General features: G+C 35.5%; 2 protein-coding genes and 1 long non-coding RNA gene across 7 annotated transcripts; 2 read left to right on the forward strand and 1 right to left on the reverse strand.

Annotated features, from left to right (window-relative positions):
* Positions 1-6,741: 6,741 nt before the first annotated feature.
* On the forward strand, positions 6,742-60,089 carry ZC2HC1A (zinc finger C2HC-type containing 1A). 4 transcript variants are annotated; one of them, XM_027581294.2, is made up of 10 exons: positions 6,742-6,865; positions 15,840-15,913; positions 18,416-18,532; positions 24,804-24,945; positions 26,612-26,760; positions 34,771-34,870; positions 35,478-35,577; positions 44,286-44,402; positions 47,833-47,940; positions 59,688-60,089. In XM_027581294.2, exons 1-10 carry the CDS (start codon positions 6,850-6,852, stop codon positions 59,839-59,841), a joined length of 1,077 nt encoding a protein of 358 aa, XP_027437095.1. In that variant the 5' UTR covers positions 6,742-6,849; the 3' UTR covers positions 59,842-60,089. The 4 variants fall into 4 exon arrangements, with proteins under 4 accessions (XP_027437095.1, XP_027437084.1, XP_027437112.1 ...); XM_027581283.2 differs by lacking the exon at positions 59,688-60,089 and adding an exon at positions 54,706-57,268; XM_027581311.2 differs by lacking the exon at positions 44,286-44,402.
* A 10,572-nt stretch (positions 60,090-70,661) lies between these two features.
* IL7 (interleukin 7) lies at positions 70,662-116,010 on the reverse strand. 2 transcript variants are annotated; one of them, XM_027613617.2, is made up of 5 exons: positions 115,878-116,010; positions 109,964-110,097; positions 75,434-75,514; positions 74,226-74,357; positions 70,662-72,130 (listed from the first exon to the last, which is right to left on the reverse strand). In XM_027613617.2, the coding sequence occupies exons 1-5, from the start codon at positions 115,885-115,887 to the stop codon at positions 72,011-72,013; spliced, it is 477 nt and encodes a 158-aa protein (XP_027469418.1). In that variant the 5' UTR covers positions 115,888-116,010; the 3' UTR covers positions 70,662-72,010. The 2 variants fall into 2 exon arrangements, with proteins under 2 accessions (XP_027469418.1, XP_027469412.1); XM_027613611.2 differs by lacking the exon at positions 115,878-116,010 and adding an exon at positions 115,234-115,356.
* A 546-nt stretch (positions 116,011-116,556) lies between these two features.
* Positions 116,557-122,739, forward strand: LOC113933474. Its single transcript, XR_003523360.2, has 2 exons — positions 116,557-116,690; positions 122,231-122,739. It is a non-coding gene; the product is annotated as an uncharacterized LOC113933474 (long non-coding RNA).
* The last annotated feature ends 21,440 nt before the right edge of the window (positions 122,740-144,179 follow it).

Below are 144,179 nucleotides of genomic sequence, written 5' to 3' on the forward strand. Positions count from 1 at the left end.
ACTCAAGTACAGCTAGGCATGGGATGGAATAACTTTTAGTAATAGCACTAGGTCATTAAATTGGCATTACTATATACCTATAAAGGGATCTTAGGTTAGGTTCCCTAGAAGCAGGGACCAAGAGGGGAATTCTCCTATAAGTGATTTGTTAGAGATGACTCCTCTTGAGTGAGAGAAACAGGTTATGGCAGTAAGAACAAGATAAGTAAGCAAGATGTGGTCCTGTATGAAGACCGGCTTCAGCTCACCTTGAATCAAAGGCTAGCTTGTTGTACCCAAGAGTCTGTCTTTGGCTGTGGGATGCACTTCTGATGATGAAGGCCATAACCTCTTAGGTACGGCAGTACTCTTCATAAGGAAGGCAATTCTTTAGAGAAGGAAGTAGCTATGGGTTATTAGCCAACATTCTTAACAGCTGGGCTGGATGCAACTTGCAGTAAAGGGAATTTGAAACTGGCAACAACAACCTCTGCTACAAAAGGACAGGGATGTTCATAATAACAGAGGCACTGCAAAGGTGTTAAGAGCTCTCTGAACTCTCAAAAAAAAAAAAAAAAGAAAAAAGAAAAAAGACCTGACATTCACTGTAGTCTTTTACAGTTTTGGAAAACTGGTCCTTTCTTGAATTACATATAAATTAAGTTCCTATGAATACTATTATTTTATTATCTGGAATTTCTCTTTCTTATGAAAATATAAACTCCATTTTCTTTTGAAAACAGAGCCAGAGGAAATCCTTATTTCTGTTTTCTTGATTATCTGTTAGCTGCTAAGAGACCCAAGTGTACTTAAGGCTTAAGCAATTCCGTTTCTTAGAAACAGCAAGCAAACAACTGTTGGATTCATATTACAAAATTAGATAGACAATATACCAAATTCATTCTAAGTAAGAAGTAAATAGAATAGTGTACTTTTAATGTAAAACTGTAATAAGCAATTTTTCTAGAAAGATAGGTTTGCAAATGTGGACATTTGTATAAATAGTTAATGGCAGATAACTCTAATAACATGCATAGCTACAATGAAAATTAGAGCTTTAGTTTTTCACTTTTACCTGTTTGTTCTTAAAACCAAGTAATCAATTATATTAGTAATTACACGTATTCATAGGGTGAATTCTCATACAGCTGTTTCCATTAAAAGGTAGCTGGAGAAACTATAGTACCTAATAATTGCTTTAAGAAGCAGACTCATAGGCTTTTAAAATCATAAAGAAGTACCAAGATACTCACTTATGTGATTTATAGTGGGAAACTTTTCCTTTTCTGTCCTTAGTATAAATATCCTAACATCATTATTAACATTACATAATATTTATTTGCAATACGTTACAGCATTTTTAAGGTCCTAGGAAGCTGCTACGATTAATAATAAGGCAAGGGGGAAAGGACTCATGATTTTTTTTTCTTTTTTTCTGTTCCTCCAGGTGGGAAAAGGAGCACCTAAAAAACCTTGGTTCTACTGGCAACAATAGGCAAAAAGCTCAAGTTCACAATTGTCAAAACAGTTCTAGGCATTGGTTCTTATTTGAATTTTTAGAGTTATTCCATAACACACAGGACACTAGAAAAAAAAATGTTTTTGCTGTCCTCCCTAATCTGTAGCTACATTGTCTCTGTTTTCTTAGGATTAGATTTGGTTACACTAATAGAAAAATGTGTAAGCAAATACTCTCATAATCTAGAGATGAAGAGAACTTTAATAAAAACTCAAGTGTACAATTCATAAGAAAAAATATATTGATGGACTTGACAGAATTAAAGTTAAAAATTTCCGTTCAATGAAAGGTATAATAGACAAAGTTATCAAATATGTCACAAACTGGAAAAAGATTATCAAAATAACCAAAACAGCAAGACGCTAACATCTAAAATATACAAGGAATTTACAAATCCATAAGAATAAATGAGAATCCCAATATAAAATATGGATAAAACTAGGCAGTTCACTGAAAATCAAATCTGAATTAGCAAGTATATAAAGAGATGCCCAAGTCTTGACTTTCAACAGATTGGTAAAAATTTGAGGTAAGCCAGCTATTAATGAGTTATAGCAAGATGAGTGCTCTTGCACATGGCTAATGGCAGTGAATACTGGTACAGCCATTGTAGAGAACAATCTGGGCATACTTACTAGAAATGAATATGATCCAGTAATCCATTCCAGGAATGCATCCCAGAGAAACTTGAGCCCAGGTTCATAGGGGGACAGGCACAAAGATGTTCATTGTAGCAGCAGGTTAGAGGCAACTGGGTGTCCATCACTATAGAAATGGGTAAACAAAATGTGGTGTATACATACAGTAATTCAGCATGCAGAAGCAATAAACTAGCTATATACAGGAGCATGGGTGAATCTCTAAATGAATATTTATTTAAAAATTACAAATTGAATGAAGGCTACAGTATACTGTCATGTATATAAATTAAGAACAGATGCACATATAAAACAATACCACATATGTTTCAAGGAACCACATATGCCCAAAGATACCTGTGAGCTTTGGAACTTAAATGCAATATAATGGTGCTTATAGTGAGGAGGTTGGTAAATAGAGTTAAAATGGTGGATGAAAGTCTAAGTAATAAAATGGGGGAAGAAAGATGCCTTTGTGTAGGCAGTTGACACATGTGTTGTACACTGGTAAGTATTATTAACTCAACACCCTGCATCTGAGATTAAAAATATATGAATTATATAACTATAGTGCCTATGCTTTGTAAGTTAGGAAAAAATATTACATCATGAATAAATATATTTAATTACTCTTGTTTCTTTACTGACTATCCCAGAACATGCCAGACTTCCATTAATTTTTTAAGTCTTATGCCATTGTCCCCCTCTGTGCCGAGAACAGAGTTGTATATGTGAGAGTATTTGGATTAACAAATTTTCAGATAAGATTTGGGATTGTGGTGGCAAGGGATGGATAGATGGGATCCTAACTGAAGGTTGAAAAAATGTATCTTATTGCTGCTGAGAATTAATTTTGAAGGTGGAGAGAATAGAGATTCCTTTCAGAACTGGAGATTCTTTTGGAACTAGAGGAGAAAGAGTAGAATAATCACTCTCATACTGTGAATGGAGTAGCCTTCCAATCAATGAAGGAGATGAAGCTTGCTTTAAGTTCCTCCTTTTTTCTCCCCCCTCTTCTCAGTGTTTCCTTATTTAGGACTATCACTATATTTTTCCCTGAAAACTTAAAGAAATTTGTTTTTACTTCAATCTACAAAATAAAACTAGTAAGAGCCAACTCAGGATGTGCTTCCTCAATCTAGAAAACTTCAACAGCTCCTTCTCCCCTTTTAGGGGAAATATGCTTCGTTTGTTTTTGATGAAAATTATCATTTTGTTATGATTACTAAATGTGTGAATTACTAAATTATAGTGAGCCATTCCTCTGGAGGCTGTGGAGAGAAGAAATGCCTTACATAGTGGGAGTTGATAAACTGAGTTGGATTCTCACTGAAATTTAGAATCACATTTAGCTATTCTCTGAAAATGATTTCAGTGAGAGCCAAATGTCTCTGAAAGGGAAATTGATCTTTGGGTAAGATCCAACAGGAGGTTGGAGCTTTGAAACAAGAAGATATATGTGGCTTGCTCAGCCCTTTGGAAGGTGCAAAAGATAAGTGGATTGGCTCCAGGAAATAATGGTTGAAGAGAAAGTAATGCAAGGCATAAAGAATCAGGGATATGATGTAATAAGACAGGGTCCAATATCTATTTCAGCTACTTACTAATTTTGTCACCTGTATTGAGTCAACAAACATCTCTGAACCTTTGCTTTCTTTTTTGTATGAGAAAGAGGTGAGAAAATCTTTATTTTGTATTCATCTATGAATGTTACCATCAGCTAAAAAGATCACTTGGCAGCTAAAAAAATATGAACAGATAAGGAACATAAGAGAAGGAACTGAGCTCCATTCATTTTAATAACTGGCTAGTAATCATTTTAATAACTGGCTAATAAAGAAATGGGCCTGAAATATAGTAGGTACTCAACAAATATTTGTTGAATGGATGCATCAGAAAAATGGAATAAATCAAGAGGAAGTAAAGTCAGAAGAGAACACCAAGACCAGACTCTCAGGCCAGGCATATAGGAGGCAGAGGATGGAATTTAGGAAGGCAGATAAGAAAATGGCCTCTTTGCCCAGAGGTCAGGACCAGGAAAAAAGCTGCAGGAGCCAGGATAGCTGTAGCATAAAAGTGCTGAGAGCCTATTATCTATACAGGAGATTAGCAGGCATGTTTTAAAGAATTAAGATTCACAGTAGTAATGCCCACCCAAGTATACCTTCAACAACATGTCTGAACAATTAGAATTATATTTAAGGCAGCTAGAAGGCAAGGTGAGGAAGGGAAGTGAGGAGTCCCATGAAATTGCCATAGGTAAAATCAGACATACACTAGTAGTATAAATATGGTAAAAAAATTAATCTGAGACGTCTAGAAAATAAAGAATTCTGAAAAATGAAAATTATAGTATCTACTCTGAAGAACTGTTTTGAAGAGTAAATAAGTGAACATATGAAAAGGACTTAAAATATGCCTAACATGATTTTTAAAATTGTATTATTATCATTATTATTGCCTTACTGTTTTTGTTGTTACTATAGTTATTATACATAATAGAGTATGTATTAGCCAACTCACTCTTTGGCTTGACTTCAGTTCAAGAACTTGTAATTTGTAAAGTATTGCTTCTTTATTATTATTTTTATTTTATTTATTTATTTGACAGAGAGAGAGACACAGCGAGAGCAGGAACACAAGCAGGGGGAGCGGGAGAGGGAGAAGCAGGCTTCCTGCCGAGCAGGGAACCTGATGCGGGGCTCGAACCCAGGACCCTGGGATCATGACCTGAGCCGAAGGCAGACGCTTAACGACTGAGCCACCCAGGTGCCCAAGTATTGCTTCTTTATTTTTGGGTTTTCTTCCAAGTGTGATTTTTTTCCTCCTTTGTGCTCTTTTAAAAGTCCTCCCCATCCACTCCCCCCCCCCCCCCCACAATTCTAGCTTTGTTTTAGCAGCACCAAGGAAAAAGGACCTTTCCCCTTAGGCCAGGGAGGCTAAGTGGGAGGTGGCTGTGGTCTGGCCATTAAGGCCTAGGATCTCAGATGTTAGAGGAACAGAAAAGTCAGAGCAGAACCATGGGAAGGGCAGGAATAGAAACAGGCCTGGTTGAAGTTTTCCTTCACATGACTCTGTGTAAGAGATGAACCATACCACATTCAACTGTACTTAGATAACTTTCCCAAGGAGAGGTGATGTCCCCCTCTAGTGTTTGTTTCTAGTTTATATAGTTGACCCTTGAAAAGAACAGGTTTGAACTGTGAGAGTCCACTTACATGTGGATTTTTTTGTATAAATACAGTATTGTAAATGTATTTTCTCTTTCTTATGATTTTCCCAATAACATTTTTTCTCTAGCTTACTTTACTGTAAGAAGAGTATATAATACATATAATAGACAAAATAGGTGTTAATTGACTGTTTATGCTATTGGTAAGGCTTCCGGTCAATAGCAGGCTACTAAGTTTTTGAGGAGTCAAGAGTTATACGTGGACTTTCCACTGTGCAGGTGTCAGTACCCCAACCCCCATGTTATTCAAGGGTCAACTGTAATACCTTCATCTGAGTGATGAAGCGTAACACCTTCACCATTGCTTCCTAAAGCCTACTGCTTTGTAAGATACATACTTTTAGCAGTAGACAAAGTTAAATATAATGTGAAAACTCTGCAACTGAACAGATAAATGAGAAAATTACTATAAGATTTGTTACCGAAATCATATTAATACCGATAACTTGCCAGTAGATCTACTAGAGTTAACAAATACGGTTTATCACTGCTAAATCAAATTTTCAAAGAAATTTAGTTCTAGTGAAATGTGTTAGACTGTTAAATAAAAGTTTTAGCTAGTTTTGAAGTTACCTTCATCCCCAAAAGGTTTTTACTCTGACAGAAATAGGCCTCATTCCGTAACTTAGTTCCGCCCTTAAACTCCTTGATCAAACATAATTTTGGTATTAGTACATAAGTTATGAAGCCAGCAGACTATTTTAGTTAAAGGATGATAAAGTATAGGGTCTGGGTAGGCCCAGTGTAGATGAAGATGAAGGGAGGGCTGGGTTTCACTTGTAATTTTCCGCCCAAGCTTTCATGCTGAGAAAATTGTTTCCAAGTGTTTAGAGCGATCTCCGTTCTACAATCCCAGACGCAAAGTATGATTTTGGGGGGCGGGGGAGTGCCTTAACTCCTAAATCTGTGTGTGTGACTATCAGGTCTAGGGCATACACTCAGGTAACGTCGCGTGACCGACTAGCGGAAAATGGAGAGTGCGCTGCATATACGCATGTAGGGCGTGTGTTTGGTTTGCTTGTTTGCTTAGAGCCCTCAGAGAGGTAGAGACGAGAAGACAGAACTGCACTGACTCACTGAGGGACTGGTGAAGGGATGCCCATGAGGTGCTGAGACATTCTAAATGAAAGGATAGTGTGTGAGGGAAACAAGTCGGCAGTCAGTAGAACAAAGGCGTCGTTTAGCTACGGTAGGCAACCTGAAGCGGTTTAGGCTTACCGGGAGGACGACCAGGAGAGCTCACAGTCGGGAAGCCGCCGTGCGGCTGCTGCAGGAGGCTCGCCCCCCGGTGAGCCCCGCCTCTCCTGAGCCCCGCCCCACCAACATCGGGCCAATGGGAGTCCGGGATGTTAGCGGGTGGGAGGTGCGGCCGGGTTGCTACAGCCGGAGCTGGGCGGTGGCGGCGGCGGTGGCGGCGGCGGCGGCGGCGGTGGCGGCGGGTACTGGGGGAGGAATCTCGCGGAACCAGAGGTGGTGGCGCAATGGAGGGACTGGAAGGTGAGGAGGTGAAGAGGTGTGGGCCGGGCGGTTAGAGCGGGCCTTGGAGCACCCGGGGTGCCCAGGACAGCGGTGCCGGGGAGGCGAGGGCTGGACTGAAGTGGTGGACCCCGCCGCTCCTCGGGAGGCCCTGGAGGGCAGTACCCTTACAGCCCCCAACACCGTGGAGCTAATGATCCTCTGGCTGCCCCGCCTCGGACGGTCTTCAGCTGCGGTTCCCCCCCCGCGAGCCTGTTACTGCCTTTGGCATTTGCCTGCAGCTCTCTTCCTACCATCTTTTGGTCTTGCCTGACTCCTGAGTGTCCTTTTGGTAATCACAGTCTCCGGGCAGATTTCATTTTTCTTGCAAAGTGGACTCTTCGTTAATGTCCATGGCCTCCCTACTGCCAGCCTCTGCTGGGGCCCCGGGGTGTGTTTTCAGCCTCTAGCTCCTGACACTTTCCTTGGCCAGTTTCCCTAGGTAACCGTTTTTCTATTTCTACCGCATCTTCTGTCAGAGGGATGCCAAGAGCATCTCCCAAGGAGGAGTCACTGGCCAGCTTCAGAGCCGGGACAATAGATTAACAGAAGGATTTAAGAGCTTATTAATGACGACTCAGTAAGGAAGAGCCGGCATTGATTCCTTATCTTGAGTTAATCCTTGTGCTGTAACCATGACTCCAGATTTTGCTTTGTTCCCAGTTCTTGCACTTCTCTATTATTTTTGTCCATTTTATCCTCTGTAGTATAACATTTGCCTAAAAACAACAAAGGAAAAAAAAACCCAGCTAACATTGGCAACAACAGTTTCAAGGTTATTTTTCAAATTGTGGTTAATCCTTCCTATGAAAGATCGTGTTGCTTTGGTTTAGCTCTTTTTTTCCCCCTCCTATTTTACAGAGATTCAGGTGGAATTAAAAATAAACAGAGGCATCGAGCCTTGTATTGTTGCATGCCAGAGAGCAGATTATTTCAGGTTGTGTTATGAAGTGAAAAGTAATAACTGGTAACTTCTGCAGGTACCAAAGCATACCAAAAAATAAATGTAATGATGAATATGATAGTTTTTTACCCTTTTATTCTCATAGTAAACAGCTGGAGAATGGTAGGTAAGAATTCTGATAATTTTCCATTTGTGGGCAGCTGTAGTATAATGACAAATGAAGGTCCTGTTCTCTGATCATTTCATTTATTTCAGGGAGATCATTAAGTTTCCACGAAATAGGAATTGTAATGATCGTACTCCTTACTTTCAAGATACTGTTTTTTAGAGGACTCCGGGAGGCACCTTACTTTTTAAATAAATTTTAAAATGTGTGGTGGTCTTGTAGCATAGTAGGTAGGATCATGGGTTCTGGAATTCTTGTGAAGTTATCATAACACACATTAAGTGCTTTAACACAACTTTTCTGCAGATATATATTATTTTATTTAACATTTGTAATTAAGGCAAAGATCTTCATTGTTTTTTACTTATGTATGCTAAGCACCTAAAAGTGTCTGACACAGAGTAGGTACTTAATAAATATTTGTTTTTAGATGAATGACTTTGACTATGATGGGCACCATTCTAGGCCCTGGGGACGTAGCAAAAAAAATAAAGTCAAAAGCCCTGCTCTCATTGAGTCTGTGTTATAGTGAATCTTATATTCTAGCAATACTAAGACATTACTATTGAAATCTTACTAAGAATGCTTTTAAAATATAATGAAAACCTTGTATAGTATTCAATTACATGGGTGGAAAAATACATGTATTCTGATATAATATGATATGTTATGAGGGGTATGTTTTATGGACCCAGCTTGTGATGTATCATGGTAAACAGTACTTGCTCCTTACTTTTCAGTTTTTTTTTTATTGTTTGTTTGTTTTTAACAAAATGAGTTACTATCATTAACTGTAATGTGTTTAGTTCTAATTAGGTTAGGTTAAAATATATGAAATTGTTTTTTTTGTAGGGCAAAACCATTGAATATTAGTAATTTCAAGTGGTTTAAACTAATAAAATAAAAGCTCCTAGAGTTTTTGTTGAAGTTAGAACAGTGCCTTTCTTTCTTTCCTTTCTTCTTTTTTAAAATCAGTCCCTGTTAGGTCACGTTTTGCAAAGATCAAAAGTTTGAATCTTAAGGTTCCATTCATTAATTCATTCACCCATGCCTTCATTTAATAAACATAGATACAGTGATAAATAAGATAAAGTTTTACCCTTATTGGAAGTTAAAGTCTAGCACTTTTTTTTTTTTTAAAGATTTTATTTATCTATTAGAGAGTGAGAGAGAGCAAGGGGTGGGGGAGGGGGAGGGAGAAGCAGATCCCCACTGGGAGCAGGGAGCCAGATGCAGGGGCTCCATCCCAGGATTCCAGGATCATGGCCTGAGCCAAAGGCAGAGGCTTTAACCGACTTAGCCACCCAGGTGCCCCTAAAGTCTAGCACTTTGAAGTCTCTAATAAATGTTATATTGCTTATATTGCAGTGTCCAGTAGAAAATCTCCAGGAATTTGCTCACTGTATCATAGTAATTGAGCAAATGTTGTACTGTTTGGTGTTAGACCCATGTTTCTAGTTGAAACCAGTTACTGGACTAATCTTGATTACAAAACCAGAAAATACATGGACCCCTAAAAAATTCTATTGAAGATTATCATACTCTTTTAAAAATTATTTGTGTATAAAGCATGTACCACTTGTATTATTTTTGGTCTTCTGGGGCTTTTCATGTTTCCTGGTCATTAAGAGATGAGGTATTAGGCTGAACACTGTATTTCAAAACTAAATATAGGGGCACCTGGGTGGCTCAGTCGTTAAGCGTCTGCCATCCACTCAGGTCATAATCCCATGGTCCTGAGATCGAGCTCCGCATCGGGCTCCCTGCTCAGCAGGAAGCCTGCTTCTCCCTCTCCCACTCCCCCTGCTTGTGTTCCCTCTCTCGCTATGTCTCCCTCTGTCAAATAAATAAATGAAATCTTAAAAAAAAAAAAAAACTAAATATAAATTATCGCTCATGATTTTGTGTAACCTATTTTTGAGCACTTCTGTGTTCTGTGTGTAATTGGAGCAAAACCTTTAATTCCTTTTCACCTAACTCTTGTGCCCTGTAGGTATACCAAGGCCAGTAGAATTAGTTCTAGACTTGGGAGAGTTCTAATCTCTCTTAAGCTTTTCATCTGTAAAATGGAGAGATGATAAACTTTAAGCAGATTTAATAAATACACTGTTGTCATTTCTTTCATAACATCTTAATAATGGTTATTAACAGTTGTAACAGATTCAGGCTGCCCATTCCTTTTTTGGTTTACTAAATTAGCAGATCTTAGTATACTGCCCTCTAAAACCTCATTGGAAGTCTAATTGCTCTTCTCTAGTGTACCCTCGATTTAGTTGAAGAAAGCATTCCTGTCCCATTAGGGTTTCCTTTTTGTTTTGTTTTTCTCTAATCCAAACACTTGCTAGTTTACTGAATAATTCTTCATCTTTATTGATTTATCTAGCATTCATTGTTGGTGCTGAGTTGGATGCTAGGTTATTTTAAAAGCCAGTGTGTTGGAGAGGCCTATGTTTGGATCATTGTTTTGTTTCTTTTTAGCTCTGTGATTTGGTAAATCTGAACTTCAGTTTCCTCAGCTATAAAAACTGGAGCTAAATGATGTCACATATATAAAGCATTCAGTAAAGTGCCTAGTGCATAGGAGGCCCCCTCAGTACTTGTTTATTGGATGGGGAAACTCATAGGAAGTGTGTTAGGAGCTTAGGAGTGATTCAATAGAGGTAAAACGGCATGTTTGGAAGGGATTGTGGGCAGTCTTACTAGATGGCTATGGCAGCAGGATAGGCTGGAGAAAGAAGAGACTGGAAATACATATATGGGATGAGGATTTGAACTGAGGCACAGATAGTGGGAATTAAAAAGGGAGGATAGATTTAGAAGATATTTCTGAGTTAGAGAGGTGAGATATGACTGTTGGATATAAGAGAGAAAAAGAATCAAAGATAAAGGGCTGTCTAGCTTTGACTAAGAGGTAATATTAATATTTTTAACCAAGAAGGAAGACCAAGTGTGGGAGAAGAGGTAACGAGTTTGGCTTTAGAAATGTGTTTGTACAGTTTGGGGGCTATCTAACAGAAATGTCTCATAGCTACTTGTAAATGTTTATGTGGAGTTTTAGCTTGGTAGTCATGACATAAAAGTGACAGCAAGTGGATACTTTCACCTAGGAAAGTTTTATGTAATAAAATGAGAAAAGAAGCTTGGGAGGAATTGATGCTTTAGGGTTGAGCAGGAAGAAGTCTGTAAAGGGTTTTAAAAATTATCAAGAAAGGAAAGTGATGAGAAAATATTTACTGAGTAGTGAATATGTGTCAGAAAAAGCCTAGAGCACCAGGTATACCTGGAGGTCTAAATACCAGGTCAAATGCTGCTTACCTTCTGAGATGTGAAAAACTTGGGCTTAGGAGGGAGAAATGTCATTGAAGCCAAGAGAAAAAGCACTTTAAAGGTGGAAGGGATTGATCAGTAGTGCCTCATGCTATAGAAAGGTCTAGTAGATGAGGATTCAAAAGAGGGCTTTGGATTTGGCTATTATTATTATTAATTTATTTTTAAGTAGACTCCATGCCCAGCATACAGCTTGAACTCATGACCCTGAGATTATGAGTCATATGCTCTACCAATAGAGCCAGCCAGGTGCCTCTGGATTTGGCAGATTCATGGTGGTCCTAGGGTCAGGATTTATGTTGGGGAAATAATAATATACTAAATCTCTTTTTTAAGACTGAGGAAGTTCTGCTCTAAGAAAATCCATTCGTTTAATCTAACATTTGCCAAACATGTGACCATGGAGCAAGGGATTTGAGGATGATTGGCAAAAGTGGAAATGACTAGTCAGGTTCAGACTGAGTAGGAAGGAAAGCACAACCAGGAATGGGTTATCAAGAAGATGCAAATCATTTTGAGATCAATAAAGTGATTTAAAGAGAGGTAGGAGGTAGAAGTAAGTGGTCAGAGAAGGTGCTTGGGTATTTTAAGAGTCCAAAGGTGGACTGTTACTAAATTATTTTAACAGTCGTTATTTTTGTTGAACTGGAGTGATAGACTAAAGAGGAGTGGAGTGTGAAGGCTATGTGTTGAGTAGGTTAAGTGTGAATGTTGAAATCTAGGATGAGCTGAAAGAGGAAAATCTTTTGAGATTATTAGGGATTGTTGACCTGAAAGTAATTAGATTCTGAAAAGGATTGTTGGAAGAGGATGGTATAATATATGCTATATGCTTCAAAATGAAGGTTTGTTTTAAAGGTTGAAGTCAGTTGAGCGGTGACCCGTGGTGAAGAAATACACATGCTACACAGAGGCCAGAACTGTTCTTAATTTCTAAGATTTCTTTTCTTTTGAAAATGTTCTTTCCTATTTCTTGGGCGCCTGGGTGGCTCAGTTGTTAAGCGTCTGCCTTCGGCTCAGGTCATGATCCCAGGGTCCTGGGATCGAGTCCCACATCGGGCTCCCTGCTCGGCGGGAAGCCTGCTTCTTTCTCCCTCTTCCACTCCCCCTGCTTGTGTTCCCTCTCTCGCTGTCTCTCTCTGTCAAATAAATAAATAAAATCTTAAAAGAAAAAAATGTTCTTTCCTATTTCTTAAATATATCCATTTTAGAATGTCATAACTATTTAGATAACAGCATATTATTTCACATCTATATATAATAGATACATATAATAGTATTATGTAAAGATACCATTTCAAGCCTATGGTGCAGGTTTTGAAGTTGCTAAATACAGTAATGCGTAACAGAATCAACACTGTGTGTGAGATAAATTTTATCAGGAGAGGTTAGCTTCTGGAAAGTTTTAGAATATTAAGGTACTTTATTTATGTGGTTTTGTCCATTAATTTGAGTGCTTCTTTCAACAGTGCTTGCTCTCTACTACAATAGTCAGCCCTTTGCGTATTGTCTCTACTATATTTTTATAAGCCTCACAATTTGCTAGCTTTTGCCACACAGGAGAGATTAGTGGAGTTTGCCTGCATGTGCTGGAGAGTAGTATTTTCTTATTTCATTGGTTGTAAAAGCATTTTCATGTATAACATCTCAGATGATCCCTTAAATTTTAAGGTAGATTGAGCAGATAATATCCTCATTTAACAAATGTTAAACTGAGGCTATTTATATGATTAGTCATACATTTTCTTCTAATTCATGTAGTGAAGACTTTTCCAACAAGGAGAGAGACATCTTGTTCTTTGCTATAGTTCCTTGCAGATTCTCAGTTCTGTATGTAGTCAAGTGGAAGTGATTTTGTCAACATTCTACATGCTACCTGAAGCATTCGTTCCACCAACCGCAATTGGTCAACAGGTTTAATCATCCTTATATATGACCAAATTTTTGTTTAATTTAATACCAGTAAGAGTGGTATGTTATCATTCATGTACTTTTCTTGCTAATGTGATCTTAAGGTAGATTTTATTAAATACATATAGTATATTTATTATGGTGTGTTAGAGATAGAAGGGGGCCATGTAGGTTATTTAACCTAACTTCCTTCCAAATTTTATACAAGAGGAAGCTGAACCTTAGTCAGGTTAAATGTCTTGCCCAGGGAGTTTATAGTTCTATGTGATAGAGCTGGGACTTATGAGACAAATTTCAGTGCCTTTTTTGCTAAGCTGTCATGTCTTTTCATGAATACATTACAACCAAAATGTACCTTTGTGATTCTGAACCTAAGCCGCTTATCATGACCTATTGGTAGAAGGGGGTGTTGACACTAACATACATGCACATATTTTGTGAATTATAGGGCTATACTGTATGACCAGCTAATATAAGAGGGAGGGGACTATAAATTTATATCTTTATTTATTTTGAATGAAGTAATGACTTATTTTTTTCTTTTTTGAGATAATTGTTCTTAAATGCTTTCTCTTTAATGCTGTTTCCTCTTTTTTATGCCTTTTAGTGATAAAGATTGTTTTTTCTTTTAAAGACAATTTGAACATATTTGATGACTTGTAGGAATTAATACCAAGAATTGGATTTTATTATATGCTGGTATTGTAGTTGCTATTACAGTAAAAACTGGGAGATGATTTGGTTCTTAGATATATAGTGAAGAAGTAAATTATGTAGACTGTTAGCTTTATAAGAACAATGATTGTGTTATTCCACTCTAGTATTATTATTACTTGATATGTGCTTGGCAAGTGGTAGGGGCCCAAGCACTCACTTTATTTCCATGGGTTGAAAATATTTTTCTCAATAGTTAATTTTTATAAAATTTTGCTTTGTCATTCATTCAACTGAAATATACTTTAGTGTAAGTAAAATATGTGATACTCTTTAACATTTTGTATTGATGAATTTTTAAATCATTTCTTAGAATTTAAAGGAATATATGAAAATTATAAATAAACAATACATTATGTATCATGTGGCATCACTTTGCCCATCATTATGAAGACATTCTTTTTTTTTTTTTAAGATTTTATTTATTTATTTGACAGAGACAGAGGGAGAGAAGGAACACAAGTAGGGGGAGTGGGAGAGGGAGAGCAGGCTTCCCGCGGAGCAGGGAGCCCGATGGAGGGCTCCATCCCAGGACCCTGGGCTCATGACCTGAGCCGAAGGCAGACGCCTAATGACTGAACCACCCAGGCACCCCATATGAAGACATTCTTAATGTATGCTACAGATTCTATCTAGCAATTGCCTCAACTTTTTAGTAGTGGAATTAAGTCCCTATAAATGAGGTTGCTCTCCCTAAATAACCTAACCTCTGGTATTGGAGAAGAACAATTCAGGCAAATCTTTGCTTTTGTAGTGCCCACTGCTTAACTGCCACCATAGAGACATTGCCTCCATCTAAGATGACAGATAGTCACTATCTACCATTAAAATAGGGCAGTGGAGTACTAAGAGAATGAGAGAACAAAACGGTTTTTCTGTTACGGTTGGATTGTATTCCCACCCATGTTTATTCTGATTTTTCTTTCAGTTTTCTTGAACTCACTAATTGCTTTGGAACAAATTATATGAAGTCATAATTGTACTTTTCTCATGAGTTTCTTTAGGTTACTTATAAAACAAAGTGGCTCTCTGTTTGTCTTTCATGTGATAAAGGAATTTTAACAGTAAAATATTCAGTAGAAAATATGTTTAAGGTATAGATTCAAGTATCATTTTTAGAAACTTAGAGGTATGGAAATAAATTTAGGTTTGATAATTGGCTAGATAACAAAATGACAAATTGACTCAGCTATGTAGAATTCCAAAGAATGTAGTTGTTTCTTTTAAATCAATTTAGTAACAAAATGTGTTGTATGAAAATGTATGATAGGTGCATTAAGTTTTGACTGAGTAAAAGTTTCAGCTGCTTGTCCCTTATTTAATGAATTGTGCCATAGCACATAATATCTCAGTTTGCTGGTCCATTGAATTCTTATATAATATTATATGTATAAAATAATGAACAATTCATATAATAAAGGTAGCTTAGTAACTAGGTGATTCTTTCTTTAAGGCATTATACTTCCTATTGTCTGCTGTTAAACAGAACAAGATTCTTTTTATCTTAGAATCCTTAGATCATCTCAGGAAGCCATCTCACTGATCACCAATGTTATATCTTAATGCTTTGAAGATTAATAATATATAATATTAACCTTAAGGTAAACTTGGTGTTTTAAAGTTTGGTAATTTACAGTAGAGAGAGGGTATAAGTTCAGAGAATATAATAAATTGGTTTGGTTAAAATTAAAGAAAACAAAAGATTTCCAACAATATCAGTTTGGTGATACTTAAATCATGACTTCAGTATTTGGCATGTCCTTTTTGACCACTGGTAACTCTAAGTCTTGTGCCTATTTTAATAATATTGCTTATTCCAAAATGAAACAAGACATTTTCCACAAGAACTGACAACTTACATATGAAGACATTAAAATTCGGAAATTTCACAATTTGAGCAAAGAATTTATTAATTAAATTCTTTCCTGTTTTAGAAAATGGAAGTGTCCAAGTGGGAGAATTGTTACCTTGCAAGATTTGTGGAAGAACGTTCTTTCCGGTGGCATTAGTGAGTACCTTTTTCCTTTGGATTATGTTAGATCTATAATTATTTGATACTTCAGGACAACTCTCAGGGAAAGAACCTCTGTGGAATAATTTAAAGAGATACCAGTGTTCTTTGTTCAAGAGCATCAGTTCCATCTATGTCTTTCTTCTAGAGTGGTCTCTTTCCTTCATAGTTTGGTCTTCAGAACTACTCTGTTAAAGTGTTAAAGTGTTTCTCTGTGGGAATATTAACAAAAATGAAACAAAAACTCAGAAATGCATAATTATGTATTTAAAGATAAAGAATGGTATGTGTCTGGGATTTGCTTTAAAGTACCTCAGGAAAAAAAGCTGGGATAGATGACAAGTTTGCTAAATTGTTGATAATTGTTGATGAGTAAATGGGAGTGCATGACACTATTCTCTTAATTCTTACGTATATTTGAAATATTCAAAGAAAAATTGTTTTCAATTAAAAGTGTACCTAAGGGACGCCTGGGTGGCTCAGTCGGTTAAGCGGCTGCCTTCGGCCTGGGTCATGATCCCAGGGTCCTGGGATCGAGTCCCACATCGGGCTCCTTGCTCAGCAGGGAGCCTGCTTCTCCCTCTCCCTCCTTCTGCTTGTGCTCTCTCTGTCAAATAAATAAAATCTTTAAAAAAAAAAAATAAAAGTGTACCGAAAACATATTATGCATTCTTTAGATACTTTTATTTAGTAACACAAATAGAAGTACTCTTAATTGATTTTAATATAAACTAGCCAACTAACTAGAGAATAAGGGAAAAAATGCCCATGTACCTATAGTATTTTATTCTTACTTTAATTATAAAAATACATTTATTAATATTTTGATGTAGAATAAAGACTTTTCTTTGAATATGAATGCTGATTAGAGTTCTGTCACTATCCAGAATGCATGTTACTATTTCCAGTTTGTTTCTTTAAAACAAAGCAAGGATTTAATGATCCAAAGTGTCTGTTGGACTATCAACTCCTTTTAAATAATGACAGCTTTTTTCCTTTGTCCTTTAAAAACATCTTGCCCACATTTAACTCAGTGATTTTTTTTGTTTTCATGTCATCTCACTATTTTCCAAACCATGTTCAAAATATTGAGCTCAGTTTACATAGGAAAGAAAATGCCTTCTTTTGCCCTTATTTATTTAATATTTAATTAAATAATGTAATCACTATACAGCTACAACTTATATAATACATCAGATTTGGGAACAAGTACTACATACTTTTGACACAACTCATTGTAAGAACAGACATCTATTAGAAAGTTGCCTGTTAGCCACACTTCTAATTTTTTTTTGTATTTAAGAGATTTTTATTCTAATAGCTATAATTAATAGTACTTGCTTATTAAAATGAAAACTGAAAACAAGGGGGCGCCTGGGTGGCTCAGTCATTAAGCGTCTGCCTTCAGCTCAGGTCATGGACCCAGGGTCCTGGGATTGAGCCCTGCATCGGGCTCCCTCCTCGGCGGGAAGCCTGCTTCTCCCTCCCCCACTCCCCCTGCTTGTGTTCCCTCTTTCTCTCTCTGTGTCTCTCTCTGTCAAATAAATAAATGAAATCTTTAAAAAAATTAAAAATAAAATGAAAACTGAAAACAAGTATGTAAAACAATTAATTTCTAAGTGTGTATTGAAAATGTAAGAGTTTGCATGATATCAAACCAACCAGTTATGAGGTTTCCTCTTTTCTCAGATAAAGTTTAACAGTTGTAGCTTGTTCAGTGTTATCAAAATACAAAAGAAAAAAGTGCATATAGTGCACTTAGGTCATCCATTAACATGTTTTATTTGGAAGAAGGAGAATGATTATTTATCCAGTAGGTTAATTGGAGGTCAGTTATGAGAGCGTCCATTGTAATGTCCTTAAAATGAATACATGAATGATTGAATGAATGAGTTGGCAGCCATATTTAAAAAGCCTATAGAAGTGGAACACTAGATAGCTCAAGAAAAATCATGGGTAAAGAAAGGTAAACTTGTTCCAGGAGGGAAGAAAGAGATGATTGTGGAGGAAGGACACAAATCAGACCACCAAGTCCTATTATTTTATGTTAACTTTATGGTAACATGCTACGGTTATGTTAATAACTTTAGTAACCCAGACTACTACTATTATGTTAACTTTTGTAATCCTCACACTAATGCAGTCTCTGTTTACATTTTTTCCAATATCTGTTTTCATGTATTTGGTAATGAAGATAACTTTTTTTCACTCAAATAACTTTGACTTGGTTACATTATTTTCCTTATTCTTAGCAGTGTGAAAACTGGAAGAGTATTTATCTATACTTTCTTGTATATAGTATTCATACTTTCTTGAGAAAGATAACTTATAGCATGCATTATATATACTTTCTAACGATTTTAGTTAAAGCAAAATATTCTTATATATTACTATTTCATCTTCTAGTTTTTAAATTGGTCTCAAATGACAATTTGAAGTTTTATAGACTTCCTTTCTATAGAAAAGAAAATGATACATTGCATTTCTTTATCTTAACAGAAAAAACATGGACCCATTTGCCAGAAAACTGCCACTAAAAAACGGAAGACTTTTGATTCAAGCAGACAGAGAGCTGAAGGAACTGATATTCCAACAGTAAAGCCTCTTAAACCTAGGGTAATTATATAGCTTTTTGAATAGTATGAACTTTGCTGCTGTATATATTGAAAAAAAATTATCTGTTCTAAGATTGAAGAATAATGAGAATTCTGCTTCGTGTTTTCAGTTTAGAAACGATCAGAAACTTGTTTATTTTTAAACTTCTGCTAAGGGGAAACCAAACTACTGTCTCAAAACCTATTTTAATGAGGTTTTTGTAGCATTGGATAGCCAATTGCTTAGCTGTAGGCTGGCAAGAATTAAAAAGTCCTCACATGTTCTTTTTAACTCATTGTTAATTATTGAAGCCTAATTTAAGTGTAGTGTATAAGTTTAAGCCTCTTATCAGTACTATAGTCCCTCTCTACAAAAGCAAAGCTATAATTTACAGATACCTCAGCATAATAGATATTGATTAGCTTGATTGATTGTCAGTAATTGTGATCTTAGGCTTTCTGGGGAAGTTTGGTCAGTTACTCAGCTGTCCCTGTATAGCTGTTGTCAGTTTGTTTTCTTTGAAAGCAGTGAATCTCCTTTAATAATCTCTTTAATACTACCTGTGGTGTGTTATATTGCTAAGAATAAAGCACATACTTTGTTCGACATAGTTTTAAAGAGTTCAGTGAAATAGTCGAAATTTGAGTACCTCATTGAATAGGTTTTTGAAATAAACCCTGCGTCAGTGATAATAACTTCTCCCAGTGCTACGGGAAAACATTTCCCTGTGGGGTAATTAATCTTACTAATAAAATCATTTGATAATAGAAAAGTCGAATGTGCATCTTTTTTTTCAGCCTATGTATAAGTGAAGGATGGTGAAATTTGAATAATGTACAGAAACCATTATTTGATATTTTTCTTAGTACATCTGCAGATATATGATTATATTGGCTTTAATTAGCCAAGAGATAAACTATTGAAATTTTTCGACAGTGTAATATAGTGGGTATGAAAATGACAGCTGGCTCAAGAGTCATATTGCCTGGATTTAACCCTTGCTCTGTTACTTACCATGCTGTGTTGGGCAAGTTACTTAACCTATACATCTCTTTATCTGTAAAATGGTGTAGTAATGGTAGTGTCTGTCTTGTGGGTTCTTATTGAATTTATCCACAGTGATCTGTCAATAAATGTTAGTTATACTATTTTTTTTAAAAGATTTATTTATTTACTTATTAGAGAGAGAGTGTGCACGAGCAGGGGTAGGGGCAGAAGGAAAGGGGGAGAGAATCTCAAGCAGACTCTGTGCTGAGCATAGAGCCTGAGGGTGGGCTCGATCCCACATCCCTGGGATCATGACCTGGGCTGACATCAAGAGTCGGGCACTTAACCAACTAAGCCACCCTGGTGCCTCTATCCTATTTCTTTCTAAGGGAGAAAGGTTCTAATAGTGAAAAAAATTAATCTTCAGATAAAAGCAAAGTAAAAACCATTGCTTTGCATGAAGTAGTTTAATTTCTTGGTACTTAAAAGTGTGGTTCATAGAGCAGTAATACCAGCACTATTTGGCAACTTGTTAGAAATGCAGAATCTCAGGTCCCACCCAGAAATGCTGAGTTAGAATCTGCATTTTAACAAAATCCTTGGGCGAGTCATATGCACCTTAAAGTTTGAAAACTGTGTATTAGAAGATTTTTTAATTTTTATTTAATTAAAGATTTTATTTATTTATCTGACAGAGACACAGCAAGAGAGGGAACACAAGCAGGGGGAGTGGAAGAGGGAGAAGCAGGCTTCCCGCCGAGCAGGGAGCCCGACACGGGGCTCGATCCCAGGACCCTGGGATCATGACCCGAGCCGAAGGCAGATGCTTAACGACTGAGCCACCCAGGCACCCCTAGAAGATTTTTTTAAAAAGCTTTTATTTATTTATTTGTCAGAGAGCGAGCGAGCACAAGCAGGGGGGGTAGCAGGCAGAGGGAGAAGCAGGCTCCCCACTGAGCAAGGAGCCTGATGGAGAACTCGATCCCAGGATCCTGGGATCATAACCTGAGCCAAAGGCAGACGCTTAACCAACTGAGCCACCCAGGGATCCCAAACATTTATTTTTATTTATTTATTTTTTTAGATTTTATTTATTTATTTGAGAGAGAGAATGAATGAGTGAGAGAGAGAGAGAGCATTGGCAGGGGGAGGAGCAGAGGGAGAGGGAAAAGCAGACTCCCCACTGAGTATGGAGCCTGACACAGGGCTCCATCCCAGGACCCTGGGGATCATGACCTGAGCTGAAGGCAGTTGCTTAACTGACTGAGCCACCAGGTGCCCCTGTATTAGAAGATTTTAACATAGTGAAATTTTCTCTATCTGTATCAAGGAAATCCTACAAAATCACAAGCAGAGTGGAGTAAAGCAGATGCGAACTCCATTTGGGGAAAAACTAAAGGCAGGCCTAATCCACAGAGTACAAAATATATGTAATGGCTGCCCAAAGCAACTGAGTTCCAGAAGAACCTACCCACAGAGGAAGTGCAGAAAGTTGAAGGACCCATGGCCCAGAATGGGAACCTGTCACCTTAAAGGTGAAGGGTCTCCTCGCCTTAAAGTGACTCCTTAAATGTGAGGGGTCTAATCAGGAATTATAGATCCCTTATTTACTACAGCCAATGCAGGAATTGGGGTGAGTATAAGAACTTGGAATGCCAGGAATTGGAATGAGCCTGGCTGAAATTGGACAAAAACCAGGAAGGAGGAAGTAGGGAGATAAGTAAGGCACAGAGAGTTGAAGGGGCCCAATGGCAGAAGCTCTCCAAAAAGCACTAACGAAAAGAAAATACCCTTTCTGAAGGTAAGGGGCCCATCTAAAGGGCTAGGTCCTTTTTTTTTTTTTTTTTTTTTTGGAAGTGGTTAGTGTGGTTACTGAGGGAAGCATGGTTGGCAGTAGGAGCCTTCCTGGACACACGTTGCTTTAGAGAAGCACGAGAGGTTTGTCCCTGTGATCACAGAGAGGCCTTATTTGCATCTGAATTTGGTACAGTGCTGGAGAGCTAGCTGTCGGTTTGTGTAGCCTGGCCAGGGACTGTGCACCACTCCTTCTCCCCAGAACCTCCTATAAATAGCTGTAATAGGAAAACCTAATTTATTCAATGATGAGTAATAAAAAAAGCATTAATTTAGCATTGACACAAGGATGCAGTGAGAAGAAAGATGGATGAGAGCAGCAGACCCTATCAGTAGATGAGTTATACTTATGGAGCAGATGAATGTTGTGATCAGACCTTTCACCATAAAATAAGAAACTATAAACAGTCACATTCAACATCTGAATTTGCTTGTGTTTAGTTAAGATTTTGTATCTCTATTTACGAGAGGTAAACTTGTAATTTTTCTTTTTATCAAACGTTCGTTGCTCTCTTAAGACTAGTTAGAAAGTTGTTCTCGGGGTGCCTGGGTGGCTCAGTCACTTAAGCGTCTGCCTTCAGCTCAGGTCATGATCCCAGGGTCCTGAGATCGAGCCCCACATCAGGCTCCCTGCTCGGCGGGAAGCCTGCTTCTCCCTCTCCCTCTGCTGCTCCCCCTACTGTGCTCTCTCTCTCTCTCTCAAATAAATAAATAAAATCTTAAAAAAAAAAAGTTGCTCTTTTATTTTTTGAAAGGGTTTTTAAAAAATGATGCCATTTCTTCCTAAATGTCTGCAAGAATTCAACAGTAAAGGCATCTGGGCCAATTTTCTTCAGGTTTTTAAAAAATAGGTTCACTAAAAAAAAATTAAGACTTGGGATTTTGTTTCTTCTGGTATCTGTTTTGTGGTGTTTGTCAAGGATATTGTCCACTTACTGTTGTCAGATTTATTAGCATAAAGGTCCATTATAGTGTCTTCTTTTTTCCTCATGTTTGTAAGAACTGTATCATGTACTATTTTCCATCCACATTTTGTGTTTTCTTTTTTTCCCTTATTAGTCCTGCCTTATTAGTGTTTTTAAAGAATCATCTTTTGACTTTGCTGATTCAGTGTATATTCTTGATTTAAAAAATAAAGACATAATAAGGATAGTTGGGTATTTGAATAATACAACAAAATAAATGTATGGTAGCACAGGAGTCAGCATTATTTGTAGTGGAAAGATACTTAGAGGTACCCATTAAAAACAGGAACAAGATTAAGCTCCAAGCAATATAGTAATTGCTGTAACTGATACAGTTAGATATTAGATGCATAGGAATTAGAAAAGTGGAGGTAAAGGTATCATTATTAGGAGATGATATACCTGGAAAACCCAAGATAATCAACTGCTAAATTATTACAAACAATAAGAGAAGCCAGTGAAATAATGAGATATAATGATAATATACAGAAATTACTAGGTTTCATATTTCAACAAACCCCTTGAAACAAAAAAGAAGAAAAGACTCTTTATAAAAGAACAACACAAAATAAAAAACATTTAAGGATAAACCTTTTAAAGGTATAAAACTTTCACAAAGAATACTTAAAAAAATGGACACAAATACTTCTTCAAATGGAAATATTATATATTTTTGGATAGGTAGATTCAACAAAATAAAGATACTAAGTTCCTTAAGTTGTTTATGAATGTAATGTTTAAGTTTTCCAGTTAAAATATAGTTTAAAAAATTAGGCTGATTCTAAAGTTCATATGGAAAAATGTACATACAAGAATAACCAGAAATTGAAAAAGAAGCAGCATAAAGTAGGGTTATCCTATCAGATATTAAAATATTATTATAAAGTCTCAATATTTAAAACACTGGTACTAACACAAGGATAGTCAGAACAGTGGAACAGAAGAGAATGTTCAGAAATAGGCCCAAATACAAAAGAGAATATGGTAAAGGTGTTAACAGTTCAGTGGGGAGTAAAGTCAGTAAAGAGCTGAGATAGCTGCATAGCCATGTTAAAAACAAAAAATAAAGTTGAATCTATATGTCACACTATAACTCATAAATTCCAAATGAATAAAAGTTTTAAAATTTTAAAATGAAACCATGAAAATTCTAGGGGGAAACATGGGAAAATTCCATTTTACCGTCGTGTGAGGTTGGGCCTTGCTAACAGTGACTACAAATCGGCAGACCATAAAAGAAACAAGTAAATTAACCTATATTTTAAAAATAATTCTTCATATCAGAAGATCCTTAGACAAGGTTATAAGACAGCCATATTGTAGGGGAGGGCTGAGGCTAGTCTATAAAGAATTAACCAGAAATTGCTAAAATTAAGACCAGTAACCAACAGGTAAGTTGACCAGGCACATAAAAAGTTCACAAAAAAAAAGGCAATGCATTAGATGATTCTTTTTTTTTTTTTTTTTAAGATTTTATTTATTTGACAGAGACACAGCGAGAGAGGGAACACAAGCAGGGGGAGTGGAAGAGGGAGAAGCAGGCTCCCCGCGGAGCAGGGAGCTGGATGCAGGGCTCGATACCAGGACTCTGGGATCATGATCTGAGCCGAAGGCAGATGCTTAACGACTGAGCCACCCAGGCACCCCAATGCAGATGATTCTTAATGATACAAAAAGATGCTCAACTAATTATTAAGAGGAAAGCTGGTTAAAACCAGAGAGAGAACTATTTTTCACCTCTCCAGTTAGTTAAAAAAACAAAAGTTTTTTGTTTTCCAACATACTCTGTTGGAGAAAGTGTAGTAAAATAGGGAAATTACACCAGGTTAGTGGAGGCTTACATGGATGCAGCATCTACAGAAGTTAATTTAGCAGTGTTTATCCAATTATAATTGCATTTTAAAAATAGCATATAATACAATTACCTGAAGTTTCTTTTTAAAATTATAAATTTTAATTAAGGAAAGCAATTTAAGGACTCCTAATAAGAGAACATTTAAAACAATATAGCATTTCCTCAAGTTTTATTTCAATTAATTTTTTAAAAGATTTTATTTATTTATTTGAGATAGAGCACGAGCAGGGGGGAGAGGCAGAGGGAGAAGCAGCTTCCCCCTGAGCAGGGAGTCTGACACAGGACTCAATCCCAGGATCCTGAGATCATGACCTGAGCCAACAGCAGATGCTTACCAACTGAGCCACTGAGGCGCCCTATTTCAATTAATTTTTTTTAAATGTTTTGAGGGATGCCTGGGTGGCTCAGTCAGTTAAGCATCTGCCTTCGGCTCAGGTCCTGATCCCAGGGTCCTGGGATCAAGCCCCACATTGGGCTCCCTGCTCCACGGGAAGCCTTCTCCCTCTCCCACTCCACCTACTTGTGTTCCTGCTCTTGCTCTCTGTCAAATAAATAGATAAAATCTTTAAAAATAAATAAATAAATAAAAATAAAAATGTTTTGAAATGGGCTTTTCTTTATTTGTTTGTAGCCTGAACCACCAAAGAAACCATCTAATTGGAGAAGAAAACATGAAGAATTCATTGCCACCATAAGAGCAGCTAAAGGCCTTGATCAGGCACTTAAAGAGGGTGGAAAACTTCCTCCTCCTCCTCCACCTTCTTATGATCCTGGTATGTAGAATATTGTTGACAGAAATCTTCATATGGAGAGAAAATATTGATAGAATTTTTATTAATTTTAAGTTGTTAATAAAATTAATTTATAATAATGGAAACTGATGAAACATAATCTTTAAAAAGTTTAACTATAAAATAATGGTGCTAATCTAGGCATTTAGGTTTATAAAGACGCACTGGTGTTGAACATAGAAATACTTTATCTTTTTATCTCAATACTTTATTTAAACATAAAAGATTTTAATATCATTTGAAAAATCATTGTAATATATCCCAGGAAATATTTGAAGAAGCTCACTATCATTTGAAATGTAGTCATTTGGTAAGATTCAGATTGTTTTGTTGCCTAGTTCTTTGGTATTTTCTCATCCGGGAAAATACATCTCATATTGTTTCTAAAAGGTACCTGTTTATGTGGGGAAACCACCATATAGATTGATTTACCTAAATTATGCTTTAAATTCATGTGTTAATATAGTTTCTTCATTAGGTGTATAAAAGTTGCTTATTTATTACCAAAAGCAAGGCAAGATGCTGGAAACCCAATATGAGATACTGAAATACTGAAAGATTTAAAATATACACAATTGACAATTTGACATTGGCTAGGAGAGTAGTTTAAAGAGGTAGTTATTTTAATATAAGAAGTTAGCTGTAGCACAAACAATGAATCATGGAACACTACATCAAAAACTAATGATGTAATATATGGTGATTAACATAACAATAAAAAATTTAAAAAATTAAAAAAAAGAAGTTAGCTGCAGCACTAAAATTGTGTTACTATTCTTGACTGAGATTTATTTCTTAGTAAAGGGAAGTTCTTATATAAAATAAGTCAGGGAGATGAAAAGCATGGCATAGGGAATATAGTCAATAATATTATAATTACATTGGTGACAGATTGGTGGTGTGGATTGAATATTGTATAGAATTGGCGCATCACCATGTTGTATACCTGAAACTAGTGTAACATTGTATGTCAGCTATACTTCAGTAATTTTTAAAAAAAATAAATCCTTTAGAAAATCTAGATACGATCATTTTTAACATTTTATTGTAGTAGAGAGGTTGACAAACTATTTCTATAAAGGCCCAGATAGTAAGTATCTTAGTTAATAAGGTATATTTTTATCTTTTTTTTCATCTAAGAGAAAATACAACTGTATAAAGTTGATTAAACTATTTCTTGACGGTTTTCCTCTAATTAAAATAAAAGATTTTAACAGATTAGCCCAAATTTTAAAATTCATTTTTAATGTAATGTGTTATTACTGCTTAACTTAGTCTCTAGTATAAAAGTATGTAGATATGGTGAAAACATATGGTATATTATAAAGGCAAAGAAGAAATCCTGTTTTTCCTCTCTGTATTCCGTCTTTTGTACTAAGGATTTATCTTTTGGGTTTTTTTTTCCCCCCCTCAAATTTGATTCTAGGCTGGCAGAAAATTGGAATTTATCATATACTAGCAAACTTTTTTCTTAAATGTCTTTACTAAATTTAGTAGTCAGGTTGGGTGGTTATAAGGAAATGACAAGTTTTGCTTATCAAATGTTATTACTTTGTCATACATCTTCAATTACTGTTCATAAAAACTTATAATTCTTTGTTTCACTTCAAGAATTATGTTATTAATCTGTTCCTTTTTTCTGTTTTAGATTATATTCAGTGTCCATATTGCCAGAGGAGATTTAATGAAAATGCAGCTGATAGACATATTAATTTCTGTAAAGAACAGGCAGCACGTATTAGTAATAAAGGCAAATTTTCTACTGATACCAAAGGAAAGGCGACTTCTCGGACACAGGTGAAATGTTCAATTATTTCTACAAATAAAGGAGAAAATGACTCAGGTGCACAATTTTTTGCTTCTGGTTTACAGAACATTTAGCTACAGCTTTCTTACCTTCTTAAAGTTTTATATTGTTCAGGGATTTAGTAAGAAATTTGAATGTTTAATTGAGAACAAATAATTGAATGGACTTGAGTTAGTAGAGTCTTGAAAATAATGCAGGTTGAAGAAGGTATTAGGAAAAGGTAAGAAAACTAGTTAAAAAGTAGGTGAAGCAGATTCAGAGGAAATCAGAGGGTTTGGAAGAGTGAGAAAATGGCAGTAAAAATCCAAATTTGAAAATCAGATAAGTCCTGAATGTTTCCATGCTACATGTGACCATACGCCCAAGGGAATGAAATCCTGGGGTTAAGTCCAACTGTTACTTCTGAACTTTTAGGCAAGTAACATTTCATGTATGAGAGCCTTTATTTCTTCATCCGTGAAGTAGTCTATATGATTTTTGTGAGAAGCAAATGAGATGGTATATGTGAAAGCACTTCAAGAGCCATAAACCATATATGGATTTTGTTATATGAAATTTTTACAGTACTGTTGTTTTTCATTGAGCATATTGTGACACAAAAACTTTGATACTTTCGTACTTTTTAAAAAAAATTTATTTTAGAGTGAGAGAGAGAGAAGAGAACACGAGTGGGAGGGGCAGAGGGAGAGGGAGAGAAACTCTCAAGCAGATTCCCCACTGAGTGAGGAACCCGACGTGGGGCTCCATCTCAGGACCCTGAGATCACGACCCTGAGATCATGACCTGATCCAAAACCAAGAGTCAGAGGCTTAACTGACTGTTGCCACCCAGGGGCCCTGATAATGTAATACTTTTCAGCAAACTTCATTTTTCAGAAGACTTTCATTTACAGTTTTTTTAGTACTGTAAATCTAGCAGGCAATAATAATCAAATCCATTTCACTTGTTACTTATGAATCAAATATTGGATTAAAAGACTCCATTACAATTGGAGCCTTCTTGAGAGGATCCATATTGAATTTTTGTTAATATTATTGGATCATCATCATTGTGGGGAAAGAATGAAGAAAATTCATTTTGAAGAATTTCTAAAACAGATGTTAAAAACATTTATCTTTTACTTAAATGGTTAAGATCATTTATATGATTTTTCTTTTGTCATAATAAAAGAATTAGAGTAAAAGAAATAGAATGTTTATATTCCATCAACTTGGTGCCAAATGATTGTAAATGTAAAATCCAGGTAGCTGATGGTTACCACTTTAAACTGTATCAGTTCTGATTGTATGCCCAGTCATATATATTCATTTTAATGTAAGCCCATATTTTCTCATTTTTATTCATTCAAGAAAATTTTATTGAGTACCCTCTCTGAATGAGGCACTACTGTACCAAGTACTGAGTCTATATTAGTAAACTAAATAGAATATTTTTCCAAAAGATGCTTAAAATGCATCCTTATTATATTTAGCAACTATAATCTAACCCAGTTACAGTCCACTTTTTGACCCTGCTCTGATCAAAATAATGAAAAAAATATAATGAAGATCTATTTCCTATTGGTAAAACCAAGAAGTTCCCCCATTTAGTTAAATTTCCATCATTCTTCTTCATTAGGAATTTTATCAAGTTCCATCATGGCATATTAAAGTCGACTCATGAAGAATAGAAAACCCAAAATGTTACCTAGTATATACTAAATTAAAACATTTTATTATTTTAAAAGAACATATTATATTGAAATAGTCTGTTTGTAACTTAGGTTCTGAAGTATTCTTTTCTCACCTTGGCTCAGTTACCTTATGAGCTTAAACCAATTCAGTATGTATTTTGTGATTTAGGAATTTTCAGTATTCTGATTGATAATTACCCTATTCATTCTAAAGTAATAAGGTTTAAATCTGGAAAGATGGTGTTCAGTTTTTAATGAATTTTTTTCTTATTAAAGGCATTCCTGTTCCTTATGGAAAATTTGAAAAAAAAATTTTTAAAAGTCATCTTAGTTGATATTTAAAAAATTTAATTTTGTGCTTTTATTTAATTTTTAAATTTTATTTATTTTTATTAGAGAAAGGGAGGGACAGAGGGAGAGAAAGAATCCCAAGCAGGCTCCACACCCAATGTGGAGCCCAATGCAGGGCTCGTTCTCATGATAGTGAGATCATGACCTGAGCTGAAATCAAGAGTCAAGATGCTTAACTGACTGAGCCACCCAGGTGCCCCTCTTATTTTATACAACACTTTTATTCTGATTTTTTCCTCCTTATTTTCCTCAATTATTTTATTGTAAATTATACATGTAAAAAAAAAAAACACACAAAATACACATACGTGCATAACCACAAAAAGGTTAAGAAATAGGGTATTATCAATCTCATAAAGCCTCTACTATCCTGTTTCACTCCCAGAATTGTAATGTTCTCTCCTTCTTAGACCCTCACCCCATAAAATAGTCACTATTCTGATTTTACATATAAATCAGTTTTTGCCTTTTATATAGTCTCCAGACCATAACTGCACTTTTATTTACTATGGCTTTATAAATCTTGATGTCATGATGGATTTGTAGTTATTTTCTCCTCCATTTTCTCTCACTTGAAAATAGTTGAAAATATTTTCTAATTTGTGATTTCTTCTTTATTTTTTTTTTTTTGGTGTTTTTATCTTTGTATTTTTTGTATGTTTGTATTTATTTTGTATTTATTTATTTATTTATTCATTTATTTTAAAGATTTTTTTTTATTTATTTGACAGAGAGAGACACACACAGAGAGAGAACATAAGCAGGGGGAGTGGGAAAGGGAGAAGGAGGCTTCCTGCCAAGCAGGGAGCCCAATGTGGGGCTCGATCAGGACCTGGGGTCCTGGGATCATGACCTGAGCCGAAGGCAGACGCTTAGCGACTGAGCCACGCAGGCGCACCTGTTTTTATTTTTTAACTGGAGTATGATATTCTCTGCCTGATCTTCCCGACCCTCCGTAATCCATACCTTCCCTCCCTTCCAGCTGACTTAGTTCCCTCCATGCTCTAAAATACACCCTGATGAGGGATAAATTGGTCTCCTTCACATTCGCATCTATAAAATGGGGATAATATGTACCTACCTCAACAGTTATCAAAAGCATACAGCAAAATAATGCCTATTGGTGTGATTTCTTCTTTTACTCATAGTTTGTTCAAATGTGAGTCATTTACTTCCAGATATTTGGTGCTCCTCTAGATGTTTATTGCTGATTTTTTTTTATTTAATTCTCTTAGGGTCTGAGAACATACTTGGTAAGACTTTCATCTTTTGAGATTTGTTTTATTGCCTAGCATGTGGTCTTTTTTGGTGAATGTTCCTACAATCTTCATCTATGATTGTTGACTTTTTCAGGATCATTAATTTCACCAGCTTTTCACTTAAGTATTTTGAATTTCTCTTATTAATTGTATTTATATTTACAGTTCGTTACATCTTTCCTATTTGTTGACCTTTATATCATATGGAGTGTGCCTTTTTGTCTATGGCAACATTCTTTGTGTTGTTGTTTCATCTGATAGTGTATTGCTGTTTCAGTTTGATCATGCTAATTTCCTTTCAATTCTTTAACTTGAATCTGTGTTGTCAGAAGGTGTTTCATCTGATAATGAATAACCATTTCAGCTTAATTATGTTAAATTTCCTTCTAATTCTTTCACTTAAATTTGTGTTTTTGCATCTCTTGTAGACAGCCTGTTTTTAGTTCATCTTTTTTAAAATCCAGTCTGACAACCTCAAACTGTTGGTTGAAGTGTTTAGGCATTTACACGCAGTGTATTTATTGATGTTTGTGGTTGAGTCGGCCATGTTGCTGTTTTCTATTTTTGTCTTTTTTTTATTCCTTTGATACTTCTTCCTTGCTTCTTTTGTCTTAGTAAAAGATATTTTATATTCTCTATTGGTTTTCAGTCATCATATTTTTTTAAATGGTTATTCTAGGAATAACAAAATGCATTTTTTAACTTATCCCCACCTGTGGATATTTCCACATATCTCTCACCGATCTTAGTGTTATTGTTATATATATGTAACTCTATAAACCCATCAGTATTCTTTTTTCGTTTTTTCTTTAAGATTTTATTTATTTGACAGAGAGAGACATAGCGAGAGAGGGAACACAAGCAGGGGGAGTGGGAGAGGGAGAAGCAGGCTTCCCACTGAGCAGGGAGCCCAATGTGGGGCTCGATCCCTAGACCCTGGGATCATGACCTGAGCCGAAGGCAGTCGCTTAACGACTGAGCCACCCAGGCGCCCCTAAACCCATCAGTATTCTTGATGTGTGTTGTTACACAGTGTTATACTTACACCTTTAAAAGTCATCTGTCTTTTAAAGAAATTAGAAGAAAATAAATATGTAATCATTTACATGCATATACACACATGTATGTTTATGCACACCCACATATACTTTGGTTTTTTTTCTTCTGCCTCTGCCACATCCTCACACACGTATTTTGTATTTTACTTGCATATTACTTACTCCCATATTATCATTTTCATATCTCTTCATTTCTTCTTCTAAATCTCAGTTGCCATATTTTGTCATTTGCTTTCAATCAGAAGAGGCTTCTTTAGCCTTCTAAGAGTGCAGATCTGCTGGCAAGGAATTTTCTAGTTTTGGTTATCTGAAAAAAATGCCTATATTTTGCCTTTATTTCTCTGTTGAGATTTTCTATGTGTTTATTCACTATTACCATCTTTTCCTTTAATTCTTGTATATTTATCCCTTTACTTTTTGAACATATTCATAATAACTGCCAAATATAGGTCATGTTTTTCTCTTTCCTTTTTCCTTTTCTTTCCTTGCCTCACCCTTCCCCTTCCTTGCTTCTTTCTCTTTCCTGCAGTTAAACCCAGAATACACAGTTACTAGTTTTCTAGAAGTACTGCTTTTGGATGGTTTCCAGTCTCTTAAAATCTTCTTTTTTTTAGGATCCTTTTGTATTGTCTATAGGAGAGTTAAGCAGCTATTTCACTCCCCCACCATTAAGTTTGTAATCTTTTACTGCATTTTTTAATTTATTGAGGTTGTCTATTTTTCTAATTTCCTATGTTACTTTTTATAGTTTCTAATTCCCTGTTAATATTTTCAAAATTGTCTTTTATTTCTTTAAATCTAGTAAGCATAATTGTTTTATATTATGTATCTGATAATTGTGGTATCATGTGATCTTTGTAGATAACGTTCTTGCTTTTTTTTTCTCAATCATGGTTTCTTACATCATTATGTACATAATTATTATTGATCATTTGGTACTTGTTGCCCTCAAAAAATTATTCATGAGAATTGTTCATGTGAAGAGCCTTCTTGTTTCTTCCGGGTATCTAAGAGTACTACTAATTTGGAAGTACTTTAATTTTTGGCTTAGTTTGCCTGGCCACCTAGTAATGCAGATTTATATAGCAAATCCACATGATGGCCAGTCTATTGTTATAATCTTAAATGTTATTGGCCCACAGTTTATTTTTTTCTTCTTATCTGACATTCTTTGCTTTTAAGTGATTTTTTATACTTTCCAGAGCATTTTTACTTTTTAGTTGAAAGGTCGGTCCAAATAGTGCCTTTTTACTATTTTATCAGAAATGAATGCCCTCCGGGGCGCCTGGGTGGCTCGAATGCCCTCCTTGTTCTTTAAGCTCTTTCCAATTTCAAGAAAAAGTCTTTATAAACATAAATATTTGACTAAGGAAATTTATTAGATTTGTGATCTATATAAAAGCACATGAAATAATAAATATCTAACAAATACATATTTAATGAATGAAAGAAATATGGATTGAATATAACTGTATAAAAATAAAGTGATTTTGTTTTTCTGATCACTAAAATGGCTTTATACAAAATTGTTGATTACTGGATTCATTCTGAAAGCCTAAAGATTTTACCTCTGCATATGTAATATATGCTGTACCAGCACTCTTTGTTTATGCTAATCATTTTGCTCTTTTTTGGTAGTTAGCACAATATGAGTGGCTCACCAATCCTATTTCTTAATCCAGTTTTATGGAGCCTATTTTTAAGTAGACATGCCTGTGATATTTTAACAGGTCTTTGTTAGGGCTTGTTTTCCATATTCTTAGTTTTAAAATCTTTCCTAACGTCTTCATTGGTATTTTAGTGGGAGACACTGATATTAATCCGATGCCCTTTTAAAGATTTATTTATTCATTTTAGAGAGAGCGAGAGAGACACACAGCACACAGATCTGCGAGTGGGGAAGGGGCAGAGTGAGAGAATCCCCAAGCATACTCCCTGCTCAGCGCAGAGCCCGACCCTGGCGATCTCACATTCCCAAGATCATGACCTGAGCCAAAACCAAGAGTCTGACACTCAACCTACTGAGCCACCCAGGTGCCCCCAGATGCACTTTTTTCCCTTTTAAAAAAATTAATTTATAAGGCGCTTGGGTGGCTCAGTTGTTAAGCCTCTGCCTTCGGCTCAGGTCGTGATCCCAGGGTCCTGGGATTGAGCCCCACATCGGGCTCTCTGCTCGGCGGGAAGTCTGCTTCTCCCTCTCCTACTCCCCCTGCTTGTGTTCCTGCTCTCAATATCTCTCTCTCTCTGTTAAATAAATAAAATCTTTTAAAAAATTTATTTATTTTTATTTAAAATCAATTAACATATAGTGTGTTACTAGTTTTGGTGGTAGAGTTCAGTAATTCATCAGTTGCTAGTTGCCTTTTTAAACCAGAAACACCTCTTAGGTTTTCAAAGAAACAGTGTCTATATGGCTTATCTCCAAAGGGTCCTAGTCACTTGTTCATTTGACAGATAGTTATTGAAGTTTTTCTAGTTGCCAAGTGCTTAAGAAATTTCCACTTCTGGGATAATAGTGCCAAATGTGCATGGAATTTGTGTGTGTGTGAGAAAGAAAGAGAGAGAAAAGCCTTTTTATCAGGATTTATTTTCCTTAAAAGGTCACATACTAAATTTTGTTAAATATTTTTTATAAATATAACATAATATTTTACTTTAAAATTTGTGTTTAGCTAGCAGTTTTTAGTAGTGGTGCATCTTAAATTTTATACTGATTATTGGTTATAAAATCTGATTTGACTTTTGGAGATTATGTTTAAAACCAGTTTTTCACACAAGTCCTAAGCATTCGCACTATGGTATTGGGCTAAATCTCAAGTACAGTCATCACTTTGTAGTTGAAGCATAGGGCTAGAACTAAAGTGGCATGAGTCTTAATTACTTTTGTGTTGTTAAGTTGGGGTATAACCTCAGGCAAATTCATTTTGTTATATTGGAGCAGGTGATCAATAAGATACTTTAATATTTAGTAACAGCAAAATTGGTCAGGTAAGAGACAGTAAAATAAATTTGATAATGATATCTTTCTAGAGAGTAGAGAAAAAAAAATACCCTATCGTTCCTCAACCCTTGTTCTATATTCATCTAACATGATCTGGTGAGGATAGTGAAGCCAGAATTAGCTCTTTCTCTTCACATTCAGGAAATCCATAAGGCAGCTATTGTAAAACTTGTCCAGACTTATTTGTAATCTTATGAATTAGTATCAGTAGGAAAATGGCTGGATTATATGTATGAAATATAAAACCATACCTAGGAACATGTAAAAAATTTGACCTTTAAAGCTGCACTGCTAAGTGAGTATCATTGGGTGTTTCTAAGTTTTTCTATTAATATTCGTCATTTAAAATCTTCACATTGCAGAAATTTTTTCCATTTGACCTATTTTTTTTTTTTTCTGTGAACTGGGCAAAGCTGCTCTTAGTTTATTTTAGCAGTGGAACATCTGAGCCAAACTTAGTACACTAGTTTTGAAATGGAACATATTTTGGGAACCTCTCTCTGAGGCAATATATTTTAATCTGTACTTTCTCAATTTGGGTAATTCAGTAGCTAATAAAAAAATTGCTCATTTAAGGGTATGTGAGCTTTTGAAATACTAGTTTACAACCTATAATCAAAAAGTGATGTTAATAAAATATTTTATTTTCATTATTTTAGTATAAGCCGCCTGCACTTAAAAAGTCAAATTCTCCTGGAACTGCACCATCAGGATCTTCACGATTACCACAACCAAGTGGCACTAGCAAAACTGTTGTAGGTAATGAGCTCCACAAATAACTTGATTTTTTTTTTTTAGAGACAGAAATGAAGATAGTGTTGTATTTTGGATTAATAAAATAGATTTATAATTAGGAAGAGATGTGGAGGTTAAGTAATTCTTTCTGGGTAAAAATAAAGTAACTTTCAATAACTTTCTACTTAGGATACTTTGTAGTCCTTTTTTCCCACCTTAAATGTCTATCCTTGATGTTGTTACTGATATATCAGAGTAGTCAACCAAGTTCTTTTCTTGATTCTTTGACCATAGTATTTTCCCCTCATTTTCATGTATACTGCTCTGAACTTGACAGTTGTCCTAATAGACACATGCTTAATGACTTGAAGGAGATATTGACTAACTGAAGTGCACCTTTATTTATATGTAAATTGTAATAAAGAAATATGGAAATTAGAAATGAAAGATGTTATATGTTCTTTGGAAATTCCATTTTTAAAAAACCTTTTCTTAGTTGATAACTTGTTTTGATTTGTTGCCACAAAGATTTATTGCCACTAAAGCATTGTTTTCCTTGTCAGATGCTCTGTTTTATGTGATTTTACTTTTTCAGAATGTCGTTAAAACTAATAACCTTTTTTATTATAAGGTGTGCCTTCAGGTAAAGTGTCTTCAGTTAGCAACTCTTTGGGAAACAAACTTCAGACCTTATCTCCCTCGCATAAAGGGATAGCAGCCCCTCATGTAGGGTAAGTCTATTTGAATTTAATTCATTAGTGATATACAGACACGCACACACACACACACACACACACACACACACACACACACATACATACATGCAAATGATACTAAGGTTTTATTTTATTTAGGTAATTAGCTTTTTTACTAACCTTGATTTTCTTTCTAAAGTTCATTTGTCTTTTAACATATTGCTGGTCAGAGGCACATACACTACTACTCTTGAGGGTCTAAATTAGGATAACCATTTTGATGGGTATTAAAGAGGGCACGTTCTGCATGGAGCACTGGATGTTATACTCAAACAATGAATCATAGAACACTACATCAAAAACTAATGATGTAATGTATGATGATTAACGTAACATAATAATAACTAAAAAGAAAAGATAACCATTTTGGAAAAAAATCTAGTGGCATGTATCAGGAGCCCAAAAAACATTCATAGTTTTTGAATAATTTTACTTCTTGAAATCTAGTCTAAGGAAATCATTTGAAATACAGAACATTTTTGTAATAACCATTATTTATGAAACCTTATATATCAGGCACTGTGCTAAACATTTTTCATATATTTTTATTAAAACCACTCCATGACCATAGGATGAGGGGATCTGAGAACCAAATTTGCTCAAAGCCACACAGCTATTAAGAGTTGGAAGCAGGATACGAAGTAGAGTCTATTTGCTTCTAAACATTGGTTTCTTTCACATGGTTTTATTACAATGTAAAAAAAATAAAATCACCTAAATTGCTAGCTTTGTTTGAATAGCAAACTATAAGTCTATACAGGGTTGTTAGGCAACCATAAAATGTATATACATTTTTAAAGGGCTGATTCTACTATAACAGAAGAAGAATGTAGGATACAAACTCCCATGTATACTGAGATAGAAACTATAAAAATGTGTGTAGACAAAAAAGACAAAATATGCTGAAATATTAACAGTGGATGATTATTTTCCACTTAATATTTTAAAAATACTTTTTAATCTTTCTACAGTTTTATATACATGGCTTTTAAGAAAGTAGCATAATTAAGCTTTCCACGATTATTTTAATTGTGGGAAAAATTGTTGGTAATATACTAGAGATTTAAAAAAATCCTCCTATCTCAGTAAAACTCCCTTTCTCTTCCATTTTGGTAAATCAGAAAATTAAGGGTTACCATGTGATCTTTAGAATGAGGGCTTATGTGTATACTTTACAGATACTGATAAAGTTGATTTAGGAAATACAGCACACATTATTTTTGGATATGGGTTATCACTTTTTTTTAATGTAGGAAATATATACACAGGGTTCTGTATGAGGTGAGAGCAACTGTCTTTTGTTTCCTAATTTGGACTACACAGAAAGTACAAAATCTGAAAGGAGTTTAATGTAATTATCATTACAGAAAAAGAAAAAGATCAACTAACAAGATCTGATTAGTTAAATGTTTTTTCTTTTTGTTGTGCTTCCAAAAAGAAGACACAGGCTATTCTTAAGAAAGAGACAGATTATCAGTAGAACAGGTGGTTGAAAAGCAAAATGTTCTCATCTTTCAATGGTAAAAAACTGATTTTGTTTTATTTTTTTTTAGTTTCTTTATTGAGCTGACTCATCATTTTTAATCAAAGTGTAGACGACAATTTGTATTTTAACTTTTACAGATCCTTTTTACCATATCACAGAATTGCCTTCCATGTTATGTTATAGTTTCATTTACAGTTGATTATGAATTAAAAGCTGATGCTTTTTAGTGCCTTTCCTCTCATACTGGTAATTTTATCAGGTGGCCATATTAAGTTGTACTCACACCTTCCCCTGTACTCTTTTTTTTTTAATGTTATGTTAATCACCATACATTACATCATTAGTTTTTGATGTAGTGTTCCATGATTCATTGTTTGCATATAACACCCAGTGCTCCATGCAGAATGTGCCCTCTTTAATACCCATCACCAGGCTAACCCATCCCCCCACCCCCCTCCCCTCTAGAACCCTCAGTTTATTTTTCAGAGTCCATAGTCTCTCATGGTTCGTCTGATTTCCCAATTTCCGATTTCCCCCCCTTCATTCTTCCCCTCCTGTTATCTTCTTCTTCTTCTTCTTCTTCTTCTTTTTTTAACATATAATGTATTATTTGTTTCAGAGGTACAGATCTGTGATTCACCAGTCTTACACAATTCGCAACACACCTTCCCCTGTACTCTTAATAGGGCGTCTTAAGCTGGCTGGTGTAATGAAAAGTGGCACGGACTTTGAATTAGAAAATTAGGCTTCTAGATCCTACTTTGCTAATGAATAGCCATATGACTTTGTGCATATCTCCTTTGTCTCACTCACAACATTCTGTGACTCTGCTAAGACCGCGGCACCTGATCTAACACAATCTGACCAACATTTATATAATCCCTAGGAGAAAATTTGTTTTTACTAACAAGCAAAGACGTTGAGCACAGTAATTTTATAAATTATGCACTGCTCACAATGCCATGAAGATTTAAAATTTATGGTTGTCTCACATCGTATTAAACTGTCAAACATAACTGTGTAAATCCTAATTGTACATTTTATATAGAGTCCCTACGTGTTAGAAGAATGTTTCCAACTACTATAAAGAGCCTTGGTGTTTGCCTATGGCCAGTATATTACCATATTAACCGGAACATTACTATATTACTATATTAAATAGAACCATTGATGGCTATTTAGTGGCAGAGTTCTTTTTTTTTTAAAGAATTATTGAGTGTATTGACTTATTATTTATTAATTATATTGTTTTTTTTTTCCTTTGCTGGATTGTAAGCTCTGTGATAGCTCTGTGTGTCTGCCTTGCTTACAGATGTAACTATAAAATGTAGTATAATGCCTGACATACAGATACATAATAAATTTTTGATGAATAAATGAAACAAATAATGAATTAACAAATCCCTCATTTGTCAACCTGTTGGCACATCATAGAACCATAGTCCTGGTACTGGTGGGATAATTGAAGTTTGTATGGCAATCATTATTTCTATTGATATACATGCTTCAGGATTGAGCAAAGGTGGAATTAAGATACCTGGTTAGCTGTAGTGCTCAAGAAATTGATCACCTTCTGAGATTAGTGAAATAGAGTCATTTCAGTAATTTGGGATTGTTTAGAGACTTGTGTATATAATCTTTATTGTGGCCAGCTTTAATCATGCATACCAGTGATCTGTTGGAATCATGCTGCAGAAAAATTTATCTTGGAAAAATTCTCATTTATTTGGTGATTAACTTCTAGATAACCTGTGGGTCAACCAGTTTTATCAGATTTTTTTTAAAGCAAAAAATTCCCTCAATGGAAAAATGTTCTCTTAATGTATAAGAGGACTATCTTTAATCCTAGGAAATTTTAGAAGTATGGTGAAGCACAAAGTTTTTAAGTAAACATTACCACATTTGAATTGTGTCGGGGAGTTTACGCAGTCATGTCTTGAGATTTGTGTTTTCTTAGTGCTTAATTACCAGCTAAAGTGGATATTTTAGCTGATTTTCCAGTAGCTAAAATATCAAATATTAAAGATTTACTTCTGTTCAGTTATTATGAAAAACAGACATTTACTTTGGAGATAGGCTACAGTGGATATAGCAAAACTAGAGCAACAATGAATTTAAGAAGCATTTCATAATAAATTGAATTTGGTTTCTCATACTTTAATTATATTGACAAAAGTAAGAAACAAATATCTGGTTTTTAAGTACATTTTTGTGTAACTGTAAACAGGCTTTTCTCATAAGCCGATCTTTTGATGTGTGTGAATTGAATTTATGTGGAACATTGTTTAGATTTTTATGAACTTCTCTATCATTTATTATTGATCTAGAAATGTCTAAAACAACCTAGAACTGCAGAGTGTGGCTTCTTACATGGATACCAATGATTGAGGCTATTGGTTTTGCCATATGTGTAGGATTTGATAAGTTTAGGATCAAAAATAGAAGTATGACACATTTCAAAACTTTGAATGCCTCAGAACATCATAACTATGGGTGTCTACAAAAATACAAAATACGAACTGGTTAATTTTTCCCAATAGTCTTTCAGAAGTCATCTTTTTATTATACCTACTTCGCTCACTACAGTCTTACAAGACTGAGTGGCTTGCATGCTCCTGAGTAATTCACTCTCAGTATCAACAATAAACAAGGACCTTCCCAAGGTTAAAGTTTATTTCAAATTAAAACCTATTCCAGTAGGTTGATATCATTGCCAGATATCTTTTAAAGTGTGAATGCCTTCTCAGCTATAAATATTTTGAAAGCTTGCTAAAGTATTATTCCTTTTTTTAGATACACTGTTCATATTGGGGCAATTATATGCAACTGCCGATAGTCATTTTAAATTAAAAAGTCTTGGTCAGAATTACAGTTTATCATCTGTAGACCTGTATTAGCTTGACAAATAGTAATATATATTTGGGATTACACGATAATGTAGTGATATCCATCATAACTGTTTAATATATGGAAAACCTTTAAAAATCATTACTGAAATCACTGAAATTGTTCAAAATTTTAAAATACTGGCATCCTCTCATATATGAAATTTTTATATTTTAGAGCAGGTGATCTTCTGAGAGCCAAATCCTGCCCAACTACTGGTTTTATTGGAACATGGCCACACCCAAGTATTTATGTATTGTCTATGGCTGCTTTCATGCTACAATGGTGCAGATGAGTATTTGTGACAGAGAGGGCATAACCCATAAAGCCTAAAATCCTTACTGTCTGGCCCTTCACAGAAAAAGTTTGCTGTTCTCTATTTTAGAATGAGGAAATTAAAATAGGAATTAGACAATTATAATTTGAAGGTATGGATTTTAAGGATTCTTTATTTAAGGATAGAAATTTTTTTTTTTTTAAGTCATGTGGAGTATCTGGAAACTTTGTAGGTTAGTGGTCCATGGAACCAAAGGCTTTTTAAACTTTTATTAATCCAGTGCATTTCTGTGCTTGAATTGAAAAAAACAGCAAGAAATTAAAAATAAACTTTGATGTTGACTCTGACCAAATCTAGGTGCCAATTTAAGGACATATCCTTGAATTTCATATGGATTGAAATCATATATTATGTGTATCAGATTGCTTAGTCTGCGCCAGATGTATGCTATGTGGATATGTTTAGTTGACTTCAAAATAACCTCTTATGTTTTCCTTAGCAGTAGCAAGACTACTTCTACTGCTGAATGGATTTATTTATTTCTGCCTAATTTCTTTCAGCACTTGGGTATATAATCAACATTACCAAATTGAAACTTTTAAAAGAAAAATAGCATAGAAGCACACTCTAAAAACATTGATATTGATCGTTCCATAATGGATTACTGCCAGGTTGAAATAATTTCCTCAGACTTCGTGAATAATTGAAAAATACATAACAAAGTAGATTTTTTATTGTACTTTCCCCAAATTTATTAATTCTCAGAGTAACTCCAGGTATATAAATTCAATGTTAACATCAGTAAAGGTGATTTTTTTTTTCACAGCTTGAAACACCCGTTGCCCCTGAGGTCTGAACAAAACATGAAATAGACACAGGCTTCCTGGTTCTTATACTCATTTTATTTCCCTCATTAAGTCAGTTACTGATGATTTGTAAGACCAAGAAAGGCAAAGAGAAGAAACTTCAAGGATCAGTCTGTTGGATTGAAGCCTTTGAATTCCTTTTGAAAACACATTTACTACTTTTGCAAAGATTTTAATTTCTTTCCAAATATCCTTCATCTTGTTGCTGCTTTGACTTTATCTTTAATGCTGTTGGAGATTGAGGAACAGAAGTGAAGGGATTTGATAGAAAAGGAAATGGTGAGCAAGGAAGTGTTCATGCTCACTAAAATAAATATGAAGATGGTACATGAGAAATGGTCTGTCATATCTTATGATCTGGGTTAGTTTAGGGAAAGATTTAAATATTTGAACGGTCTTCTTTCATAAACTAATAATTTTTAAATTTACATAAACACCCCAATGTAGATTATTATTGCATGGCAAAAAATATATATACATATGTAATCAGGATTTTATATATAAAGATATATTCAAGTATATAAATTTATATATAAATAGATTTATACAAAAATTATATTTAGCTTATAAAAATATACTATATATAAATTTTTATAAAGAATATATAATCTTGATTACATTATTGAGACTTATAAATTTTGTTTTAGTTTGGTTACACCTTGATAGCAATGTAGCATAACAGTAGCAAATTATACAAGAACATAGTTTAAGTGATTTGAAATTAAGAATAACATTTACTGACATTTAGCCTAAGTAACATTTGAATTGTGTGTGTATATGTGTATCACATATACTTATACATAGGTAGATAGATCATCTGAGTTGAATTTTATAACACAGCTATATGGACAACGAAACATCATCTTTGGAACCTGCCGTTCAATTAGGTTTTCAAAATTTGAAAATACCGATTAATTCTCTCATATATAGAAAATATGTAATACTTGCATTAGATAATTATTTTTATATTTTTATTAGATTTTACACATCTCCTTTCTCAAATTGAACTTTGTTGTGTCATATGTAAGATTGAGTAGTTCTTATCATATTAGAGAAGTGTTTTAAAAATGTAGTTTAAAATTTTCTAAATCTTATTTTCAGTCACTTCTGAAAAAGAAAATACGATTTTTATTCCTTATTCCAAAGCCACGTATATCTTTTGTAAGATAACCACTGTTTGGAACAATAGTGTTTTGATAATTGTTAAGCAATTCAAAGAAAAATCTGATTTTTACTAAATTTTTACTGACTTTTACTCAATAGGTAAAATTTCTAGTAATCTTTTACAAATAAAAACCTATCAAGTTTTAATCTCAAATATTTTTGAAATTATATAAAATACATGTATTTAATGAAGGCATTTTTAAAAAAGTTTTTTGAGTATAGTTGACACAGAATGTTATGTTAGTTTCAGGTGTACATTGTAGCGATTCAGCTTCTCAATATGTTATACTATGCTCACTGCAGGTGTAGCTACCATCTGTCACTATGCAACACTATTACAGTACCAGTGACTATATTCCTGACACTGTGCCTTTTATTCCCATGACTTATTCATTCCTTAACTGGGAGCCCAATTTCCTTCACCCATTTGCCCTTTTCCCCACCTCTATCCCCTCTGGCAACCATCAGTTCATTTTCTGTATTTATAGGTTTGATTCTGTTCTTTGTGCATTCATTTGTTTTTTAGATTCCACATATGAGTAAAGTGATATGGTATTTGTCTTTCTTGGTCTAACTTATTTCATTTAGCATCATAATACCCTCTAGGTCCATGTTGTCCCAAATGGCACAATCTCATCCTTTTTATGGCTGTGTAATATTCCTGTGTGTGTGTGTATGTGCATGTGTGTGCGTGCTTGTGTGTGTGTGTGTCTATACACCACATCCTAATGAAGGCATTTTTTAAAGACTTTAAAATGTTTTAAATAATGTGATGTAAACGTCTAATGCAAGCACCACCATCTGCAAAGTATTAGTAACAACTTTTGTAATAAAATACCTATTTTGTATTGGATACTGAAAGAACATAAAAATGAATAAAATGTGTTCCTCTATAGTGACCCTTATAATCTAGAGCAATGAACAGCTTCTTTTTAGACACTGAATTCCAAAAGAACAAGCATCAGGTCTGTTTCATTTACCACGATACCTGCAGAATGTAGCAGAGTGCCTGATACATAGTAGGTGCTCAGGATTTGTAGAGTTAATGAATTAGTGGAAGAATGCATTGGAGCAAACAAGCATCCCTTAAAAAGAGTATCCTTTTTAAGTTAATGAGCAGTCGTGTTATTCACTAGTCATTTAAAATAGTTCTCCTACCCTCCTAATTTAATTTTCACTGCTCCCTACAATGAATGAATATTGGTTGTTAATAGTATATAGGATTCAGTTATTTTGTTGATGGAAAACAATGACATCTCTACAGACCTGCAGTTTTTCCTGTTTTCCTCCAGATGGAGCTCCTTTATACTTTTTGGTTTTGTTTTGTTTTGTTTTTTTTAAAGAAAACTTCAGATGGCATGGCCACTTAACATTTCTACATGTGATTTTTCAGATTGCCATCGCTGTTTTTTTCCATACATCATGCTTTATGTTTCTCTGCATAAACTTCATAAATAGTCATTCTTTGTTAGAAAGAGTTAAAGATATAAATATCATTTATTTGATTCCTTACTTTATATTAGTGCAGGGGAAATCATAAAATAATAAGAGAAAAGAGAAAGGTACTATGACATCAGGGAAGGAGAAAAATTAGATTATTTGTGAACTCAATGAGAAGAAACATCAGATCAGTCTTATTTACCAGGATAATAACTTTAAGGTCGCTTCTAGCTTCACAAATTTTATTTTAAACAGTGTTGTCCTTCTTAAGTTTCTTTGTTGATTCCGTTGCCCTGCTGTGTATAAATGTGGCATTTGTTTGGATGTTCATCACAACTGGCAGGTGCCTGCATCGTCAGAATTTTCATATCTAATAGTGGACATTGTATGAACTATCTGAGGATTAGGATTCTTTTTGAGAGCGCTTAACCCTGACAGTCCAATAATTAAGAGCTTGGGGAGAGATTTTTGAAGAACCAGAATAATGTTTAAAACTTTTTTTTTAAATATAAAGAAACAAACAGTAGCAATCTCCTTATGGGTACACCTTTATATATTTTAATAGTAAGATGGACAAGTTAGGCCCTCCACTTCGAACTGGAAGATATGTGCAAACGTTGTATGACAGTGATACAAAATCAGACAGTGCCATCAAAAGACATGAGTTATTACCCATTTACAAGTAAGTATTTGTAACTCAGTTTGGTTAATCTTTTTCAGGTATTTCCTTAAAGGCTTTATATAATTGAATACTATAAACTTATACATTCCTATATTTTAAAAAAATCTTATTTTAATCATTTATAAGCCAAGAAGTGCTTAATAATCTTATAGGATTTAAAACACTTTGATGTTAGATGAACGTTTCTGTTCTAAATAAAGCTGTTTTTAGCATACATTTATTTCTATTAAATTTTAACTTGTAGAGGGATGAAATAGCAGTCACCTTCAATGATTGTTATCTTTATGAAGCTTTCTTTTAGGCGTGTATGTATATATATTTTTAAAGATTTATTTATTTGAGAGAGAGAGAGCACGGGGCAAAAGGGGCAGAGGAAGAGGGAGAGAGAATCCCACGCAGACCCCATCCTTGCATGGAGCCTGACGCAGTTCTTGATCCCACGACCCCAAGATCACAACCTGAGCTGAAATCAAGAGTCGGATGCTTAACTGACTGCACCACCCAGGCGCCCCTTAGGAGTAATATGTTTAAAGAGAAGAGTGTAGGGGATTTTATGCCATACATAATATGTAATATTGCTGTATTATTTTTTAGTTAAGAAGATGATTAATTATTATAAAAAGGCAGAAAACAGATTTTTAGAAAATATTCAATCCAGGGATTCTCAGTCTTTTGGTTAAATTGCTACAAATTCCACATAAAACGGGGAAAGGATAAGATACTGCCAAGGGCACTCTCCTCTCTGTACTGGCCCAAAAAGCTGCAAAGAGAGGTGAGTGGCAATAACAGTCACCTTGGAACTCTTCCACAGAAGTCTTCAGGGTTTTCTAGATTGGGCTCCAATACCAAGTCTACCTCTCTGATTAAAACGATGAAATTTGAATCAAGATAAATTACTTATTAAAGTTGAAAAATATATTATTAAACAGAGTTCACTTAGTTAACTTTTAAAACAACTCCTACTACGGCATTGTCTTTACCACATATGAAAAGAAGGATTAATTTAGCTAAATCTAAGATAAAAATGGGAGAAGTCTTTAAAATATTAGCAGCACCTGTGCATTATTTTTAAGTAGTTAGTGATAAATCATAGAAGGAAGAATTTGTGCCCTGAGCCATTTTTCTTAGTACTGTTGTTCTCTATTCCCTCTGAAGCGTATTTCAAAGAAACACTGATTAGCAGTAAGGTAGAGTAAAATTAAACCTTCTTTTGTTGTTTTTGACCTAGAACAAGCAGATTGCAGATAACAGAATAAGGGTGGCGCTTTTCAAAATCTGAACAGGAGCAAAAATGTGTTGACCATGTGAGAATGGGACAACATGTTTTAAGTACTAATCAAGACTGTTCTTCCCTGTCTCTTAAGAATGGTTCTTGACATTCAGATTCCACCTCTTAAAATTGTTACTAAAAGTACATGATAGATACTTAGTAATGATCGTTACTGTTGACAATCTTATTTTTCTCTAATTTTTATTTTCTAATTATTTGAATAACTTCATTGATATGGTGAGGTTATGTGTGTATATCCATAGGTCTGTTTGTATTATCCGTGTATCTCATGTACATGTTAAATGAAAGTGATAGGATTTCTAACAAGGCTTTGTTTTAGAGCCAAAAAATAAAAAAATGGGTCCTTCCTATTCCTCTTAACAACGACTCTTACTGGAGGAACCGCCATTGTTTGGCAATGATTTTTTAGAGATTGAATTCCTAAAACAGTACGTAGCAATTCAACAACATCCCTAGGGGGGCTGTTTTAAGAGTTGAGTAGAGTATACCTCATGGTTAGACTGTCAGTGGCCATTTGAAGAGGGCCAGGGTAACCCATTCATGCACCAAGGTGATTGTTGTCAAAGTTTAGAACAAATTTAAAGTAACTATTCAAAGCAGCCTCTCTCTGAACAACAGACAGCATTGCATATTGAATATAATAAGATTTGTAATATGACCCACCTAATTTCAAATACTGTGGCCTTGTAATAGATTTTCAGCTTACTTAATTTCTCTAATATGATTTTCTTCTTCAACTTTAAAATGGGAATAATATCTTCTTAGATTCCTGTGAAGATTAAACCAAGTGAAGTATGCGTAGTACCTGGCATCATATTTGACATTTGAAAAATAGTAAATGTAGTTATTACCTGCATATATTTTGGAGGTAGCTATTTAGAATTTTCAGACTTTCCAACTTTGCTTTATAAGGAGGAAGAATTTCAGCCATAGTTTAAAAACTTACAATCTAAAGGAATTTTAAAAAGTATTCTGCTTATACATATAACACAATATTGCGTATCTCTGAAATGAAAAGATTTGACTAAATCTCTAAAGGGGGAGGGAACTAGCTTTTTATTCACCATATGACCCTCAGTTACGCAACATACTAGATGTCACCTTGGTTTAGTTACTTAACCACTCTTTGCCTCAATTGCCTCATTCTAAAATGGAGTTATTAATACTACTTAATCCATTGGATTATTATGAGGATTAAGTAAGTTTATATATGAAAGCAATTAGAAATCTATACCAAATGTAGTAATAAGCACCATTTTGTAAATGTTAACTAGGAACAGTAACAATAGCCATAATAGTAATAATATCATCATCATCATCAACTATTCTGAATGTTTATATAAATTGCAATTGGTATCCATAACTTCCTCTAAGATAAGTGATGATAGTCATATTTTAGAAATGGGGACACTTGGATACAGTTTGGCCACTACCTCCACATTAGTCTGTAGCAGTTGGGATTTGAATCCAGAATCATCTGAATCCCAAATCCTGTGCTTTTACCATTGTACCATCATTCAGCCCTCTAAGCTTTCTTTGATTCCTGAAGTTTCATAAAGGGAATTAAGTGATGATCCAACCAGAACAATTCTACTGATAGCAGATAGCCCAGGCTGTATAGTTGTTGAGATTAAGTCTTAAAAGGGAAGATTATATTAACTCATTTATTTTAGTTGCTACTTCCAAAAACAGGCTTTCATAAATTGAAAATTATTGAAGTGGTTAGCTAATGTTTTTTGTTTGTTTTTAACCGTATCTCATAATGTGTAACATATTATTTAACCGTTATTCATAGGCATTTAACAAAACACCTATTTTGAGGGAATTATAGAGTTAAACTTTTAAAAACCTGAAGCCTTTCAGAATTATTAACTTAAAATTTCATGTAAAGCATATATTTTCTTTTCATTGATTTTATTTACCATCAGGTTATTGTTTGTTAGTAAATGCAAAATGCTTTGGTTTATCCTTAGTTTACTGTTGTTTTCAGATTTAAAATAATTATTTGGATTTTACTCTTTTGAATTCACCTTTCTGCAGCTTCAAATTATTATTCTAATCATGTAAATAAGCAATATAAGAAATAAATGCTTGCTATTCAGTATGCTTTTCATTATGCCATCTCTTTCTCTCTTCTAGAACTAACATCAAACCTCGAAATTCCACACCACCTAGTTTGGCACGAAATCCTTCCTCAGGTGTGCTTACAAACAAAAGAAAAACATATACTGAGAGCTACATAGCCAGGTATGTTTAGCTCTGAGATTCTAATAACTAAAACAAAAATAATGTATATAGTTTTCTAAGGACCAAATGCAAAAATATTTATCAGGCTTATTAATAGAAAATCTGATTTTTCCTTTGCTATATGATTTATTTTGGCTTTAAGCTGTACACTAAATAGTTTGGGCATAAATAATATTTTTCTAGACCTTGTAGTTATTATTGTTGTAAATGCTCAAGGACTGTTCAGTTTCACTGCATTCATTTGTGTTTTATATCTTAATTTTAAGTGCAACATGATTATTTTTACCTCTGCAAATTGAGTAATAGACCCTTTAAACTGGTATTGTAATTTTCAGCAGCATTTAAATATATTTAAATTCCCTGCTGAGCTTGTGATTATCCGTGTACTTCCCTTTCTTATCTGTCACAGTATTTGTACAGCTTTGACATTCACTCTGTTTTTAAGCATAAAACAAATCATTCTAGTTATAGATCTTACATATATCCTTATTCCAGAAAGTATAAGGCAATATACAGAGATCCACGACATACAGTGAGATACAATATTTTATAAAAATGAATATGAAAAGAAAAAATGAGAATTAAAAGATAAAGGAAAAAAAGGGATGAAGTTAGTCCACAAAATATGCGTAGTCCACAAAATACGTGTCATAAGACGCTGTCTATAGGCTAGCCTTTGCCCATAAATTGGATCCAAACTTTGTAGTGGCCAGAGTACGGGAGAAGATAAGAGTAGTTAGTTACATGATTCGTGTTGTATTAAAAAAAAAAAAAAATCATTTCTCTGTGAAAGCACACCTAGTCCTGAGACTTCAAAAATCTGCCTATGAGTTCTCATAGTCACTGGATAATTTATTACTATTTTTTAAATTTTATTTTATTTACTTTCAATTAATTAACATATAGTATATTATTAGTTTCAGAGGTAGAGTTCAGTGATTCATCAGTCTCATATAACACCCAGTGCTCATTACATCCTGTGCCCTCCCTAATGTCCATCACCCAGTTACTCCATCCCCCTACCCACCTCCCCTCCAGCAACCCTCAGTTTGTTTCCTTTGATTAAGAGTCTCTTATTGTTTGTCTCCCTCTCTGATTTCATCTTGTTTTATTTTTCCCTCTCTTCTTTTATAATCCTCTGTTTTGTTTCTTAAATTCCACATAGGAGTGAGATCATATAATTGTCTCTCTCTTGATTGACTTATTTCACTTAGCATAATACCCTCTAGTTCCATCCACATCATTGCAAATAGCAAGATTTCATTTTTTGATGGCTGAGTAATATTCCAATTGTGTGTGTGTGTGTGTGTGTGTGTGTGTGTGTGTGTGTGTGTGTGTGTGTGTGTGTGTGTGTACACCACATCTTCTTTATCCATTCACCTGTTGTTGGACTTCTGGGCTCTTTCCATAGTTTGGCTATTCTGGACATTGCTGCTATAAAGATCGGGGTGCACGTACCCCTTCAGATCACTACATTTGTATCTTTGGGGTAAATACCCAGCAGTGCAATTGCTGGGTCATAGGGTAGCTCTATTTTCAGCTTTTTGAGGAACCTCCATACTGTTTTCCAGAATGGTTATACTAGCTTGCATTCCCACCAACAGTGTGGGAGGGTTCCCCTTTCTCCACATCCCCGCCAACATCTGTCATTTCCTAACTTGTTAATTTTAGCCATCCTGACCAGTGTGAGGTGATATATCATTGTGGTTTTGATTTGAATTTCCCTGTTGCTGAGTGATGTGGAGCACTTTTTCATGTGTCTGTTGGCCATTTGTATGTCTTCTTTGGAGAAGTGTCTGTTCATGTCATCTGCCCATTTCTTGATTGGATTATTTGTTCTTTGGGTGTTGAGTTTGATAAGTTCTTTATAGATTTTGGATACTAGACCTTTATCTGATATGTCATTTGCAAATATCTTCTCCCATTCTGTTGGATGTCTTTTGGTTTTGTCGACTGTTTCCTTTGCTGTGCAAAATCTTTTTATCTTGATGAAGTCCCAATAGTTCCATTTTTGTCTTTGTTTCCCTTGCCTTCAGAGATGTGTCTAGTAAGAAGTTGCTATGGCTGAGATCAGAGAGGATGCTGCCTGTGTTGTCCTCTAGGATTTTAATGGATTCCTGTCTCACATTTAGGTCTTTTATCCATTTTGGTCTTTCATCCATTTTGAGTCTACTTTTGTGTGTGGTGTAAGGAAATGGTCCAGATTCATTCTTCTTCTGCATGTGGCTGTCCAATTTTCCCAACACCATTTGTTGAAGAGACTGTCTTTTTTCCATTGGATATTGTTTCCTGCTTTTTGAAGATTAGTTGACCATAGAGTTGAGGGTCCATTTCTGGACTCTCTATTCTGTTTCTTTGAGCTATGTGTCTGTTTTTGTGCCCGTACCATACTGTCTTGATGATTACAGCTTTGTAATATAGCTTGATGTCCTGAATTGTGATACCACCAGTTTTGGTTTTCTTTTCTTTTTTTTTTAATTTAATTTAACTTTATTTATGTTATGTCAACATACAGTACGTCATTAGTTTTTGATGTAGTGTTCCATGATTCATTGTTTGCATATAACACCCAGTGCTCCATGCAGTACATGCCCTCTTTAATACCCATCACCAGGCTAACCCATTCCCCCACCCCCGCCCCTCTAGAACCCTCAGTTTGTTTCTCAGAGTCCATAGTCTCTCATGGTTCATCTTCCCCTCCGATTTCCACCCCCTTCATTTTCCCCTTCCTTCTCCTAATGTCCTCCACGCTATTCCTTATGTTCCACAAATAAGTGAAACCATATGATAATTGACTTTCTCTGCTTGACTTATTTCACTTAGCATCATCTCCTCCAGTCCCATCCATGTTGATGTAAAAGTTGGGTATTCATCCTTTCTGATGGCTGAGTAATACTCCATTGTATATATGGACCACATCTTTATCCATTCGTCTGTTGAAGGGCATCTCAGCTCTTTCCACAGTGTGGCTATTGCGGACATTGCTGCTATGAACATTGAGGTGCATATGGCCCTTCTTTTCACTACATCTGTGTCTTTGGGGTAAATACCCAGGAGTGCAATTGCTGGGTCATAGGGTAGCTCTATTTTTAATCTTTTGAGGCACCTCCATGCTGTTTTCCACAGTGGCTGTACCAACTTGCATTCCCACCAACAGTGTAAGAGGGTTCCCCTTTCTCCTGTGGAACTTTCTAAAAATGAACACGTCCACGTGCCTCCCAGAGAGGTTTTGATTTCTTTGGTTTGGATTTTTAAAATTTTAAGAGTGATGCTCATGCATAACAAGGGGTGAGAACCATAAAAGACTAGGTGAATTGCTACCTTTGCAGGTAGATTCTTTAATGAATACTGTTTGTTTCACCTAAGGTTTTGATACATTTTAAATATTAAAGAAGTAATGTTTCTTGGAGTCCTGAAGTTGGCTGTACTATGTTGTTGTATGTGTGTGGAGCCATGTGTTTTGGATACATGCTGAATGTAGGATTAACATTCTCTTACAAAATGGAAAACTTAATAAATACATGTGCTTGAATAAAAAGCACATCTTATCTTTCTAAAGAGGTAGACAAAGAAGTGACAACAAAAGGAGTGCAGGGGCAAAAATCACATTAAAAATGAGTTTGAATTCTTTTTTTGTTTGTTTCTTTTCTTTCTTTTTAAATGGTTGATAGGTGATAGTAAACCTTGTTCACTTGACTTACTACCCTACCCAGATGGAATAATTATAACCATAACAGATGAAGAAATCTCACAGATTTCTTTTTCTGGAAGTGTGATAGACTACATTTTCTGGATGGTCCTTCCAACCCAAAACACCTAAAAATGCTACACAAAATGGAACAAATATCCTTTTGAATGTGTAGCTTAGCTCTCAGAAAAGTTAGACAAACTTCCACAGGTAAGTAAATAAAGGAAACTAGGGGTCAGATTGGTAAATTAACCCTGACACTGAACTTACATTTGAGGTTTTGACTGATCTTCCCTACTTAAAGGCTTGGATTTTAATGTCACTGTGGGAGAGAGGAGGTGATTTCTTGGACTTGTACAGAGTGGAGCTTTAGAAACTCAACTTTTCCTTCCCCTCTCCTCATGCCTCTTCCTCTAAGCCAGTACTCTTGAAATGTCCATCAAGAGGTTGTCTTGGGCTCGGCTAGAGGTAATCACATGCTAAAATATGACAGTGGGATTATTTATGGGAAATAGGGAATGAAAGCAGGAAGTGTCAGGTGTTTCTCTTTCCTGGGAGCCCTTGCCCCGGTCCTGGAGCTGATTTTCTTTGGCCGTCCAAGTGACAGCTTGGGTGTGAGAGAACAAGATCTTAATAGGTGGGTGTAGGATACTTTAATTGGAAATTCTGTGTCCCCAAAGGGAACCAGTTTCTCTTGTAACAGCCCCGTAGACGTAGCTTTCAGGTTGTCCTCAGGGATGTCTAATTCCCGTGGATTGCGTACAAGCACTGCTGCCTGGAAACACAGCTGGCATTCCACCTTTTTAAAGGTTCTCATTAAAGAAAGCTAGGCAGTTATCCCAACGTCAGATGTGTCCACAGAAACGGAGAAAGAATTCTCCTTATATTATTTATTAAAATAGAAGTGATTATAGCTGACATTCTTGTGACATTTCTGCTTTTAAAGAAAATGCTTCTTAAATGTCACCATTAAATATGAAGACTGATAAAGGATTCTGTTAAATACATTTTGTCAATGAAATTCCTTTCTATTCCTAATTTTCTAAGTGTTTTTTTTTTTAATAAAAAATAGGTGTGAATCTTACTGGATATCATATATATAAAACCAGTATTTTAAATCCTTTAATCTATTTGTGTTTTAAATTATATTAGTAGATTTTCTAATGTTAAACCAATCTTACTTTCTGGAATAAATCCAAAGTGCTTTGAATTGCATATGTCTGTAGATTGTGTTTGCTAAAATTCTTGGAGATTTATATGTATTTCCAAGTTAATAGGTAAAATTGATTATAATTTTATATTCTCTTATTAGTCTGAATATCAAGGTTTTACTGACCTTTGAAAAGAAATTGCAGAATGTTGTTTTTCACCACCCTCTGCTGGAAAAGTTTAGTAGAACTTACCATGTCTTTTTCTTTAAAATATTTTGTTTATTTATTTGATAGAGAGAAAACCCAAGTAGGGTGAGGGGCTGAAGAAGAGGGACAAGCAGACTCCCCACTGAGCAGGGAGCCTGATGCTGGGCTCAGTCCCAGGACCCTGGGATCATGACCTGGGCCGGAGGCAGACACTTAACCGACTGAGCCACTCAGGCGCCCTAGAACTTGTGATGTAAAATTATCATGAGTCCACTGTGTGTGTGTGTGTGTGTGTGTGTGTGTGTGTGTGTCTGCACGTGCCCACGTGATAAGGAGTAGTATGTTAATTACTGATTCAATCACTTTAATGATTATGTCTGTTTAGTGTTACAGTTTGTTTGAAATCAGTTTTCATAAGATATTTTTCTAGGAAATGTTTCATTTCATCTAAGTTTCAAATTATTAGCATAGAATTGTTCTTGTAATTTTTTTTTTTAATTTTATCTATTTGACAGAGACACAGTGAGAGAGGAAACACAAGCCAAGGGAGTGGGAGAGGGAGAAGCAGGCTTCCAGCAGAGCAGGGAGCCTGATGTGGGGCTTGATCCCAGGGCCCTGGGACCGTGACCTGAGCTGAAGGCAGACGCCTAATGACTGAGCCACCCAGGCGCCCCTTGTGCTTATAATTTTAAATCTCTGCTATATCTGTAGTTATAGCCTTCTTTCATTCTGAATATTGTTTATTCCTTTTCTTTTGCTCAATCTTGAGAGTTTATCATTTTAAAAGGACCAAATATTTTGCTTTGTTTATCTTCTTCATATATTATTCATTCACTGACTCATTAAAAAATATTTGCTGAGAGATGAATTTATGTCAGGTACTTCTCTTGATCCCAGACATAGAGCATAACAAAACAGATAAAAATCACTGCACTTGGGGGAGCTCACAGTCTTATGGAGAAGACAAGACATAACAGAAATGACATACACTGCATGTCAGATGGAAAACAAGAAAGCAAAGGAGGACACAATTTAGGGTGGCAGGGAGAGTGTCCAGAGCCATGAGGGTTACAGTACAGGGGATGAAGGATGAGAGAATTTGAGTATGTATAACTAAATTAGAGCAAAGGACCTAACAAGATTTAGCCTGATGCTAGTGATGAGAATTCGAGTGAAAAGACTCCATGGATACAGTGAAAATAGCATGACACATTGGGAGAAGTTATGTATATGTTGTTTTATAATATGTACAATAATATGTACATATTTATTACAGTATATATTTGGAGGAAAGACGTCCATCTTTCCTCAGGGTGAGGTTCTAGTTTTCTCCTTAGAAATGGTTTTGCAGAAGGGACACTATAAATTTCCATTCTATTTCCATTGTAGTATATGCCTAGTACATTGAACAAATGGAAAGTGTGGTAGTATTTGCCCATGAAAAATTCTCATAAACAGGGACAAATATAGTGCCAAAGAAAATATTTAGAATTTCATTATTAACTAAAAGGGATTTTAAAAATCTGAACTAGAAAAATATTAAAACTGAGGTTAAGCAAGCTTTTGCTTATACTTAAGTACTGTAAGCAGGAAGTGTCAGGTGTTTCTCTTTCTTGGGAGACCTAAGTATACTTAATGTCACTGTAACCCTTAGAAAAGGGTTATGAAAATTACTGACAAGAACTTTGTGTTTCTACTTTTCTTCCTGTACTCCTTCAGGCCAGATGGAGACTATACATCTTCACTTAATGGCAGAAACGTTAAAGGCATGGAAGGAAATTCAACAGGACACTTACCAAAATTCTGCCATGAGTGTGGGACTAAATACCCTGTAGAATGGGCAAAGTTTTGCTGTGAATGTGGCATTCGAAGAATGGTTCTGTGAATAGAGCCCAAAAGAAAAAGCTAAGTCCAGAATTTTATGACTGTTGCAGCTTGGACAGCTAAAGCACTTCCTTTAGTGATTTTATGCTAAAATTATTCAAAATACTTTTTTCAGCAATTTTTGGAGCATAGTTCTTTGGCTGTGTAATGTGTGTGTGTATATAAATGTGTACATATACTGTATATAATAAATACCTGATACCCCAGACTGTGCCATTTATGGAAATACTCATCTGTCAGAAAATAATTTCAAGTGGAATCATTAATGTTTCTGTTGTTATTGCACATTAAGCATACCTTCACAAAATCAAATGCTAGTGCTCAGCCCTTCAAGCTTTAGGATGATCATTACTTTGAGCAAAAAATCAGAACAAACATATTTATTATCGGTGCCTATTTTCACATAGTATAGGATGGGATGCTTGGAATTTTGGAAATGAAGAGAGTATTTTCAGTTACAGTTATATAATATAAGGTCATTTTCCTGTAGAGCTCTTTAACAATTAATTTTATAAATATTAAAAAAAGAAAGGAATTAAACCCCTATCGGTCTATGATGTCCTTTACTTTGTATATCATTAATTATACAATTTAGACATCTTTATTCATTCCTCAAAATGTAATTATGCAGTTTCCTTTTCAGAGACACAAGACTGAAAAATACAAATGTATTTTATTCCAGTTATAACTGAAGGTTTTATTTTTTTACCTCTGTGTTTAGTTGAATGTATATTCTTTCTATTTCTAACTGTGTCTCCACATTTCACTTTTTTCTTTTTCATAACCTCATGTCTGAGGAGTTTTAATTTACTACTTCCTTATTTTTGCAAAGTTTGAAAATAATTATTTAATATAAGAGGCACAAAATTCCTTGCAAAATTCTACATGTTTATTTCTGTGTCTGAATTTAGAAAAAATTATTTTAATGGATTTTAAAATAAACCACCTCACCCTAATAAATAATTTGGATAATTAATAATTACTACAGGGAATGCAGGTAAAAAGTATTTTAATTTTTTAATTTTAATTTCCCTTGAAGTATATTTAGATGTAACGATGAGTTGGTTAAGAGACTAATGTTTCCTCTTATATTTTCTTTTTAGTGTTTAATACTGAAACACCATTCACATCACAGTAAAAAAAACCCCACTGAAAATGCACTGCTTTAATGCACAGCTGACTTATGTAATTAAACATTCACAAAAAATTATACTTTAACTTTGGCTAAAATATAGCTTTTAATCATTGTCACTTTCAGTGTGACAGTATTTAGTAGTAGAATCTTTGATGGCCTGTGCAGCCAGGTTCAGTAACTCCTTAGTAATTTCTGTTGAATGGAAAGAAAAGAGCTTTGATCTTATTATAAAGGTGTAAGCAAATCTTTTGTAGGCCATTTTTAGCTTCTCGTTTATGATTGTGATCAACTGTAAGGGTTAATGTAGAAATTTGTGGCTTTTAATTTTCTCTGAAATTTATTTACGCTTATACTTTATAATTGTATCATTAGTTTTTTTGTGGTTTTGTTTTGTTTTGTTTTTTCATTCGGGCAGGGGATATAAACTTTGAGGTAATGGGAATTGTCGTTTTATTTACCTTATAGTTTCTTTCCTGACTTTTCATTAACTTTTTAAAATCTGGTTTTCTTTATTCAGACATATTGGTCTAAAAAAGGAATCCATTAGCTAGAATAAGCTGTAATTAATTTAGAATAATGTACATATTAGATTTTCATTTCAATAATATATGTTACTCTGTCCTGTTATAAATCATATGAAGAACTTTAAACTTTGTTTTCCCTGGAACTCAGCATTATTTTTCTTTTTCCAAGTTTTTTTGTTTTTTGTTTTTTGTTTTTTAAAACCACATAATTTTTGCCCAAGGAAGGGGTAGGTAAATGAACTTAAATGCAGTGGCACATGTTTGTTCCTCACAGAATTTTGCAGTAGCCAGTAAATGTTAATAATGTACTACATGGAAAATGAGTTGGTAAAAAATCATCCAATTCTAGAACCCAGAGATTATTATAAAGAGTAAGTAGGTGAAGTATACTTATGAATTATGAAATATGTTGTGACAATGTATTTAAATGCATTTTTGTATTACTTACATATATTATTCTCACATTGATTTGTTGTGCAATAGTTCAGTTAATAAGAAATTTTCCTAGATCTATGCATCATTTACTTTATTTTTATTTATTTTCACAAGTATTTGCTAGTGTGGTAGAATAAAATAAATGACTGTAAGCTTAAATTAAAAATGTAAAAATTGCTTATATATTATTCTGAAAGTCATTAGCTTGAATAAGTAAGATTATTATGGTTGCTGTTGTCTCTTGTTCACTGTTTTTTATTACAAATACTGTCTTCATTTCTGAACCAATTCAATAAAGACATATAGCAAAAAAAATTTTCAATTGGTCTTTATTGATGTCTTAGCTTTTAGCCACACATAGGTAATAGAAAGATAAGAGCACACTGAAATATGAAGAAAATAGTCAAAGTTAAAATACAGATTTTTTAAATGAGATAATAGCTTTTCACTGGCAGGGTTTTTGTGCCATCAGCTTTTAAAGAGAGTGCTATTATTTTTTGAATTGAAGTGTTTTATGGCATCAAGTATTATAAATATGTTTCATTACAAGATTTCTAAGACATAGAAAAATTCTCTTTATGTCCAATAAAATATGGCAGTCGAAAACATGAGTGAAGTCAACGTTGATAGGAAACATTGTGGATATTTCTAGTTAGGAAATATACAGTTTAATGGCAAATAGTATTGGTTTGTGATCAATACTTAGTGATTTAGACTATCATATTTAAAATTTTAAACAGTAGCTGTCTCTAGTAAAAATACAATCAAATTAGACATGTTTGGTTTGTACTCAATCTTCCCTGTTCTAGAGACGAATACTTTTACCATGAATAGAAGCTCAGGGAATGAAAAATAATAGAAGAGGTACATAACTACAAAGTTAGCAGAACTCTTTTGTCTTTATTTGCATTGCAGGTATATGTATTTTATATGGTGGATATATTTTTAGTACTAAGATAGGTTAACTTTTTTAATGGACTATATTATTGAATAGAGCAGTGGAAAAATCATTAAAACCAAGTTAATGATAGCCACACTTATTTTCATTTAGAAAGTTTTCAGGTTATTACTGTCAGGATACTCATAGATGATTTTGTCTGTCTTATAGGTAAACTGCTTTTTTTTTGCCACTAGAGGGTGCTTTTAGATAATTTAATATTACCAGCTTTCAATTCTTATTTTAAAGGCTTCTCAGCAGTATAGGTATGAGATGCATATATACATGACCTTACAGAGATTTATAAAGGATTGTTTTTGTTTATTTTGTTGTGATTTTAACAATTCATAGGTTGATTTTTTTTTAAAGATTTTATTTATTTATTTGACAGACACAGCGAGAGAGGGAACACAAGCAGGGGGAGTGGGAGAGGGAGAAGCAGGCTTCCCGCAGAGCGGAGAGCCTGATGTAGGGCTCGATCCCAGGATCCTGGGATCATGACCTGAGCCGAAGGCAGATGCTTAACGACTGAGCCACCCAGGCGCCCCTCATATGTTGATTTTTAAGAACTTTAGCTCGTTTTGGGTACCAGGGTGGTAGTAAATAATAGAAATGTTTAATACTTACTCTTCACAATATTTTGTTAGCAAATTTGTGCATCTCAAACATATTACTCAATTACCAGATATTCTTTGTACTATTGCTTTAATATTTCATCTTAGCTGTACAAGAGTTTTCATGATCTTTTTTCAATCTTTTAACCTAACTAATGATACCTAATAGAGTGACATCTACTTATTTATTTTTTATTATTTTTTAAGTTTTTATTTTAATTCCAGTTAACATACAATGTTATATTAGTTTCAGGTGTACAATACAGGGAGGGATCGAACACTTCTATACATCACCTGGTGCTCATCACATGTGCCCTTCTTAATTCCCATCACTTGTTTCACCCATTACCCGCCCCCCCACACACACCTCCCCTCTGGTAAGCATCAATTCTCTATAGTTAAGAGTCTGTTTCTTGGGGCGCCTGGGTGGCTCAGTCGGTTAAGCGGTTGCCTTCGGCTCAGGTCATGATCCTGGGGTCCTGGGATCAAGCCCCGCGTCAAGCTCCCTGCTCAGCAGAGAGCCTGCTTCTCCCTCTCTGCCTGCCTCTCTGCTTACTTGTGCTCTCTATCTCTCTGTCAAATAAAATAAAATCTTCAAAAAAAAAAAAAGTCTGTTTCTTGATTGGTCTCTCTTTCTCTCTCTTTTTTCCCCTTTGTTCATTTGTTTTATTTCTTAAATTCCACATATGAGCAAAATCCTATGGTACTTGTCTTTCTCTGATTGACTTATTTTGCTGATCATTATACTCCATCCATGTTGCAAATGGAAAGATTGAGAGTGACATCTATTTAAATTAAGAGCTAAGTAAGTTGTTAGACCAAACAAAACTAAACTTTAACTTACACTTACTTTATACTTTAAACTAAAACGTTATACTTACAAATATTAAAAAAAAAACTTTACATGTTCTTCCTTCTCTGATAAACTAGGGATTGAGAGCAATAAGTAAGATGTGATTAAGACCTTATGCTATAAACTTGATGGAACTTGTTTGGAGAAGCTGATATACATACAAACAATTACAACTTAGGACAAAAAGGATTCATTTTCATGAAATTTTATTGTAATACAAAAACTGCAGAAATGTTGAAGATAGAGCTTCTCATCACCACAAGTTATACAGCTGACCATTTCTTGCTTTTTTTCTTTTCTTCCCTATCCCAATGCTTAGGAGGAGGCCTGGTAGAATGGGACCAAGAGCTGCACTTTCCCCACCTTTCCTGGGGAAAAGGCAAGTGACAGTGGAAAGGATGTGTGTGTGCAGTGGGGTCTATTGGAATGTAAAGTGTGAACTACGGGGGACTGTCAGGACTGAGGAAAAATGATGCTGAGTAAAAATTACTAATTCCAACTGTTCATCTCACCTCACGTAACTCTCCACTTTCATTGTCCTTTTTTCTCTGCTCCAACACTTGTTTCTATGCCTATTTTGAATTGCGCTGATAAGGTTGGAGATTGCCAATAGTTCTGAGTAGTGGTGAGTATGCTTAACAATGAAATGCTGATTTTCATTCATCAAATCAACAATCTTAAATTATAATAAAACCGAAAACTTCATGGTGCACCAGGATGAATGCCCTTATCCACTAATGGTGGAAATAAAAATTGATAATACTTTTTGAAAAGTTGACTAATTTTATCCTTTTTAAAAGCCTTTAAAATAGTCATGCCTCATAACCTAGTAATTTTGTTTCCAAGACACATACTGATTCTTGAAGTAATCTGAAGTACAGAAAAATACTTAGGCAGACTGTGTTTAATAGTACTATTATTTGTTGTGACAAAAATTAAACCATTTAGCTGACCTATAAACACAGAGAACACACTGATAGTTGCCAGTGGGGAGAGGAGTGGGGAGTTGGGCAAAACGGGTGAAGGGGAGTGGGAGATCTAGGCCTCCAGTTATGGAATGAATAAGTCACAGCAATAAAAGGGACAGCATATGAAATATAGTCAGTGATGACGTGTTGCACGGTGACAGACGGTAGCTACACTTACGGTGAGCATGGCATAATGGATAGAGAAGTTGAGTCACTATGTTGTACACCTGAAACTAATGTAATATTGTGTGTCCACCATACTTAAATAAAAAATAAAAAAATAATAAAAGACCAGTTGAAACCACAAAAATTAATCATTTAGTAAGTTTAGCACTTTCAAATAATTTTTAATGGTATAACAATGTTATGTTTTACCACTAAGACAAACAGTCTAAAAGAGCGCATATGTAAAGAACTGCACAGATGAAGGCTTGAAATACATTCCTCAGTGTATTGTACTTATTTCTACTAGAAGGATTTTTGATGTTTTTATATTTTCTTTATATTTTTTATACTGTTAATTTTTAAATGAATATATAATGATCTTTTAAAAATAGGGTTATGTTTTCAAATCACTTGCATGTGATAGCAGTAGTTTGTTTAAAGTCACGACCTCATCTTGAGTTATGTTGTAGCATTCACAAAATATAGATGGTAACCCTTGTGATCAAGTTAAGCTAGTTTGTTTTTATAAATACCTTGGTTGCTGAAAGGTATCTTAACTGCAGGTATAATTTTCATGAGATTATTTTTCCTGTATTTCATACAAAGGACATTTTTTTAAAAGATTTTATTTATTTATTTGACAGACACAGCAAGAGAGGGAACACAAGCAGGGGGAGTGGGAGAGGGAGAAGCAGGCTCCCAAGGAGCAGGGAGCCTGATGCGGGGCTCGATCCCAGGACCCCGGGATCATGACCTGAGCTGAAGGCAGGCACTTAATGACTGAGCCACGCAGGCGCCCCAAACAACATTCTAACATAGTCCCTTTCCCCTTTCTAATTATTACCCATATGATTTGAAGAGTCCATGGTATGCAAGTGAATTTTTACTTCGCAGAACATAAAAACTAAACTGGTCTAAATATTTAAGACCACTTTATTGTTAAGCTGGAGGGGGATATATATGTATATATCTGAAATACATCCACTTTCACATATTTACCTATAGGCTTATCTTTTAAACTTTAAAATGTGTTTAATGTTATCTTCTTATTTTCTTGTAGTTATTTTAGTCAAGAACAATAATTTTAGAATCAGTAAGTTTAAAAAATTTTTGCTAATATTGCCAAACTTAGACTCCTGGGGAAAACTCATATGAACCCCACAAGAAACATTTGGAATTTTTTATTTTAAACCCTAATTCCTCAAGGGTGATTCTCTTTGGAAACATACTGTTCAATTAACAATTAATTTGAAAATTTAAAACAATAGGTTTGTTTTTTAGTATGTCTCACTACAGATAAAATCAAAACTCCTTTTGAATGAGCCGCATGTATGCTAGACCAGCTGTTTATCCTCGGTAAGGCACTGTGTTCACATGGTCTTCCCTTGGTCAACACTGGTATAGTTCTCCCTCTTGTATCAGTATATGTCACTGATGCCGTTACCAGAAAACTTGTATGAAGAAGAGGGGCAGTTATTCATTGCCTTAAATACTTTACTGTAGTTTAAGTAGAAAACATTGAACAGTACTAGAAATTAAAAACTGTCCAAGTCATACCTAGTAGTGAGAGATTTTGACCTATTTTAAATATAAATTTTGTTACTGTCTGTAATGGGCATTGTTTACATTTGTGGCTAGCATCTTTTGGAAATCCTCCGCTGTGTGTGTGGTTAAGTTTTTCGTTTGAATCCCACTGCCTCAAAAAGATCATACCAGAGTTTAGTTTTCCATCCTTTCTCGCAGCTAGGGAGTAGTCATATCATCTGACGACTGCACAGACTTGGATTCTGAAACAAGCAACGTGAAGAAGCAGCCACAGAAGCAGCAGTATCTGTTTTCCAGTGGGGATGGTGAAGTCTGCTGGAGAGGCAGCGAGCTTCAAGGGTAGCAGTGGCAGAGTCAAGATGTGACTTATGCCCTGTGGTAGCACTTGAGCTGAGTTTCCTCCTCTGGAGTAGTCTGTCAGTCTAAGCTGGGCCTTGTTTCTGGCTATGGAGCCACTAGTCTTGATTATCTGGCTCTCCTAGAGATTCTGTGAATTACCCAACAGCTTTTAATAGATACCTTTTTGCTTAAGCTAACTGGACTGAGATTTCTTATTTGTACTTAAAAACAATTCAGGGATAAAATTTGACCTGACTTCATGCTTCCCTTTTATAATGGCCATGGTAATGGGAAAAGTGCTTACAATCATATTCTATAGGAGGGAATCTTCAACACATTGAATCAAGATACTTTTCCTTATCCCAATTATGGTGTTAAATAATCACAAACTGAATTTTTTTTTTTCATGAAGATAGACACCCTTTATTTTTATTTTTTATTTAAATTCTCTGATTGACTTATTTCGCTTAGCATAATACCCTCCAGTTCCATCCATGTCGTTGCAAATGGCAAGATTTCATTCCTTTTGATGGCTGCATAATATTCCATTGTATAAGACCCGTATCATATGACCTCACTGATGTGAGGAATTCTTAATCTCAGGAAACAAACTGAGGGTTGCTGGAGTGGTGGGGGGTGGGAGGGATGGGGTGGCTGGGTGATAGACATTGGGGAGGGTATGTGCTATGGTGAGCACTGTGAATTGTGTAAGACTGTTGAATCACAGACCTGTACCTCTGAAACAAATAATACAGTGTATGTTAAAAAAAAATTCAGTTAGCCAACATATAGTATATCATTAGTTTTTGATGTAGTAGTCAACGATTCATCAGTTGCATATAACACTCAGTGCTCATCACATCACGTGCCCTCCTTAATACCCATCACCCAGTTACCCCATCCCCCACCCACCTCCCTTTCCACAACCCTGAGTTTGTTTCTTGGAGTCAAGAGTCTCTCAAGGCAGAAACTGAATTTTAAGAAATATGCTGTAAGCATAATTATACCTATTGGGCAGGGCTAATTTGAGAATTATCAGAAATGTGCCTAAAATCTCTGTGCAATGTTTGACACTTAACAGGCTATCAGTAAATGGCATCAATTATTTAGTAGTATTAATAATTTTGGATATATATGTATATTACATGTTCATCAAATATTTTAATTCCTATGATGTGTCAGGCACTGTTCTACATGCAGTGAATGAAACAGTTGAAAATCCCTGTCCCTTTGAAGTTCACATTCTAGTGGAGGATTATGAAAATATAGCAGATAAATTAGTAAACATATTTACTATTAGAATGTGACAAGTGCTATGGAGTAAAATAAATGGGGAAGAGGTGGTTAGAGAGAGACAGGAGGGAGAGTGGAAGTGGGTTGCAATTTTAAATAGGGTAATTCAGGGATGATTTCATCGAGAGAGTGGTATTTGAGCACAGACCTGAAAGAGGAGTGAGGCATTATTGTTCATCTCTTTCGTGTATTGCATTGTTTATTAGACTGTTCACCCTAATGGTCAGTGTTTTCTGCTAAGAAGAACATTCAATGTGGTTGAAGCATGTAAGTGGGAAAGAGAGGAAAGAGTATTTTTTGCAGAGGGTAAAAAGTACAAAGGCTCTGAAGTGGGAGCTCAGTACCTCTAGAATGGTTTGAGGAAGGAAGAGATTAGAAAATTAAGTCCGGTAATGCAGCAGTCAGATTGTGTATGCTTTAGAGGCCACTGAAATGATTTTGGCTTACTCAGTAAGATAGGAATCAGGGAATGACATGATCTGGCTTAGACATATAATCTCTATATATGTTCTTTGACCCCTAAATTAGTGCAAAATAAAAGGCAAGAGGAAATAGCTGTTGTCCGTTTCACCCTAAAGTGTCTGTGTGTATTGATCAAATTAAGTAGTCTTAACACTCAGCTCTCAGAAAAGTGTCACATGCTACAGCGTAGACTGATATTTGGTTATGTACAATTTAGATTGAAACAGACTTTTCAACCCCACCTGTGTATAACAAAAGGAGAAGGATCCTCATTTCTCAAGACTGCCATCCAGTTCCCTAATGTCCTACTCGTTAGAAGTAAAACCCTATTTTTTTTTTATTGACAATTACTTTGTCTCATTTAGGGAGGCAGAAGTTAGCGATTAATTCTACTTTCTGAATTTAGTCCCTAATATTCATAAACTTGTGTTTCATTCTTATTTCCTTATTCATCAATGTCAAATGATCTGAATAGAACCTTCAAATGTAAGGGACAGATATCCTTCTAAGTTACCTTGAGAAAGGGGGTTTAATATAAGATGCATGTGAATTAAAAATGGAAGGTCATTAGGTGCTGAGGCAGCTCCAAGAATTAATTGGTCTAACTGCCAGCCTCTAATCTTCTCAGAGCTCATTTGTCCATTCTCTTATTGTCTATCTTCCTCACTCACTCTGTGTATCTTTTTGGCTCTCCCATTCATTCAGCTTGTCAGTATCCAGCTTAATTAAACCTCGCAACTTCTTTTTCAGACTCATTTTGGGCAAATTCACTTAGGACTGTGATTCAAATTTCTGACACAAAGCACCCGAATTACTTCATCTTTTCAAGCCCTATGACCTACATCACAGATCATTAGTCTATCAGTTAGTTGTACTTAGGGCAGATTCCCTTTTACTCCCTTCTCATTAGTTGGGATAGAGGTATGAGTTCACATGGCAAAGAACATAGCCCCTTAGAAGAAATCGTAGGTGTTGGAGAGCTCCTTACGTGAGGTATGGACATTGTAGGGAATGATTGACATATTTAAATAACAAGGATTTGTTTATATTTGTAATAGTTTCAAACTAGCAAATCTGAAAATTGAAGTGAAAGTGTTTTATGCAGAAATGTATCAGTAACTATTAGTATTAATTTAGAGAAGTGATTCTCAATGGCAGGGGAGAGATACAGCCCTGGGAAATATGTAGCCAAAAATTTGTGAAGATGGAGCTTTGGATAGTTTTAAAAGACTAATTCATTATGCCTATTATTTTCATAATACAAACATCAGAAAGTAATGCTTGACAAAATCTCTGCTGGTGGGGCTATGCTAAAAGTAAATTAAGAATTTAAAAAATGAGATTTTAAGTTCTATGTTCATGGAAGACATGACGTCTATTTACAGATGACATGACTGTCTATGTAGAAATGCTCAAGGACTCTATCTATCTAAAACTAGATAAGTTTAGTTTTAGGAAGGTCACAGGATACAAGGAAAATATTAAAAAATAAGTCTTTCCTATATACCAGTGATGAACAGTAGAATTTGAACTTTAAATACCATTGACAATTGCATGTGGGCATGCACACACACACGCACACACACACACACACACACACACACACACACAAGTAAATAGTTATACATAAATCTAACAAAATATACATATGCCGAAAACTCAAACACTGATGAAAGAACTCAAAAGATCTAGAGAAATACAGTGTTTATTAATTCAAAGAATAAACTTAATGAAGACATCAGTTCTCCCCAATTTAATCTATAGACTCAGTGCAATCTGAATCAAAATTTCAGCAAGATTTTTGTGGTATCATAGGCTGATTCTAAAATGTATATGGAAAGGCAAAAGAATTAAAATAGCCAAAACAATTCGGGAAAAAATTCTGAAGATTTATTGTACCCAATTTCTAGATGTTATAAAGCTATAATAAGTCAGTGTGGTATTTAGAGATAGACACATCATTGGAAAAGCATAGAGCATCCATAGGTTCAGACAAATATGATAAACTGAATTTTACAAAAGGGCAAAGACAATTCAGTTGACAAAGTACAGTTGACCCTTGAACACCACAGGTTTGAATTGCATGTGTCCACTTATACATGGATTTTTTTATAAATACTGTAAATGTATTTTCCTTATGATTTTCTTAACATTTTCTTTTTCTCTAGCTTTATTAGAAGATTACAGGATATAATACATATAACATACAAAATATGTGTTAATCGACTGTTGTTGGTAAGGCTTTCGGTCAACAGTAGGCCATGTTGTTCAAGGGCCAACTGCACGTAGTCTCTTCAACAAATGGTACTGGAATAACTGGATGTCCATATGCAAAAAAACAAAACAAAACAAAACAAAAACAAAAAACCCCCTTGATACACACCTTATATTCAAAAATAACCCAAAATGAGTCATGGACCTAAACTGTAAAATGTAAAACTATAAAACTTCTAGAACCTTGGTTTCAACTTTTTCCCTGAGACACTTTGACAATGTCTACAGACATTTTTGATTGTCACCACTTGGGGGAGGATGGTACTGGCATCTTGTGGGTAGGGGCCAGGGATGCTGCCAAACATTCCACAGAAAAAATGAACAGCACCCCCACCCCCACAACAAAGAATGCTAGTTTCTTGGTTTGGATAAATGTACCATGGTTATGTAAGATGTTAGCCTTAGAGGAAACTTGGTAAAGGGCATACAGGAACACTCTGTACTATCTTTGCAAGTCTTCCATATATCTGAAATTATTTCAAAATATGTAAGTAAAGCTTGTACATTACTACTTAAGGCCAACATACTACTTCAAACATTTGATATTTTCATAATTTATTTCTGTGACAGTGTACGATATCTTATAGCTGAAGTATTGTTTTGATCTTTTGCATAACTCTTGAATCCTTCAATGAAACTTATATTGCCAGTGATATATGTTGAGATTTTTGAGACCAATAAAATATTTTCAAATGTCTTTAAAGGGGTCTTCTTTGATCATCTAACCTAAAATACCCCTTGTCTCCATCAGTCAATCTTTTTTTTTTTTCTTTTCCGTAGAACTTGTTTTCTGTGATAATTTTGTTCACTTGTGGACTGTCTCCTCTTTTGGAATATATGTTCCCTGAAGGCAGGGACTCTGTTGTACCCCTAGGACCAGAACTGGCACATTGGAGATAGATACTTAATAAATATTTGTTGAATGAATGAATGATCTGTATCTGTGTTGCATCTTCCCATTAAGTGGTCTGTATTCAAAAGTTGGAACTTCTTTAAACCCACTGGCTGTGAAGGCGTAAGTCCCAACCCTGGTATCTGACTTACCCTTAATGAAAGTAATACCTCTTTTTTAAGGAGGAAGATGTATTTGTCTACACATCTAAGATTTTTCATAGCTAAAGATTTCCTTTCTGCTGGGGATGCTAGGCCAGGAGATGACAGGGTAGATAACTGTCATTTTGTACTTCTCTGGCAGATCCTTCTGATTCTCCTAGGAAGCTTTACTTTACCTGATGAGATGTTCTGCGAACCAAAGTTCTTTTATTTGTGATAGTATTTGAACCATTTCCAGAACGATTTGTAAGAGTTCCTACCTAATTAATTTTTTAAGTAAAATGTTCCCATTTCAATCAGATTATTTCAAACATAAAATTTGTGATAAGCATCAGGGGTGCCTGAGTGGTGTGGTCTGTTGAGCATCAGGCTCTCCATTTTGGCTCAGGTCGTGATCTCAGGGTCATGGGATTATGGGATCAAGCCTCGTGATGGGCTCTGTGCTCAGCATGGAGTCTGTTTAGAGTTTCTCTCTCCCTGTCTCTCCCCACTGCTTTCTCTCTCTCTCAAATAAACACATCTTTAAAAAAATTGTGATAAGCATCAAAGGTAGAAATTAACAGACACATTTCCATCTCTCACATGGTCGCACCTGGTACGTTATTGAGCTATTTGTTGAGCTTAGCAATGGAGGCACAAATGAAGGAATCCTCAACCCCACGTGGGAAGTGTGGGAAGGCTTCAGAAAGGAGGAAACCCATAGACTAGGTCTTAAGGGAAAAAATCAGCAAGCAAGAGCAGTAAATCCTAAATTGTAAATGTTGCCATGTCTTAATTTTCATCTTGTAAAATATAGATAGAAAATTGATTCACTTTGAAGGGGCACCTGGGTGGCTCAGTTGGTTGGGTGTCCAACTCTTGATCTCAGCTCAGGTCTTGAGCTCAGGGTCATGAGTTCAAGCCCCACTTAAAAAAATGGATTCACTTTGAGAATAAGATCCTAAAGTGTATCTAATCTCTCCCTCACTTATATACAGAAAAAACGCACTTCTTTCTTACCATTTTGTATGGAGAAGATGTAAAACAAACAAGGAAAATAAATCCCAAGTTATTCCCAAACAAAAGTAACTATTTTGCATCTTTCTTAAATACTAAATAACTCATGAACCTAGGTGCATACATATATTTTGATATTGAGATGTTAAAAACTGTTGGAATTGGTGATTATCAATGTACCTACCTATTTTATTTCTCTTGTTCTATTATATTTCCAAAGATTCTATTTTTCTATTTTTATTCTAAGGTAATTTTTGATAATTAAACACATCTTATTAATACACTGGTTTAATGCAATTTGTCTTTACTTATTAACCATAATATGCCTGGCTTTTTCCATTAGGAGCTGAAGGGAACACAAAAGATCATACACTCTTTCAGGAGGAAACATAAATAGAATAATGTAAATAATAGTTGTATTTAAGATAAAATATTAAGATGAATCTGATCAGATAATAATGCATGATACATACAAGTAATTGCTAGGCAACTAAAGGAAGAAATATTAACGTTATCTAGAATTATCATGGGAGCCATAGCAATTGAGGAGAAAGGAATTGAGATGCCCCTTGAAGTTTGAGCAGAATCTGGAAAGAATTTGGAAGAACTTTCTAAGCAATAAGAGCATAATAACTAAAGACATGAAGACCGCATGGACAGAGTACGATAAAGACCATCTGACTTAGAGTAGAGGATGTATGTTTCTAGAGAAATATTTCCAGTAGATTTGATGAAATGTCCTTTGTAAGCTGGCTGTCAATGAAAGTATGGCCTAAGGCAAAGAAACTTTTCTAGTTTTAATAGAACTATCTTAATCCTGAAAGGAGTTATTCCTTCAACAGATTCCTTGAAAGCCTATTTTAAAAGACTTTTAACTGAGTCCCTTTGTATAATGCAATATTCCCCGAAGTACATTTAGGTAATGGTTTTTAGATAAAAGTAGCATTCTGTAGTCAAATTTTGGAAATGTTATGTTACTGTTAAACTTTTTTTTAAAAGCAGTATGAGTTTACACAGCCTTTAATAATATACTTATATAAATTGTGACTCTTCAAGAGAAAATTTATCTGACCCCAGAATACAGAATCCTTCCTCTTTTTCTTTTTCCTTTTTTCTTCTCCTCCTCCTCTTTCTTCTTCATCTTCTTTGTCGTCTTTGTCTTCTTTTTTTGTAGCATTGATGAGGATTAGGGTTTCTTGGGACAAACTTTAGAAAATGCTGATTTAAAGCATCCACATACATATTTGAAAGAAAATGTTCTTTGAAATAAAACAAGCCTTTGGGGCGCCTTGGTGGCTCAGTTGTTAAGTGTCTGCCTTCGGCTCAGGTCATGATTCCAGGGTCCTGGGATCAAGCCCCACATCGGGCTCCCTGCTCCGCGGGAAGCCTGCTTCTCCCTCTCCCACTCTCCCTGCTTGTCTTCCCTCTCTTGCTATGTCTCTCTCTGTCAAATAAATAAATAAAAAATCTTACAAAAAACAAGTCTTTAATTGGGGGAGTATAAATAATAAAAATATAATATCCAGGTTCATTACTAATTAGCCTGCCTGTCTCTACTTACCTTGCTAGTGGGTAGGAAACAAAGAAGGCAAATACAACCATAAATGTGTGGGTATCTTTTTCGCAAGCATTTGACACAACAGTGTATGCTGAATGCTGTTTTGAGTGTGAATTTTCTCTAAAATTCAGATCTATCATAAACAAATGAAAATCAAGGAAGAAAATTTTAATAACTTTTAGCAAGCATTTAAAAATACTGTTCCTTATTTTACTACAATCTCAGAATTTTTTCAACACTTGTTAGGGATGTTTTAGACAGCCTTTACAGAAACACTTTCAAGGACAGTTTTAAGAGTTTACCTTTAGAAACGTAAAGTTCCTTCATTTCTATAGCTAATGGTTTACCAACAGTGCCAGTTCATCAGGGTGGAGGTGTATCACACAGCTGACCACGCTTTATGGTAGAAGGAAGCACAGCTTACTTGGAAAAGTCCCTCTAAAGAAAGAGCATGGTGAAGAATCGTTTGCTCCTAAAAGTATTCGTCAGCTCCCTTTTCTGGAGTCAATAATGAAAACCAAACAGAAAACATACTTGATTCAAAGCCCTGTGAGTGGAGCAGTCCGTGAACTCTGTACAACTTTCTGCACAATTCCACACAGGTATCTGCACTAGTGAGGGTGAAGGGCATAAGGTTTAGGGAGAGTGAGACATAAACATGGACTGAGAGGAAGGTCTTCCCCACCACACAGTGCATCACCTGAAGCTCAAATCAAGCCAGTCAGGTGCTGATGAAAGTGTCCAAGAGCAGGAAGGATGTGAGTTGAGTGACTGCAGGAAGACTCTGACCTGTCTTGACTAGGGTTTTTATTTCCCTTTGTAAGTAAGTGAAGACTGTTGACAGACCTTTCTAAACTGGATCTGGTATATACAAAAGTCTCTTTTAAAAGATTAAAATTTAACAGAAAGTAATGTTCCTGTTCTTATATAGTTTTGGTCTCATTTACATTCTGAATATTAATAAGGTTTTAAAAGTCACACATTCAATGACAGTGAGAGATCAAGTAGTAGTGCAGTATTAAAAATCTTGTCTTAAAAATTCTTAAAAATTCATGAAGTGAATCTGACAGTGTTACTACATAGGTCATTTATTATCAAAGGAGAAATGTTATCCAAAGTCAGCAATTTGTTTGTAATACTGTATGAAAATATTTTTATATAATACAAATACAGTGTCAAAATTAAATATACATTCCATTAATTAAAGGACAACATATATTATTCTGTTAAAAATATGCTTCCCAAATTGCAAACTCATTTAGACAAATTTTATTACACATAAATGACAAAAGTAACTCAGTATTATGGTTTAGCATCCTTAGAACAGGTGACTTTCTATTTTGTGAAATCATTCTTTATGGTCATCTTAAAACATTTGCTATACCATTAATGAAGACACTGTCTTATGCATTCAAGTTTAATTACATGTCTTAATCTCTCTTAAGTATCTTGGACTCCTTCATACCGCTGTTTCTTTAAGGTATTTAACTCTTACTCTCATTGGCATTACCCACATCTGTTAACTCTGAAACATTTCCAGCACAGAAGACGACAATTTTCACTCTCATCGTAGTATGCTGGTGCATAAAATTATTTTGATAATAAAGCAATGTTAATTTTTAATTCCTGCAACCTTTATATACCTCACAGATTTTATATGTCTTCTTCTGAAATTTTAAAACGGGTTTAAAACATATTATTGCAACTAATACCTTACTTGGATTGTCTTACAAAAATCACAGAATACCGATTGATTTATGTCCAAAAATATATGAAGGTTTGTCGATTGCAGCCTTTGGTTTCCACTGTTTATATCCATCTTCTAGTACTATGGTAGGAATTTCTCAATTGCTCTAATCCGCTTTTACCAGGATGCATTCTGTAACTTCTAGGGTATTCTAACCACCCCCCCCAGAACTGTATGAGAAGATAGATTCTTGAAGGATACAACTGAAGTTCATATGTCTTTATATTGCCACTCCATATTTTTCAATGTTCTTTGGAGCCCCTCAAAATTTTATTCCAACAAGTTTTTATCTTTTGTAGTAGTATCCCTAGGGAACACAAGCTCTTCTGTTTTCTCTGTTCCTTTACAGATTTATTGTCTTCCTAGAAAAAATATACAAAAAAAAGTTTTAAATTTCTATTTAAAAAATACACATTTTAAAATGTTCAATCTTTAATTTCCATCGTGTTAGGTTATGCTGAAGGTTTACTAACTAACCAGGATGGCTATTTTCTTCATATACTTGTTTTCTAGTTTATGTTCTATAAAAGTAGTTTGCTCATGTCTTTTGCTTATTACCTATTGATGTTCTAACTTTGTTGCTTTATAAAAAAAAATTGGTGCTCTGATATTTTCCCTAGCTTCTTTTATTTTAAAGTAATGGCTTTAAGGGGCACCTGGGGGGGGGGCTCAGTCGGTTAAGGGTCTGACTCTCCGTTTTGGCTCAGGTCATGATCTCAGGGATGTGAGATGCAGACCTGTATGGGGCTCAGGCACTAGATGTGGAGCCTGCTTAAGATTCTCTCCCCTACCTCCCACCCTGCATGCTCTCTCTCTCTCTCTCTCTCAAATAAATAAATCAATAAAACTCCAAAAAAATAAAAAATAAAGCAGTGGCTTTAAAAAATGTAGTTTAAAGGGATCCAGTTTCTAAGAGGCACATCTCGTTTCCTTTTATTAACATTATAATGAATATTTTCAAAACGAACCATTAAAAAGGAAAAGGGAAACATAAAATAAAGGAAAGATTCAAAGGGAAACATAAAGGAATTAAGTTGAATAAAAAGTTGATGAAGAAAGAAAATTATACAATCACTCTCGCCAAATTTTTAGTGGGTTGGACTTCACCCAGGGAAAGTAGTTTTATTCCTTCCTTAAAAACAAAGTCACATTTATAATATTGAACATTAATCCTTTATTGCTCCTTTCATTAATGTCATTGCTAAATTTTATATTGCTGTCAAATTCATCTAATCTATTTGAGAATCTACTTTATTTTTTGATAGTATGGAAGAAGAATAATTTCATTTAGAAATAGAGTATCAGGGAAAAGGAAAAAGCAAGACAGGTTAGTTTTCTTTTTCCTTTTTCTTTTTAACAATTTAGAATGTTTATTTTTAAATTTTTTTATTTAAAGTTTTTATTTAAATTCAAGTTAGTTAACATGTATGGTAAAATTGGTTTCAGGTGTCAAATTTAGTGATTCTTCCCTTACAGATTTATAGAAAAGAGGACAGTAGAAATTTCATATAGAGGACTAACATAAGTAAGGGGGCAAACTGGAAATAAACTTGGCAAATCCAGGACACCGAGAGGAGACTGGCTTGCATCAAATAGATAATGTGATGATAAATGAAGTGGTCCACATTCTATCATCTATATTTTCATCATTGTCAATGGGGCTCAAGGATAATCTTATCATCTTACCTCTTGTGGGCAGCTACTAGTGTTAAAAAAATAAAAACACACAAGACCCTTTCTCTGTCATGAAAATGTTAAAAATTTCTTTTAAAAAAATCATAAGGAAGCTTTGGCTTTGTGAGGCAGCTGGTAAAATGTCTGAAGGGGGGGTTGTGGTAATAATAATAATATATCATTTATTGAAACCTTTCTAGTACTAAGCACTTTACATGAATTATGCTATTTAATTACCCCTGTCACCATCCTTTAATGTAGATTCTATATTTTTCTCCATTTTGCAGATGAAGAAACTGTGGCTTAGTATCAAGATTGTGTCTTCCAAATCTTGCTTTGTTATATTTCATAACCACTAGCAGACAAATAAGAAAAATTAGCCCTATACTTAACAAAATTATTGAAGCAAAAAAAATTATTGGAATATATATATGTTTTAACATGTAAAGTTTTAACATGTAAAGACATTTGTTAAATACATTTGATTATCTGTTTTATTGGCTATGAGTTCTTATAAATGTGTACATATATGGGTTAAAATTATTAATGAGGTTTAGAGGTAAAAATTTACCATTCCCACCCAAGTTATCACATTAACCTCCTTTAAAGTTATCATAGCAATGAGGTATGCACTCACTTATTTTTACTCTGCTTCCATAATCTATCTCAACTTTAGGTAATCATAAGCAGTTAGAATTCTATGATAATAGATATGATCATTAAAGAATTATAGTATCCTATCACAGGACTAGTTGATATTTTTGTTCAAAGTAAACAACTTACCTTGGGGGTACAGTTCAACAATTGTAATGTGCCCTGTGAAACTCTTGATAAGTGGAGATTAAAATCCTCACTGTTATTCACTTTAACAAACTGCTTCAACTTGCGAGCAGCACGATATAAAAACACACCTTCCTATTACAGGAAAAAAAAATCAGAAGCGTTGTGGTTCAAATAAAATATCAAAAAATGACAAGCTTTCCTAAGGAGCCTAAAGCCAGAGCTGTATTGCCAAATAATGCCCCACTTCCACCGCAGATTTCCATTCCAGTTAATCACATGACTGACAAGTAACTAGACTGAAACTGTTTAGCTCCTAAGTGACAGTCTGGAGGGCCTAGAATTTGGCTTAAGGATTATTTGACTTTTTGAAGTCTTCTTTCTTCATAATATAAACTTAATGATCTTAGCATTTATGGATGAACATATAACAAGATTATTCCATTTTAAATGAGACAACCAAAGGAGAGGGCTTCTGGAGGCAACAATAATGAAAGGTATGTGGTTTCTCTTCTTATTTTTGTACCTTTTGAGCTATGGATGAATAGCTGGAAATTAGAAAAAAGGGTCCATATTCACCTCAAACAAGTCTTTCAAATATTTAGAGTAAGAAATTAAAATAAAAAGAATTTATGAATATACAGTGCGATACTATGAGGTTAACTCAGCTACTATGAGTTTAAAAAAGACTACTGAATATCATACTAGTTTCTCTAGAAGGAAATGACACAAACTTTTGCTGAAAGGTTGGTAAATTTTAATATTCCCCCAACCAGAGGTAGTAGTTGTTTGAAAATAAGCAAATATTGAAAGAAAAAATTTCAAAGTCCTAGAAGTAAATTATGCCCATGACTTATGTTTGTGTGTGTGTGTGCAAGCAATCACTCTAACAAGCATTTTCCTGCATAAGAATGTTACAAATAAGGGATATGTCTGTCTTTGAATTCAGCAGTTTTAGCATTTTCAAAGTGAAAACTGAAATGCTAAAATAGAAAAAAAAATATTTACCAAATAAGCATAGGGCTTTTTGTAAAATAAAAGTATAAAAGAAGACCATAGTATAATTTAATAGGTCAGTGGGAATTGTCTGGTTAGAACGAAAAGAATATGTTATTAATATAATCAATATAATTATCTAACACATACAAATAATATAAGCTTCTATAAAATCAAGCTTGAATGACATATAAATTCCAAATAATTATTATTACCTTATTATCATCACATGCATGTTTTTTGAAAACTTTAGGTTCATTATTCGGGCAATTGGTACGATTTTTTATCATAGTGTCCTGTAAAAAGTAATTATATAATAGTATGGTTAAATTGGGGACTTTTCTAATATATAACAATTTTAAAAACAACAATGTCATGATACTTGGTCTTAATATGTGCATCTTAAGGAAAATAACTTTAGCATGGCTCAGCTGACTAGGCATAAAGAATAGTTTCTATAGCTAAAGAATAAACAAGTATATACACAAACCCTCACATATTTAGAGCTTCTCCCAGACTCCATAACTTAACCCCATAAATCACTGAGAGGATCTGGTTCATTTGGGGAAATAGAAGTACCTATTTTAGAAGTTATACTATGTAGACAAAGTACAATAAATTCTGAAATCATGAAGTTGAGATGCATTTAAGAGGTTTTCCAGTCCAGTTTCCTGCCACTACAAAACAGCAACAAAAAGAATTTACATAAGAATAAGAGAAAACCTCTTGGCAGATTGAAGTTGAAATTTATTCTACAGCATTTTTTTTTTTTGAAGATTTTATTTATTTTATTTGAGAGAGAGAGAGAGTTAGCGAGAGCAGGAACACAAGCAGGGGGAGCGGGAGATGGAGAAGCAGGCCTCCAGCCAGGCAGGGAGCCCGATGCAGGGCTTGATCCCAAGACCCTTGCATCATGACCTAAGCCGAAGGCAGACGCTTAATGACTGAGCCACCCAGGCGCCCCTATTCTACGGCATTTTTAACAATCCAATTTGTCTGGGACGCTTGAGATAGAACTTTGCTAAGAAACAATGGGATCAAGTGTGTGTGTATTGTTACGTAGGAGTAGGAAGGCAGACAATACATGTTCATTTTTTATTTCTAAGGAATGTAGTAGTAGAAGGTGGGGATTACCCGAATTCGGAATTTAGTTGAGGTATTAGGAAGAATTTCCTAAGGATTCAGATTCTCTTCTACACAGGATTGGACTAGTTCTGTCAAGCAAATGAACAATTTCATGCTATCAGAGCTTCCAGAAGGATTTCAAGCAATCTTAGCCTGTATGTTGTCACCAAAGAAACAGGGTAAATGGAAGAATGGCAAGATTTAATCATGGGCTTCTAGTCTTCATCTGTCTCTCAGAAAAGTGTGCATTACTCTGGTGACCTGAGAAAAGTGTAAATGGTCTCTGGGTTTATCCTGACTTTAATTGTATTTACTATCTGCTTTACTGTAGGAATTAGTGTTTGAACATTCATTTAACCACTCAACGCTTACTATCAGTCAATGTGCAGGGTCCTTGCCAAGCCCAAGGGAAAAACAGACAAAGAAAGCACAGTCCCAGTTTCTTGTTGCCATTTGATATAAAGGGCAGATACTACATCATCCCTTGGACACTTTTTATATCACTTCTTACCTTTGTTAAGTGTGTGCTTTTGTAAACAAAATATTTGTTAGTGCCTGTCTCCTCATACTGCAAATATCTTAAGTGCAAATGGATATATTTTCTATAACTAACTTCATGTTGCCATTATACACATTCCTGAAGAGGTAGTAAAGAATTAACATTTGCCTATTAAATCATCTTCCTATGGATTTCCATTTAACTCAAAAAAACCCCCACAATAAATCATACATACATTTCTCTTTGATAAAACATAGAGCATTTCATTTTTGCGATGCCATTATTAAAAAAAAAAACCTACAAGAGAGACCCTTAACTATAGAGAACAAATTGAGGGTTGATGGACGGAGGTGGGCAGGGGATAGGATAAATGGGTGATGGGCATTAAGGGGTGCACTTGTTTTTTTTTAAGATTTTTTATTTATTTTATTTATTTATTTGAGAGAGAGAGCATGAGAGGGGAGAGGTTCAGAGGGAGAAGCAGACTCCCTGCTGAGCAGGGAGCCTGATGCGGGACTCCATCTCAGGACTCTGGGGATCATGACCTGAGCTGTAGGCAGTTGCTTAACCAACTGAGCCACCCAGGTGACCCAAGGAGGGCACTTGTGATGAGCACTGGGTGTTTTAATATATAAGTGATGAATCACTAAATTCTACACCTGAAACTAATATTACACTGTATGCTAGCTGGAATTTAAATAATTTTAAATTAAATTATTAAATTATTTAAATTAAATTAAATAATTTCAAATTAAATTTGAAACATTAGGAAAAAAAGAAGATAGACAAATGTGCATGTTTTCCAATTTACCAAAAATATTATGCAAAAATACAGCATAGAATTAGTACTTATTTCTTGGATCATTTTAACAAATTGCATGGCACATGAATATATGAAAAGCCACTTGGGTAAGCCATTGCTCCAATGAATTTTTAAAAAACTCATTTAGATGTAGGTATATGTTCTTATATGCATGTATAACATACAGAAAAGTAATGTTATACCAGTTGATTTGTTTGCCAAATGTTTGCTACAGTATATAAAGATGTTACTATAAACTAAAAGATTGACTCTTACATAGGTAACAATTATTGACTTCAGTGCCTTTTGTGAATACATTAACAGGTATATATGAGTGCATATTACAGTTGGTTTCTGAAATTGTTTTTATTCAAGCCTGATAAGAAGGATGGCTCAGACTAAGGTTAATAGAATCACGGAGTTGGAAAGAACCTTAGATGTCCATCTCTTGAGTTACTTTACTTGATTTGCTTTACCAATAATAATTTCTTATAAGCATCATGACATGTTTGAAGATTTCTTCATATTTAATATGGATATGGAAAATTAAAAGAGAAAAGCCAGGATCACAATGACTGTGAACTGCAATATTTTCCAGTATAAAACATGATGTTATATAAATTGTTCTAAAAATACATGTCTTTTCAATCTATAGATTTACATGTCTTTCATTTCAGCATAGTTTTCTTCTTTGAATTATTTCCCTTGCACTTGTAACAGTATCTTCTTCAGAAACACTAATTGTGTATCCAATGGATTTTCTATTTCACCTTTTCTTCTATATATTTGTCTTTGATTTTTTATAAAATTTCATTTTTTGTGATTTTCTCCACCATGTCTTCCATATGCCTGTTCTAACGGGGCACTTATTTCTGGTTTCCATTTTATTCTCCATTTTTTCCCTAAATCTAAAGAGCTCACCTTCATTTTCTCTGTTATCTCTTCTCCTCAAACTGTATTATTTTTTAGATTTTTTTTTACTTTGGTTTCTTAGAGAGTGTTGAGAAAAATCTGACATTTTCTACTGCTTTCATGGGTAATTAATCTTTGATCTGAATTCTTCATTTTCCTTATCTATGTTTTCATTTGCTTATTTACATGTTCATTTGCTCATTTATTTTGGTAGTATCAATGCATAGTTTTTTTATTTTCTGGAGATATATAGATATAGATATAGACATAGAGATATATATCTATATATATATTTAAATTCAATTAGTTAACATATAGTGTATTATTAGTTTCAGAGGTAGAGTTCAGTGATTCATCAGCCTTATATAATACCCAGTGCTCATTATGTCATGTACCCTCCTTAATGTCCATCACCCGGTTACCCCATCTCCTCACCCCCCTCCCCTCCAGCAACCCTCAGTTTGTTTCCTACGGTTAAGAGTCTCTTTTGGTTTGTCTTCCTCTCTGGTTACATCTGGTTTTATTTTGCCCTCCCTTCCTCTATGCTTCTGTTTTGTTTCTTAAATTCCACATATGAGTGAAATCCTATGATAACTTACTTTCTCTGATTGACTTATTTCACTTAGCATAATACCCTCTAGTTCCATCCACATTGTTGCAAATGGCAATATTTCATTTTTTTGGATGGCTGAGTAATATTCCATTGAATACATATATATGTGTGTTCAATGGAATATATATACACTATATATATTCTAAAAATATATATACACTATATATTCCTTATATATACATATATATAATATATATATGTATTCAATGGAATATATATACACTATATATATTCTTAAAAATATATATACACTATATATTCTTTATCTGTTCATCTGTCGATGGACACCTGGGCTCTTTCCCTAGTTTGGCTATTGTGGACATTGCTGCTATAAACACTGGGGTGCAGGTGTTATTTTCTGGTTAACTTTGAAGGGATGCAAAACTAAATTAGATTATTTTTCAGCTAATATTCAACTTTTCCCTCTACCCATCAGAGGATGTATTAGTTTTCTAGGGCTGTTGTGGCAAGTTGCCAAAAACAACAGAAGTTTCTTTTGTCACAGTTCTGGATGTCAGAAGTCCAAAAGGAAGGTACCAGTTGGATAATCTAGGGGCGAATTCATTTGTTTGCCTCTTCTTTTCTCTGTCAGCCACCAGCAGTTTTTGGTGTTCCTTGACTTATGGCCACATGGTCCCAGTCTCTGCCTGCAACTTTATCACCTTCTTCTCTATGTGTGGGTCAAGTCTCCCCCTGCCTTTCTTTTTTTTCTTTCAAGTTTTTATTTAAATTCTAGTTAGTTAACATACAGTGTAATATTAGTTCAGGTATAGAATTTCGTGATTCAACACTTACACGCAAGACTCGGTGCTTATCACAAGTGCCCTCCTGAATCCCTATCACTTATTTAACCCATACCCCCACCCCCGCTCATCTCCCCTCTGGTAACCATCAGTTTGTTCTCTATACTTAAGTGTCTATTTCCTGGTTTGCCTCTCTTTTTCCCCCCCTATGTTCATTTGTTTTGTTTCTTAAATTCCACATATGTGTGAAATCATATGGTATTTGTCTTTCTCTGACTTATTTTACTTAGCATGATACTCCCTAGCTCCATCCATGTCATTGCAAATGGCAAGATTCCATTGTTTTTTCATGGCTGAGTAATATTCCTGTGTGTGTGAGTGTGTGTGTGTGTGTGTGTGTGTGTGTGTGTGGGTGTGTGTGTGTGTGTGTGTGTAACATCTGGATGCATGCATCCTTTCGAATCTGTATTTTTGTATCCTTTGCATAAATACCTAGTAGTGCAATTGCTGGATCATGGGGCAGTTCGATTTTTTAAAAGATTTTTTAAATTTATTCATTTGAGAAAGAGAGACACACAGAGAGAGCACAAGCAGAGGGAGAGGCAGAGGGAGAAGCAGACTCCTCATTGAGCTGGGAGCCCAGACGTGGGGCTCGATCCCAGGACCTAGAGATCATGACCCAAGCTGAAGGCAGATGCTTAACCATCTGAGCCACCCAGGGCAGTTCTATTTTTAACCTTTTTTGAGGAACCTCCATATTGTTTTCCAGAATGGCTACACTAGTTTGCATTCCCACCCCTACCTTTCTCTTATAAAGACACTTGTGATGGCCATTTAGGGCCCAAATAGATAATCCAGGATAATCTTATTATGTCAAAATTCTTAACTTAATCACATCTGCAAAGACTGCTCTTCCCTATAAATTTCTAAAGATTTGAACCTGATATCTTCAAGCCATAGCCTCCTATAGAGAAGTATTTCCCTGACCGTTGATGTTGAGTTTGACCAAAAGACTGTGCTTTGGATAGTGGACATTTGCAGATTGGACAAGAGCAGAGGTTTGAAATGTATTTGCCCAACTGAGTTTGGCTACTTGTACTCATGTCTTTCAACATGAGGAGAATAAGTCTCTGGTAGCAGCCTTTTCATTATCTATTACTACATAATAAATTATCACAAAACTTAGTAGCTTAAAACAACAAACATTTATTACTATATAGTTTCTGTGGTCCAGGAATTTAGGAGGAGCTTAACTAGGTACTTCTGACTCTATGTCTTCCATGGGGCTACAGTTAAGATGTTGGCCATGTCTGTAATCACCTAAGGCTTGACTAGGACTAGAGGATCCACTTTCAAAAGGCAAAATTGTTGCCAATGGCAAGATTTCATTCTTTTTTATGGCTGAGAATTTTCCATTATATATTTATGTGTGTGTGTGTGTGTGCGTGTATATACATATATACACTTCCCACATCTTCTTTATCCATTTGTCAGTCAACAGACATTGGGTTCTTTCCATAATTTGGCTGTCGTTGATAATGCTGCTATAAACATTGGGGTGCATATATCCCTTTGAATTAGTATTTTTGTATTCTTTGGGTAAACACCTAGTACTGCAATTACTGGATCATAGGGTAGTTCTATTTTTAACTTTCTGAGGAACCTCCATACTCTTTCAGAGTGGCTGCACCAGTTAGCATTCACCAAAAATGCAAGAGAGTTCCCCTTTCTCCAAATCTTTGCGGATACTTGTTGTTTCTTGCGTTGTTGATTTTAGCCATTCTGACAGGTGTGCGGTGATATCTCATGTTGTATCTCATATTGTAGTTTTGATTTGTATTTCCCTGATCAAATGGTGTTGGGAAAACTGGACAGCAACATGCAAAAGAATGAAACTGGACCACTTTCTTACAAAATACACAAAAATAAATTCAAAATGGCTGAAAGACCTAAATGTGAGACAGGAATCCATCAAAATCCTAGAGAACACAGGCAGTAATCTCTTTGACATTGGCCATAGCAACTTCTTACTAGATATGTCTCTGGAGGCAAGGGAAACAAAAACAAGAATAAACTCTTGGGACTTCATCAAAATAAAAAGCTCCTGCACAGTGAAGGAAACGATCAACAAAACTAAAAGGCAACTTATGGAATGGGAGAAGATATTTGCAATGACTTATCTGATAAAGGCTTAATACCAAAATGTATAGAGAACTTACAAACTAAACAAGACGAACACCCAAAAAACGAATAATCCAATTAAAAAAATGGGCTAATGACATGAATAGACATTCTTTCAAAGAAGACATACAAATGGCAAATGGCCAACAAATTCAAAATGATGCTGAACATCAGTGGTAATGACTTTTTAAATAAAATTCCAAAGGAATGATTCATGAAAGAAATAATTGATAATCTGGATTTCATTAAAATAAAAACTTCAAAACACAGGCATATACATATATATTTCCCCTGATTATAGTAATTATAGTAGCACTACCCATATTTATATATGTACATAATGTAATATATAATATATAATATAGTATGTAAAGTATAATTACATATTTATTATATTGACATACACATACACCTATCTCTTTGAAAACAAAGTTTGCAAAATAAACTTTTTTAGAGACTTGTTTGCTGAGGTTGTTCACATAGATAGGCAGGGAATCAACAGAAGATTAATATGCTATCATCTAATGACTGCTTCTATGATTAGCCTTGCAGTTATAGTAACTAATTAAGAATCTAAGTGTTTTTAAATGATGCCTTTCCACCCAGAGGTGATTTTTACCTAGATAAGATGAATACCAATGTAGGAGTATAACATTCTTTTTCCACACAAAGTTGCATAAAGTGGCTCAGCATACATTCAAATGGTAGATTCCTGCCTTACCCATATTGACCCCCCAGACATTTTTTTTAGTTGAGATATAATTGGCATGTAACATTAGTTTCAGGCATACAACAATGATTCAATATTTACGTATATTGCAAAATGATCACCACAGTAAGTCTAGATAACATCCATCACTATACAGTTACAACTTTTTTTTTTGTGATGAGATACATACATATATACAATACAGCACCCTCAACTATAGTCACCATGCTTTACATGACATTCCCAGGACTTACTAATTTTATAATGGGAATTTTGTACCTTTTGACTACCTTCACCCATATTCCCGCCGCCCCCCCCGACTCTGAGAAACAAACTGAGGGTTCTAGAGGGGAGGGGGTGGAGGGATGGGTTAGCCTGGTGATGGGTATTAAAGAGGGCACGTATTGAATGGAGCACTGGGTGTTATACGCAAACAATGAGTCATGGAACACTACATCAAAAACTAATTATGTAATGCATGTTGATTAACATAACAAAATAAAATTTAAAAAAGCAGACAACATATATAGTTATATATAACACATACATATCACAACAAATTTTGGTGAATCATAGGATATCACGTTATAGGCCTGCATTGAGGCCATCTTAAAAAACATCTTATGAAATGCATTATCATATTTATAGTAGAGATGTTAATTAAGAAGTTATCCATTGGACTCTGAGAAACAAACTGAGGGTTCTAGACGGGAGGGGGCTGGTGATGGGTATTAAAGAGGGCGCGTACTGCGTGGAGCACTGGGTATTATACGCAAACAATGAATCGTGGAACACTACATAAAAAACTAATGATGTAATGTATGGTGACTAACATAACATAATAAAATTAAATTAAAAAAAGAAAGTTTATGGAAAAAGTAGAAAAAGAGGGAAATAAAGAATGGTATCTTAGTAATAATGATGATATAACTGACTTTTTAAACTTAATAAATATTTTCTGAACAACTTCAAGATTCAGGTGTGGTTCTCAGCACTGAAGATTCACAGATGAAAAAGTACTCCTATGATACTTTTAATCACAGTGTTGAATGTGTGTTTCTGTAAAACACACAAAGCTTAACTACATATCTTTCCTATTCTCAGAAAGATCCTTTGAGTTCACTGCTATCATTACTCCTTCATTACACCGGGACATAATATACATTTTCTTTCAAAGGAAAAAACTGAGGCATAAAGAGACAGAGTAATTTGTCCAAAGGCACAGTGAGTGGATGCTAGAATCAAAAATTATGCCTAGGCCATCTAACTCCAAAGCCCTTTTCATAACGGTAATGCTGTACCTGCTTTCTTTGGGAATAGTTATATGACATACTTGTTATATAATAGGAATTTCTCAGTGGAGATGCCAATGTTTCAAGAAAAAGAATAGATAACTAATTAAATCAAAATTGAGTCTAAGAGGAGGCCATGTGGAACAAAATCTCAAGTGCATTTTTAAAGCTGTTACTTTTAGGATACAGGGGGAATATTTCTTTCTCCAAGACAGAAGGGAATGAGAAGATTGACATATTTCTAAGAATTTTTGCTTTAATATTGCCATATAGTGTATGTAAAGATTGTGACTAGTCTCTTTGCTCTTTACAATAATTTTTATTAAAATAAAATATTCCTGGGGCACCTGGGTGGCTTAGTCGTTAAGCATCTGCCTTCGGCTCAGGTCATGATCCCAGGGTCATGGGATCCAGCCCCACATCGGGCTCCCTGCTCAGCAGGAAGCTTGCTTCTCCCTCTCCCACTCCCCCTGCTTGTGTTCCCTCTCTCACTGTGTCTCTCTCTGTCAAATAAATAAATAAAATCTTTAAAAAAATAAATACAGTAAAATATTCTTTGTAGACATACAGATGGCCAACAGACACATGAAAAGAAGCTCAACATCACTCATCATCAGGGAAATACAAATCAAAACTACAGTGAGATATCACCTCACACCAGTCAGAATGGCTAAAATTAAAAACAGGAAACGACAGATGTTGGAGAGGATGCAGAGAAGGGGGAACACTCCTACAGTGTTGGTGGGAATGCAAACTGGTGCAGCCACTCTGGAAAATAGTATGGAGGTTCCTCAGAAAGTTAAAAATAGAAGTACCCTACGATCCAGCAATTGTACTACTAGATATTTACCCAAAGGATACAAAAATACTGATTCAAAGGGATATATGCACCCTGATGTTTATAGCAGCATTATCAATAATAACCTAAAAATTATGGAAAGAGCTTAAATGTCCATTTACTGATGAATGGATAAAGAAGATGTGGTTTATATGTATAACACACACACACACACACACACACACACACACACAGAGAGAGAGAGAGAGAGAGAGAGAAATATTATTCAGACATGAAAAAGAATGAAATCTTGCCCTTTACAACAATGTGGATAGAACTAGAGAGTATTATGCTAAGCGAAATAAGTCAGAGAAAGACAAATACCATACAATTTCATTCATATGTGGAATTTAAGAAACAAAACAAACAAACATGGGGAAAAAAGAGAGAGGCAACCCAGTAAACAGACTCTTACTTATAGAGAACAAACTGAGGGTTACTGGAGGTGGGCAGTGGGATGGGTTCAACAGGTGATGGGCATTAAGGAGGGCACTTGTGATTAGCACCAGGTGTTGTATGTAAGTGATGAATCACTAAATTCTACAATAGAAACTAATATTGCACTGTATGTTAACTGGCTGGAATTTAAATAAAAAAACTTAGAAAAGAAAAAAAAGAAATAAAATATTCTTCTTTGTTTTCTTTGATAATACTTTTGAAGTTTATTTTATTCATAGGGTGACGACACACCCCAGATTTCTGGGACCATTCTGTATGGTACCAGAATGGCAGCCTATTGGTTAGCTTCCTCATGCATTCTTAAAAGTGTTCTAGTTTGGGCAATAAATTTTTTGCTCACCATATTTGTACTATGGTACTTTGATTATTGGTTTGCATGGTATAGAGTTTTCCTATCTTTTTGTTTTTTAATTACTTTGAACATAACTAAAAAATACTTTTAATGTCAAATATATTACTTGCTTGCCATTATTCAATCGATACTGAGATATATGATGAAAACCTTTTTAATTTCTCTCCACCATCCCCACTAGAATCACCCACCTGAGCTGATAGGTATTAGCAGTTTGATGAAAATATCCTTCTTGCTCAAGAAAACCTATGCATGTATGTAATGTGCATATAAGCCTACAAAATTCACTCATATATCTGCATATATAAGATATATGAAGATATTTTCCTTTACCGTTTTTTAAAAAAGGTTCAGGGTATATATATTATTGCTCTTCTTGTTATGTATTATTTTTACTTTATATAGTGACTATCATTCTAGGCCAAATATATCTGGAACAATTTTTTCATAACTGTATTATGTTCCACATCCAGAGTATTCTATGGTTTATTCAAAAGTTTTTTAATGTTGAACAGTCAATATTTGCTCCTACAAACAGCGCTACAATAGGGCATCTTTGTGTGTGTATGCATATATGTTTGTATGTGCATATTATCCCCTTTGACTTGAATGCTTACATGTCTGTAGAATTGCTTCCCCTCATTGAAAGTTGCTTAAGAAAATGGTATATTCATTTTTAAAATTATTCACACTTTGACCAGCAAATAAGGGAGCCCATTTGGTCACATCTTTGCCAGCAACAGATGTCATCAGCCTTTAACATTTTTACCAATCTTGATATGTGAAAATCTGTGCCTCATCATAGCTTGAATTTGCATGTCTATTACTATTAGAAAATGAGCATCATTTCATGTTGACAATTTGCGTTTCCTTTTATATGACTAGCCGGTTCTTATCCATTCTTAGGTTGTTTGTCTTTTAATAACCAGTTTGTACATTTTATATAAGAAATATTTTAAAACTTTCTATGTTTTATTTCGGTTGTATCTCTCATATAATGCATATTTTTTAACAATTAGTCTTAATTTCAGACCTTAATTCTTATTTATTGTTAGATATCCATTATTATTTCTTTATGCTCCTTTTCATTTGCTTTATAATTTTGGCATATGAAAGATAATTCTTATAAAGTGTTTTCCAAAAATCTATTAAAATTATATTCTTTCTCAATATAAATGGTACATATATCTCATATAAATGTTCATTCTGAAATACGAAGAGGGATTTATTATCTTTTTTACTTTCTTTCAGTCCTCCTGTAACTACATGTTTTGCATATTATTAGTTTTTAGGTAGAACATGTTATTGTGTTTCTATATTTATAATAACTACGTAGACATCACAAAACAGTTCAGTATTTAATAATAGTCATTTTATAACGTCATTTCTTCATTACTGAAATATAATAATACCTTGTTTGGCTGGGCTAATCTTGCAGTCAGATTTTTGTTGTGATTGTTTTAGAGAAGAAAGTTGTATCCTTACTGAGCTCTGTGTATTTTTATTTTTCTTGGCACATTGATTAAAATTTGCCTGTGTGTAGGATTGTGGACTCATGCTCCTGTTACTATAAATCTTAGTAGAGATTGGTCAACTGGAGGTAAAAATGGGTGAAAAATTGGAGGGTAGCCTAATTTTATTTTCCTTTATTGGAAACCTTTTCTCTTTATTTTTCCAAGATGATGCTTGTTTGAAAAATTTCTCTTTGAAATATACTAGTGTTTGTTTCTTATTATTGTTGACATAATCAACAGACTTTATGTATTTTTAAAATACAGAAAGAGATCTCTCTTCAATTCTGGAATTTTTGCTTCTATTTGTTATTTTTTTCTTACAATATATATAGTTACATAAAGTCTTTGCCTTTTCTTTTCTTTTGGGAAATGTTTACATGTGTGTCCATGAAATGATTACAACATAAAGTCGCTCTTTTTTTTTACACACACATTATTATAATATAAGCCTTTACCTTCCTATCTTAGTGAGATAGACTCTCATTTTCCAAGTTATTTCTTTTTTTATAAGATTTTGTTTATTTATTTGAAAGAAAGACAAAGAGTGAGAGAGAGAGAGCATGAGTGGGGTGAGGGGCAGAGGAAGAAGCAGACTCCCTGCTGAGCAGGGAGCCCCAATGAGGGGCTCCATCTCAGGACTCTGGGATCATGATTTGAGCTGAAGGCAGACACTTAACTGACTGAGCCACCCAGGCACCCCTGCCATGTTATTTCTGAAAGTCCTCATGGTATTATCTAATGTTTACTCTGTAATAACTCCTCAGTTCTTCCACTTGATCTCCTCAACTCACTGTCAAGGTCTTCCTCTAGAAATGATGATGTTCGTGAATTCACCACTTTTCTTGGGTAGAGCTAGTGAGAACCAGTAATGATCCCCCTCTAGTTGTGGAGAGGAATCACAGCCTTTTGTGTCAAAGCATTTTTCTGGCTGTTGGAACTCCAAACACATTGTGTTTGTGAACACTGTGCTTTCTTTCCATATCTTACCAATTCCTCCCCCCTCTTCATTACTTAGCAGTCACATGATTTCTGGGGCTTAATCCGCTCCCACTTCTGGGTTAGACTTTAATTGGTCTAAGACTTAGACACTAAGTCAATAGGAGTTACCTGATCTTCCTTGTCAAAGTAAGTGACTCAAATAACCAAGATCTAAAGCATTCAGGTCCTTGGTATTCTATTGTCATAACAACTGTTTCATAGGTAATCCAATAAAAAAATAGCTAATTGGTTATACGCAAGAGAATAATTATTCTTCTGGATCTGAAAGAAGCAATAAACTCTGGTTGTTACTGGTAAGCCACAGCATGAAGCCAAATGACACATAGAGAAATGCAGAATGAAAAGAACTGTAAAGAAATGAAGCTGATAGATAAATGGATAAAAAAGATATGGTACACACACACTGGAATATTACTCAGTGATAAAAAGAATGAAATCCTGCCATTTCCCACAACATGGATTGACCTACAGGGTATTTTGCTAAGTGAAATATACAGAGAAGGACAAATACCACATGATTTCATTTATATATGGAATCTAGAAAACTAAAAAAAATAATGAAACAGACACATATACAAGAAACACACTGTTGGTTAACAGAATGGAGAGATCTAGGGGGGAGCAGGTGAAACAGAGGTACAAACTTTCAATTATAAAATAGTCATGGAACTGTAATGTACAACATAGGAAATATAGTTAATAATATTACAATAACTTTGTATGGTAACAGATGGCAACTAGACTTATCATGGGGATCATTTCACAATGTATAAAAATATCCAATCACTATTATGTACACCTGAAACTAACAAGATATTTTATGTCAATTATACTTCATTTAAAAATAGCCAATAAATACTCTTTAATGTTGAAGTTCATTTATGTCCAGTTTTCTACTACTTGTAAGTGAAAGCATACTAACTGACATACCTTCTTCAGCCTGAAGGATTTCATAACTAATATTCTGGACTCTGGCTGCTCTAAAAACAGCCCCCCTTCTGACGCAGCTACTTCTACCAATGAAAATCTATGGCTCCCTTTTGCCCTACTTTCACATGGTCACCGTTAGCATTAAAAAAGCTCTCTAGTCCTCTTAACTGAGATTTTTAGAGCAACTCATTTCCAGTTCCAAAGAGAGGAGGGAGTTCCTCCTCCTGTATATAAAAAAAGAAAAATAAGAAAACAACCCAAAACACGGTCACATTTCCTATCCTCCCAGGCATGTCCTCTTCCTAGAATGATTGATAGTGCAAACAATACCCAACACAACAACAATCACCACCACCATTATACTCCAGAATCCTAGACAAAGCAGATTCACAAACAGACTAAGTGAGAAAACTAGTGATAGGCAGAGCTAGCCTACAAACACAGGTTGGGCCAGTTACAAAGCTCATGCTTTTTCTACTACACCAAGGTTGCCATCCAAGTAAGGTGAACTTGATTAAAAATTTTTAATCAACAAAGTTTAATAGAAGAGTTGAGAATATAAGTTCTAGCCAAAAACCAATAAAATATATTCTATTCTGAATCCTGAACCCTATCCACATGATATGTCTTATAATCTTTTTTGTTTGCTTATACATTCATTTATGTACCTACTTAAAAAAATTTACTGGATATACATGCATATTCATCTTTTATGCATATATTATAGAATGATAAGTGCCTTAATAGTAGTCAAGATAAAATACTATAAAAGATTACTTTTGACTGGTCTTATGAATGAAGTATAACCTGAGCTTGATATTAAAGGGTAGTTAAATTTGAGTATGTGAATATTTGGGGAGAAAGACAGGAGAAGTAGAAAATTCCAGAATGAGAGAACACAGAGCAAAGGCACAAAATGGTGGCACAAAAATTGGGGGCTCCTTCGAAAAACAGTAAGTAGTTTAGTTTGGTTGTGGTATAGAGAGTGTAAGGGGCAATGTGGAGTGGTAGTTAGGCTAGAAATCCAGACTGGGAGCAGATAATGCTTTCCAAATGCCCAGATAAGGTATTAATTCTGCATTCAGTAGCCAATGAGTGGTAACCTATGGAAAGTTGTTGGGCAGGGATATAGCATGATTTCAACTCTGCCTTATGATGATTAGTACATGTTGGAGAAGTATTCACACTGTATTCTTGACTGTGATGCTCATATACTTTGCCTGGGGAAGCAAATTAGGTGATGGGTAGATGTAAATTATGAGAGAGATGCAGTGTGAGGAGGTAGATAAAATTTACATGACAAATACAGAAAAATTAGAAGGAAGGCTGTAAGAATTCTGTCTCACTGGAAATACACAACTGGGGTAAGTCCCGCTGAATAAAGGTCCAGACTCCAAGATATTTGGAAATATCTTAATAGGTAAACAGGCATTCTTTAGTTTGGAATAGTCACTGTGAAACAGATGATAAATTAATCAACTCCAAATGTATAACCATGTCCTATATTTTCTACCAAAAATGTAGGAGAAAGAAAAATACAGTGTATATATATATATATATATATATATATATATATATATATATATATATACTCAACTATGTTTGTCTTGTCTAATGTTTTGGATTTCTCTATTTCTGAGAATTCATCCTCAATAGACAGGTTTTTAGAAGAGAACAGATACCAAGTATATGCAAAGGCTAAAAAAGCACATCCTTATCAAACTCTGTACCCTTGCTTTCCCTTTGTCTACTGCCCAACTTTGCTGGGTTAATCAGGGGGGTGCAGAGTAGTTGAAATTTTTTGGCTTTAGTATTTACTTTTTGTTATGACAATGAATATATATTAATTACGCTCTTGTATTAAAGAAACGAGATATTTAATAGCCAAAATATGTTTCCTACTAAATTTTATGCTAAAATTCTAAGGTAAATATGTAGTACTATTAATTAACAACTATAAATTTATTAACCAAAGTTCTGAGGCTATCAAAGTATAATAATGTTACTTTCCCAGTCCTTCCTATGACCAAGAGTAGCCCAAGTACAGCAGCTCTAATTAAATATATTGTCATTTTGCTACTCATTTAATTACACTCAGAAAATAGCGTGTTTAATATTATATGTCTCCATAGTACATAAACAATAGCATAAATAAAAAGTTAAATACTTTAACAATTAATATTAATGATCATTTACTATAGAGAGCACACCAGGAATAAAAAAAGAGGATCAGTCCAAAAAACATTGAAAATGACTGTCTTATCAAATATTTCAAAATAACATCATGAAAGTGCCTCCAAAGTGCTTTTTATGCAGAAGAGTTAGAAAAGAAAACTTGTGTTTCTGAGTTTCCACTTGTAGAAATACCTCTATAGAATTTTTCTGATGAGGCTCAAAATAAGAAAAATCGAACAATCAGCAACATTCATTAAAAATACTTATAGTTCTATGAATGCAGAGCAAAGGAGTACACTACAAAAGGATAATGAATAATCTTAGTTTTAAACCTATTCTTTATCTTGTGCAAAATTATATATGCACTGGATGCCTTTTTTGGAGGTGAACATATATTTTCTATTCATGAGATCCCTCTCCAGCATTACCAACACACCCTAGATACATAATTTGGTATTTTACTCATTCATGTTAATCAAAGTGTGGTTATCTAAGATTGAAGATAATAAACTGTGTTCCAGGAATTCTATGATTCAACAATTGGCAGATTTCCCTAAATATCAATGTGCAATATTAAGTACAGACACTGAATAATCACTGAAACCTGGTGGCATATCCACCTGTAGTTGGTATAGTGCCACAGATCCAAAAGTTATGCACATGCTACTCTGGGTGTGTAGGAATGTTATTATGAGATAAATAGAAAAGTTTCATACGTGGCAACGATTCTCTGTTTCTTCTAAATAGACTGAAGTCCTACATCAGTGCAATGAAACGAACACTGAAACAGAGGTGTGGGGGGTTGGATCCTAACATTCCACTATTGGCATTAAATAATTTTTCAGCAGTAATGGACCTCAGAAATTATGCAAGCCAAAGTTCTAGTTTTATGAATTATAAACGCGAGGCCCTATAGCAGTTAACTGACTTGTTCAAAGTCCCAAAGCCAAAGTAGCAAAGCTGGGACTCTGACCCAAACATTTTTATTTCCAGACCATCAATCTCCCTATAACAGTATGCTGACAAGATTTAGCCTCTCCTTGAATTACCTCATCTGTAAAACGAGTGCACTGAACTTGAGCAGTGGTTTTCCAACACCCTGTTCCCTGTAATTGTGGGGTTTCTGGAATGACTCAGAGGCCACTGAAAATAGGCATAAGATGATACAGAACACTCAAGGCTCGAGGCCTCAATGTTCTATGTAAGATTTATTTGAAAAAAAAATCGTGGATAAATACAAATTAAAAACTACAGTTATTAATGATTCACATCTAAGTTTTAAATGAAAAGTCATCACTTACACATTTGAATTTTAATAGAATTTCACTCTCATAAATCAAGCAATTTATAGCCATTTTAAAATATTAAAGATTTTATTTGCTTCTATTCTTAAGGGTGTGAAATAGAAATTTAGAAGCCATTGTTGCAGAAATATTTCTAACATGAATAAGATTTTAAGAACCATCACTAATTAAATGCTTACTAAGTTCCAGGGATTGTTTCATCAACTGTACAAATACTAATTCATGTTACCCATATAATAACCCAATGAAGTGTGGATACTAATTTTTATCCTCATTTTAGAAATAAGGAGATGAAGGCATAAAAAGGTTAAGTAATTTATCCAATGTCACATAGCTAGCAAGTGGCAGATTTAGACTGAATATTCACACAGGGTTCACTGAATCATGACATAAATAGGTTCATTCCAAAGTACTCACTGTTGGATTATTATTATTTTTTAAAGATTTTATTTATTTTTTGACAGAGAGAGAGAGACAGCAAAAGAGGGAACACAAGCGGCGGAGTGGGAGACGGAAAAGCAGGCTTCCCCCAGAGCAGGGAGCCCAATGAGGGGCTCGATACTGGGACCCTGGGATCATGACCTGAGCTGAAGGCGGACGTTAACGACTGAGCCACCCAGGTGCCCCAATACCAATATTTTTTATTGATCTTTAATAACAATCCCATTTACAATTACACTAAAAACCATATGATATCTAGGAATAAATCTAACCAAAGATGTAAAAGTTTTATATTCTGAAAATTATAAAACACTGGTGACAAAAATTGAAGATGACACAAAGAAATGGAAAAAGCACTCCATGCTTATGGACTAGAAGAACAAATATTGTTACAATGTCTATACTACCCAAAGCAATCTACATATTTAATGCAGTCCCTATCAAAATGCCACTAACATTTTTCACAGAACTAGAACAAACAATCCAATGGAAAAAAGATAGTCTCTTCAACGAATGCTGCTAGGAAAACTGGACAGGAGCATGCAAAAGAATGAAACTGGACAACTTTCTTACAAAATACACAAAAATAAATTCAAAATGGCTGAAAGACCTAAATGTGAGATAGGAACCCATCAAAATCCTAGAGGACAACACAGGCAGTAACCTCTTTGACATTGGCCATAGCAACTTCTTACTAGGTATATCTCTGGAGGCAAGGGAAACAAAAACAAGAATTAACTATTGGGACTTCATCAAAATAAAAAGCTTCTGCACAGTGAAGGAAATAATCAACAAAACTAAAAGGCAACTTATGGAATGGGAGAAGATATTTGCAAATGCCATATCTGATTAAGGGTTAGTATCCAAAATATATAAAGAACTGGGGCCCTGGGTGGCTCAGATGGTTAAGTGTCTACCTTTGGCTCAGGTCATGATTCCAGGGTCCTGGGATCAAGCCCCACATCAGGCTCCTGGCTCAGAAGGGAGCCTGCTTCTCCCTCTCCCTCTGCCTCTCCTCATGCTCATGCTCTCTCTCTCCATATCTCTGTGTTTCAAATGAATAAATAAAATATTTGAAATACATATATATAAACAAAATATATAAAGAACTTATAAAACTCAACACCCCAAAAATAAATAATCCAGTTAAAATATGGGCAGAAGACATGAATAGACATTTATCCAAAGAAGATATACAGATGGCTAATAGACAAAAAGATGCTCAACATCACTCATCATCAGGGAAATACAAATCAAAACTACAATGGGATATCATGTCACACCAGTCAGACTGGCTAAAATTAACAACACAGGAAACAACAGATGTTTCGAGAATGATGAGGAAAGGGCACTGTTGGTGGGAGTTCTAACTGGTGCAGCCAATCTGGAGATCATTATGGAAGTTCATCAGAAAAGTTAAAAATAGGGGGCACCTGGGTGTCTCAGTCGTTAAGCATCTGCCTTTGGCTCAGGTCATGATCCCAGGGTCTTGGGATCGGGCCCACATCAGGCTCCCTGCTCCGCGGAAGCCTGCTTCTCCCTCTCCTACTCCCTCTGCTTGTGTTCCCTCTCTCGCTGTGTTTCTCTCTGTCAAATAAATAAATAAAATCCTTAAAAAAAAAGTTTAAAATAGAACTGTCCTGGGGTGCCTGGGTGGCTCAGTCAGTTGAGCGTCTGACTCGATTTCGGCTCAGGTCATGATCTCAGGGTTGTGGGATTGAGCCCCGTGTCGGGCTCTTGCTCAGCATGGAGTCTGCTTGAGATTCTCTCTCTCCCTCTCTCTCTACCCCCACTCAAATAATTAAATAAATAAACAATCTTTAAAAAAAATAGAACTGCCCTACGATCCAGCTATTGTACTACTAGGTATTTACCCAAAGAATACAAAAATACTAATTCAAAGGGATATATGCACCCTGATGTTTATAACAACATTATCAGCAATAGCCAAATTATGGAAAGAGCCCAAATGTCCATGAACTAATGAATGGATAAAGAAAATGTGGTATATATACCATACACAATGGAATATTACTCAGCCATAAAAAAGAATGAAATCTTGCCATTTGCAATGACATGGATGGAGCTAGAGAGTTTACCTTTCCTTAGCTCATCTAATACAGTCAATCTAGTACTTGGTGACTCATATTCTCTCATTAATAAAATTCTGAGTCCTTAAGTTGAAAGTGATATATAAAGTTCAGGCAAGTAGTAAGGCAGTTTGAAAGTAAAGTATGTAAGCATTGATGATTACAAATTCATATTTGGCACATTTTTAATTGCTGACTGTCATACATGTAAGATAGTATATAATCATCACTGCCTATTAACCTTAAGATTGGTGAGTGATTAAAATCTCCTAAAATGATCAAGTGCATACATTGGTAGGTTTGCAATCAGTTCTCCAGATCTGTGTAAATCTCAACTTCTGTTCCTTAATGGTTCAGGTAAACATTTTAAGCATCTGACAATTGTAATCTGCCAACTCAAAGATGGATCATACACTCTCTAAGAACTCTAGTGACTGAAGGGAAAATTACAGTTTTAATAGGGCTTTGAAGAATGGGAGGTCTCAAGGAGGTAAATGAAAGAGAATAGAGGACCACTTGAATCAAGCTTGGAGTCCAAGGTTTTCAATGCAATATTGTATGCATTTATGAAATATGTGTTAGTGGTTATGTGTAAGCTGTTAGGTATGGAAAATGAGTATAAAAATACCAGCCTTCCAGACTGGGTTCTAATCCTATGAAGTTCACAGTTTTGAAAGAAAATCGACTCTTCGAAAATTACAACACAAAGGACTGCAAGGAGCACTGGGTGTTATACGAAAACAATAAATCGTGGATCAAAAACTAATGATGTATTGTATGGTGACTAACATAACATAATAACATTAAATTAAAAAAATTACAACACAAAGGGATAATGCTGATAATCACAGTTAAAAATATTTAGAGAAAGCAACGAATCCGATATTGGAAGCTAGGGAATTGCATTAAAAGTCAATCGGAGGGGGAGACGAACCATGAAAAGACTATGGACTCTGAGAAATAAACTGAGGGTTCTAGAGGGGAGGGGGTTGAAGGATGGGTTAGCCTGGTGATGGGTATTAAAGAGGGCATGTACTGAATGAAGCACTGGATGTTATACGCAAACAATGAATCATGGAACACTACATCAAAAACTAATGATGTAATGTATGGTGATTAACATAACATAATAAAAAAAATGTAACCTGAGGGAAAAAAAGTCAGTGGCCCTTTGTGGATTAAGCTTAAGTGGAGATATGAGTGTCGAAAGTTTAGAAGTTAGGCTGTGATCAGATCTTGGAAAGCCTTATATGCCAACTTGAGGAATGTCGACTTGGTTTTCTAGGACTAGGTAACAAGGAGCCATTGAAGACTGTTAAACTTCAGAATGGCAGAATGAGATCTGGGCTTTCAAAATGTAACTCATATAACTCGTATAAAATAAATGGGAAATGGGAAGTGCACAGAAAGATGGATTATTTCAGCATTCAGAGTTTACATATGGCAGCTGATGTCCTCTGAAAATTTAGGACTGTGTGACTAGTGATACTGTCATTCAATAAGTTTTGATCATAAAAAAATACAATGGAAAACTTGAAGGTTGTTAAAATGTAGTTCTTGCACTAGGAACAAGTAAATGAAAAGGCAGTTAATACTGAGTGGATAGAGGGGTAAAGGAAGAGAGTGTCTTAAGCAGACGGCGCTGAGCACAGAGCCCAACACAGGGCCAGTCTCATGACCCTGAGATCATGACCTGAGTCAAAACCAAGAGTTGAACACTTAAATGCCTGCACCACCCAGGAGCCTCCATGATGTGCCCCTTAATCTTGTTCATTCCATTTTCTTTATCCATTTTGGGAAAAATTTTCCTTTATCATAGGTTATTTTACTCTTCCATTTGATGGGTTTTCTTTTGTAGGAACAGTAATCCATAAATTGACTTATTATTGTCTGGGGTGTTTATGCACGGTTGCCATGTTTTTTTCATCTTAAGTTTACAGGGGACCACTCTATTATTTGACCCCATATGTTTCTTCTCACCTATCAGAGAACATTGTCTCTTCCCTGCACTTCTAGATGAGGTCATGGTATTATCTATTCCATAATAACTTTTTCAAGTCCATTGTGGTGTTTGGTGAGCTGCCTTTCTTGGGGAGAGAGTAGTCACTTGGCCTTCAAGGTTCCCTTCCTATTAAGAAGAAAGCATTGATAGAGAGTAGGATATTCAGGAAGTGATTTGTCCACTTCACTTGCCTTTCCTCAGCAGACATTTCCACTGTCTTTCTCCAAAATGGAGTATTAGTGAGCTCTTTTTCAGAATTTTGTCCACTTTTGCCACCATCTATATGAGTTTTCTATAGCTGCCATAACAAATGTCCACAAACTGGGTGGCTTGAAACAACAAAAATATAGTCTCTGGAGGCCTAAATCCAAAATCAAGGTATTGGCAGAGTTCTATGCCTCTTTCCTAGATTTTGGAGGCTGCCAGCAATCCTTGGCATTCCTTAGCTTGTAACTACATAACTCCAATCTCTGTCTCTGTCTTCACACAGCTTTTCCTCTGTGTCTCTTCTCCTGCTCATCACTTCTAAGGACCCTTGTCACTGGAATTAGGGCCCACCTAATCCAGGTTGATCTCATCTTGAGATTCTTAATTGTATCTGCAAACACGCTTTTTTCAAATAAGGTCATATTCATAGGTCCCAGGTACACAGAGCAATTGGGGTGCCACCAGTTAAACCACTACACCACCTATATTATTATTTTTGGAAGGGTGTTGTTTTAGGACATGTTGTTAGTCATGTGGATTCCTGAAAGATCTTTCTCATTTTGGGGCTGCCAGTTTTCAATGACTTTTTTTTTTTTGCATAAAGAAGTGTTTTTTCATTAGTTTGATTCTCTATTTTATACTTTTGTACAGTTTTAGGTACCCAACTTCTGCTCATTTCAGTGGGCTTCAATCTGTCATATCACCCCAGCAGTACATTCGAAATCATGAACACCAATGATACATATACCTTTACACTCTATTGTGTGATCATCTAAAACAGTATGTTAAAGCCCACCATGAAGGCTAGAACATATGTTACATCATTTCTTCATTGTAATGAGATCATAGTAGTTTTCAAAACAGAAATGACATGCTTCAACAGATTGAGAGTGCTCATGTCACATCCTTACAAATTTTCCAATTAAACTCACTCTATTTTCACTTGTTAGATTCTCTCTTTTCAGTTTTCTGAATTAGCCAAGAATGTAGAGAGTTTATTGTGTGCAAACAGACTAAATTTCCTTCCATATGCCATGTAAAGAAAACAGGACTATGTGATCCATCCACAGATTTCTGCTTATGCTTTTCCTGTTTTAATTTCTGTTGCAGATATAAGGTATCAACCCAAAAAAAAAAAACAGTGCAACATAGTCTAATGTTCTTGCTGGTCCAGATATGTGTATAAGCTTAGACACGGGCCTGAGTTCCTAAATTTATAATTATTTAATTCATACTTGTATGCCCAGCATTGTCTCCAAACATCTACAATGGCAGGGTACTTAGATCTAAAAGTGATGCCAATCCTTACACTCTTTTCCAGAGTGAACTTTCCCCAACAAATATCTTGAACAAAAACAAGTATCTTGCTGGTGTTGAGTCTGGGGAACCAGTCAAAACTCAATTCTCTCATAATGAATCCTTCCTGTCAGTAGATATCAGATAGGAACAATTTAGTCTTTCATAAAGAATCTGTTATCATGGGGCCTGGGTTCTCTTACAAATAAGAGGCTGGGTTCTTAATCTCATTCTGCCCAGGAAACTATTTATGGAAATATAATTATTTCCTCCCTAGTGACTATTTGTACATACCAAGAGATTTTGGATTTGGAGAATTTATGGAGCCATAAAATACGTACTGGTAGGCTTCTTTTATTTTTTAATGAAGGAATGAATGAATTTTACTTTGTTTTAATAGACTTTATTTTAAAAAACAGTTTAGGCTTACAGAAAAACTTGAAAAAAGGACACAGTTCAAATATATCCCCCCAATCAATTCATTGCTTCCCTTTTATTAATGTCTTGCATTAATGTGGTATTTTTGTTACAGTAAATGAATCAATCTTGTTACATTATTATCAACTTAAGTTCATAGTTTTACATTAGGTTTCACTCTTCGTGCTATGAAGTTCTATGGGTTTTGACAAATGTATGTCATGTATTCATCATTACAGTGTCATATAGAAAATATCTTCACTGCTATAAAATTACTCTGTGCACCACTGATTCATTCCTGCCTTCCTCCCTACCCAACCCGTAGCAACCACTGATCTTTTTACTTTCTCCATAGTTTTGCCATTTCTAGAATGTCATATAGTTGGAATCACATGGTATGTAGCCCTGTAGACTGAATTCTTTCACACAGTAGGCACTTAAGATACCTTCATGCCCTTTTGTGGCTTGACAGCTCATTTCTTTTTATCACTGATTATATCCCACTGAATGGATGTGTCACATTTTGTTTATCCATTCCACCTCTTGAAGAATGAGGTGGTGGCTTCCCTTTGGAGCAATTGTGAATAAATAACACCTTTATAAACATTAGCATGACAGTTTTAGTGTGGACATTAGTTTTCAACTCATTTGGATAAATACCTAGAATCGTGATTACATGGTATGACTATGTTTAACTCTGTAAGAAACTACCAAACTGTCTTCCAAAATGGCTGCACCATTTTGCATTCCCATTAGCAATGAATGAGAACACCTGTTGCTCTACATGCCTGTCAGAATTTGATGTGTGACTGTTTTTAGTCATTTTAGTTAATGACAGATTTTAGTCATTCATCAGACGTGTAGTGCTACCTCACTTTTAATTTACAATTCCCTAATTGTATTCCTATTTTTTTCTATGAGTTTTATAGTTTGGCATTTTACATTTAGATCTATGATCTATTTTGAATCAATTTCTGTGAAAACTATAAGGTCTATCATATGTAGATGTTCAGGTGTTCCACCACTATTTGTTGAAAAGACGATCCTTTCTCCAATTGAATTGGCTTTGGTCTTCTGTCAAAAACCAATTCACTATATTAATGTTGGTCTCTTTTAGACTGTCTATTCTGTTCTATTGATTTGTCAATTACTTCACCAATATCACACTGCTTTGATTACTCTAGCTTTATAATAAGTCTTGAGTTTGGGCAATGTCAGCACTCTTTGCTTTCCTTTTCAATATTTTGTTGGCCTTTCTGGGTCTTTTGAGATTTCATGTGAATTTAGAATCAGGTTGTTGATATCCACAGAATAACTTCCTGTATTTTGATTAAAATTGCTTTGATCAAGTTTGAAGAATTGACATCTTAACAACATTAAGGCTTCCTACCCATGAACTTGAAATATCTCTCCATTTATTTCGTTATTCTTCGACTTCTTTCACTACGGTTTTACAGTTTTTCTCATATGTTGTACATATTTTATTAGATTTATCCATGATTATTTAATTTTTTGATGCTTATATAAATGGTATAATTTCAAATGCAATTGTTTACTACTGGTATACAAAAAGCAATTTTCTTTTGTCTTTTTGTAACCTGCAACCTTGCTATTAACTGCTTATTAGTTCCAGGAATTCTTTTGGTTAGTTTGGATTTTCTATGAAGACAACCATGTCACCAGGAAACAAAAACCGTTTCAATTCTTCTGAATATATTTTATTTCCTCTTTTTGTTTTGTTGAATTAGCTAGGACTTCCTGAATGATGTTGAATAGGAGTGATAAGAGCGGTACATTGTTAACTTGTTCTTAATCTCAAGGGAAAGTATCTGGTTTTTCACCATTAAATATGTTACCTGTAGGATTTTTATAAGTGAATTTTATCAGTGTGCTTAAATTATTCTCTATCCATAGTTTGCTGAGAGTGTTTGTAATGAATCCCTGTTTGATTTTATCAAATCCTTTTTCTGCATCTATTGCTATGATTGTATGATTTATTTTTTAGCTTGTTGATGTTATAAATTACATTAATTGATTTTCAAATGTTGACCCAACCTTGCATACTTGGAATAATTACACTTAGTCACGATGTATAATTTTTTTAATACATCATAGGATTTCATTTGCTAATATTTTATTAAGATTTTTTCCCCCTATGTTCATAGAAGTATTCACTTGGAGCTTTCTTGTCTTAGAGTGCCATGGTCAGATTTTGGCATTAGGGTGATACTGACCTCACAGAATGAGTTCGTTAAGTATTCCCCTCTGTTTTTGAAAAATTTTGTAGAGAACTGATATACTTTCTTGCTTAAATGTTTGGTAGAATTCACAAGTGAAACCATCTGGACCTGGCACTTTGGATTTTGAATAGTTATTAATTTTTTATTCAATCTCTTTAATAAATGTAGTCTTATCCAGATCATCTATCTCTTCTTATGTAACTTTTGATCATTTCTGTCTTTTAAGGAATTGCTGCATTCATCTAAATTATCAAATGTGTGTCTACAAAGTTGTTCATAATTGTATTACTCCAGAGAAACAGAACCATCAATAAGAATTTATATATATATATAAAATATATATAATATAATATATATAGAGATTTTTAAATAAATTTATAAATAAATATATATGCATATATATGTAGAGAGAGAGAGGAGAAAAACAGGGAGGGAGAGAGAGGGAGAGAGAAGTGGGGGGAGGTATTTTAAGGAATTGTCTCATTTGATTGTGGGCGTTGGCAAGTTCAAAATCTGTAAAATAGGCCAATAGGTTGGAAGCCCAAGGAGGTTGATGTTGTAGTCTTGAGTCTGAAGGCAGAATTCCTTCTTCCTTGGGAGAATTCAGTCTTTTTTCTTACAACCTTCAAATGACTGAGTGATGTCTTAGTCTGCTCAGGCTGCTATAACAAAATACCACAGACTGGGTGGCTTAAACAACAGATGTTTATTTCTCACAGTTCCAGAGGCTGGGGAGTCCAAAATCAAGGTGCTTGAATGATGTCAGTCAATTTGGTTCCGTGAAAACCCTCCTCCTGGCTTGCAGAGAGCCATCTACTTACTGTGTACTCATATGATGGAGAGAGAAAGTTCTGGTGTCTCCTCTGCTTCAAGGGCACTAATCCTATCATGGGGGTTCCAACCTCATGATCTCATCTAAACCTAATTACCTTCCAAAGTCCCACCTCCTAAGACAATTACATTTGAGGTTAAGGGCTTAAATATATGAATTTTTGTAGAACACAAACATTCAGTCCATACAAATGAGGATCACCCACATCATGAAGGGTAAACTGTTTTCCTCATAGTCTATTGGTTTAAATGATAACTTCACAGCAACATCTAGACTGTTGTTTGACCAAATAACCGGGTACGACAGCCTAGCCATGCTGACATAAAATTAAACAACACAATAATATTCCTTTATTATCCTTTTAATATGCATGGGATTAGTAGTGGTGACCTCTCTTTTATTTCTAAATATTGGTAAATTGCATCTTTCTTATTTTCTTGGTTAGCCTGACTAGAGAAAAGTTTACCAATTTTACTCATCTTTTCAAAGAACCAGATTTTGGTATCACTGATTTTTTCTATTAATTTCTTCTTTTAAATTGCTTTTCTAATTTTCATTATTTCTTTTCTTCTGATTAATTTAATATTAATTTATTCTCTCTTTTCTATTTTCCTAATGTGCAAGCTTAAATGATTGACTTAGATTTTTTCTTTTCTAATATATGCATTTAATGCATATATTAAGCTCTGCTTTCACTATGTCCAACAAATTTTGTTTATGTGTATTTTCTTTTCATTTAGTTTTTTCCTTTTAAATTTTCCTGTATGTTATCTAAACATTTTTTTTGTACCTGTATGTTATCTAAAATGTTGCTTAATCTATAAATATTCCATCTATTGTTCTAGTACTGATTTCCAGTTTAATTATGTTTTAGTTTGGGAGCATACTTCACATGATTTCTATTTGCTAAAAGTTTGTTAAAATGTTTTATGACCCAGAATATGTTAGAATATGGTGAATATTCTATGTGAGCTTGCAAAAAAATGTGTATTATGCTGTTGTTGAAGTATTTTATAAATGTCAGTTAAGTCCAGTTTTTATAGTGTTTTTCAGTTGAACTATATGCTTATTGATTTTTCTGTCTGCTGAATCTGTCAATTACTGATAGAGGGTTGTTGAAGTCTACAACTATAATAATGGTTTTATCTTTTTCTTGAAGTTTACCAGTTTTTGCTTCACAAATTTTGATGCTATGGTTAGGCATACACATTAAAGATTGTTATGTCTTCCTAAAGAATTTACCCCTTTATTATTATTTAATGCCTTTACTTTACTTATTACTTATCTCTGATAGTCTTCCTTACTGTGTGCTTTGCTTGAAATAAAGATAGCTACTCCAGGTTTCTTTTGATTAGTGTTAACATGGCATATCATCCTCCATCCTTTTTACTTTTAATCTACATGTATCTTTACACTTAAAATGGGTTTCTTGTAGATAACATATAGTTGGGATTTCTTTTCCTTTTTTTTTTAATCCACCCAGCAAGTCTCTGTCTTTTAAGTAGTGTATTTTTATTTCATTTTTATAACTAAAATAAAGTCATTGCTAGAACAAAAAGACTTACCTCTTAAAAGGTAACTTCTCTTGTTAAATTGCAACTGACTCAGTCATACTGTAAATTATATACACAGGAAATTTATTTTATCCTCTAGCATAACTTGATAAAAGAAGAACTAATTTAAGATTTATTTTAGACAATTTAAATCTTCTTTCCTATGTTAATTAGAGTTAAACATATTTAGACATATCTATAAAGTAATGTTGGAGAAGAATTTGATCATTTGTTAGCAAACCAATGAAATGCAAGATCAAATTTGATAGGTATTAGGTAAGAGAGATTTTAAGGTGTTAATTAGCTTTTGAAAAGGAGAGAGTGTGTATCAGATTTGAATTTTGGAAAGATAACTCAAATGCCAGCAAAGAGGACAGATGCACACAGGGAGATCAGCAGGGAACCCCCTGGAGGCTATGGAAGTGGTCTCAGTGATGTTTGATGACTACTTTCCCTGAAACTATAGTAGTGGAAGTCAACAGAATGAATGATTTATACAGGTGTTAGAGCAGTTATACTAATCTGTAGGATTTGGTGATGAATGAGATGAAGGAGCAAGGGTGCCAAGGATGATTCCAGGCCTTCAGCATTGAGAGACTGGGCAAATGCAAACATTGCTACCTAAGATAGAGAATGTAGAAGCAGGAACAGATGAAAAGTGAGGATAATTAGTTCTCCATTATGCATGATGTGCCAGTACAGTACATCTCGATAAAGATTTCTAATTGATATTTAAATTATATGGTGCTTAAGTTTATGAAAGGGGTGTAAACCAGAGGGCCATCGATGCAAAGACGAAAGTTGAATCTGTGAAGGCCCCTTGAATAGAGATGGAGATTGGAGTTAAGGACACTGAAGATTGTAAAAGCCAATTATAACCTATTCATCAATGGATTTTATAATTTAATAACTTACAATAAAGAACAACCCTTCGTGTGCTTCTAACTAGACTGAGTCATTCCTAGAAAGTATATGGCTATCTCTAGCAGCCTTTATATTTTTAACCAGCCTCTGTTCTGGTGACTAAGAGTTATGTAATTCAACCATATAAGTCATGTTTAGGCAAAATAATCTCTATGGAAAAAAACAATATTATATAATATCCCAAACTAGTTCATATTGAATGGTACCTGACATTTGATTCATAACAAATTTCCAAAGAAACAGATGTTCAAGAAAAGAGACTTCTAGCTTATCTGAAAAAAGTTCCAGCTTCTCGTGAACTTGTGGTATTAATTTTAAATTCATCTATTATTTATCATATATTATTACAATTCATATTGTTACTTATGAAAAACTACTATGTATATGCAAGGTATTCTGTTGAACATTCTGTGGGACACAAAGATAAATCAAGCATAAACTGTCCTTAAGATACTTATGGACTAGTATGGAGAAATAAGATACAAACTTAGGTAAGCATACAAGGAGTACAGGGTTAAGAATCACAGACAATTTAAATATGAAATTAAGTAAACAATCCCATTTACATTAACATCAAAGACACATAAAATACTTAGGAATACATTTAACCAAAAAAAAGTTCAAAGTTTATAGTCTGCAAAATACAAAATATTTGTTAGAAGAAATTAAAGAAGATCTAAATAAATGGAAAAACATCCCATGTTCATGTGTTCATGGATCAGAAGCATTGTTATGTGTTGTTGAAAAAAAAATACTCCTCACGTTTATCTACAGTTGCAAAAAATTCCCTATCAGAGTCCCAACTGACTTCTTCCTAAAAACTGAAAGGTGATTCTAAAATTCATATGAAATTGCAAGGGACCTGAAATAGCCAAAACAATAGCAGAGTTTTACCCTGTTTTTCCTCATAATAATGAGCATGTTTTCTGGGGTTTGATTTCCAGTTTTGCCACTTGCCAGCTATGTTGTCCAGGTCTCAGTGTCCTCATTACATAAAGGTGTTTTAGGAATTATATAAGTTAATACATAGAAAGTGCTTACAGAAGCATTGGCACATTGTACACCTTGATTTTGTCTTAGTTATTATCATTATCATCACCTCATAGGGGTATTGTGAAGCTCAAAAAAGGTAATGTATATGAAACTTTTTGTAATGTACTGCTATTATCATTTTGTATTATAATGACACGTGTATCCACCATCCTTAAAGAGTATAGAAGAACACGGACTATTAATTTTTAACGGCCTACATTGCACATAATAAATGCTCAGAAATTCATATTTTAGTTAACTGTTACTTTTATGATCAAATCACTAAGGACTTTCGATTATGCTGGGAATAAAGTCTAAGTATCATTGCATCAAGACCACTCTCAATCTTGCTATAAAATGTAGATCCCCTTATGTCTTTTGCTCTATCACTGGTCTTGGAAGTGGAGTCACAATGGACCATTCATTGCAGTGTGGGAGGAAAATTTTAGAAATTCTAACTACATGTAGTTTTTATCTCATCCTTTGTGAATTTTCTTCTGTTTTATATATATCTTTATTAATGCATGAAAAAATACTATGAAATGCTCTAATATGTAAATAAATGCTAAATGGATATTGGAAGTGTAGGTTCAAAAAATTTTCACTGGAAATCAGTGCGCTATCCCACAACATGGTCTTTCTCCTAGCGCCAAGCAGATCTTTTCAACTCTTTCTAGGACACAGCGTATATCTTTCTGTTCCCAAATCTAGCTCACAACCAGTCTGTTTGTTTGGAATGACAGTATGGCAGCCACTCCTTTTCAAGCTGCAACTTGCATACTTCACACCAAGACTAAACTATCACCAAAGGAAAGCTTCTTTAAAGAAGGGTCTACACCTCATCCATCATGGTATCTACCTTGAAGCCCCCACCACTTCACCACACAAAAGGGTTTTCCATAATAACAGGCTCCAAATTGATGTTTGTTTCACACATAAGCTAACACGATATTGCTATCAAGAGGCAGGAGAGTGTGCTGGTTTACAGCAAAGGCTCATATCCGGGTTCTGCCCCTCACAAACTGGCTGGCCACAAGCCTCAGCTTCTTCCTCTGTGAAATAAAAGTAATAAGAGCACCTCTCTTATAGGCATACTGTGAAAGTGTATTTGGCTAGCACCTGGAACAAAACAAGCGCTTCATAAATATTAGTATTATTATGGTCTTCCTGAGACTCACACCCAGTAACGTCTGTAAAGCCTCTAGTACACATTGAGTGAATAAGGGGACTGAATTTTCTCTACCAGCCATGTTGATATAAATAATTTGTGGTGACTTCTTTCTCCTTCCTTCTAATTTATCACCTCATATTTATAGACAACTTTCTTGAGACTATCATGGCACGGTTCACTTGAATTGATTAGTTCATATACTCTTCCACGTCTTATGAATTAATCTCTTAAGAAGAGTAACCATGTTTTGCTTCGGGTTTTGTTGTTGTTTGTGTAAGATTTATTTATTTATTTGAGAGGTAGAGAGAGTGGGGAAGAGGGGAGACAGAAAAGGAGAGGGAGAGAGTCAAGCAGACTCTGCACTGAGTGCTGAGCCCACGCGGGGCTTGTTCTCACAACCCTGTAATCATGACCTGAGCCAAACCAAGAGTTGGCCACTTAACCAACTGCGCCACCCGGCACCACCCACGCACCAACAGGTACTGTTTTAACAGTATCATTGCTGCTGCTGTGCATTTTAACGAGATAAACTCTACATTTCCAAAAAAAATGTGCTATGAATCTGGTAAACAAAACTCTCCGTTTGGATTCCAATAGCAATTTTCTTTGCAGTTTTATGCACATATAGTTATTCATAAGTGTCGTAGGACTAACACTAGTTGATTCCTTGCCTAGATAATAAAATTACATAAAAGCATTATCTTGACTCAAAAACATTAGTAGCATTAATTAATGCAGCAAATGTCAACTGTCAAAACTTCATAAAATGCGAAGTGGGATAACTGCCATTTAGTATACACTTTTTTCCTTGTCAATGGGCAAAATCAGGGACCTCTTTGATCCCTGTTCAGTATTATCTCGGGGAGCCTGGGTGGCTCAGTCGGTTAAGCGTCTGCCTTCAGCTTAGGTCATGCTCCCAGGGTCCTGGGATTGAGCCCCATGTTGGGCTCTCTGCTCAGTGGGAGCCTCCTTCTCCCTCTCCCTGCCGCTCCCCCTGCTTGTACTCTTTCTCTGTCAAATAAATAAATAAAATCTTTAAAAAATATATTATCTTGAATTTCCCATATCCCTTTAAGAAATGGAACAATGACTCTCCCAAAGTATCATGCCACTTGAGTATAAGTATGTGGAGAAGATGATAGTGGAATGGTGGCAGGAGGCACATTAAACAATTTCTTCCATCTTATGAACATTTGAGAGGGTTTTCCTTTGCCCTTTAAGACTTCAAGAACTGATTATCTTTTAAATCAACACATCCCATTATGTTGACACAGCTCTTAGACTGTAAAAAAATTATTTTTGTAGGTGACATAATTGTGTAGAAAATCCCAAGGGATCAACAACAAGAACAATACCTCCTGAAACTAATAAGTAAGTATAGTAAGGTTTCAAGATTACAAGGTTAATATACAAAAGCCAATTGCTTTCCTATATATCTGCAAGGGACAATTGGAATCTGAAATTCAAAACACAACACTATTTACAATAGCACCCTAGGTATAGATCTAAGAAAATGTAAACAGGATCTATATGAGGAAAAATATAAACTGAAGAAAGAAATCAAAGATTTAAATAAATGGAAATATATTTCTCTATAAGAAGACTTAGTATTGTTAAGATGTCAGCTTAGATGTGAATTCAGATACCTCATTGATCAATATAGACAAATGGCAATAAAGTATACGAAAAGATATTCAACATCCTATGACTTTAGGGAACTGTTGATTAAAACAACAATGAGATGCCATGACACACCTATTTGAATGGCTAAAATTCAAAACATGAATAACACCAAATACTGGTGAAAATGTGAGGCATCAGGAGGTCATCCATTGCTGGTGAAAATGCAAAATGATATTGTCATTTTGGAGGACACTTGGATAGTTTTATAAAAACTAAACATAGTCTTACCATATGATCCAGCAATCATTCTCCTAGATATTTATCCAAATGAGTTGAAAACGTATGTCCATACAGAACCCTGCACATGAATACTTAATAGTTTTATTCATAATTGCCAAAAATAGGAAGCAACCAAGACATGTCCTTCAATCAGTGAATGGAAAAACAAACTGTGGTACACCCACTCAATGGAATTTTATTGAGCAATAAAAGAAATGAACTATTAAGCCACAAAAAATCATGGAGGAACCTTAAATATACATTGCCAAGTGAAAGAATCCAGTCTAAAAAAGCTATATACTGCATGATTCCAACTATATGACATTCTAGAAAGGCAAAAGTATAGAGACCATAAACAGATTGGTGGTTGCCATGCATTCAAAGGGAGGGGAGAAGGGAGGATAAATAAGCGGAGCACAAAGGATTTTTAAGGGCAGTGAAACTATTCTGTCTGATACTGTAATGGTGGGTACATGACCCTACATTTGCTAAACCCCACAGAACTGTACGACACAAAAGCTGAACCCTAATGTCAGCTATGGACCTTAATTAATAATAATGTATCAATATTGGTTCATCAATTTAACAAATGTACCACACAAATGCAAGATGTTAATAATAGGGGAAACTGTACAGAGGATGAGCTGGTATGTGGTAATTCTCTACTTTCTGCTTAACAATTCTGCGAACTTGAAACTACTCTAAGATATAAATTATATTGTAAAAAAGTCCATAGTAAATTAAAAAATTAATTTGCAGCAAATTGCATATATACATGTGCATAAAAATACCTATATAATACATATGCATGTACACACATTCAGATGAAATAACGATACATCTTTTTTTAATGGTAGTTTTTTAATATTGTATTCTGTTATTTTCCCTCTTCTATTACAGTGCTCCTACAGGGACTGTCATCAGGAAGTGAGGAAATGCAGGTAGTTATGCTAAATTATGCTTACAAGAAATGTGGTAGTGAAGGGAACTGAGCGGAAATAGATAGCTGTGGGAATCTGAAGGTCTACTAAAGAATTATTTTAAAAAGATATAATGATGCCAACTACAAAAATAGGTAGTTAGTAGCTCATTAAATTTTGCTCTTTAGTTATTTCACTTTCTTTCAAGGAATACAGATGGATACTTGAATATGAAACTGTTAAAATGTGAGGAAAACAAACAAGCACATACCAAGTCATTGATGCTGATCATCAGAACGTGCTGATACTCTCTGCCGTCTTTACCTTCAATATCACAATCAGATGATGTTACTGGCAACAGAACAAGGATCAGGGGAGGAATTCCAAAGATATACCTAAAAGAAACTAAATCGAACAGTGAGTAAGAATAAGCTGAATGTTGTAGGTCATATTATATCGTTTGTGTCGTTTCAATCGGCCTGACCATTTATTTCTAATAACTTTTTGGATAGTGTGGGAAGACCCTAAAATTCAGTATTATGTAACAAGCAAGGTAGGACTGTATTTTAAATTTCTTTTATTTTTTTACTTAAAAATTACTCTTTGGAAAAGCACTGAACGGGTGTGATGAAAGTAGACTCTCTGCCTTTGAAAAACACTCTAGGGTATAAATTGGTTTATTCAATTTTGATTTATATTGAACATTCCTACAAGAAAAGGCATCTACAGGTAAACAGGTAAACTATAGGTAAAAAAAGTTACACATTTTTGAAATTTTATAATTTATGGCATGTATATTTATGTAAACCTTGATGATTGTCCAAGTCCCCAGCCTCTTCCTGGAGGCAGCACTGCACCTTTATTTCCATGGTACTGTGATTATATTCTTTCTTTTTAATGATGGACCTTAAAGGGTTTACCCCTCCCAGAACTGTGACAAAGTTGACATTTACATTCTGACACTCTATCTTTTCAGTATATTCTTTGTTTCTATGTGCCCAGAGACCCACATTTTCTACAAACACAGCTCTGTCTAGCTTCTTGACATGTTAGAAAAACCCATTAAATAAATTCACACCCTGGTAACTAATGATTTATATCTGTTTTTGATAAGCCTTCCTACTTAGAGGCATTTGTCTAATTGAAAGGAATGAAATTACAAATGGTAATCAGTTCGAGCAGTTACAATGCACTTGATGGAGAGCCCGATATTCCCAGAGACATTAAAATGTGGTTATATAGAGACGTATTTCTTCATAAGTCTATCAAAACATCTTGTTTGTATCTTTCTGCAAACTCTTGAGTTACGCTGACAATATATCTCCTTTTAATTTCCCAAATGAAGTTTAAACTCTACTTGATGAGAGCAAGACGTTCCACACCTGTGTCTTTTTTGATTAGGACTACAAACAATACTCTTTGGAACCCGAGGAACTAATATTGTGACATATGTTAAATACATCATAAAGTTCCCAATAATATTATCAACTATTGTATCATTATCTGTCATATAAAAATCAGTAGCACTCCCCAATAAATGATGAGCTATTTGTTACCCATATTTTTACAAATAGAGAAAGCAGGCTAAACAGCAGGTATGAGAACAAACACAAATCCTACATCTCGTCTCCATACATCACGGACACTTGACGAGGTAAGAGAAACAAAGTAAGACATGGAATTGATTCATAGCTCTGCCATTGAGAGTCTATACACATACCAGCAAAATTCACTTAGGAGATTAATGATGATGATGATGAGAGTTATGTTGGAGTACCCATCATGTGCTAAGCACTTTGTTACCTTATACCTATCTATAAAGATCAAAAAAGTCCTACAAATTAATCTTTTGTAAAAACCAGATAGTAAGTGCCAGGTCTGGATTCTAACCTGGGTTTACTGCCTCACCAGGTTTTGATCAGAAATGGTCATAATCTTTTGATAACATGTAATTACTTTCGTCCTCTGAATGAAACCACTTCTATGTAGTATTACATAGCTCTACCTCTCTCTTGTACTATTGCTTTTTCATCCTGAAGATTCTCAAAGAAGAGTCAATTGCTATTTATTTACTAGATTCTGACTTTGTAATTGGATTTGTACAGACTGCATAGATCCAAACTTCGTTTTTTTTCTGTCTTCTTACAGGTGTCCAAAAAGGAACACTTTGGAAAGAGTAGATGATAATTTATATAGCATATAACTTGAAATGAGTTTTAAGGGGAATATAATAAAATAAATACTAGAATGAAAAAAGAGACCTTTTTTATTCTACATAAATGTTATTTTAAAGGTCCATCTTTTACGTTTTGACAAAAGGAGGTTGTTTTATTTTCTATGAGCACTGCCTGTTGTGTCCTCTTCACCCCAACTTTCAGTAAGTGCTCCCCAAGTTCCTATGGATCCGTTTATTCATTGAATGACATTTACCAGTGCTTTCAATGGTGGCTTGGTAGAAAACTTAGTCTTTTTCATGTATTACAACTAGTTTCTCAATCCTGAAACATAATTTGCCTTGGGGTGCCTGGGTGGCTCAGTCGGTTAAGCATCTGACTCTTGATTTCTGCTCAGGTCATGATCTCAGGGTTGTGCAATTGAGCCCCACCTCAGGCTCTGAGCACGCAGCCTGCTTAAGATTCTCTCTCTCTCTCTCCCCCTCTGCCCCTGCCCCCTCTTGTACATGCATTCTCTAAATAAATAAATAAATGAATGAATGAATAAATAAAATCTTTTTAAAAAATGGAACATAATTTGCTTTGTTTATAAAGACAAAGCCATTGTTGCCATTGTTGTTAAATAGGCTAGCTCCACATGGACTAGGCCAAAAACAAAACACAGAGGGTTGGGGTATAGAGACTTGGGGTTTTTGTCTTGGTGTGACAAGGGGTTGTATGACAATGGGTTGTGTGACTAAGTGAGTGACAGCGTCTTTTAAGTTTCATTTAACTTATCTGTAAAATGAAAACATTAGACTAGACTAAATGATCCCTTCATGTCCCTTTCAACTTGCAAGACCTTAATTCGAAGAATCTCCCTGGCCATCCCAATAAAGTATTTCTTTAGACTTGAAATCGCCTCATGGACAATACTGAAAACACACCCAGGGCTTCAGACCCACATCTCACATGTTCCCACCTCTCAAATTAACAACTGCAGTTTGGTCTGCAACTGAAGTCTTTTCTCCACACCATCCAGAGAATAAACATATTAATATTGCCTAGTTCGAGCATGCTTTTGACATTGTTGTCACAATAGGAAAAAACTCTACTTTTATTCTGTTTTGTTTCAGGTTATGTGTAGACATTCACCCCTTTCATGGCCTTGAACTTTTCTTTAAGTTACACTAAAGACAAACCATAAGGAATAATGCAAGGCAAGCTTGGGCCTGTGGCATTTTGTCTTTAGATTTCCTGAAGGGATTGAAACTGGAGAATTTGTTTTTCAATAGGGAATTTGGTTACACCAGAATGATGGCTGTCTAAAAAAAAAAATTCTTGTTGGTTTTTAATTTAAGCCAAATAATACATTTGATCCTCAGCTGCATAAGTTATGGGGTCAAAGTGAACATAAATAAATTAGTTTCTACAGCCTATCAAATCCAATCTTTCATCCCTCTCTAAGACAAGTAAGTGCTTATTGAATGTCCACTATAAATATTTCATAGACCCATTTTCACTGGGAATTAAAAAAAATACTCAAAAAGACATTCAGGGTGGAATAGAAAACATTATCTGAATTCTGAATATATAATATGACTCGGCTTTAATATGAACAATTGGCACAAGCAAATTGGTGCATAAAGAGAAGAAAAGGTTAATAAACAGAAAACAACCATGAGTTGTATGGAAATCAGCTCATTAAGATTACAAACATAAATTTGATTATCCTCATATAAATAAATCTAATTTCTGCCACAATCAATATTAACACTGCTCCATAAGCTCTATCCACAAATCCCATGATAAACACTTAAAGACATTTCTGCAGCCATCCTATGATACTGCATGCAATATTTCATTTAATCTCATAACCACTTCAGGAGGTAAGTACTACCAATTATTCACAGTTCTACAGATGGAGAATCTAAGGAACAAAGAAACTTTCCCCCATATATAACATGTATAGTATGAGACAGGTTAAAGAGTTTAGAAACTCAGCTTTTAGCCACTGAGCTGCACTGCTTCCTACAAAAACAAGCGTGTGTGTGCGTGCATGCGTGTGTGTGTGTGTGCAGTCAAAAGAATGTACAAAAACCCATCTTTTTCCACATGAACCTCACTAAGGTGCTTCCTGGTCAAGCTCTGAAACAAAAAACAGACACAAAATATTTGCTCTTATGACACCAGGTTATGTGTCAGAGGTAAGACCAGAAAAAACAATCTCGTGTGCATGAATGTGAATATGACATATAAATGGGTCCTATAAAATAGCTTTCTCCATTCTTGTTTAAGATACTGAAACACTGATGTGGTACCATGTGTGATTCTCCTTTGTACCTGTTCAGGCTTTCTCATCTTTCTCAGTTCCCTGTTTTTATTACTATTCCATTTTTGGTCCTCAAATGTGATTAAATTATCTAACCTAGATAGTACACTTGAGAACCACATAGTAGGGCCTCAACTACTTCAACTCCCCAGAGAAGCAGCAAAGGAAAAGTTTACGGAGTAAAACTACCCTTAAGCTTCTTGTAAAATCTCTTGGAAATGCAAAAGCCACACATTATAATCACTATTATCAGAAGTTTAGAATTCTAATATTTTGTTTGCAAATAGCTTTTGGTAGATGAATAATATAGATACACTTCAGGAAATAAAGCTCCTTGTTAATAATGCATATCCTCACTTTCTTTGTTTTTGTTTTTTAACCTTGCCATTTCAAATCAGAGGTGATGCAGGGATTAAAACCAAGAGCTACAGGAAAGAAATAATTGCGGGAGATCCATGGCATTGGGAGGCAGAGAGGGCTATACCTAATTTCTAATTCTATACAAAACTTCTGGAGGGCACCCATTACAAATCTTTTTCCATAATCGTCTTCCATACCCTCTACCCACCCCACCCCCTTTATGTTGTTACTGATCTGGTACTTCTTGGCTATGCCAAGTCAAGATTCTTTAATACCTATGAGGGAGGAAAAGCTCTTTTGATCTAACGATGTAGCCTGCAAAGCGCACAGGCCAGGCATGAAATGGAAGAGCAATTTGCTCCCTATTCCCGCACCCTCCCCCACCCATCTTTTTTTTATTATTATTATTCGCATGAGGAAGTATTTACTATAAAATATTCTAATTTCCCCCATTAGATCTTCGCCCCTCACATCTCCTTTTCTCCTTTTTTTTCCCCATCCAGTAAATATTTTGGCTCTTTCCCTTGGCCGTATGGGAATCCAGCTCGCTCGCCTCAGCTCTGCCCTTGTCCGTAGTCCGCACGAATAAAAATATATTAGATCTCGGCCAAGGTCTAGAATTTAGACTTAAGACTATTTAATACTGCCTCCACCAAGGAGCACCCATATAGGAAAAAACAGAAACCCGAAACTCGCCTTTCTCGGTGCCAGCCCGAGGACTTGGGTTCCCAGCAAAGGGCATGAGGTACAGCCCCAGTCGGAAACTCCCAGCCTCGCTTGAGGGGGTTGAAACGGGGCTTTCCAGAGACCTGTCCCCATAGGGTTTAAAAGCGCGTCCCGTGGGAGCTTCGCTTTCACTTCTCTAGATAGTAGGGAACTACACGAGCTCAGGTAACTCGCCCCAACCCGAACGTCAGTGAGTAATTGGGCGCCGCCAGGAGCACGGGTACAGCGGGCAGGGCGCCGGGTTGACAGAGGGCAGCGCTGGCTCGGGAAGACTGACGGCGAGCCATTGGTTACCTCTGAGACCTGGCTGCGGGCTGCCACCGCTGCGCGGCGCGGACGCTGCAGCGCCGCGTGTCGGGACGCAAAGGCGGCGTGGGGGTCGGCTTCTCGCCGTGGGCTAGGCGCAGCAGTCCGGACTGCAAGTGGCGGCTGTGGGCCAGGGTGCCAAAGTGCGGCTGACGCCTGCCCGTGGGAGAGCAAGTGCTCTCAGCAGGTCCAAAGTGCAAGGCTGGGCTGTTCCCGGACGCGCCTGGGCGCGGGGCCCGGCGACGCGTCCTGGAGTCCCCGGGCGTGCCGGGCGCGCGGACTGGTGCGCCTGGGAGAGGAGCGCTTACCATGGAACATGGTCTGCGGGAGGCGGGCGTGGTCATGATGACCGCAACTGCAGCAGGAGCAAGCTCTCACCGCCCATAGTCGCTGCCGGGACCCTTGTCTTTCGCGGAGTTGCCGGGAGTCCGTGCTGGGCAGGGCGGCCTCTGCCGCTGGTTCCTCTTACCCACACCGCGCCTGCTGCTTCATCCATCCCAAGGGGGGCGGCACACACCACGGCCCGGCTCTGCGCTTTGCCTTTTCCATAACTTCCGTAGGATCAGCCGGCAGTGTACTTTCAGTTTCTACTTTGCGCCGGGTCTGCAGGTTTGATCTTTGGGTTCACCACCGGGGTGCCTGCACCGCCCCACCTCTCTTGAGCACCTGCGTCCTCCCCTACCTCTTCTTGTGCACCTGAACCGGGACCAGAGGAGGGCGCGAATCTCCAAAGCACCACGGGAGGAACGAGCTGGCCTTCTGAATGAGAACAATTCGAGGCAAAAGACTTTCCAAATGACCTCTAACCGTCTTGGCAAAGCTAGGCAACTGGGATCTAAAAGTATTGGTTGCTAATCTGTGGAAGCCACAAACGTGTAGGGCGAAAGCTGGGCAATTGCAAGCCTACGCCACCAAGGAGGCGTCGCAGCTCTTGCCACGGACGTAGTGGACGATGCCAAATCGTCTCGGAAAAAAAAGAAAAAGGAAGTAAAGAAAGATTAAAAGGGTCACGCCCTCCGCCCCTCAACCTCTGTAATCAGTTTCTTTCTGCCCTGTTTTGTAGATGCACCTGCCTAGGTGAGACCTCAAAGAACAATAATCCTGTGGGTGCGTCTAATCTGGTAAGTGGTATGTTTGGACCCGAAACACAAATCCCAGATTAGGTGGAGAAAATGGAGACTGACTATAATAGTTGATAACTAAGACTCCCACCTATGCGTTTATCTGAATTGACCAATAGGTCATACTAAGCATTTTTACTGTGTTTTACTGAGGAGTTAATGTTTTTTCTAAGCTTGAATTATTTTAGTATTTCCTGTTTGAATTTGTTTTCTGATATTCTGCAGGAACCCTGCTTAAAAGAAGGTGGGTAAAGTAGTAACGGTGATGATGATAACAGCTATCATTTATCTAGCATTTGCTCTGTACTAATACTGTGCTAAGCATTATATATATACACATATATACACTATATATATATATATATATATATCCTCTCATGCAAAGTTTTCTATGAGTAGACACTTTCCTTATCGGCATTTCACAGATGTGGGAACTGAGACGTCCTTAAGTAACTTGCCAGAGTTCACTTAGCTGGTTAGTAAACAGAGCTTGGACACAAACCTGTATTCTGGCTCTAGAGTTCATGCTTGCAGCCTCTGTGTTAGCCATCCTTGTGAACAATGTGGAAATTGATGCCAGGAGGGAGACAGGGTCAGGTATCATGTGGGCATGTGTTTGTCCCCCACTGTGGGGGGACCTCAGGAAAGCTTTTTGGGGTTTCTGAGTTCTGAATTGAGACTCAGGCGGGAACTAACCTAGAGATGTGAACATTCCAGATTCAGTTAGAGTGTGAACAAAGAAAAGAGGAAAAGAAAGAAGGGAGAAAGAAGAGCATAACAGAGTGAGACAGAGTTGCTCAAGCCTGAAGCTTGGATCTCCATTTCCTCTTTTAGTCTCACTTCTTACATCCTATCCATAGGCAAGTCTTATCAACTCTACTTCTAAAATAAATCCTGAATCCAATCTGTCCACTCTGTGAATTGCACATGGGCAAACCATTAAAACCCTGCTGTCTGGGGGGATCTTCCAGCTTTCACTCTTGCTCAGGACCCCTTCACTCTCCTCATAGCAGCAGGGTATTTGATTTATGCAATGCCATCTTCTGTGACCACCCTCTGGCCACTTGCCACTGTGCACCAAGCCTTCGAGGTCATCCTGGGTGATCTGGGTGGTACTGCCTTCTCTGAGCCCCTCTGGTACACGACTCACTCCTCTCCTGCTGTGTTCTTCCCTGTGCTCAGCCAAGCCTCTGTCCACTTAGAGTAGTATCCAGCACACAGGTATTCAGAAAGTATTGTTGAGTGACAGAATGAGAGAGAACAACTAGATGAGAATGCATGAATGAGAACATGCATGAAGAGAAAACATGTAAAGGCAGGAGGGAAATAGGAGGAAAGAGGAGAAGGAGGAGGGAAGCAAATGAGAACAGGAGACAGGATGGGGTGGGAAAAGCCAAGTATTTCCATTTGACGGGATCCTAGAGTGGGAGGTGGGGAGTGGAAAAACAGGAGTGACTTTTAAAAATGAATTCTATAGCTAAACACAGCTAGGTCGGTTATTTATTAGTTTAAAATCCCTGACAGCAGCACTTTGAGGTATGTAATTGCACACGGCCTGCACTTTTTTTTTTTAAATACTTTTCAGGGACAGATAAAAGAACATCCATCAATAACTTCCTCAAGAGGAACTCCGTCTTCCTTTTTCATGAAGTCACCATAAAACACGGCAGAATAAGGGCTTGTGCATAAGTGAACTTTTGGAAATCATGAAAGGAAATTATTCAGAGCTCCAGGAGAGGACATGTAAATTCCACCCTAAACTCTGACCCCAAATGTGAAGAATCACTCTGAAAAAAATATTCATAAAGCATTTGGAGTTTTTACTGGTATATGAAAAGGGATGCATTCTAACTACATCAAGTTATTATTTTTCTGTGGATGAGAGGATTAATAGCATTTTGAAAGAATTCCAAAATGAAGTCTTAAATTAGTGGTTGATATTTTGATAAGTGAAACATTATTTTTTATAAGACAGATGGACAAGGATCAGGGACACCTGGGTGACTCAGTCAGTTGGGCGTCTGCCTTTGGCTCAGGTCATGATCTCAGGGTCCTGGGTTCGAGTCCCACATCAGGCTCCCTGTTCAGCTGGGGAATCTGCTTCTCCCTCTGCCTCTCTCCCCTGCTCCTGTTCTCTCTCACTCACACACTCTCTCTCTCACAAATAAGTAAATAAAATCTTTTTAAAAGAAGACAGATGGACTAGGATTAAACATTCTATGAATTTTTATATGCTAATGTTTTATGCTTAGAGAAATGGAGTGGTTATTATAATGTTCACTCATAGACTCAATGAATTGTGCAGAAAAGTCAACACAGAAACAAAACAGTACATAGTTTGTGACTTACAACCAATACATATTAGGAGGGGGAAGACATCATCTCAGAATGGTTTATACAGTGTAATAGAAAACATTGAAATAAAATGATATAACTGTCTACTTAAAGGGAGAATTGTTAAAGATTCATCAATGTTTTTTTAATTTTTTTACAATCGTCCATCAAATTAGTCAATCAGTGGTAAACCTAAAAATATTTTCTTGATTAATTATCTGAACTATTTTTGCCCAACCTAATATGACTATTGTTTATAGTCTGAGACCTGAATGCTAGCTATCTTTTGTCTATGGATATTTTTTGAGGTTCCTATGGTTTAATTTTCCAGGCATAATACTCAACATATTTCAAACACAGACAGACATACCACATACACATAAAGCCTCCACGTGTTCTATGTAGTCACACAGGGGCCTGTGCGTGGAAGGGCTCCTTGCTTGGTTTAATACTCTGCAATCACTGTCTTGGAATTCTTAATTATTTTTGGACAAGGGGACTTTCATTTTCACTTTGCACTGGGCCCTGCAAATTCTATAAATGATCATGCACACACATACATGCATATCTTCAAGGTGGTTTCAGTCTGGTGGGGAAAACATACGTTAAATGTGTGACTTTAAACGTAAAGAATATTATGAAAAGGAAAGGATGAGATGTATTTCAAACAAGGGTTTAAGGCTATCTAGACCCATTTTAAAAATTAGTGAAACTAGGATCCAAAAAAGGTGAATATACCTGTCTAGTGGAAAAAACAGCTATAAGTGGATAACTTATAATTCTAAATCATATCTGTTTGATTTTCAAGCCTGAGCTTGAAAATGGATTTTAAATTTTATCAAATGACTGCTGAGAATCTATTTACAAGGTCATGTTTTTTTCTTATTGTATTTTTAAAGAAACTATAAATTTACCATAATGCTAAATTCAAGTTGCTAATATTTAACAGATTTTGCCATTTTATTTGTAATGGGTATAGGTCTGTGCTTTATATTATATTTAACTAGGCTTGGGCTATTTTGTCAGATTTTCTTAGTTTCATAAAGGGATTTGGACATTCTATTGTTTTCTAAAACTGTATTTAATCATTATATGAACTATTTGTTTCTGGATGATTGACTAGAGTTTAACAATAAAACATACTTAATTTCATGGGATGCAGCCAAAGGATAGGATGAGACTGTCAGTTTGAAGCACTAGAAGAGTCAAAAGAAAAAATTTTCTTGTAAGGCTGAATCCGAATATTAGGAACCCTGCCAAAAATGTGTATGGAGCCATGAAAATGAATGAAATCATCCAACTTAGAAGAGATGAGAGAGAGAGAGAGCTAATGCCAGGAGGGACCATGAGACACAAACATTAGGGGTAGTTGGAGAAATGGGTGCCCACCAACAAACTGACAAATAGTGGACAGCAGAGTAGGAGAGGCAGAAGTCAGTGTCCCAGGATAGAATTCCAAAATAGGTTAAGTAGTCAGAACCTCCAAATGTCACAAAAAGATCGAACAAAAGGAAGATTGAAACATGTGTCCACTGATGTGGCAGAGTAGAGATTGTCTGTGGTCCACATGACAGCAATTTGAGAAGAGCAGTATAGATGGAGACAATATTCCAGTTTGTGGAACGCAAGGGAAGATGCAAAGAGAGGAGACAACTTTTAAAAGATCTGTGGTAAAGATAAAAGAAATAGGGTAATGGTTTGAAAGGCATGTAAAGCATAATGGAGGTTTTCATTTTCATGAATGAGAGTTACTAGAGCATATTTATATATTAATTGGTAGAATTAGGTTCTCTGGAAGAAGTAGGAAAGGTTATGCTCTATCTCAGGGTCCTGAGATCATTACCTGAGCCAAAGCCGAGAGTTGGTTGCTTAACTGACTGAGCCATGCAGGCCCCCAATTTGACTTCTTTTTCTAATATGGAAGGCTGTGTGTCCTATTTAAATCCTTTTATCGTTAAATTAGAAAATTAGTTCAATCTGCTTCTCCTTCAGGCAAGCCAGGTGTTCCAGCACATTTATCATTGCGTTGGACTGTGATTGGACTCTCGGAACATCCATTAACTTGTATATGACATGGAATGATTAAGTGTATTGCAGTAGTAATTAAGTCCATAAACAGTAATCTAAGAAGAGCTTGTACTTCCCTGAGTTCTCAGGGTATCAGTCATTGCTCTATGCCAATAGTGTGTTGATTAACTGGCATCCCAAAAGCCTGGAACTACATTAACATGCTTGCCTAAAATTTTAATATATTAGCTGGTAGTGACATTAGCTGGTAGGACACCTCCATGAGAAGAGCACAAAAATGGAAGTTTTCGAGAGATCATAACACTGAGCTCTTGAGTTTGGTTTATCAGAAAATGATTTCTTCAAACAATGGAGCAGAGTGTCTTGGGTTTCTTGAGTAATATGCTCTAGGATATGGTGGTGATATGCTTTGATTTCCTTATTTCTTTTACTATGTTAGCAATTCTCCCTAATGTTTAATGAACAAATGTTCTAATTTCTTCCTCATTAGGTTATTTTTCTGACCAACACTTTTTTTCCTAAATTGTTTTTACCAGTGAAATGTAATATTTTCTATTTCTTATTATTTCCTTCTTTTCATAATGATATTCTGTGTCATTTTCATTCCGAGACTTTTAAACTTTTATTCAGATTAGAAAAGTGAGGATTCTTTGCTTCTAATTCCAAACTAACCCATATTAGAAACTTTTTAAAAATTTTAAAGTAAACTTTATGAAATTTGGGCTGTTTACCAAATACAAATATATCCTCATGTATTAAACTATTTGAACTTACCTTTAAGCTTTTAGGTATATATTTTTTCATTTTATGTACATGATCCAAGTGGCCTATGATGAGACCTACGATAAAACCAAAAAACAAGATGAAAACAAATATTGTGTGTACTGGTACATTGATCATTTAAGAATGGTCCTCTGAGACTAGAGGTTTTTGCAAGCATTGTTCAATAGCCGGGTATAAATCAGTGACTTTAAAGTAAGACCCCCAAAGAATCAAAACAAAATTGAGGACTCTCAAGAGCCACAAGACACTATCAGAAGGTGAAAAAAGATTAAAGGTCTAGTGGAAAAAACAGCTATAAGTGTTTTTAGCTAAAGATCTCAGGAGGTTGAACCTAGGAAAGCGTTAGGTGATATGGAGTAGAGCAAGTTCATACTTTTCCTACTGTTATGTTGCAGTTTGCAAGCTCCTGGGAGCCTCTCAGATGTAATCTGAAACTGGCCCATGTCCTCAGAGGTGAGGGAGAGTCAGAAGAAAGACACAGGCCTCTCCAGGTAGGCAGGGGGCTTGTCTTGGGTGGCAATAAGACAAGCAGATCTCCACACCTGCCCACCAAATCTTCAAAGTTTATATAGAGGCCTTAACTGGATTCAATCACATATACGATCTAGATGGTCTCAACACCACATCACTACTTCAAGGCTGTATCCTTGGCGCAGCCTCTGGGAAGAGGGGAGGCAAGCAGAACCTACAATCCAAGGGATGGGGGCAAAGGGGGCAGTGAGGAATCTCTGATTTGGGGATCCAGTTCAAGGTCAACCAGTAGTCACATCCTCCCAGCGACCTCCTCCAACATATTATTATAGTTGTTTTGTGTTAATATTGATTGAGATAATTTATCTTCTTTATGACTTTAGTTTTCTCTAGGTCTTTTGATGCCCTTAATAAATATTTGTTTTGACTTTAATTTGACTGAATGCAATTCTTTTTTCCCTCCCCCTAATCTTTATTGAATATTAAACTGTAAAAGGTAATAAACCTCATGACCAACCTGTTCTTGCAAGCAGATCTTTTTGGCAGTTCTCATTTGGTACTTTATCCTACTGTGTAGGTGCAGCTAATTCAATACACCATATCATTAAATGGAATTAACTGGACCGTTGCTTTTCCATGGTAGTAAGTACCAGCTCAAACACTGTGTGTTTCTGAAATGTATTGTTGCCAAAGTGATGAATATCTTCCACAGAAAAAGCACCAACAGAATTTGGTATAGCTGTTCTGGCAGTGCAGGACAGTTACTAGAAATAAAGGTCAAATAGCAAGCACAAAATGGTAATCAGTTTCACTCGTCATTCTGAACTTTTACCTGCTTACTGCTATACGTGTGCTAGATACACTCTAGGAAGAGGTACAAAGGAAAGGTCGTAAAGATTGCTTTTACCATCCCGAGCTTCATTAATCAGGGGTTACCTTTTTTCCTGAGAATAGTCAAGATTAGCACATAAATGTCCTCAAGTCTTTCCCAACCCTAAATAACCCTTGTTTTAATCCTACACATAGTTATCAAGTAACACAATGTGGCATACCCTGCTCTTGGTACTTGGAATATCAGTGTATAAAACAGACAAAAATAATTTCTGGTAAATGGAGTTTACATTCTAGGAGAGGCGATAATAAACAAGAAAAGAGTAAAAATTATATAAAATTTGGAAAATTACTAAGGTAAATGGTTAAAAGAAGGATCAGGGCAGGGGATTTGTGCACATGGAGGGGCGGGGGGGTGGGAAGAAAGGTGGGAATTTGAATAGGCTTTGGTAAGAAGTTGACATTTGAACAAAGGAGGTGATTCAGTGAGTCACATGGATGTCTGTAAGAAGCATCTTCTGAAGAGAAGAAATCCAGCACCAAAGCTCTAGGGCAAAGAATGCCTGGAGCCATCAGGCTGTCTGCTTCTAATAACTCTCCTTCCTCCTTCCTTTCTTTTGTACCAGACTCACTGACTAGTTTACACTTAGAGTTTCCACTCCTATTCGTTTTCACTCCACCGCACCCTGACTTCTGTCTACCATGTCCCAGGTCCTCAGTGAACTCGTTGGTTAATTGTTGATGATGTTACTTCTCTTTTTTTCTAAATTTTATTATGTTATGTTAATCACCATACATTACATCATTAGTTTTCGATGTAGCGTTTCCTGATTCATTGTTTGCGTATAACACCCAGTGCTCCATTCAGTACGTGCCCTCTTTAATACCCATCACCAGGCTTCTTAAACTGACTTTTAAAATGATAAAAACAGAAATGTAAAGTATAAACATTTAACAAATGGAGACAAGCAAAATTTTAAAAGTTAACACTCCCTCTAGACATCACATTTTTGATGGCCATGCTGTTAATATATATTTTTAACCAAAATGAGATCATACTATACATATTGCTCTGCAACATGCTTTGTTTTCATTTACCTGCCTCTATCTTTATATTTCAGTAATTCTTGTCTGATACCTAGATATCAGATTTCCAAAACTGACCCCCAAACATCTATTACATTGGAGCTTTGGTTTCCTCTTTTAGATTATTATTTAGAGACCACAATCTGGGCACTAGAAGTGCTCATTTCTTCTAGACCATTTCAGTAGTCATAACAGGGAAAATTACAGGTTGGTGTTGATCTTTCTAATTACATTTTAATAATTCAGCTTTTTTTCACTTAATTTAGAATGTTATCAATTTTCTCTTTCACTGAAGGATACTGACTCCTCATATCATTAATTTAATTCCTTATTTTTAAACAACAGATATGAAGTAGTTGCAAAACATTAATACTAATATTATATTAAACAATATATCTTACAGAATTTTTAATTGTCTACATAGTTCTTTCTATTCCTTGAACACATCGCTCTAAGGACATATATAACATCAAAATGCTGTATTCCAAAGTCATTTAAAATCAATTTTTTAAACTTATGGTTATTTTACCAATTTAACATAGGTTCAGTTGTTTCCAATGGTATTTTTAAAATTTAGCTACATAGAAAAACCTACTACAGAAGTTCTGTGTGGCAGGTTCTACTTCTCTTTCCTCTTCTATCCCTTTTTTTCTTCCCCCTGGAGGAAAACATTTTCTCCATATCAGAGCATAGAGACCTTTTTTGTTTTTGTAATAGCTGCATTATATATAAATGGCCCACAAGTTTTTCAACCATCATCTACTCCTAGCCACTTGGTTTGGATGCTATCTTATAAAAGCACTCTAGGTACATCTTACCACTTAGTCTCCTTGACATCTCAGAAGCACTGGACACTTAATCACTCCTTCCTGGAATATTTTTCCCCTCCTAGGTTTCCGTGGACATCCCTAATTTCTATTTTGTTAGACTTAAAATCTTTCCTTCTTATTCTCTGGACTGTCTTCTTCTGCCAGTTGTAACATTTCTATTCTTCAGGGTTCTGCCCCCACCTCTCTCTTCTCATGCTGCATTCACTTCCTGAGTTATTACATTCACTCCGATGATTTTAGCCACTGGTTTATGCTTATTGCCCACGTTTTTTGTTTCTAGGCTAGTCCTACATGACCTTAAATTCCAATTCTGTTACCCAATAGTCTATGGTGCATCTTCCTGAGTTTTTCAAAAATATCTCCAACTCAACCTACACCAACATATACTTATTTCTACCTCATTTTTCTCATTCTATATCCTTCCAAAATATATAGTTTAATTGTACATTTTATCCCCCGGGCTGGGAACCTAAGAGTGATAACATTAACCACTAAATCCTACGTGATATTTGCTTGCTACTAACTGTCCTCTCTCATCCATTCTTGCTGCCCTTGTTTAGGGACTAAGAATCACTCTCTCTCCTCCACTACAAAATCTTCTTAAAAGATGTTTTTGAAAAAAAATTGGACTGTCACGCCCTGCTGAAAGTTTTTCAATGAGTTCATTTTTCCTAAGGGCAGGGTCCCTAGGCAGTCGGCATGGAAAAACAAGGTTCTTCATAATTTACCTCCACCCTCCTGCCATCCAGTTATTTAGACAGACACTTCACCGGCATCCTGAATCCTCCAGCCATTTAGACTCTCAGACTTTCCTAGCTCTGTACCTGCTGTCCTTGCAGCCTAGAGTGCCCTTGCCTACCCCATTCTTCAGGTTAAGCTCAGGTATTATTTCTTAAGGGATGTTTTATCTAGTGTCACTTGTATGGACTAGGTACTTATTTTATCAAATGCTTAGCAGTTACATTGTAAACATTTTGATAATTTTTTTTCCTACAATGTGAGGTCCTTGAAGGCACAGACTTCTTTTTTATTTATGGTATCTTTTGAGCCCAGAACAAGGCTATCTTGCCTTAGGTGTTTGATGTAAGTGTGTTGAATGAATGGATGGCTACTTCTGCTGTTGTATGTGTTAGACTGTTAAGACTTTCACAGTTTCCTGAGGATAGATACCTGTCTCATTTGTGGTTCTATTCTCAATATTTGACACAATCCCTGGACATCACAGGCACTTCGTACACGTATAACCAATATCACCTTAGACATAGGTAGATGTAGTCATGCTGATATATTTACTCATCAGCGGATAACTAGCATTTAGATCAATTGGAATATTTCACTCAGATAATCTAGATTCAGACAGATTCTACCTTTTGGACACAGTCAATTTAGTTATATATTCGAACAACAAATCTATTATGATTTCATCATGCATAACAGTGACTAGCATATTTGGCTATGTTAAAAACGTGGTATAAGAGACATTCCTATTCTGAGAAGTTCAATGCCTTCATACCTCACATAATCTAGATAAAATAACACTATAAAGATGAAAAAAGGCTTTCTTTTTAAAAAAATGGTCTCCAATGAGTATTATGTCAACTAATTATTTATGTGTGTTGTATGTGTTCTATAACTGAAAGAGATATAAGGAAATCTCAAAGTGAAGGGGAAGAGAATTGAGTTAATTATGAAATAGATCCTTATGTCAAACATTTCCATTTACATATACTTTTAAGTTGAAAATATCGTCTTAGTTGTAAGGTCTGCTTTAGTTATTTTATCCTCCTTCTATTCCTTCGCACAAATAAATAACTTGAAATCAAGGAGACTGGCTCTAGAAATTATTCCAGAATCATTGTTTTTATTTGCAACTTTTGGTTTATGGAAATTATTTGGTTATAGCAGTATTTATGATGACTAATAGTGGTTTCTAGGCAGCATTGTAAATAGAACTTTATAAATGTGTATCTTGGCAGATGGAAGGTAATGTTGCATAAAGTGAGTCCATGAAATATATTTCATAGACTAGTGTAGGTGTTGGTTTTGCAGTTTATTTGTAATTTGTAATTGTAAATTTAAAAATATTCTATATGAATTGGATGGGCACCAATTTGATAACCTTCACTACATTCATTGATGAAAAGATATTTGTATCAATTTGTAATTAATTTGGTCAGACCACCTCCATATTGCTTAATATATATTAAATACTTTCAAAGTATGAAATACCACTTATATGTCATTATATTTTAATAATGCTGATAGGGTAAGGGAGATCACAAGAAGAAACTATGCTTCAAAAGTGACAATTTATGCTGAAATAGACACATATTGAAGAATATGAATATTGCTATAATATTATATATCTTGATTACTAACAAAAAGTATTATGAATATTTTAACGCTCTGGAATTTTTACCTTTTAATGTTTTTTTCCCCTTTCCTTTTAAGTAGCTATCTTGTGAATTTATACATCTATTTTATGTTCATGCTATCATTTTTCAAAATGTATTTTGGAAACCTCTTATAGAGTAGGTTGCAGAGTCTCTAATATATTACTTTTCCAAAAATTTGTGGTTTGATTTTCAAAGACAATGAAAAAAACAATTCAGAAGCAGAAAGAATTCTTAAAAAAATAATTTAATTAATTTTGGCAGGGTCACAAATTCAAATGGCTGCAGGGGCCAAGTAGGTAATGTAAGGTGAGACAGACAGCATTCTAGGGACTACAATGCCTGCCTGGAGAGCTCAGGCCTTGTCTAAAGGACACCAGCATGCAGTATCAGCATTGCCTGGTTTTCCAGTCTTGCAAGCAAGCCTGAAAATTTGCATATTTCCTGGATTTCTCCAAGTTTTAAATGTTGGTTCAGTTCTTTTGAACACTTTCTTTGCAATCTCTGCTTTAGCGTAATGCCTCTTCATAGTGCTTATACTCTTTGTAAGTTCTTCTTAAAGTTTTCATAAATTCAACTCTTCTCTTTTTCTCTCTAATTTATCAAGAGCTTTATGGCAAAATGTGAGAACAAAGAGTAAAAATGGTCTTTTTTATCAGTGAGGGCTTCCCCCATATAAAAAAGCAACCAACCCCCTCACCTTATCCCTATATATTTTTCTCCATATCATTTATTGATATTTTACAAATTGTATATTTATTTGTTTGTTCATCATCTTTTCCTCTCCACTATAACATAAGCTCCATGAAGATATTTTTTGTTCATTGATGTATGTTTAGTTCCTAGAACAGTTACTGGCAAATAGTAGGCCCTTAATAAATACCCATTGAATGAATGAACATTTCACAGACAATCAACTACATAGGGGAAATAACTAAGAGTTAGGGATATTTTACCTTGGCCAGAAAAGACATAATCAGGAATACAACCAACAGTGTGTTGGCACTGGCTCATATTGGCCTCTAAGAGCTGATTGTATGTGTCTCTTCTCAGCTCTGCATTTAGTAACATCCTATTGGTTACCTGAAGCCAGTCATGGTCAGAGTATTTCTGCTACAGAAACTAGCAAATGATACAAACATGTCATTTACCAGCACACCCCTGGACACAAGAGTTGTGAGATACTGGCCTAGCAAAAGAAAGTACTTTTAAACATTTAGAGTTCTCCAACAGAGGAATGGCCTAACTCACAGGCAGTATTTATTTATTTATTTATTTATTTATTTATTTATTTATTTTGGGTAAATATATTTTTATTTTAGTTTTTTATAATGTTCAGTTAGCCACTGTATAGTACATAATTAGTTTTTGATGTACTGTTGAATAATTTTATTAGTTAAGTGTAACACCCAGTGCTCATCACAGCACGTGCCCTCCTCAATACCCATCACCCTGTTACCCCCTCCCCACCACCCTCCTCCTCTCCGAAACACCCAGATTGTTTCTAGGGGTCCATAGTCTCTCATGGTTTGTCTCCCTCTCTAATTCCTCCCCCTTTGGATTTCCCTTCCTTCCCCTATGGCCCTCCGTGCTATTGCTTATGTTCCACATATGAGTGAAACCATATGATAATTGTCTTTCTCTGCTTGACTTACTTCACTTAACATAATCCCCTCCAGTTCCATCCATGTTGATGTACAAGTTGGGTATTCATCCTTTCTGATGGCTGAGTAATATTCCATTGTATATATGGACCACATCTTCTTTACCCATTAATCTGCTGAAGGGCATCTCGGCTCCTTCCACAGTTTGGCTATTGTGGACATTGCTGCTATGAACATTGGGGTGCTCGTGTCCCTTCTTTTCACTATGTCTGTATCTTTGGGATAAATACCTAGTAGTGCAATTGCTGGGTCGTAGGGTAGCTCTATTCTTTACGTCTTGAGGAACCTCCATACTGTTTTCCAGAGTGGCTGCACCAGCTTGCATTCCCACCAACAGTGCAAGAAGGTCCCCTTTTCTCCACATCCTCGCCAACATTTGTTGTTTCCTGTTTTGTTAATTTTTGCCATTCTAACTTGTGTAAGGTGGGATCTCATTGTAGTTTTGATTTGTATTTCCCTGATGGCTAGTGATATTTAGCATTTTTTCATATGTCTGTTAGCCATTTGAGTGTCTTTTTTGGTGAAGTGTCTGTTCATGTCTTCTGCCCATTTTTTGACACAGGCAGTATTTAGGTCTGTTTTAGAGATTTACTTCTTTAGATTATGTATTGTAAAACTTACTCAAGCATGTAGTTTATAGTGCCCTGATGAAATATTTAAGTTTGATCTTTTGTTTTTTATTGAATAAAGTAAGCATAGGTGTTTATAGTCTTCTTATATTTCCACTTACTTATTTTTTTGTTTTTATTTTATTTTATTATGTTATGTTAATCACCATACATTACATCATTAGTTTTTGATGTAGTGTTCCATGATTCATTGTTTGCATATAATACCCAGTGCTCCATTCAGTACGTGCCCTCTTTAATACCCATCACCGGGCTAAACCACCCCCCCACCCCCCTCCCCTCTAGAACCCTCAGTTTGTTTCTCAGAGTCCATAGTCTCTCATGGTTCGTCTCCCCCTCCGATTTCCCCCCCTTCATTTTTCCCTTCCTGCTAAAAAAAAAAAAGAAGATCCACTTACTTATGATGAGGATAGTATGTCAAATGTTTGTGGGTATGTTGTTATTTCCTGTTATTTCTGCTTGTTTTCACTCATAAAGTCTTGTTTCTTTGTGTGCCTGGTTATGGTCATATCACTGTGTACTAGACATTATTTTAGAAACCTTCCCCGTAGGAATAATTGGAGGTCTAGAATGTTGGACCTCCTCCAGAGAAAACTTTTGTTTCCTTATGCCAGCTAACTAGAGGCATTTCCAATCTAGGACCATCTTAATGTGAGTTGAAAGTTTGAGGTTTGTTGGACCATCCAGGTGATGAAAACCAGGCTATACGTTTATGCAAGGGCTGTGTTACTTGTAGTGCCTCTACAATGGGGGTACCACTTTTTGGTGTCTCAGTGTAAAGTAGTAAGTGATTAATTAAAGCCTTCATTTTTTAACTCTTATTTTCTGATTTTTCCCTTTTTTGAGTAGAGAAGCCTCTTCTTGATTTGTGGCTGTAATATTTTATGTTGAGAGAGAGAAAAAGAAACATTTAAATATCCATTTTTTTAGAGCTACCCTTTGACCCAGCATTTGCCCTCCTTGGTATTTACCCCAAAGATACAAATATAGTGATCTGAAGGAGTACATGCACCCAAATGTTTATAGTAGCAATGCCCACAATAGCCAAATTATGGAAAGAGCCAGATGTCCATCAACAGATGAATAGATAAAGATGTGGTATATATATACAATGGAATATTGTGCAGCCATCAAAAAACCCTGAAATCTTGCCATTTGCAACGACGTAGATGGAACTAGAGGGTATTATGCTAAGTGAAATAAGTCAATCAGAGAGAGACAAGTATCATATGATTTCACTGATATGAGGAATTCTTAATCTCAGGAAACAAACTGAGGGTTACGGGACTGGTCGGGGTGGGAGGGATGGTGTGGCTGGGTGATAGACATTGGGGAGGGTATGTGCTATGGTGAGCGCTAACGAAGGGGGGGAAATTGGAGAGGGAGATAAACCATGAGAGACTATAGACTCTGAGAAACAAACAGGGTTTTAGAGGGGAGGGGGGTGAGGGGATGGGTTAGCCCAGTGATGGGTATTAAGGAGGGCCTGTATTGCATGGAGCACTGGGTGTTATATGCAAACATTGAATCATGGAACACTACATAAAAATTAATTAATTAATTAAAAAATTAAATAAATATCCATTTTTTACACGCATTATCTCCACTTATTTGAGTCTTCCCCCCCTTACTTTATTTCGTTATCTGCATCTCTTGCTAAAGCAGAGAAGATTCTTCTTATCTCTTAGAAATGGGTGGTTGCTATAAATTTGGCTACCAATGCCAAGGTGGAAGGGAATGGTTTGGAGATCTGCTCTTCAGCATACAGACGTCTCCTTAACCCCTTTCTATCTTGTCTTCCCCATTATCCCTCCTTCTACTTTGCTTGCCATTACGAAGTTCAGTCTCTCAGATTTTTTTCTCCAGGAAGTAATCTTCAGACTCCTAGGAGGGGCTGGGGAGGTGAATGGGAACAGCAGTAGCTTGTCTTTGTGTGGTAGGGTTGTGGGGCTAGAATCACACTAAGCTGCATAGACACTTGTTTCCAAAGCCTCATTGTTAGCCACACCCCTTACTCCTGCCTTCCATGGAATCTGACCAAAGGCTTTCTGTTGAGAAGAATCCATTCTCTTCTAAATTATAACACTTCTGCAAGTGTATGTGTGTGTGTATATGTGTGTGTGTGGCTTTCCTCATTCTGCTAACCTCTTGTTCTCATTGTCTTTGTGAAATTTTAGTTTTTTATTCCTTTAAACTTTAGGATGTTTCTAGACATAAAAGAGATAAATGCATATTTCAAGCTGTCAAGGCAGGTAAAATTAAGATTGTAAATGCTTTAAGGGCTCCCATCTATTGTCATGTTTTCTATAGCCACTGTTATGCTCATTTTCAGATCTGTATTTCTAATCCAGATCCCATTTCTTTACTGCTACTACTACAAATAATAATAAAAGCAAACATTTAAATAATACTTATTAAATTGCAACCATTGTTCTAAGTACTTGACAAACTCATTTAAGCCTCAACCCTATGAGATAGTGTATCAGTTATCTATTGCCACAATAGCTGTGTAACAAACCACTCTAAAACTTAAAAATGTAAAACAACAGTCATTTATTATTTTTCACAAGTCATTTTCTGCTGATCTGGGCTAAGCCCAAAAGACGTTGGCCTGGCTCACTCACCTTTTTACAGTTAGCTGCTTAGTTGGATTGAGTTGTGGGTCTAGGATGGTCTCAGATAAAACAACTTGGTCCTTTTCTATGTGGTCTCTGATTTTTCCAAAAGACTAGCTTAGGATTATTCTCATGGCCACAGCAAGATTCCAAGACAGAAAGAGTGGAAGTCTTGAAAGCTCAGCTCAGACCGCACACTATCATGTCCTACATATTCTGTTGGATAAAGCAAGTCAAAACGCTAATCCAAGTTCAAGAGATGGGGAATAGATTCTACTTCTTTATAAAAAGAGCTACAAAGTCAAATAACAAATGTCTGGATCCAGTAAAGAACTGGAGCCATTTTTGCAACTTTTTGCCACCGATGGGTATTATCATCTTCATTTTAGAAGAAACAGATATGGAGAGCTAAGTAATGGCTGGAGGTCATGGAGTAATTAGATGGTGGCACTAGTATTTGAATTCTTGCAGTCTGGCTTCAGTCTGTGCTCCTAACTCCTGCAATCTACTCTCTCAAGTAGGGTATTAAATCAGTTGGTGGAATGATAGAGGGGAAAAGGCAAACAATATCAAAGGGGCTTTGGAATAACTCTATAGAGAGAAAGAATGAACAAGCCATTTAGAAAGAATGAACAAGCCATTTAGAAGAAAAATAAAGGTTACTGTAAGAAGATAACACTAAGAGCCCCTCTTTCTTTGTAAAATCAAAAAAAGGTTTGCATGTACTCTAAGGGTTTTGGAAAGAGAGAAGGCATGCCGTTGAAGGTACATGGCTTACCTGGGGCTGCAGCTTGTTAGAACCCATCTCATTACAGTAACTGGAAGGATGGCACAGCATCCAAAAAAAAAAAAAAGTCACACAGAAGGATAAGATCTCGGTGGTATGAACAGTTGGGGAAAGGGTTTTGCAACTTCTTGTGCAAGCTGCAATATAAACCTTAAATCTTGTAGTTTGGTTGATTAAGTTAGTGTAGAATGCTCAGTTTTTGTATGAAATTGGTAAGGAAATGTGATCCCCCTTCCTGAGGTAGCATATTAGATGTACCCAAATGTGTTATGTTGTAGATATTCTTAATTTTTAACTTATATTTGTATTACTCCCTACAATAATGTCTTCCTTGATCTCTCAGTCCCCAGTTTTTCCACCTCCATTTTTTTCTGTAGCAGCCAAAGCAAGTTTTCAAAATGCACATTTGATCATAGCACTATTCTGCTTAAAAATTACTGTAATGCCCATTATCTTCTGAGTGAAGCCTAAATTCTTTAAGGACATTTATCAGGTGGCCCCTGTTTGCCTCCCAACCTATTTCTTAGCTTCCTTTCTCTCCCTTAGAACCCATCTCATGGCAGAATTGCAAATGTGTCATACAGTTTCATGTCTCTTTCCCTTTGCTTACTTTGCTCTTTTGACAAGAAATATCTTGATGAACATGGGTTTTTCTTTTTCTTTCTTTCTTTCTTTCTTTCTTTCTTTCTTTCTTTCTTTCTTTCTTTCTTTCTTTCTTTCTTTCTTTCTTTCTTTCTTTCTTCCTTTCTTTCTCTTTCTCTTTCTTTCTTTCTTTCTTTCTTTCTTTCTTTCTTTCTTTCTCTCTCTCTCTCTCTCTCTCTCTCTCTCTCTCTCTCTCTCTCTCTCTCTCTCCCCTTCCCTCTCTCCCTCCCTCCCTTTTTTCTTTCTTTTTTCTTAATCTCTGCCAATTTGAAAGGTTGGCAGAGAGCAATGCTGAAATTGGAAAGGCACGTGATGAGTATCAGCCAAGAAAATTGTGAACAAGAGTGACATGTGTTACTTCTGGGCTAAGGCACAGAAAAGATTATGTGTGATTCTCTTATCTCTTCTCATACTTCCTTGGCTAAGAAGGGCACAGGTTTCAGAAGGAAGAGCTGTAAAGGTGGTGGGACCTTCTTCAGTCTAGATCCCTAAGTAGCTATTTGAAACAGAACCTCCCTCCAATCTGTCATAAACTTGCTGCATGAATGAGAAACCAATTTTCTTTTGCTAAGTTATGGAGATTTGGAGATTAATATGGTGCCACATCATAGCCTAGGCTATCATAAAAAATATTATTTCACCATTGTTCTTAACTTTCATTCTTACCATTACTAATGAGTTTGAACTTACATATATTTATTGAACATTTATATGTTATTTATGATCTTTAGTACTTGTTTGGTAAAATTCCTGTTCATGTCTTTTGCTTATTTTTTTTACCAGGCTATTCATATTGAATTATAAAAATCTTTATATATTAGGTTACATTAACACTTTTAAGTCATTTATGCTAACATAATTTTTCCAGTTTATTAATTGCTTTTTGATTTTATGATGTATTTTCATATTCAATAGTTTTAAAATAATATATAATCTCTAAATTTAAAAAAAAATTTCCTATTTTAGGATGAGAAAGGCTTTTGAAATTTGACAGATGATTTTTCTCTAGTTTTTTTTTATTAACATATAATGTATTATTTGTTTCAGAGGTACAGGTCTGTGATTCAACAGTCTTACACAATCCGCAGCACTCACCATAGCACATACCCTCCCCAATGTCCATCACCCAGCCACCCCATCTCTCCCACCCCCCTCCACTCCAGCAGCCCTCAGTTTGTTTCCTGAGATTAAGAGTCTCTTATGGTTTAATTGAGATATCATTGATGTAACATTGTATTAGTGTTAGGTGTATCGTATAATGATTTGATATATGTAAATATTGCTAAATGATTACCACAATAAGTTAGTTGACATCCATCACCACACATAGTTACAGAATTTTTTCTTATGTTTGAGAAATTTTAAGGTCTACTACTCTTTTAGTAACTTTCAATAATGAATACAATATTGTTAACTATGGTCGCCATGCTGTACATTATATCCCAAGGATTTATTTATCTTATAACTGGAAGTTTGTACCTTTTCAACACCTTGACCTATTTCTCTAGTTAATGGTCCTAATTATTTCCTATTTTCCTAAATATGAACTTTCTTTAATCAATGCTGATTTATGGTGGTATATGCTGTTAGTAGGGCTATAGCTTTGTAGTGAATACATTTATCTTAAAACTCAGCTCTTTCAAAATTAAAAAGACTATTTTGATGGTGTGCTTTTGAATTATTCCTTAAACAACATCCTCATGACATTAAATATCCATTCAGTGCATTTAGGACACCTTGGCCAATTAGCACTTTGCTGGAGGTCTGTCTGTCCACTCTAGCGGTACAGAGCACACCAAAGAAGGACATGCAGGAAGCAGAGACATTTCCAGTCGCAAGGGGAAATGGCCTGATTCTGTGATGCAGGCAGTCTGGAACTAGGACGGGGAACAGCTTTCTTCTTCAGTAGCTCTTTGGTTAGAACTTGATTTCTTCACTTAGTCATTGTCAGTCTTTTACATGGTAGTAAAATATAGATTGAGGACTGAGAAGCATTTTGCTAGGCTAATGGGAAACACCTTTGCTTTACTTCTCTTTCTTTTCTTTTCTTTCTTTTTTTTTTTTTTGCAGTTGTGTAAGTGAAACTAAGTAATTTACAATCATGGAGACTCACTATGCTTGGAGATAAACATGGTATAAATAGTAAAAAATTATCTCACTTTTTTCTTTTCAGTTACACATCATGTTTTCTAAAGTTTATTCTAGGTTGTAATAATACTCAGTTCTCTAACCAAGTACCTATAGATGCTCCCTTAATACAAAGGTCTGATGAGGACCACAAGATCTATAAGAACCTACAAAACTGAGATTCTACAATTTGCAATCAGAAATATGTCTGAGTGATGGCCGTGGTATAAAAGCAGTGAGAGAGAGAGAGAGAGAGAGAGATGGAGACTGAGAGGGAGAGGGAGAGCAGCAAGAGAGCCTAACTGGAGAGAGCCTGGCCAGAGGTAGGTTTATTTACTAGGTCTGCAGTCTTCTGCTTTAGCAGAGGGTCTTTGTCTCTCACAGGATGGGCCACAACCCCTTCTTGTTTTAACCTGACTCACCTTGCAAAGAATTTTAGGTGACTCTGGGCTACAATGGTCCTCAGAAAAAAGGAAGATGAGTCTTAGTACCACCAATACAGGGAGTTGGTAATAGCAGCCTCAGTACCAGTTTTCTGCATTTGTAGAAACATCAGGTCCTGTGGTGTTGGCTTTAAATACTGCTTCCATTATGGTTTCCCAGGAAGTTGCGGTTAGAAATCTACATAGAATTGGTCTGTTGGTTTGATATTAGCGAGAACTAAAAAATATTGGCAATTGTTTTATCAGTTATTGTTTTTTTGAAATCCATTGTGTTTTAACATCTGGAAGAGGTGGGGAAAAAAAAAAAACCCCACACATGCATCAGTGATGTTTTGTGCTTTGAAGACAAGTGTTCCAAAAACTGACAGGGTCACATGTCTAAACTTCTCACAATACAGACCAGTTCTTTAAATAATCGGGTTTCATTTTTCCAATTTGATATCTTCGAAAGCAGGTTTATATACTCTACAAATCCGAAAGCATTATCATCCTTCCTCGCAAATTGATACTTTATTACTATAAAAACGTAGTTGCAACATGTCCACCTACACTCAGCAGATGGCCTAAATCTTTCCAGTGTTGTGTGGGAAATGACCTTGGTGCACCTTATACTTATAGCCTCAAGGACACTACCAGGCAAGTTATCTGTACAAGAGGTCACAGGACAGACAGGTTTACAAACTAAGTTATATCTTGAGCTACAGGTTTTACTAAATAAATTTAAAATAAACTGCGACAAGCAAAAGGAAAGAGTGGGGTCGGTTAAGCATCTGAGGATATGAGGCAAGCAGGGTGGAAAACTCACACTCCTGAATACTGGGATATCACAAGGCAAGGTTGGGTTTCAACAAAGATTTAACTATTTGGGAATATCTTGTTGATTATCTCAGCTTTAAATTAGATATTTGTTTTTCTAGAAAACTTAAGAGTACAAAGACCTACAGAATAAAAATTTTATGTAAACAGTGGGTAAGGTAGGGGCACCTGGGTGGCTCAGATGGTTAAGCGGCTGCCTTCTGCTCAGGTCATGATCCCAGGATCCCAGCAGGGAGCTTGCTTCTCCCTCTCCTTCTACTGCTCCCCCTGCTTGTGCTCTCTCACTCTCTCTGTAAAATAAATAAATAAAAATCTTAAAAAAAACAATGGGTAAGGTGCTAAGTAAATGTAAGATGTTTTTGTTTTTGACATTATCAGACAGTTTGCTCTGGAAGCACAACATTCTTGTTGTAAATCCCACTGTGGTAATGAGTTACTCAGTTAGAGTCATTCATTCACTCACTCATGTAATTATTTATTGATTTATTATGTACCAGTATACTTTTAGACAGTGGGAATGAAACAGTGAACAAAACAGCAAATATTCCTGCTCTTACAGAACTTCCATTCCAGTAAGGAGAGAGAGAGAGAGACAATAAAACAAAATAAATAATTAAATTGCATGGTATGTAAGAAGATTGTAAGTACAATCAAGAGAAAATAAAGCAAAATAAGGGTGTTTGAATAAGGGGGTTAGGGGTTGCAGTGAGGGTAGGCCTCATTGGTAAGGTGATGTCTGAGCAGAGTGAGCCTTGTAGATATTTGGGGTGGCACTGAGATGAAATTCTAGAATTAATTTGAAGATAAAGCCATCAGTATTTGTTAACGGCTTGGATGTAGGCTGTGACAACAACCAATGCACAGGCCCTGAGACAAAAGAGTTCCTCATTTCTTCTAGGAGGGGGAGAGCAAGACACCAGGAGATCAGAGAAATCATGGCGGAGCCAGATGTATAGGACTTGGTAGGCAATTTTAAGAATTTGTCTTTTGCTTAAAGTGGGAATTATTCATTTTATATGCAGGGTTTTATATGCATTTATGTTTTACATGCAGGTTTTAAGCAGAAGAGTGATTGGCTGTGGCTGTCATTTTAAAATGGTCACTCTGTCTGCCTTGTTGAGAATAGGCTAAGTGGGTTAAGGATGAAAGCAGGAAAACCAGTTCAAAGGCTGTTGTAATAATCCAGGTGAGAGAAGCCAGTGACAGAGTTCAGGGTGATAATAGTGAGGGCATTAGGGAGAAGTTAGATCTTACATAGAATTTGAAGAATGAATCATCAGAATTTGTTAGCAGAATGGATGGAGGGTCTGAAGAAAGAGAGGAATCAAGGCAAGTCCAGGGTTTTTTTAATCTGAGCACCGGAATGGATGGTAATAGCATTACCAGAGATGGGAAAAGGGTGCAGCATTTGGGAGAGAAGAAAGCTCTGTTTTGGATATACTAATCTAAAGTGTAAGGGTCACATTAAAACCTTAGATACATGAATATGTAGTTCAGGGGAGGACTGTGAGCTGCAGTTATAAACCTCAAGTGTTCTCCATGACAGGGTGATACTTGAACGCTATGAATCAGGAGAACATCACCAACACAATGAAGATACTTAGAAGTAGAGCTAAAGGACTGAGTGTGAGATGCTTGGGCATTAAAAGGTCTGGGAGGGGGGGGAGGGGCTTAAAAGGAAACAGAGTAAGAATAACCAGTAGCAGGGGACAGAAAATCTGGAGCATGTCTTGAAAGCCATGTAAAGAACCGTTTTAAATGCTTCTTTGATCAAATAAGGTGAACATTGAGAATGGGTCAGAACTGGATTTAGTAATCTGAAGGTCATTGGAGATGTTGGTCTGAGTGTGGTTCAGAGAGTGGCAAAACCAGGAGAAGGGAAGGAGCAGGGGTAGCATGGACAAGGCATAGAGCGACAGGTGGACTCCAAAGGGAGAGATGGGTCCAGAGAGTTGAAAGTTTGTCTTTTTTCTTTCTTTCTTTCTTTCTTTCTCTTTCTTTCTTTCTTTCTTTCTTTCTTTCTTTCTTTCTTTCTTTCTTTCTTTCTTTCTTTCTTTCTTTCTTTCTTTCTTTCTTTTCTTTCTTTCTTTCTTTCTTTCTTTCTTTCTTTCTTTCTTTCTTCTTTCTTTCTTTTTCTTTCTTTCTTCTTTCTTCTTTCTTTTTGTCCTTTCTTTCTTTTTTTTTTGAAACTTAATATGGAAGAAATTATGTACTTGAACACTAATGGAAACAATCCAGTATAGAGTGGGAAATTGATGATGTGGGGGCGGGGGGAGGGAAGGGAAGAGAGATTTGAGAAGCTGTATCCTTGAATAGGCTATGTGGAATGTGAGCTAGTGCATAACTAAGGGGTTGCCTGAGATCCTAGGATGCAGGTAGTTCACCTGTGATTACAGGAAAAGAGTATATAAGGATCTCTACTACAGGCAAATGTGATGGGGGAGCCCCTGAGGGTGTCTTCTGATTGCTTCAGTTTTTGTTTCAGCCAATTGGAAAGCACAATCACCCGTTGAGAATGATGGCAGGAGAGGTGTTGGGAGCATGAGGGGACGTTTACGGGAAGACTCATGTAAGAGTGGGTTAGACAGTCACAGCATACAAGCATGAGGAGATGGGGCGGGTGGGGGGTGCGTCTGTGCCCTAACCGTGGTTGCTCAGTGCACTTTGGTGCTCTAATGTTAGAATTACTGGAGTTCTACCCTTAGCCTCTCTCCTCTTCTGCCTCTGCTTCTTGAGAACTAAACCTGTAATTACTCTCCCTTTCCTTGTCTAAATTGCACTGCGTGCACTTCTCCGATTTACCTACTGTCCTGGGCACTAATTGTTTGCACTTTGTAATTTATTCCACTATTATATTAATAATTAAAGTTGACCGTGATGGTATATGTTTGGCCAAGCTAGGATTTATGAGTAGATTTATTTTTTCTCAATCCGTATTTTATTACGTACCTTTAAATGATGAGAATACCTTAAATAATATAATTACAATACCATAATCACACTTAATATAATCACATAATGTTTTCAATGGTCACTTTTAGTCAGCTTTCTCATAATAATTATTTTTTCCCATCTGATTTGTTCAAATTAGGAGCTTAAACGTGGTTCATACATTGTATTTGATTGGAACATCCTTTGGGGCACCTGGGTGGCTCAGTCAGTTAAGCAGCTGCCTTAGGCTCAGGTCATGTTCCCGGGGTTCTGGGATCTGGGATCGAGTCCCGCATAGGGCTCCCTCCTCAGCACTGAGTCTGTTTTTCCCTCTTCCTCTCCCCCTCTGCCTGCTTGTTTTCTCTTTCTCTCTCAAATGAATAAAATCTCTTAAATATTTTTAAGAGATTTTATTTATTTATTTGACAGAGAGAGACACAGCGAGAGAGGGAACACAAGCAGGGGGAGTGGAGAGGGAGAAGCTGGCTTCCCGCGGAACAGGGAGCACGATGCGGGGCTTGATCCCAGGACGCTGGGATGATGACCTGAGCCGGAGGCAGACACTTAACGACTGAGCCACCCAGGCGCCCCACATCTCTTAAAAATTAAGAATGTTATATTGCTTTAATTTTAACTGCTTTATATTGCTCTCTTTAAATTCATTTGCTAAGAATATGGAATCATTTCAGTAGATTTAAAAGAAGGAACTGTTTTCGAATCAAGTTTGTGGACTAGGATCATGGGAACATGATTATAAATTAGTATAACTATTTAATTAATAAAGCAATATCTACATCTGGCCACAAAACCTTTACTTCTGTTTAAAGAGTTTCTTCAACGGGCAAGGAGGACATGTATTTTTGCAAATGGATATGTCCCTTTTATCTATTCTGTTCTTAGATAAGAAGGAGAGCAGGGGGCAAAGGAGCCACTGGAAAGGGGAACATTTTCCCATTTTTAGTTTTATCATCTTAGCAGAAAAAAACATATTATGGCTGTGGTAGAACAGTCAGTATCAGGTGAGAAAAGATACAAGAATTTTTAGCTAGGCTGGCCTGAATCCCTAAATCTCCACTGATATATTTTACTCCAAGTTCAGAGTATTAGCAACGGAGTTGAATAGAGGGTTGAAAAAAGTGTTTTATTAACATTCTAAAATCTAAGTCAGTTTAAACAGAGACCATGAAAAGCTAACACTTATTATGGATGGTATAATGGAGAGTGAAGTAGATAAGGAAATTAGGTAAAAGTAAAGGTAATGTGGACTCGAAATCAGAAATCCTTGGTTTTAATTCTGACTTTGCCATTGACTAGAAACCTTAAACAAATCCTTTAAAGTGGGAGGCCTTAAATTTCTTATTTGAAAATGGGGGTTTGAGGTAGACATCTGTTGAAGACTCTTCTAGTACTAAAATATTAATAATAAAATAGAAATAAAATAAATAAAAATAACTGGAACAATGCTTCTACGAAGTGATTATTAAATTCCATCATCTGTTAAAATATAATGGTAAAATTTATTGATATATTTTATCAATTTTTAAAGAAATAAGTCTTTAGATTTTGATAATAAGATTGACAGTTTTTCTTTTTAAAGCAGTATAGAAAACTAAAAAAGAAGTTGAAAAAAAGCCCATGTAATCCCATCTTTCACTATTTACATTTTGATGTCTCTAAGACTATCGCCTAACAATTCCTATTGTGAATGGAATATGTTTATTTTAAGTAGATATTTATTGAAAACTAAAATATTAATTTTGAACCTGGATACCTTTGTGGAATTGTCTTATTTTCAGTTATTTTTAATCAATGTTCTTGTTTGCTTCATATACAAAACTCCTTTATGTGCAAAAAAAAATTTAATAAATTTTGAGCCCCTGTTAGATAAGGACTCCTTTCAATTATTAATACTTCATATTCTTTGAAAATACTTTTAAACAACTCCTTAGTTCTTTTAGAACAGTATGTCCAAAACAATATGTTATTTCTAGAACAATATTAATAGTAGTGTTGAGAGTAAAAATTTCTGGCTGATACTGATTTTTTTTTTAGTCGTGTTGTCATTTATTAAGTTAAGAAAAATGTAGAATAGGTGTTTGATGACTTTTTGGAATCTGTGATTACAGAGTATTTTCCCCTTCGTCTCTTATTTGTTTATATATTTAAATTTTTTTAAGAGAGAGAGCATGCATGCATGGGCAGGTGTGCTTGTGCAAGAGGGAGCGGCGGGTGGTGGGGGGTGGGGAAACAGACAGAGGGAGAGGAAGAGAGAGAATCTTAAGCAGTCTCCATGACCAGCACGGAGCCCTGATCTCAGGACCCTGAGATTATGACCTGAGCCGAGATCATGACCTGAGCCGAAATCAAGAGTCGGGCACTTAACCGACTGAGCCACCCAGGCGCCCCTTGAAAGAAATTATATTAACAAGCCTTCTAGCATTAAACTATTCTTACAGTCTGGAAATGAGCATCAGTTGGTCATATACTAGAATTTTAATACAGAAATGGATGATAAATGTTAACATTTTATTAGCAATTTTAGCTGTTAAGTTTATATCAAGATGAGTCTGTGATTTTTATTTTTCTGTATGATGTTTTGGTCAGGTTTTGTTTCAGGGTTATATTAACTTTATGTAAAGTAAAGCTTTCCTTCTTTGTCCATGCTCATAGAAATATTCCTTCTTGAAATCTGAAAGAATTATCTGGTAACGCATACTTTGTTGTTGTATAATAGCTTTGTCAGTGATTTCTTTTATCATTGATTTGTTTTGAGGGACTGTGGTTTATTTACGCTTTTCCAGGAAAAAAAAATGTCTTTCAAACAGGTTTTCAAACTTATAGAGTTGACCACATAAATTTAATAACTTCTTTGGGAACTTGAAAAGAAGGGGAATTACCTGTAGATAATAGTTTATATTATTTTATGTGTTTATAATTACCTTGACATTATAGTTCCTCTTTAAAATTTTTTTCTCTTTCCTGGAGTAAATATTTTTGTAAAGAATATGCTTAATCTACATTTTGCATGCTGTGCTTTCTGCCATATTTTAAACTCTTTTATTGTAGAATAAAGCACAAATAAAGAAAACAAAGAATTAGAGATTAATAAATTATTATAAAGTGAATAATTTTTAAAAACCACTTTATTGAGGAGGTACATTACTAACATGTAAAAAGCTATACATAATTAATGTATACAACTCAGTGAGTTTGTGAATAAATATAAGGTCATGAGACATCATCACGAAGGCTGCAAACATATCCATGGCCTCCCAAAGTTCCCTTCTTACCCCTGTGTTATTATTATTATTATTCGCTTATTTTGTGATAAGAACACTTAACATAAGATCTATCCTCTTAACAAGTTTTAAGTATACAATACAGTATTGTTAACTGTAGGAACTGTGCTATATAGAACTTAAGAACTTACCTATCTTCATAACTGAAATAAAGTGAATAATCTTATTACCGTCACTTAGGTCAGGAAAATCTTTAGCAGTCATCCCATAAACCCCTCCATTTTTCCATCTGTGTTGGTAGTTTTTGTTGCATTTTACTTTTTTATTTGTTATTTATTTTTACTGAGATATAATCAATATATAATATTGCATTCATTTTATATGTATAACCTAATGATTTGGTGTGTGTATGTATTGCAAAATGATCACCAAATTAAGTTTATGTTAACATCCATCACCACATATACTTACACATTTTTTTCTCTTGTGATGAGAACTTTTAAGGTCTACTCTTTTAGCAACTTTGAAATATATATATAAATATACGATGGAGTATTGTTGCCTATAGTCACCTTGCTGTACTTTACATGCCCAGGATTTATTTATTTTATTTTCTTGTCTTAATCATGGCTCTTCTCCCTCCAAAATTACCCACTGTCTCGACTTTCATAATAATTACTTCTTTGCTTTTCCTTGTGATTTTAATCACCCAATAGTGCATGCCCACTTTTAAAAACTTTATATTACTTTTAAGTGTCTTTTAATCTACACATTCTCTATCCTTTCTTCCCATTCTAATAAATATCTTGCAGAACCTGGGGAATTGGACTCATAGAGTTT

Source organism: Zalophus californianus, chromosome 4 (genome assembly GCF_009762305.2).
Source record: "Zalophus californianus isolate mZalCal1 chromosome 4, mZalCal1.pri.v2, whole genome shotgun sequence".
Classification (NCBI taxonomy): Eukaryota; Metazoa; Chordata; class Mammalia; order Carnivora; family Otariidae; genus Zalophus; species Zalophus californianus.

What these genes read in the sequence shown, in the direction of transcription:
- ZC2HC1A (XM_027581283.2), top strand. An exon ending in CGTTCTTTCCGGTGGCATTA is followed by an intron (nt 15,914 to 18,415) that starts GTGAGTACCTTT and finishes TTATCTTAACAG; the next exon opens with AAAAAACATGGACCCATTTG. An exon ending in CACTAGCAAAACTGTTGTAG is followed by an intron (nt 34,871 to 35,477) that starts GTAATGAGCTCC and finishes TTTTATTATAAG; the next exon opens with GTGTGCCTTCAGGTAAAGTG.
- IL7 (XM_027613611.2), bottom strand. Translation starts at nt 115,279, where the DNA reads ATGCCCTTTGCTGGGAACCCAAGTCCTCGGGCTGGCACCGAGAAAG. An exon ending in TCGGGCTGGCACCGAGAAAG is followed by an intron (nt 110,098 to 115,233) that starts GCGAGTTTCGGG and finishes TGTTCGATTTAG; the next exon opens with TTTCTTTTAGGTATATCTTT. An exon ending in TGTTGAACTGTACCCCCAAG is followed by an intron (nt 72,131 to 74,225) that starts GTAAGTTGTTTA and finishes TATTTTTTCTAG; the next exon opens with GAAGACAATAAATCTGTAAA.